The sequence below is a fragment of the Mizuhopecten yessoensis genome, unplaced genomic scaffold (assembly GCF_002113885.1).
Source record: "Mizuhopecten yessoensis strain PY_sf001 unplaced genomic scaffold, ASM211388v2 scaffold2401, whole genome shotgun sequence".
NCBI lineage: Eukaryota > Metazoa > Mollusca > Bivalvia > Pectinida > Pectinidae > Mizuhopecten > Mizuhopecten yessoensis.
In genome coordinates, this window is record NW_018404528.1 from 332,985 (window position 1) to 467,679 (window position 134,695).

A 134,695-nucleotide genomic window follows, 5' to 3' on the forward strand; every position below is an offset into this window, starting at 1 on the left:
AAAACAAAGATAAAATGAATAAATAATTATAAATACTGAAATCTACAACAAGAAAATTTCAGTCTGCACGAACAAGCTTCGAACAGGCATTCATTGCAAGTAAGACCACCAGGAAATTTTACCGGATGATCATGTGACCAAACTAATGCGTTCACATTTACCGCGGTAAACTACTACATGAACCAGAGGCGGGAAGCTGCAGATTCTAATGGAAGAAAAGAAATCAAGATTTTATATTAAATTCAATAAAAAAAAATGCTCATTTATAGTTACATAGTAACTTGAAGGCAAATAACAAAACAACAAATATAGAAAGAAACTGCAATAGTGAACAAGTATTTGTGTATAGTATAGAATAGTTATAGCATAGAATAGTTATAGTATAGAATAGTTTTGAATACATTAACCTAAATAGTCCCTTCTCGGCTGTGAATTATAGCCACACCTGAAGAAGAAGTGTTCCTCATCTTCTAGAACAAGCCATTATTTACGTACTCTTTGTTCTCTAGTTCTTTTTTCTTGATCTTCCTATTGCTAGTTCAAGGTTATACTCACACAATCTGAATTTTGTATACAACATTCTTAAGTTTTTACTTAGTGATCTAGATAGGTATTTTTCTTGGGTGTATTTTTTCTTATTATCTATATACAAGAATAATTTATTTTTATCTGTCATCGATTGTAGTTTCCTGAAAAAGTTGGTTTCAATTTCTTTAAAAATGCTAGTTTTAATTCTCTGTTTCATTTTTTATTCCATATAAGGTTCTGAGCATTCATTAAGTCATGAAGCCTAATTGTCTCCTCCACGTCTTTGGTGTAAATATACCATGAATAAACACCATTCTCATCTAATATTCTATTGAGTGTAAAGGATTCTGTAACCAAGGGATTTATATTGTTATTTTGTAAAATTCTGCTTAGATAATTACATGCTTGAACATTAATTAGGATTTCCATAGGATACTGTCCCAACTCGGCTGTTGACCCAATGATTACTGCCCTCTTAGGTAACCCTAAGGCCTGCTTACAGAACCTAAGATGAATTTGTTCCATGGGTGACTTGTCAATGATTGAAAAGTAATCAAAGTTTTGGTTATTTTGTTGTGCTCTCATTTTATCATTAATTTGTTTTTGATACATATCCATGTAACAAATTTCAGCATTGTAGGTTAAAATTGATCAGACAAGGGCAGAGAAAAGTCTACATTGTGCAGCGATTGGGAAATTAGCTATCTTTTCAGAATATTTCTTAATTGAAAAACGTACTTTCAAGCCTTTATTTGATAAATCCTTCATGGATGGTGTAAATTTGCCTGCAGAGTTAATAATATTACCCAATAATTTGTATTCCTGAGTGGTGTTGACCTTATTGTTTCCGAACTTTAAACTATAGTTAGTACTAATCCTGTTAACTCACTGGATAATCATTTGTTTTGTATATATCAATACAATCTATTTTTGACTCAATAAGGGATACAGGGTCATTTTTCAGAAGATTTGGTAGATGCTTTATGCATAAATTAAAAAGCGACGGACACAGACTATCACCTTGTTTAAGACCTCTAAGAATATCAAAATATTCAGAATAAAATGAGGTAAAAACAGCAGAGGAGGTCTTCTAATGATATCCATGAATTTATTTCCAATTCCACTCTGAGCTAACTTTCAGAGTAAACCTTTTCTACAAACACTGTCAAATGCTTCATTAAAACCAACACCTTTTTACTTTTTGCTATGAATATATTTAGTTAGAAGGGATTTAAAAACAAATAAACTATCAGAAGTTCTATGATATTTTCTAAACCCAAATTGCTGATCACACAACTTGTCCTCCATGAAATTAACAAGTCTTTGATTCAGAATGCTATTGAAGAGTTTTCCCAAACAGCTGATGAGTGAAATTCCTCTGTAATTAGATGGTACATTTTTATCTACATTTTTGAAGATTGATACCATATGTGACTTGTTCCAAATTTCTGGATGTATCCCACTCTTCAAAATGGCATTAAACAAATTAACCATATTGTCAATCATAACAGGGACAGAATTCGTAATTATTTCATTACATATATTATCAAGACCACAGCTTTTCCTATTTTTTAAATTACGAGTAACTAGTTTCATCTCTCTGATACTTAGATGTATGTTTTATGTGTATGTACCTATACAGTTGGTGGAATACTGCGAATCCATTAACAGCATCAGCCGGGTCCATCAGTCTCTAGACGATTCAACCCTTGTCCCGGAATGTCCTGGTGATGGTGGGTCGACAGTGGCGATCAACTCACTGCCCGTCAACGGATGGCTTCCAGTCTTTCTCATCCCGTCTGTTCCACAACCATCATGATGCGCACTCGGCAGCATCTGTTATTCTGCGCACCGCCATCTTGCGTGTCTTTCCGACTACTCCCACAGCCTGCAATGTCTACCAGACTGAGCATGCCGGGAACCCTCTGCATCCGACTGCCACAGGAAACAGCCAAGTACGCCACACTCGCTCCCTACATTGTTCCATGAGCTCCGTATGCTTGTCTCTCTTTCTCTCATTGGCCTGGGCACAGTCAGCTCGATGACTATAATCTGCCTGGATTCGACAGACCATATCACCACATCCGGACGCAGCATTGTCTGTACGACGTCCGGAAACACCAATTTCTTCCCAGGTCGACTCTCATCTCCCATATCTCCGCCCCTTCCATAATGCAAGTGGTGCCTGATGTTGCTTTCGTCTCCTTCTCCCCTGTTTTTACAAACCGGATGAAGGATGGATTGTGCTTACTTCTTCCTTTCCACCTCGAGAACATCTGCCAATTCCCGAAACACCTGGTCATGCCTTCACCGGTATCGTCCCTGTGTCAGCGCTGTCTTGCATGCTGAAAGAATAAGGTCCCACTTTCTTGACATAGCTTGCACTTTGGGTCTTCAAGTAGTCCCCACAGATGAAGGTTCACTGGCGACGGTAAAGTGTTGTATACCGACCGCAACAGGAACTGTATCCTCAATGGTTCATAGCGCCACAGGTCTTTTCCTTGTGAGTTTTCGCTCTGACAGCTTCCATCTCCACCATGCTCCTTGGGAGCCCATTTTCACCGCCCTTGCTTTCCTGGTCCCTTCTTCTTCGATGCGGATTTTCCCCTGTACCAAGGATCTTTTCTCCTTATCGTCTGTTCCTTCCCACGTCTGAAAATCGGTTGTTCCCAACCCTTACCGTCCTGAGCAGGTTGCTCCGACGATGTCCCGGTGCTTGAGAGCTCCCTCGGCCTGCTCCACAGACTGGCTTGCAGACCATTTCCTTCCTGTCCTAGTCTGGATTCCTGCGTGTCTTATCTTCTCGTCCTTTGAATCTCGCAGCGTCATCACTAGTCTGGCATTTGTTACCTTGAACTCCTCCACCAACGATGACAGTGGGAGTTGCAGTGATGATGTTCGGCTGTAGAGCCCAATGCTGGAGAACTGGGCGGGACTCCAAGCAACCTCCGCAGGTAGCTGCTGATGGATCTTTCCAGTCCTTCCACTGTTGTCAAAGGAACCTCATATAGCATCAGGGGCCACATGAGTCTCGGTAGCAGTCCCTGTTGGAAGATCCATGCCTTGAAATTTCCTGGCAGGTATGACTTGTCAATCTTCCTCATCCATTCAATTGCCTGCTTCTGCCTGCTGCTGATGTTGCTGGTATCTTTCAGTGATGCATCAAACCACTTTCCTAGGCACTTGATTGGGTTGTCCGCAATTGATGGGATCTCTTCTCCTTGTACTTTCAGCTTGAACTGTTGTGTCAGTCGTCCCTTCCTCATTATAAGTCACCTTGGTTTTATTGCCTTGAATTTCATCCTTGCCCATGAGACTTCCTCCTCCAACGCTGACAGAACCCATCTTGCTTGGTCATGTGTAGTGGTAGTCACAGTCAGGTCATCCATAAAGCCTTGATTTGATGGTTGGTAGATTTCTGATTCTGTACTGGCCCCCCTGATTTCCCGTCTTGCTGCCTTGGTGATAAGATTCATTCCCTTGACAAATAAAATGACTGATATGGTACATCCTGTCACTATTCCTTTCTCCATGTTTTGCCAGGATGTTGTATCCTCACCGACAGTGAAATGCACCTGGATTCCACTGAAGTAGCTTCGCACTATTCCCTGTATATGCCCCGGGATAAAGTAATGTTGTAGGGCTACTTCAACCAGCTGGTTTGGTATTGATCCATATGCATTTGCCAGGTCTAGCCACACTACTGTCAGATTCCCTCGGCTGGACTTGGACTCTCTTATTAGTTGGCTTAGTACACTGGTATGCTCCACACAACCTGAAAAGCCAGGGATACCTCCTTTCTGTACTGATGTGTCAATGTATCCATTGGTCGTCATGTACAATGTCATCCTTTTTGCCAATACTGCATAGAATATCTTGCCTTCAACACTCAACAAGGAAATTGTTCGAAACTGCTCGATGTCTTTGAGTCCTTCTCCTTTGGAACAAACCATCCCTCTGCCTTCTGCAAACATGGTGGTATATTCCCCTTCTTCCTCACTTTCCTCAGTAACTGCCACAGTCTCCGCAAAAGTCGTGGGTATTTCTTATACATTTATAAGGAATTCCACTTGGGGCTGGAGCTGATCCAGTTCTTTCCTTCTTAACAACATCTTGCATCTCCTTCCAAGTTGGTTCCTTGGTGTCAAGCTGAAATTCTGGCGGCTCCTCTGCTTCTATCCATGGACAGTTCCCAAGTGGAATGTCCCTATCCTCATCTCCATGCGTTTCCCTCAGGTGTTGCTCAATATCTGCTGTTGAACTATCCAAACGGCCTGATCTTTCCCCTCCCAGTAGAGTCATTGTAAACGAATAAGGGTCCTTGATAAAGGACTCTCTCTCTCTCCGTCCTTGCCTTTTTAACGTGCTCTGCTTTCCCGAGTCTTGCCAAGTTTTCCCTGATGTCGTCTCGCAGCTGATGTAAACCTATCCTCTCTATATCACTTGCCCTCCTGTACTGTCCTGTGACTGCTTTCAGTTCTCGTCTGAGTCGTTGGATGGTATCCTGTCTTCTATTCGGGATGATCATGTTCTTAGTATTTCTTTCCTTTCAGAATGTGTAGATAATAGTTCCCATTGCCTCAACTTTCCTGTCTAAGCTTCCCATTAGAGCCGACACTATGATGGTATCTAAGTCAGCGTCTACACTTCTCCAAGATTCCTTGTTGTTCATCTTTGGCCACTCTATCCTCAACCTACGTGCTGGCTGTGTTGGATGTGCTTGAACACCCTGGTCGTGGTTTGCATCACTCAAGTCCGACTGGCTGACCTGTGACGAAACCGAAGCAGAGAGGTCCCCAACACTATGGAATGCCTCCTGGCTGGGTCCTCCTGCGTCTCACCAGAAATAACTTCTGAGCGCTGCGTCTGTAACTCCAAAAGTATGTACATCGCCCGGATGTTCTTACACACATTTCCGCAATGGTACTTTACTTCTGCTGATGCTCCTGTCAGCGTTGTGTGTACCAAACGAGTTTGCGTCCGCCGTGTCCGTGTCGTTTTCCGTTATATCTGTCCGTATAAGGCTTTCATCCTCCGCCCCCCCCCTTTCTCGGAAGGCTTGGGGGGGGGGGGGGGGGGGGGGGGTCTTCTCGTTGTGTTGAAGCTGGAGAATGTTGTCCTCTCGCGAGGACTGCACCTTGGGCTGCCAAATATACCTTTGTCGGTTATTTGATTATCATTGAGGTTATTTGATAATTGTCAAATTCTGAATCTGTGACATTATTCCCACAATCTGATTAGATCCAGATATTTGATTCCACTCTTCAACTCTACGTCCAGTCAAAGGATCGTTGACACGAACGTAAAGAATCGGAGTGGAATCAAAGATATGGTTTTAATCAGATTGTTTCCCCCAGACCCTCCCAATGACTTGAAATGTTCTACAAAGTCTGACCAATTAACTGGGTCATCACCTTCTTGTTAAGGTTTAGCCATGCTTTCAGGAATGACCAGAATTTTTATAATCATGATCAGGGATATCATCCAGCCGATGAAGGAGTTTTTCTTTATATTGCCATTTCTTCATTTTTGACCATTTTTTAAGCTTCTTTGACATAAGAAAGAATTTGACTTTTATATTTTTGTTGAATGGTTGAGCCTTCCTTTGCTTTACCTAAGTTCGCTACAGTACTACTTAACTGAAAGTATTCATTATCTGTCCAAACAGATTTCTGTGTCTTTTGTTTTGTTGTTTTATTCTAACGTTCATGCAATTCTCTTGTAATTTGGTAAAAACATTACCAAGGGTTTCAGTGGCATAAGTTATTCCCTCTTTATTCAATATGTTATTAGATTCTTGGAATTCTAGTTTTTCTTTCTTTATGCAAGGCCTGGTCAGGCCAGCAATACGTTTGATTCTGGAGGTAACAGTCAATACTAATTGTTTTGTTATGCTAGAACTTGTCTTATTCATCCTGACCTTTTTAATTTACAGACTATGATTTGTACATGATCCTTAATATATAGTGAACGCATTAGTCGTTTAGGGGGGGNNNGGGGGGGCGGCGTTTAGGTGGGGAGGGGGTAATAGGTTGGGAGCATTACAAATGGAGTAAAGGGCCGGGGCGAAACCCTCTTTCCGGAGGTTGACGCGCCATTGATAATCAATATTCTAAAAACTGTCCCTGCACATCGTATTTTGAAATAGGGAATGATCCGAAAAATGTGAAGATGTCTTAGTACTACTTTCGGGCAGGTACGGGGGCCTTCCCCGGCGTAGTTAGTACAAAATGGGTGATTTCACTGAGGTTTTTCATACAAAAATATCTTATGGAAACAAAGGAAAGCCAGTGATTGTTTTTAAAGGTAAAACCGACAGTAGCGTTTGTTTTCTCCGTTAGATATTTGGCGGATTTTCAAACAGAATTAGATGCCAGAACATATTTTACACAATTTCTTTTCAGTTATGTAAAACAATATTTACGTGTATTGAAAAAATGACTTTCATTTCATCAACTTTCCTTGAATTATAAAGCTAAACTATACTCTAACATACTTCACGGTACGGCCCCGGACCTGCTAGAAGGGAGTACACACAGACATTCAACAATGTTGCACACCTCATCCCTCCTCCCCCTATTTTTAGATTTCTGTTGTAGTTGCTCCTTATTTCAAAATTCAATGTACACGGACATTGTTAAGAACGTTTGTTGCCTTCATAGATAGGTACTTCGCCCCTCAGACCCCCTATTAATGCTTCCAACCTTATTTCCCAGCCCCACCCTTTCGTACTCCAGATCCTAAATTCAAGCCAGCTTGCAAACTATGAGTTGTAAAGTTTATATTTTTAACGCATGCGCACATTGTTAGAAATCACACGACGAAAAACAATAGTTTACAACATTTTAGTGTGTTTCTTTTCTACAGCTTTGAATCGATAAACAGACCCGTATCATTACCATAGATTAATATCCGGAAAGATTGTAATACAGACCCGTATCATTACCATAGATTAATATCCGGAAAGATTGTAAATACAGACCCGTGACAGCAAATGTTTCGACAACAGTCTACAACCACCAGTCCACAGTGGACTGAAATGCGAGTTAAAATAACGCGTGGGTACCTATATGTTGAAAGTAACCTGACACTAACATTTAGCATGAATCAATATATGTAAGACAAAATATATGTAAGCCATACTATATGTAAGACAAAAACCAACCGACTTTGTAAACGTCAAAGTATGCAGGGTTCATCATTAAAATAGGTAACGTAATAAAAGCAAATTCAAGAAAACAAAACCTTTTCACCATTTTTGACGTAAATTCATTTATTTGTTTATCTCAGGGCAGTTCTAGGCCAGACTAAGGACTCGCATGAAGATTCCATTATGAAACTCCCTTCAGAGGAAACACAATGCTACAGCTATTATTATACCTCACGTTCATAACAACGTTTCTGATTGGATGATATTGATCACATGACGGGTTAATGAAAACATCATGTCGCTATCACGCGCTCGAGTCTCCACAATCATGACGATTGTTTCTGAATTTCGGAATCTTTTTAGAATCAATGGACACATCTGAAGCAGACGACAACAGCGATGATGCGTCAACCTTATACTCTTTGCTATTGGATCATTGTTTTATCTCGGAATAATACAATATGTATTGCCCTTATATATTAGGAAACAAAAGGGCAATGCATATGTATTATGTAGTTAAGAAATGGCATACAGACCAATCTAAAGATGTACAAAAACATGTCTCTGTCGTCTTATTATCAGTATATTGATATGAAATGTGGCGAACAACAACAGCAGGTGATAACATGTTAAACCTCTTACGTAGAAAATGCTTACGAGAAATACTTAACATTCACCATTGGCCAGCGACAATCGCCAACGAACGGTTGTACAACAAATCAAACATTCAACCAATGCCTAGACTGGTTTTCGTCTCTAGAATATTGAATCATTAAGAAAAAAATGAACTCTAATAATTTTGATCACTTGGATGTCTGAATCCTATAAGTTCTCAAACTAGGGGGAGATAAGCTAGTAGTAAAATTCAGCCAGGAAATCCTTCATATAAACTTAGGGGCTGGTAGCCAGTCTAACCAATACTTGACGTAATTAAAATCAGACGTTGAAAAAAGACAACGACACCAACTAAAAACAGCAGTAGGGACACCAGACGGCAAACTCAAACGTGGGAAGTCATGTTCTTCTGGAGAAGGACTGTTGAAAAGGAAGCAAGACAACTAGAATGGAATCCATGGGAACATGTCTACACACCAGCCAATGATAGAGACGGGAAGTTTCTGGATGGCTCATGCATCACATAGGGTGCGGCGAAGAGGATAAGTATGGAGATTTATAGTGTAAATAGTGTTGTTAGCGGTGTTAGCAGTATAGCAGTATACAGAGCATTGTTATGGTCATGAAAGTTTTGTAAGTTACTCTTTCAGATGTTTGTAATGTTTAGAGAAGCTGTCCTCAAAATTCCAGGAATACCTTACGTTATTCTAGAATTTACAGAAGTACTAGTGTAAAGGTATAGTAGAAGCTTCGGTAATGACAAGGTGTACTGTTGAAACAAGACAGATCGAAACTATTGGTTAGGATAATAATAGGTAAGAATCAAAATAACATATCAATGACGTCGTACCTCAGTCTTTACAGACTGTACCTCATTAAAGCTACATGTTATATACAGATATCTTCGTAACATCATTATACAGGTTAGTAACACAAATCGCCCACTCAGTCATAGCTTGACAAAGGGACCAGTCGGTCATGAACCGTTGAGACATGTTGCTTGTCATGGTATGTAACACTTTAATATTTGGTTTCTTTGACGCTTTCTCTCTGTCAGTTTTAGTACATCCTCGATATCCAGGGGTAACGCTCACTTTCGCTCTGTGCAAAGAGCGAAAGTGAGCGTAACTCCTGGTAGCCCGAGTTTCCTCTGACGCTGAAACCAGACTTTCGACATAATATCATGGTCAGTAGTCGATAGTTGCGTAACCTCATCACTTCCCCGATAAATGCTAATGATCGCACTGTTCCGGATACTCTTAAAGCTTCTCCCGATAATGATAGGATAGGGAAAGGACACGCCACTGTTCCGGATACTCTTTAAGATTCTCCCGATAATGATAGGATAGGGAAAGGACACGCCACTGTTCCGGATACTCTTTAAGATTCTCCCGATAATGATAGGATAGGGAAAGGACACGCCACTGTTCCGGATACTCTTTAAGCTTCTCCCGATAATGATAGGATAGGGAAAGGACACGCCACTGTTCCGGATACTCTTTAAGCTTCTCCCGATAATGATAGGATAGGGAAAGGACACGCCACTGTTCCGGATACTCTTTAAGCTTCTCCCGATAATGATAGGATAGGGAAAGGACACGCCACTGTTCCGGATACTCTTTAAGCTTCTCCCGATAATGATAGGATAGGGAAAGGACACGCCACTGTTCCGGATACTCTTTAAGCTTCTCCCGATAATGATAGGATAGGGAAAGGACACGCCACTGTTCCGGATACTCTTTAAGCTTCTCCCGATAATGATAGGATAGGGAAAGGACACGCCACTGTTCCGGATACTCTTTAAGCTTCTCCCGATAATGATAGGATAGGGAAAGGACACGCCACTGTTCCGGATACTCTTTTAGCTTCTCCCGATAATGATAGGATAGGGAAAGGACACGCCACTGTTCCGGATACTCTTTTAGCTTCTCCCGATAATGATAGGATAGGGAAAGGACACGCCACTGTTCCAGGTACACTTTTAGCTTCTCCCGATAATGATAGGATAGGAAAAGGACACGCCACTGTTCCAGATACACTTTTAGCTTCTCCCGATATCACCAATTACTTCTTATGATGGACAAGATACAAACGGTATCTGGCTTTGTCTAGCATTGTTGTAGCACAGATAATGGTTAACAGGTTTTGTTGTCCATCGTAAGGTATTTGATGAAAGTACGTAATTGGGAGTAATACTCTACTGTTGTTTTGTTCACTGTTAGATGTTAATAAATGTATGTAACACATATCATCACCAACCGGGAGAATGATTAGCGCCATGATTAACGCCACAACGAGATAGAACCCTACTCTCAGATATTCGGCTTGATGCATTACTTTGACCACAGGCTGGCAATCTGTAACAACCAATCGGAACGAAGCGTATTAGGGCTGAACTAGCACTGCCGCCGGAATAACCGACAAACGAAGAGGCCAAACAATATTTACCCTAAATGGTAAAGCGATAGCGTCGTCATCAATGTATCCAAGCCAGATTTGGACAAACATGTGAGTTATCCTTTATTTTTTTCTATTTATAGTCAATAAGATATATTTATGTCACGCCTAAGGACATTTTTTATTTATTATAAAAAAGAAAAATATCACACAAGAAAAACCGCAAAATAAAAATCCCCGAGTAAAGAAAGTTCTATTTTACTGGTTGTCGATATTAACAATATAAACAATATAAACAATATTAACAATATAAATAATTGATTTGTGATACATGTGCATATCTTTATGACGTACTCTTTCATACATAGCAGGGGAATTTCTGGTTCCGTTGTAAACCAAATTCAAGGGGAAAAATGTCAATGGGATGTTAAAAATAAGCGATGAGCAGATAGAGCAGCTTAGATTTGTAGTGAATACTGCACACTCTATAATACCGCACACTCTGTTATACTGCACACTCTGTTATACTGCACACTCTGTAATACCGCACACTCTGTTATACTGCACACTCTGTTATACTGCACTCGCTTTAATACTACACTCGCTTTAATACTGCACACTCTGTAATATCGCACACTCTGTTATACTTCACAATCTGCTATACTGCACACTCTGTAATACCGCACACTCTGTTATACCGCACACTCTGTAATACCGCACACTCTGTAATACTGCACACTCTGTAATACCACCCCTTTTGTAAGACCGCACACTCTGTAATACCGCACACTCTGTTATCCTGCACACTCTGTAATACCGCACACTCTGTTATCCTGCACACTCTGTAATACCGCACACTCTGCTATACTGCACACTCTGCTATACTGCACTCGCTTTAATACTGCACACTCTGTAATACCGCACACTCTGTAATACTGCACACTCTGTAATACTGCACACCCTGTAATACCGCACACCCTGTAATACCACACAGTATATTATACTGCATACCCTGTAATACCGCACACTCTGTAATACCGCACACTCTGTAATACTGCACACTCTGTAATACTGCATACCCTGTAATACTGCACACTCTGTAATACCACCCCTTTTGTAAGACCGCACACTCTGTAATACCGCACACCCTGTTATACTGCACACTCTGTAATACCGCACACTCTGTAATACTGCACACTCTGTAATACTGCACACCCTGTAATACAGCACACCCTGTAATACCACACAGTATATTATACTGCATACCCTGTAATACTGCACACCCTGTAATACCGCACACCCTGTAATACCACACACTGTATTATACTGCACACCCTGTAATACCACACACTCTGTAATACCACACACTCTGCAATACCGCACACTCTGTAATACCGCACACTCTGTAATACTGCACACCATGTAATACCGCACACTCTGTAATATTGCACACCCTGTAATACCGCATACTCTATAATACCACCCACTCTGTAATACCGCACACTTTGTAATACCGCACACCCTGTAATACCGCACACGCTGTAATTCCACATACTGTAATACTGCACACTCTGTAATACTGCATACCCTGTAATACTGCACACTCTGTAATACCACCCATTTTGTAAGACCGCACACTCTGTAATACCGCACACTCTGTTATACTGCACACTCTGTAATACCGCACACTCTGTTATACTGCACACTCTGTTATACTGCACTCGCTTTAATACTGCACACTCTGTAATACCGCACACTCTGTTATACTTCACAATCTGTTATACTGCACACTCTGTAATACCGCACACTCTGTTATACTGCACACTCTGTTATACTGCACTCGCTTTAATACTGCACACTCTGTAATACCGCACACTCTGTTATACTTCACAATCTGCTATACTGCACACTCTGTAATACCGCACACTCTGTTATACTGCACACTCTGTTATACTGCACTCGCTTTAATACTGCACACTCTGTAATACCGCACACTCTGTTATACTTCACAATCTGCTATACTGCACACTCTGTAATACCGCACACTCTGTTATACTGCACACTCTGTTATACTGCACTCGCTTTAATACTGCACACTCTATAATACCGCACATGCTGTAACACCGCACACTCTGTAATACCGCACACTCTGTAATACTGCACACCATGTAATACCGCACACTCTGTAATATTGCACACCCTGTAATACCGCATACTCTATAATACCACACACTCTGTAATACCGCACACTCTGTAATACTGCATACTCTGTAATACTGCACACCCTGTAATACCGCACACTCTGTAATACTGCACACCATGTAATACCGCACACTCTGTAATATTGCACACCCTGTAATACCGCATACTCTATAATACCACACACTCTGTAATACCGCACACTCTGTTATACTGCACACTCTGTTATACTGCACTCGCTTTAATACTGCACACTCTGTAATACCGCACACTCTGTTATACTGCACACTCTGTTATACTGCACTCGCTTTAATACTGTACACTCTATAATACCGCACATGCTGTAACACCGCACACTCTGTAATACCGCACACTCTGTAATACTGCATACTCTGTAATACTGCACACCCTGCAATACCACACGCTATATTATACTGCATACCCTGTAATACTGCACACTCTGTAATACCACCCATTTTGTAATACCGCACACTCTGTAATACCACACACTCTGTAATACTGCACACTCTCTAATACCACACACTCTGTTATACAGCACACTCTGTAATACTGCATACCCTGTAATACTGCACACCCTGTTATACCGCACACCCTGTAATACCACACAGTATATTATACTGCATACCCTGTAATACCGCACACCCTGTAATACCACACAGTATATTATACTGCATACCCTGTAATACCGCACACGCTGTAATTCCACACACTGTAATACTGCACACTCTGTAATACCTCAGACCCTGTAATACCACACACTCTGTAATACTGCATACCCTGCAATACTGCACACCCTGTAATACCGCACACCCTGTAATACCACACACTGTATTATACTGCACACCCTGTAATACCACACACTCTGTAATACCACACACTCTGCAATACCGCACACTCTGTAATACCGCACACTCTGTAATACCGCACACTCTGTAATACTGCACACTCTGTAATACTGCACACCCTGCAATACCACACACTATATTATACTGCATACCCTGTAATACTGCACACTCTGTAATACCACCCATTTTGTAATACCGCACACTCTGTAATACCACACACTCTGTAATACTGCACACTCTCTAATACCGCACACTCTGTTATACCGCACACTCTGTAATACTGCATACCCTGTAATACTGCACACCCTGTTATACCGCACACCCTGTAATACCACACAGTATATTATACTGCATACCCTGTAATACCGCACACCCTGTAATACCGCACACGCTGTAATTCCACACACTGTAATACTGCACACTCTGTAATACCTCAGACCCTGTAATACCACACACTCTGTAATACTGCATACCCTGTAATACTGCACACCCTGTAATACCGCACACCCTGTAATACCACACACTATATTATACTGCATACCCTGTAATACTGCACATTCTGTAATACCACCCATTTTGTAATACCGCACACTCTGTAATACCACACACGCTGTAATACTGCACACTCTCTAATACCGCACACTCTGTTATACCGCACACCCTGTAATACCGCACACTCTGTAACATTGCACACTCTGTAATACGGTAACCCTGTAATACGGCACACTTTGTAATACTGCACACCATGTATTACTGCACACTGTAATACTGCACACCCTTTAATACTGCACACTCTGTAATACTGCATACCCTGTAATACTGCACACTATGTAGCGTTATTTTAACAATGTTGCTGAATTGTCATTGTTTTGTATTAATAAATTAAGTAAAATGTGACTATAGTTACCTTAAGGTAAAAAGTACCACTGCATAGGACATACACGCGTGAAAGAGTTCCACTCTGAGTTTTTTGTCCGACTTGGAGTAGTCTCCGTTCTATATAGAATAGGACGCAGCACAAAGCAGCAGCTTTTCTGGCTTAGAGTAACTTGGACACTGTTGTGTATAAGGCGTCTGACATTCTGTTACCACTAGCCCTCCACCACTGGGTCGCGGGTTCGAGGCCTATGTTGGGTAGTCGCCAGGTACTGGCCGTAGGCACATGTTTTTTCTCCGGGAACTCCGGCTTTCCTCCACCACCAAATCCGGGCATACCCTTAAATGGCCATTTCTGTTAATTGGACGTAAAACACAAACAAACCAAACCAAACCCTTTACCTTAAAATATTCAAATCACCAAATGTGTATCTATTTCGATAGATATTCGCACTGTCATAATACTGTACGTTTTGTCTCTTTTAAAAAAATGTGTGGACATTTCATTTAAAGCTATATAGTAAATGTTCTACTAACAAACGAGAATGCATTTTATTATGTTAAATCTAATATCTCAATGTAATAGTATTATCTTAAAGAGATACAATATGGTCATACTACATCATATAATACCATGGCAAATCTAAGTCATACATAGTACCCTTTCAATAATATAACTGTTTTCATTAATTCCAGAATAGTGCACGTTTATTCATGATTTTTCAGGCCAAGTTTTGGCACTTTTTTCTGTCACCGAATCACAATACTTAAAATCGTGTGCCTTAATGCATATAAGAATTTCATAAAAGCAGAAAAATATCAATAAAGTACATCAGAGTTATTATTTTTTTCTTCACATTTTTAAAACCCAATAAACTGTAGAATACAAAATCAGGGCCTGTATTCATGAAACCCGTTCTTATGCTCAAGCATGGTTTTGTGCTCAAGCTCAATTACTTAGTGACGTTAGAGAAATTGACAATAAAATCTTATTTTGTCAACGATTTGAAAAAAATGAAGAGACTGAAAGCCAAATAGTGTTTTCAATGTTTACAATTGACTTTTTGATCGTTTTACATGATTTCAGTAAGTTGCAAGAAACTTGTTGCATTGAGCATTACGTGAAATATTCTTATTGGTCTATTGGATTAGTTATATGGTAATGCTTCCTTTGTATTTATGTTCAGTTGTCTTCTGTAAGCCTGTTAGTTTCACTATCAAATATATTCAACTAAAAAAAATCACATTTCCGTAATTCTTTAAATGAACTCATCATCATTATTTTCAAACCTTTACGATTGCTTCGGTTAACAAACACAGTAATACTGAAATTGCAGAAATTTAGAAAAAATGAATATTTAATTGATCTTACCGACGCTATGCCCTCGAATAAACTATAATGTACTTTTCACAGATGGGGAAAAATAGATAAAACTAGGGAAACTATTAACAAAAGAAAGATTAACATATAGAACCTTTAAACATTGCAAAGGAACAAAGGTTCCATGTCAATCTTGGTCAATTCCAAGTGATGCAACGCTCTCGAATAAAAGTCTTGTCCACAATTGCAATGTGTTACGGTTTTGTGACACTAATGCAAATGATAGCAAATGATAAGATCAATACCCAGTACCCGGGTATATAACTACAAAATACCCGGGCCACAGGTAGTAGCCACGTCTGTCAATACATTTATAACATAATCAAGATATTATGGGCGTATTGACAGACGAGGCTATTACATGTGCCTGGGCCTGTATTCATGAAACCGTTCTCATGCTCAAGCATGAATTCTGCGCTCAAACCAGCATTTTTGTTACCAGCGTAAATCATCTCAAATGATCAAAATATCAACTGTAAACATTGAAAACAGTATTCCATGTTAAGACCCTTCAAATGTTTTCCAAATCATTGACAAAATCTGATTTGTTTTTTCACAAACGGAACAAGAAATTTCGCTTGAGCACAAAATCCATGCTTGAGCATGAGAACGGTTTCAGGAATATGGGCCCAGGAGCGACAATAAAACGATGGACATAAGGAAGACATATGAAATGTCATTATATAGATACCAATATGTCTGGATTTAACAGTCCCGTGTTTTATGTATTTATTACTCGAGAATACACCATATCACATGCTCTATACAGACTACAAAGGCAGCATTATCGCAAGTCAAAGCGGTTGGACCTGATCGCGAGTGGTTCGTTTATGAATTAAAGTAGGACCTAGTAATCTGATGCTGCCTTCATGCGAGCCTTGACAAAGCCTACATAAACATTTGCAGATCCGCCAGGATTTATACCCGAAAATGTTACATTTAACAAGAGTCCCAGGGGCCTGTATCGCTCACCTGTTTTTGTTACATGAAACTGACAGAAAGGTAACTCCAGACCAAATTTGGTAACTAGAACACAAGACATCTTAACATCTCTTAAACGCTTCTCAAGGTATTGTTGTTTGAAATTACAGATTGTAATTTTAAAGCTTTAACCCACGTTGACCTTTGACCCCGACTAGCACTTAAAGTTGACATTTGATCTCATTACTGTAATTAAGAAAAAGATTCGCACTGCTGATCTACATAACATACCCAAGTATCATGATGACCAGACCAAATGCTTCTTAGGATATCGTCGTTTGAAGTTTTTAACATTTTTGACTCATGTGACCTTGAAAGTAGGTCAAGGTCATTTTAAAGAGGAAATTTATAGCACTCCATCCAAGGTACCTACTGGCCAAATAATATGACCCTGGGACTTATAGAACTTGAGAAGAAGATTGTTAAAGCTTTTAACCCATGTTGACATTTGACCCCCGACTAACACTTAAAGTTGAACTTTGACCTCATTACTGTAATTAAGAAAACGATTTGCACTGCTGGTCTCCATAACATTACTAAGTATCATGACTTTACTCCAAATGGTTTTTAGGATATTGTTGTTTGAATTTTTGAACATATTTGACCCATGTGACCTTGAAAGTAGGTCAAGGTCATTTTAAAGAGGAAATTTATAGCACTCCATCCCAGGTAACTCCTGGCCAAAAAATATGACCCTGGGGCTTATGGAACTTGAGAAGAAGATTGTTAAAGCTTTTAACCCATGTTGACGTTTGACCCCCGACTAGCACTTGAAGTTGACCTTTAACCTCATTACTGTAATAAAGAAAAAGATTCGCAATGCTAGTCTACATAACATATCCAAGTATCATAACTTTAGTCCAAATGGTTCTTAGGATATTGTTGTTTGTATTTTTGAACATATTTGACCCCTGTGACCTTGAAAGTGGGTCAATGTCATTTTAATGAGGAAACGCTACAGCACTCTATCCCAGGTATTTACTGGCCAAATATCATGACCCTAGGTCCTAACAATTCCTCAGGAAAAGTCATTTAAAAGAAAAAGTTGATGGACGGACGACAGACGGACGACGGACGCCGCAGTACGGCATAAGCTCGCATGGCCCTTCGGTCCAGGTGAGCTAAACACAGGCAAACCGGTTGAACCAGAAACGTGAAAGGGGCCCCTAGTCTTTTCTAAATTTGGTATTATCCTTTATTTGAGTAGGAGTGCTTTTGGCTGTTAACTATTTAGCCGTATTATATAAAAAATGTATTAATTTCTACTTTACTTGACACACTCCCTAAACCTCGATACTCCAGGGTTACGCTTCCTTATCTGATCTGCTCCCATAGAATATACCTTGACGGAATCGAAGGCTCTGTGCACGTCACCTAATGGGTAATACAGGTAGACTAGTTTGATCTGGTGGTTATTTTATTAAATTAGAACAAATCGGTCCGTCTTAGTTGATTTGGTGAGAGAAAGAATTGGTGAAAAGATAAAAGAGGAATACAAACAAACTCCATCTCGTTTCGCTTCGTTTGAAATTCCCCCTGCTACTTTGTTCTAAATATGGAAGCCATGTTTTAGAAGTAGGTCAGAGAATGCTACAGCGACATGGACATGTATTTTGAGTGTTCTATTCCGTAATATATTATATATTTGTGTCTGTGGCATACATGGCGACTGCCCAACGTAGGTCACATACGAGCGATCCAGTGGTGGAGGGCTAGTGATCGTAGACAATCAGACGCTTTCAATACCATAAATATTTTACAACATTAAAAATGTCAATTTCATTCACAGATTTCCTTGTGTCAGTATTGAAGACATTATTCTCTATGCGACTGCGTGGATGATGACCAGCGATATCAGGAGGATGACCAATTAACAGTTTCTACCTGCGCAATTGATCACATGGTTGTCTCCCCTACCTGCGCAATAATTTGATCACAGTGTTATCTCCCCTACCTGCGCAATAATTTGATCACAGTGTTATCTTCCCTACCTGTGCAATACATTTGATCACCGTGTTATCTCCTCTACCTGTGCAATACATTTGATCACAGTGGTATCGCCCCTACTTGGTCTTACGTGTTGCTGAATCAACAAAAAGTTTATTGAGATAATCTACAGACCTCCACGGATTCAAATTAACTTGTGCTTATGAACAGTGGTTGAACAGGGATACACGGATACGCAGATTTTGTTCTGACTATAGGACTGGAAAATCCCCTGCTGTCAGCTCTGTATAATTAAAGTATATAATAAGTATGACATCATCATGGACATATCAACTCGATAGTATTTTCTAAATGACAGATTACATAGTTTGGATGTATGTTAAATGTAAGTTTTACCAATTGAAGTCATTAAGTGTATTCTTAACTTTGAAATAAATATTCAATCAATATATTTCACTATAGGTGGGATAAACTTATCATTAAAGCGTATCGGTTGATTTCTTCAGCAAGGGGCGAAGGAAGATTCAAATGATACAACCGTTCTTAATGAGATAAAGTCGATCTATAAGTGACTATAACACAGATATTGCTCATTTTGGTGAACTAGCATACGTAGGATCATATATCATGTTCATATTTCAAAAACATATCTACATTTGAAACTTAATTCAACAATCGAGCCTCTTGTTGTGAAGCTTTTCTTTGTTGTGTTCAATTAGGATTGATATAGAGTTGTTATTTGTTCAGTGCCTGTCCGAAGCTTGGGTAAGAAAGTAAATTTGTATCTGTATTTAGATACAGGTTATTGAATGTAATCTGGGTCCACGTTGATTGTCAACACGAAATTAATGGTTTAACCAGTCGTTTGTTTGTTTGTTTGTTTGATTTTGTTTAACGTCTAATTAACAGCTAAGGTCATTTAAGGACGGCCTCCCCTGTGTGCAAAATGCATGCGTGTAGTGTATGTGTGTGTATTTTGGGAGGCTGCAATATGTTCGTGTTTGTCTTCTTGTAATAGCGCGGAACTGATGCCGACTTTATAGTGCTACCTCACTGAAACATACTGCCGAAGACACCCAGCAGGACGCCAGTCGTTGTTTGATTAACTTATATATATATATAGTATATATATGATTTGTATCTAATATTTGCAGTTTTAAATAAATCGTGATTATCATTGTAGATAATATAATAATATGAATAACTCGTCGGTCTCTGTAACAGCAGAAACAGAAACTGGAAATATAGCAGTCATCAACTATACTATATATGCTCTGATCCTTCTACTACCAAACACACTAGCGTTTATTTCCCTATGGAAGGCAAAAAGTGTTCCTAAAAAAATCAAGCTGCCTATTTTAAATCTAATAGTAAGCGATCTACTAACTGGCTTGTCCTTCGTATCTTATCTGATCATTCTGCTTTTAGACTTGCCAAAGAGCACAGAGAGTATTCTCTGCTACGTCCAGATGATCTGGACTCTTACCGCTGCATTTGCGTCCTTCTCGATCGTCGGTGGGTTGGCCATTGACAGGTGTATCTGCATATACTATGAGTATATCTATCTCACCAAAATCACGGTTAAGATAATACTAGTATGGCAGGTTCTCACCTGGATAGTCTCTTTCTTCTTTGCGACATTAATTTTCATTGATACAAATTGGGAAGCGGTATGCTTGTATCGCTATGTTGTTGGAAAATACGGACGAATTATCCACATTTACTACAGCATTTTTTTAAGAATTATTTCTGGCGTTGCTTTCATTGCCATTTGTATTAAAATGAAGCGAATGATAAATGCTGATAAGTTAAAAGGAGTGAAACGTCGGGGGATTTTCAGAACCACTTCAAAAGTTCTAGTAATTGGTCTGACTTTTCACGGGATGTATTTTCCCCTTTTCTGCCATCACGTGTTCGTTTTGATATTTCCTGACAATTTTGATGACGCACATGTGTTTTATGTCTTTGCCTCCTTGTTGACAGTCGTGAACAGTTTTGTCAATCCTTTCATATATGTATGGAGATTTCCAGAATGTCGTCTTCAGCTTAAAATTATGATATGCTCCTGGAATAAAAATATTGTAAACGAAGAAAATAGAAAACTCAAACGAATTCTTGTAAGCTTTTTGGATCCGCCGGAGTCTTCTACTATACGACAAACATCTCTTACTGATACTGATATTAATGCATCTTTTTCGTAGTACATTCCCTTGATTCAGTTTCAAATATGTCTCATTTTCTTTTTCATCAATCTCTTACCATGCTGTTAAGAAGAAAACAAGTGCACCAAGGATAAGTGCAAATCAAATATTTGTTCGGTAATGTTTTGTTGAATATGATGCTAGGTTATTTCAACATACTACATTTTTAGATTATTGGCGATGTATTTATACGACCTCCGAACCGCTGCCAAAATCTGTAACAAAGTATCGGCATGACTATAGCTATGAGACCTTCCGGGACTACACAAAATATAATTAGGGATTCTGATTTAATGGCAAGTTAGCTTTCCAGCTCTTTGGTGGTAAAGCTTTGGATGCGCACACTAGCTCGGTAAGTAACGCCGCGCGTGGTCAGTGGCTGGATTGGTGCCTGTCTGCCATTGTTACATTTGGTGGCAGCGGTGGGATTCTTGGGTACCTTATAAACACCATTATCTGTTGCATTAAACCATAATCTCCTTGGCAGTATTGGCAGTATAAGCATCTAACACTATGAAGGTTTTACCAGCGTTTGTTTTATTTGTGATCGTTGATTGTTGCAGCAAAACCCATTGCAGTTATCAGTTTTTGTTGTATTTAATCATGATCATTATTACCACGTTTAGTTGCATTAAAATATTGTTACTAGTATTTGCTGTTATATAACATGAAAAGTATTTCAAGGAGCGGTTTTTAATGAAACAATTACGATTATTACCAGTACATGTATTTGCTTTATCATACTGTGATTATATTGACAATATAATTGTGATCATCATGAACGCTATTTGTTTTATTATACAGAGTCATTATTACCCCTGTTTTATATACAATTGTTATTCAACTGTGATCATTATGACCGATATTGGTTTTATAATACGAAATCATTATTACCTGTTTGTATAATTTGCTTGTGCTTACTATGACAGGTATTTGTTTGTATTAGACTGTGATCATTATTGTCAATGTTTGTTCTACTTTGAGTGTTAATGAATTATCTTGATCTTGATTTTAGTCGATTGTTGTATTTAAAAATCTTTACGTGAAGCAGATTTTGTGTTGGCTTTTTATTTATTTTCTGTTGTAGATTTAGACAAACAATTTCTAGCCACACGATGAAAAAACGCACAACAAAACTATTTAACTCAAAATTTCCTAGTAATACCGTTGTGAGCATCACCCGAATCAAATAGTTTGACTATGATAACGAGAGTTGGGCATCGACTTACAATCGTGTGTTCTTATCCTAATTATGTCAAAGTGCAGCCCAATAACTTATCCAAATCATTTTGGCCGGTTTTTTTTCTCTACTTTTGGACCGTCAATTAGATAAACTCTGGTCGTTGGAGCGTGTGAGCAGGGTAGTGTAAACCGTAGTGTCCTATCAACAAAATCACCTGGGACCTGTTCGTTTATGCCGAACAACCTGTTTGTCCGTTTTTAAATGTAGCAATTTCGGGTATTAATCCTGGCGGATCTGCAAATGTTTATGCAGGCCTTGCAAGGCTTTGTCAAGGCTCGCCTTAAAGCAGCATCAAATTAATAGGTCCGACATTATTTAATAAACGAACAACCGTGGACCGACCGGTTGAACCGTTTAAACGAAAACGGCCCTGGTAAAAACCCGTGGAAACGAGCTAATGGGCGGTATGTGAAGCCACGATACCTCAACCGTCATGTTTTCTCAGTGCTCATGGTGAAAAATAGTGCTGTGCTGTGTCACGATTTATAACAATTGACGCTGGCTGCACTAATCAGTCTTGGTCGAGGCCAGTTGAACCATTGTATTCAGAAAGAAAGGAATATAATCTATTTATGGTGTTTTGTGACCAATTAGGTATGGTTTACAATACTTCAAACAGTAATTATATAAGTGTCCGATTTCTTTGATCAAAACATACTGACCGATATATGGAGCTAAAATTAGTTTACCTGTCACTTAATAATGTCAAAACATCATAGGATGATGACTTATGATTTGAAATTGTTAATTTTGTAATTGATTTTATCAAACGGGCGAAAAGGACAAAAATCATAAAACAAAATAATTCTAAATTTGTTTTACATTTTGATCTGTCTAAATTAAAGAAAGTGTTCCAAACGATTTGACCAACCATGGTTGATGTTGTTGGTAAAATACACGTGTAAGGAAAAAATTCAAACGACAAGACACCCTCTTCGGCTTATTATTTGATAAAAAAGAAGACGGAACCTTAAAGGTATTAGTCTAGAAAAAGTACTCATACGGACCAATATCTGAACTTCAAATCCAACCACCGTTTCCATAAGACGTACTTCAAACCAACCACCGTTTGCATAAGACGTACTCCAAACCCAACCACCGTTTGTATAAGACGTACTCCAAACCAACCACCGTTTGTATAAGACGTACTTTAGTGCAAAATACAAGAGTAGAATCAAATCGATGATGCAATGAAAACATGTGGGTATCCGGAATTTTCTCTCAAAAGGGTACAAAAGCAGTGATAAAGTTCGGGAAAGTACAAGAAAGGGCCAAATAAGAATTAGAAGAAAATGAAAGGTCAAGTCGTCATCTCGTATTTAAAAGGAATATCCGAAACCTACCAGAGCATACATCGCGGTAATGACATGGAAGCAGTCATGAAGATCTTCCCAGTATCCTTGGGCAACCTAAGGAAAATACACCAAAAGAGCAGAGCAGAATGCGTGTACAAAATTGTATGCAAAAACTGTGGCGCATCATGTATCGGAAAAATCGGAATGGCGATTTGGGTTCCGACTTATTGCACACCAAAAGGATACGGAAACACACACCAGACTAGGTAATGAAAAAAACCTAGTCGTCGAATCGGATTGTCGGTTTGATTCGACATTACGTACATGGGCAAAAACGAAGTGTATAATACGATTTTAGCATATCCATATAGACATTGGTTTTTTTATTGGCAACTCATACATATTTTACACCTAATTTTAAATACATACGCTGCAATGATCATTTGTCTGATGAAGGTGATAGGAAGGTACGTACAGTACTAACGCTGTAATGATCATTTGTCTGATGAAGGTGATAGGAAGGTTCGTTCAATACTAACGCTGTAATGATCATTTGTCTGATGAAGGTGATGGGAAGGTTCGTACAATACTAACGCTGTAATGATCATTTGTCTGATGAAGGTGATAGGAAGGTACATACAGTACTAATCTTTGAAACGTCACCCATAAACTTTTACTCTTTGTGATCAATACAAAAACAAAAACACTTCAAACTTTTTATGTCCTTTTTTTAAACTGAAATATTTATTCTATATTCTAAAGGACATAGATTTTTACAAAACAACCCCACGAAAATGTTTAAATAAGATATATTCAGTTTTAGCATTTTCGCTCACGATTCATGTTAAGCTTATACTCATGATTCTGTAATGATCTAACAACATTTGGCTAATACCTAGCAACATATACAGCTATTGGTCTTCATTCAGTAAGATTAAATACGATTGGTCAATATTTGTTAAAGTTTGACACTATTGGTCCAGATTTGATATGGTCTAGCAATACTGATAGAAACAATCAGGACGGATATTACAAGATGGTTCATTTCCGCCAATTAACAAATCTATATGGCTTAGGTCGACGTATACATCGCTAAGCTGGGTTTCCTAGCCAAAACGATATCGTTTTGGGGAACGTCTCGATGCACACTGGGAGATCCTTTCCCGTTTAAACTTACCTTTTCCTTATGGGTGTAGGAGTTGTAACATTTAATTCTGTTTTACAACCGTTTCACTTTGCTTTTGACCGAGAAGATATTGATCTAACGTAATAAAATGAATATTATTGAATGAAATGCTCTTCGATTAAAAAACACATTCCGCAAAAACGAGCAAACGGGTAGTGGCATAAGAAGTTAAGAACCTCCAGAGATTTTGCTGGACACCAAGGAACCAAGTTAGAATGAAATTAAAGATGTCGTAATGAAGGCCAAAATGGATCGGCGAGACGACGTTTTCACCAAGAACTTTATTGCTCAAATCTGATTTGCAATAAAATGAACACCTAATTCATACCAAACATAGAGATAACTACGATAGCGAATGGATTTTGTGTTCATGTATATTACGGCAATGAATAGCAGTAGCTGATCTACATATCCTCTGGAGCGCCGCGTTAGATCAGCTACTGCTATTCATGGCCGCAATGCACATGAAAAAAAGATGTAGGAGGAGATCTCCGGACAAAAAATCAAATACTGAAATGAACAAAGGGAAATAACTTTTGGAAACATTGTCGAAAATTTCATATCATGATTATAATGTAAGAGATCAGTCGAAAACTGTAGGGGGAGATTGCCGGACAAAAAAAGTTTACGTCGGACGGATGGACGACGCCATACCATAATACTCCCGTCAGACGGGTGTATAGAAAGTTTATGTCCGCACTATTTCAAATCATTGTACCAATTGGCAAATATTTGAAATTCAAAAGAGGTGTTATGGTGTACAAATGTATAAATAATCTGGTTCCAGGATACCTTTCTAATCAATTTAATTTGTCTAACAACAGATATACTAGATCAGCATCCCAAAACTCTGTCAAGGTACCCAAACACCGTACCACATTTTATTCCAAACACTTTTTGGTACAAGGGAGCCAGATTTGGAATAATTTACCGGTTGAAGTAAGACTCTCTTCCTCCTTGACAAAACTCAAACAAAATATGATTGGTAACATTAAGAATGCGGTTTAATTGTCTTTTATTTTTACTATTATACTTTTTAGATACAGCTTTGATTTGTTTTATTTTCGCTATATTAGCGTGTATTCTGTCAATTTTTAGCTTTTGCTACATTAGCATATATGTAAATTAGACAATTTGTCTTTTAATGAAAACCATAATGGGTTAAGCACGGAATATATTTCGTGCTTCTGTGATAATTTTATTGTAATTGTATTGAACGACCGTTTAAATTATGAAATAACTGTGATATGAATTGCTGTTTTAGTAGACCAACAATTATTTTATGTACATTTATTTGCTGTGATACTACTTTGTCTTTTAACTAACCAATTTTACTAACAGAGGACTCTGTGGAAGATTAGCTTTGCTAAACAGGTTTTGTATCCTCAATAAATAAAGTTTATTATTATTATTATTATTATAAATCATCGGTCGCCATAGTAACCATCCAGGACACCCGTAAGATATGCTGTTTGCCAAAAAACCTGCAGATGTAAATGATGATAAATTGATGGATGAAGTGTCCTGTGTCATTACAACCTTCTTTGGGTTTAATGTGCAAGTTTAATGTCACAGGGATTACCCAGACGGACATTTGGGTGTTCGACAGTGCGTGACCACGAGGAAACGATTGCGAGTCGGAAGTCAGTATTGAATATGACATGACGATGTTTTTCATTTAATTTCAAATTAAAAAAAAAAACATGGTGCATCTCTCATGCTTTTTTGTGATGTTTATCATTTTTCTCGCAACTACGTTATCTCTGAGATGGGGAGATATCTCTTCTCAGAAACGGAACCCGGTGTTACCGGTTTCCGCGCACTTGAGAAGCAACCGCGATTTCGTACTCATATCGGCAGAAAACTGTTGAAATTACGGATGACTGTCATAAACATGTTTACAATCTACTTATGGAAACAAGAAACTAGCAACATAAAACTGTATTTAAAAAAAATCAGAACAAACAATTTGTAACAAATTTCTCCCGTCGGAAGTAGCCGTCATATATTTCCGTGTGTCTATTATACAGTTATAGAATGGGTATGAGGGAAATAGCACATTTATGGTCCCTCTAGGTGAAAAACTATTTCCCGAGGCGGCGAAGCCATCGAGGGGAATAGTTTTTCAGCAAAGGTGACCATAAATTTACTATTTCCCGAATTACCCATTCTATAACTGTTTTATTATAACAACAACAAATGATTCACCCAGTAAAGGCAATTTAACAAATGAAGTTATTTATTCATTTCCTTTTACAATTTCAAAGACTGAAAGTGAAAAAATTCAATTGAAAGTACTGTATGCATCGTCGTTGATGATATCTTCATTTCTAGCATTCAAGAAGTGTTTTTATAGACTGAATCTCATAGTCATCATTGTTTTCCTACCATATCTACAGTAGATGTAGTCCTATCCACTTTGTTTTTAAAGAGCTTGCATGACCCTTCCGGCATTCCGTTCTGTTAAATAAGATTGAAGTGAATTCACGGCAGTCTTTATAACAGATTTTGTATTTAAGCTACGTTTAGCGTCCAAAATCTGCTGCAACTCCTCTTTACAACAACAAAACGGCCTTCATCGGAGGCCGTTTTCACTGTTGTCATTTTGTTCTGAAAATGTGAGGTCACGGAGAAGGCCCCGCCTACCAATGTTTTCATTGGTTGAAATCTTATAAGCTCCGCTTACCAATTTTTTTTATTGGTTGAAATCTTATAAGAATTTGAAAATATTGGTAAATGTTACCTTCAAACCGGCCGTCCCATGATGCGGCATTAATGGAGGTACGCCGTGTTGACGTCGTCTTCAGGAATGTCCATGTCTTTATATGATTGATCAAAGTCAAGTTATTGTACGATTTCTGCATCACGTAGTAAATCTTCTGGTCCGAAACCCTAAAAGTCATTGTCGCTGTTGTCACCGTCAAACATCGGTTATCGCCAATAATCTGCAGTCATTCGTCGTCCGCCACTTTTTCGCGCCGTCAACAAAACCTTGAATCTATGCTCTTGAGGTCATGGTGGCTTCGTTTATAAATAAACTGTGGGCATCACGTAGTCAGCCAATGAAATTAAGGTATAATCTAATGCGTCATCATTTCTAAGTAAAGCTAGCAGTGATTTCCTCACCACAGTTCCGTACTTAACAGCAATCCCGGAATCGACATATGCCGCGCTTCGCAGTGGAAGGCATGTTTTGTAGAATGACATATGCCGTGCTTGGCAGTGGGAAACGGGTTTATAAAAATGACATATGCTGCACTTGGCAGGATAAGGGTTAAATAAAGCCCCCGATGATCTTTCTTTTTTTGCACTGAAATTGAATGGAGTACCTCCATGTCTGGATTAGAAGATTTTTGAAATATTGGTTAAATTTCCCTTTGGGGCCCCCGCTCTGGGGTAGGAATCTCAATTTTACAATTTTGTAGCCTCATCTACAAAGGATGATTCTGACCCAAGTTTGAAAAAAATCCATCCACTGGTTCTTGAGAAGAAGTTGAAAATGTCAAAAGTTTACGCACGACGACGGACGGAAAGCGATTAGAATTAAAAATAAAACACCAAGTCAATTGAAGGACCTTTTGTTTTTAATGTTACAGTGTATGTACAGAATAAAACCAAATGTCCGTCTTCTTAGTCGAACAGACCTGAAAAAGATATCGACAAAATATATTATACTGTAGCATTGAAACTTAATTATTCATATTATACTGTAGCATTGAATCTTAATTATTTATATTTTCAAGTTTGATATTTATTTATTTGAAAAGTAATCAACAACCTTCCTTTAAAATGTGAAAAAGAAATTGTCGTTTAAACAAGTAGATCAAGTGCTGGTTAATGAAAGATTTTACAGGTACTTTTGTATTTATTAATATGAAATACGACTGAATATCACAATACTTAAGTGAGGTGTTATATTGTTTTTAGAAGCAACTGTAGTTTTTATTTTCTCCATTTGATAAAATTTGGAAATGCGTTAGTTTTTTTAAAATAATTTTGTAATGAAAATGGGAAAATATAGACATTTTTTTTTATATCATATATGGCCAAGAAGTTCACCAAACCTTCATTGCTAAAACAAAGTAAAATAATAATTTTCACTAAATTCAGAACAGATCTAAATAACAAACAAATCAAAAATATTTTAGATAATATAAAAGTGTCAAGTTAGCAGTCATAGAATTTAGAAAATGATTCTTCCATTCGAGTTCCACTTGTGTAATTGTTTACTCTTCTTTCTTTGAGAATACTTCCAATATTTTAGCATAAATTGATAAAATGTTATCATTCAATTGAGAATACCTTGAATTTTGCACATATCCTTGACCCTTCAAGATAGCTGTAATAACCCTTCCCCCAACTGAACTGATCAGAAATAGTTAACTTACCAAAGCCCATATCGTCATCAGACTCGTCCGACTCCTCTTTCTTCTCTTCTTTCTTTTCCTCTGTAAAAATAATAATAAAATATCATTACTGTATTTCTCTGTTGTCAAAACCATAATCATGTGTTTTTTTTCTACCTACATATTTTTGTAGCTTGTGTCAGCATGAACTGAACACAAGGTCAGAACAACCAAATATTTCATAATCATGGCATGTCATTTCCTTTTTAACCATTTCTATGTCAATATTTAGGGAATAAGTCCACAGGGTGGGATTTGACTCGGGAGCCAATTCTGTTCAGCTCTTCATGCCTGGCAGTATTCCTATAGTTATGAGAACCTTGACCAATTCTTTGCTATCCCCCAGACTTATTCGACGATTTTTTTAAACAACCATTAGCCAGATTTACTTTGTCAATTAATTTTTACGAAACCCCATAAATCCAACACCAGCAATAACTTCCCTTTCTATACACTTTTCTCCAGACTAACCTTTCTTTTCCTCAGCGGCAGGGGCAGCACCTGCTCCACCAGCAGGGGCTGCAGATCCAGCAGAGCTGGCGATGTTTGAGATGAGTTCGCGAACATTCACTCCATCCAGGGCCTTGGCAAACAGGCCTAAAGTAAACAGTCATCATTAATTCATGTGTCACAAATGGTCTACACAAGCATGTAGTTCCATGAAACTCGCCTCGCCCATAAATTCCATATTGAAACAGACAATTTGTGTTGGGATATTTTGTTTTGACTTATGGGATAAACTCTGGGTCATGTTATAAATCCTTTCTTCAACAGCTTGGGTATATCGCCACATTAGTCTGAATTATTCTGAAGTTTTATCGACTTTTTTCATATCAAGGTCTGTCGTCGATTAACGTCAGAACTCCGGCCCTCTATAATATGCAGGAAATATGCGACCCACGCCTGGAGCGCACTTACAACTGATATTTTAGAAATAAATTGTCACTTTCACACACATGTCATACATGGATCGAAAGATCTATTCTTTATGCACTAGGTGGTATCAATAACATGTCTCAAAGATCATTACGAAAAGTATTTTCCAACGTTTTCTATACCAAAACTAGAGTAAAACAGAGTAAATTTGAAAAAATATGTTTTTAGTGATTGTATTGGTTGTATTTCCCTATCCAAAACAGGTCTTTATAGCTATTTTCATGTCATTTTCTTTTTTAAGGAAAATGAACCAAAGTCAATGTTAAAAGAAGATTTATCATTAGGTTCATAACAAAAGACCTTAAATATAAATATTCTTTTTAAAAAATAATGATCGAAAAAAATCTGAAATTTTACATTTATCAAAATTGAAAATAAATATCCAGCTGTATGTTTTTTGTTGTCAACATTACCATAACCCTTCATGTTTACTGCGAATTTGCTTTGCTTTAATTTAATGAAAATTGAAATCTGAGAAAATATAGCTCGATACAGTTACAATATATAGGTGAATATAGCTCAATCAGCAGAGTGTACTGGACCTGGGTTATATGTATCAAACCCAAATTTGTTATTAAGAGATCAGTGTTTCAGATTGAATTAGAGCTATATTCCATACTGACAACAGGTTGTTGCTGCTAGACTGTTCCCGACGTCATAATCCAGTTTTTCCCACATCGTTTGTTCTCGTTTATGAAAGCTTTGGTCCTAAACCATATTATACATCAACTTACCTGGCCAGTATGGTTCAACAGTCACCTTGGCTGTCTTGAGAATGGTTGCCAGCTTGTCATCCTATAGTAAAACAAGATTTTAAAATAAATATTGTTGTACACGATTTTTCTCTCAAAATATAAATTCATGAACAAATGTGTCAAGGAAATACCTCATTGCCTACATGAACATTTTAAATTGAAATTATATTACGATCCATTGTTCAGTAACATGAATGGCAGTGTTCTTCAAAACCAAAGAATGAGTATCTTTAAAACAGACGGCTGTACCCCAATTTTTCATGACCATTCTATTTACGGGGCTAATCCGGGCTATAGAATGTTTATTAAACCCATAAAATATATCCCGAATCCAAAACCCATGCTTTAATTATTTAAGGTATAACACGGAATTTAATTGCTATCCAAGACCGTGGTTAAAGCAATACCCATATTGATATCCCAAGAATGTATTATTAAAACTACTAAATCAGACCAATATCAAATATAGGAAATCCTAAAAGTAGAAAATCAAAATGAAAACATATATGTGATTAAAACATAATTTTCTCATTTTGAAATATTCTAGGCGTATTGTTACGCAGTTGCAAGAATAGATCTTACAAAACAATACACATAACGACAGTTGTCATAATTTAATCACGTGTATGTAGTGACCATCAACCACGTTTGTTAAATGTGCTTACTGTAATGGCTACTTGATCATCAGCGAGGATGAGGGCGGCATATACACAGGCCAGTTCGTCGTTGGAAGCCATTTTTTGTTTTTGGTTAGTTTATTTTCTTTCGATGTCCGAAATTCACAGTACACGTCGCCGGATTGGCCTTAGCTCTGTTGAGAACGATGCACTATAACGGACGATGATGGCGGAAGAGGAAGTGACCGAGGCAAGGGAAGTTGTATATGGTTTCGTATAAATATAGTGAATTTATATCAAATATAACAATAATCGCAAAAATATGGTGCAAAATTCCACTTTGTTTATTCAATTGACTATTGCTTTAAATTTATATGATTCAACGTAGAGTCTATATTTACGAAACTATGGTGTTTGCTTGGCGAGTGAGTTACACACGATTTTATTTCCGGATCCGGTTACTGGAAAGGAATCGTCAGCATTGGTAACAGCTGAGCAGCAGCCGATCAGGATGAGGACAATGCTGATGTTTATGCTCTTAGTAACTTTGGGGGCAGTAGTTTGTGACGATCACGCTTCGAACGCTGTCACCTACACCTTAAAGACTTTTTCAACTGAAGTTGCCAAAATTCCACATTTTGTTATGTTTTATGCACCATGGTAAGTAAGTCTTGTAACTTTGTAAGTGCACAAGGTAAACTAGTATTTTGTGGAGGACTTTTCCGAATTCAGTATCATGGAGTGCTCTGAGTCGATAAGGCTAAGCATCTCCGTACCATCATGATTGTAGCTGTAACTATGCATTGATCTATTCACCGGCATCTCTAAATAATGCTGGAAAAAATATAAACAAACTTTTTTTCTGAAAATAAAAATAATTAAAAACTTTACTTTTTAAAAATATAACGTTATATAGTAAGTAGAAAATAATAATAAAACACTTGTTCCTCTGATCACTATACAGCGGTTGTGTTAGCTATCTCAGATTCTGGTTAATGGTTGCACAAATTAAAAATAAACTATTTAAAAAAAAATCCCTGCTTGAGGTGACTAAAAAACTAAAAAGTATAATAATTTATTTAAGAATAGGTTGTACCCAGGCCCATCTTTTGCTGAAATTATGAGGAGGTTACTGTGTGAAACAGGTGCTTTCTAAAGTGTTTTGTTTGCAGTAAGACAAGAAACCTTAAAGTGGAATTTAACAATTCAATAATGAGTAAATAATTTAGAGGGAAATTAATCAGCAATGTGCATCACCTTGTTATACACCAACAGTCTTTGATTTTACCTTGATGGTCAGTTTGCAATCACTTTGCTTCCTCTAATACCTTGAAGTGTGCAAAGCAGATATTTGATGTCTCAGCCTTTAAATATTTATTATTGAGCTGTCTAACTAATTTGTAAAAAGACTTATAAAAGGACATGTTACTTTTTTTAATACATGCAGAATCAGTCTCAGAAAATTAGAAAAGAAATAGAAAGTCTATGTAAATGTATTAAGCAGGCTAAGACTTTATATATTATAGACAAAACTGGAAATGTCAAATTGTACATAATGATTTCTTATATCGTATGCTGGGAATGTATCCCCCAGTCAAACTTTCCCCTTTGCACATGAAATCAATTTTCACCCAGTGTGAAATTTGCCATTCAAATTTCATTATTGTTTATATAATGTTGCTTACTTATAATCGCTGTACTAACAAATTCATCATAGAGGGCAAAAAGAGACAGACATTAAACTGCAGAGAAAATGTCCCATGCCAGCTTAATACACTACCTAAATAGTTCCCATAGACCTACATTGTTTTTCATAGTGATTGACTATGGGACTTATCATGTTAAGTTTGAACAATGGTCAGGTCACTTATTATTAGGCAACAAGTTTTCTCAATTTCATAGAACAAAATCCTAATTTTTCCCAGTAAGAAGACACCTAGGTCATGTCCCCCAGTAGATAAATTACTGTGATTTAACATTGATGCCTTAGGGATTAGCAACCACATTAAAAACCACAACATGCTGTCAGGGCATGATTATATATGCAGGACTCGGTGAGACTATATGTAAATCTAGGATCAATGTCCATATATAGTTTACTCATAACAAGTTTAGGGATATAACAGGTACTGATATGCAGCAAATTGGCACACCTTATATAACACGTCATCAGATCTAGAGATGCTAAAAATTTGATTCCCATATACATGTATATCAGTCTGTGAGCAGGAGATAGAGAAATCTCATGTAACACAAAACTGAAGTGAGAGTGTAGACTATCTACATTGTGTATCCTATATGAAGTGAGAGTCTACATGTAGACTCTCACTTCATATAGGATACACTATGTAGATAGTCTACATGTTCACTCTCACTTCATATAGCATACACAATGTATATAGTCTACACTCTCACTACATATAGCATACACAATGTAGATAGTATACACTCTCACTTCAGATAGGATACACAATGTGGATAGTCTACACTCTAACTTCATATAGGATACCAGGAGATAGAGAAATCTCATGTAACTCAAAACTGAAGTGAGGGGGTAGACTATCTACATAGTGTATCCTATATAAGTGAGAGTGTAGATGTAGACTATTTACATTGTGTATCCTATATACCTTGAGAGTGTAGACTACCTACATTGTGTATCCTATATGAAGTGAGAGTGTTGTTGTAAATAAGATGTTTCAATATTGTAATTATTTGTTATTGTAGCGGAACTTGACAGGGTCGATGGTCTAAAGTTTAGAGGGTTAGAACCCCGGTCTAGCCGTTGTAATCCTCTTTCTCCTTTTACAAAGTCGGTGAGCTTTCCAACCCTTGTTTCAAGCACTGGTTGAATGCTAAGCAAGGGGATACCCAAGCAATTTGTAGAGCATCCGTCTAGAGTTCGGAGGGTCCCAGGTTCAAACCCCTTAATCTGGCGGTTGCCTTCTCTTTCTCCTGTCAAATAATGTTACATTTCATAATCATACAAGCTCCTATACTAACTTTCAGGACAATCATATAGACTTTATTGTTGTTCATAAGGAGTCATTTTGAGACAATAATGAATAAAAAATGGAGATTTTTGATTATGAGGTTTGTAAATTATACCTTTGCAACTAAAATTTTCTTTAACATTTACATGTATTTATACAACAATTAACTATTTTTATCCCATATCAATACAAGTACCATGTATTTATACAACAATTAACTATTTTTATCCCATATCAATACCAGTACCATGTATTTATTCCCCCTCTGCAGGTTCTGGGATACAAGTAAGGCTTCTGTGTCTCACTGCCTAGTAACTAACGTGGGCTCACTACACTGTGAGGTGGAGCATAGTAACTAACGTGGGCTCACTACACTGTGAGGTGGAGCATAGTAACTAACGTGGGCTCACTACACTGTGAGGTGGAGCATAGTAACTAACGTGGGCTCACTACACTGTGAGGTGGAGCATAGTAACTAACGTGGGCTCACTACACTGTGAGGTGGAGCATAGTAACTAACGTGGGCTCACTACACTGTGAGGTGGAGCATAGTAACTAACGTGGGCTCACTACACTGTGAGGTGGAGCATAGTAACTAACGTGGGCTCACTACACTGTGAGGTGGAGCATAGTAACTAACGTGGGCTCACTACACTGTGAGGTGGAGCATAGTAACTAACGTGGGCTCACTACACTGTGAGGTGGAGCATAGTAACTAACGTGGGCTCACTACTGTGAGGTGGAGCATAGTAACTAACGTGGGCTCACTACTGTGAGGTGGAGCATAGTAACTAACGTGGGCTCACTACTGTGAGGTGGAGCATAGTAACTAACGTGGGCTCACTACTGTGAGGTGGAGCATAGTAACTAACGTGGGCTCACTACTGTGAGGTGGAGCATAGTAACTAACGTGGGCTCACTACTGTGAGGTGGAGCATAGTAACTAACGTGGGCTCACTACTGTGAGGTGGAGCATAGTAACTAACGTGGGCTCACTACTGTGAGGTGGAGCATAGTAACTAACGTGGGCTCACTACTGTGAGGTGGAGCATAGTAACTAACGTGGGCTCACTACTGTGAGGTGGAGCATAGTAACTAACGTGGGCTCACTACTGTGAGGTGGAGCATAGTAACTAACGTGGGCTCACTACTGTGAGGTGGAGCATAGTAACTAACGTGGGCTCACTACTGTGAGGTGGAGCATAGTAACTAACGTGGGCTCACTACTGTGAGGTGGAGCATAGTAACTAACGTGGGCTCACTACTGTGAGGTGGAGCATAGTAACTAACGTGGGCTCACTACTGTGAGGTGGAGCATAGTAACTAACGTGGGCTCACTACTGTGAGGTGGAGCATAGTAACTAACGTGGGCTCACTACTGTGAGGTGGAGCATAGTAACTAACGTGGGCTCACTACTGTGAGGTGGAGCATAGTAACTAACGTGGGCTCACTACTGTGAGGTGGAGCATAGTAACTAACGTGGGCTCACTACTGTGAGGTGGAGCATAGTAACTAACGTGGGCTCACTACTGTGAGGTGGAGCATAGTAACTAACGTGGGCTCACTACTGTGAGGTGGAGCATAGTAACTAACGTGGGCTCACTACTGTGAGGTGGAGCATAGTAACTAACGTGGGCTCACTACTGTGAGGTGGAGCATAGTAACTAACGTGGGCTCACTACTGTGAGGTGGAGCATAGTAACTAACGTGGGCTCACTACTGTGAGGTGGAGCATAGTAACTAACGTGGGCTCACTACTGTGAGGTGGAGCATAGTAACTAACGTGGGCTCACTACTGTGAGGTGGAGCATAGTAACTAACGTGGGCTCACTACTGTGAGGTGGAGCATAGTAACTAACGTGGGCTCACTACTGTGAGGTGGAGCATAGTAACTAACGTGGGCTCACTACTGTGAGGTGGAGCATAGTAACTAACGTGGGCTCACTACTGTGAGGTGGAGCATAGTAACTAACGTGGGCTCACTACTGTGAGGTGGAGCATAGTAACTAACGTGGGCTCACTACTGTGAGGTGGAGCATAGTAACTAACGTGGGCTCACTACTGTGAGGTGGAGCATAGTAACTAACGTGGGCTCACTACTGTGAGGTGGAGCATAGTAACTAACGTGGGCTCACTACTGTGAGGTGGAGCATAGTAACTAACGTGGGCTCACTACTGTGAGGTGGAGCATAGTAACTAACGTGGGCTCACTACTGTGAGGTGGAGCATAGTAACTAACGTGGGCTCACTACTGTGAGGTGGAGCATAGTAACTAACGTGGGCTCACTACTGTGAGGTGGAGCATAGTAACTAACGTGGGCTCACTACTGTGAGGTGGAGCATAGTAACTAACGTGGGCTCACTACTGTGAGGTGGAGCATAGTAACTAACGTGGGCTCACTACTGTGAGGTGGAGCATAGTAACTAACGTGGGCTCACTACTGTGAGGTGGAGCATAGTAACTAACGTGGGCTCACTACTGTGAGGTGGAGCATAGTAACTAACGTGGGCTCACTACTGTGAGGTGGAGCATAGTAACTAACGTGGACTCACTACTGTGAGGTGGAGCATAGTAACTAACGTGGACTCACTACTGTGAGGTGGAGGTGGGGATATAATAGAAAATCTGGCTGTCTGGCTAGCCAGCGGATGGCATGCATTGTTATAGCTGGGATATATGGAGTGTGACTCCTCTGCAGGGTAATTCTGTATACTGGAAAATTTCGCCAAGTCAAACTTTTGTCCTTCACCTGTAAAACCCAAATTTGCCCAGTGTTAATTTAGCTTCGCACATTTAATTACTATATAAATTATGTTGTTGACTAATGTTCACTGTATGATAAGTTCACCCTAATTTCTGAGGGCATAAAATGTGAAAATTAAACTTCAGTGAAAGTTTCCTGATATACAGTAGTGACTTCTAAGGGATTGAGAAAGAGTGTGTTTGCTAATGGGATATCAGAACATGTGATATGGGATATCAAAGAGTGTGACTGCTAATATATGGAGGATATGTCTAAAGAGGCAAAAAAAATGTTCTTAGTACTGGTATTTAATCCTTTCACCACTGTAGACCATAATGAACTCATCCAGATCAATGCATGGGAGAGTCTACTAAAGTTACTTAGGATGAAAGGGTTAACTTATTAATGATAATTGATGGATATCTACCTATATTTACCTGACAGTGGTTATTTGTTCATTTTAGGTGTGGCCATTGTAAAAGGCTTGCTCCTGTCTGGGATGAACTGGCTCATTTTTTCAACAAAGAGTTTGGGATGTCCAAACTTGTCATTGCTAAGGTGAGTTAGCATAAGAGTTTAGAATTATGTAAAACTATGACCTGTATAACTAAAAATAATCCTTTCAACTTGGTATACAAATCAACTGAAGAATAAGAAATAACAAAATTTAATTTAAAAAAAAAAAACCTCTTTAAAGTGAGATAATTGTGGTTTTGTGTGCATCTAGGTGGATTGTACCCTGGAGACAGCTCTGTGTGCAGAACATGACGTTACTGGATACCCAACTCTAAACTATTATAGAAAAGGAGACTCTGAATCTGTGCGATACCGTGGCAACCGAGGTCTGAAAGATTTCCAGGATTTTATAGAAGAGCAGTTTATCTTGGTATGTGACTATAATGGAAGTGTATCATACCGTATGTAACTATATATATATGTATAGAATTAAAACATAAATTTTTCAGATCGTCCGCTAGGCCTTTCTGCCTTCTAGGGCTTCAGGCGGATTGATGTTTATTTATCACCGTTGGTTACATGACGTCATCAATATTTGTATAGTCAACAATTTTAGTGACGTCATAAATAAACAAGCATAGTGACGTCACAAACAATACCAAATCAAAGAAAACATCTACATTGCAAAAATCATTGTGCATTCAAGCTGGGTTTGAGGACCTTTATAAACATGTTTTCTTTAATTTCTCTTGCAACTACATCGTCGCTATTCAGTTTGTAAATAGGTAACACATAAAAATCATCTTTAGAACATTGATGCATATGTTTGCTATATTATAAAAGCACAAAAACATGGAGATTTTTTTTATTTTTTTTTATTAGTATGTTTTTTTGTAAATAATAGTATTACTAGTTATTCTAAATCCTAAACAAATCGTACTCTTTGCCTTAAGACTATAATGAATGTAATTCTATTGCTGTGATATCGCTATGGCGGGTACGTATAGCGGACGTGGCTATAGCGAACTATTATGTGACGTCATAGTTTATGACGTTACAACATATACTTCAAATAAACAGTCTGAAGAATCTCCTAGAAGAGATGAAAGTACTAAAGACTTGTTGTTGAGAATTTTTCTTTTTATAATATATATATATATATATAGCTACATACATTATCATCATTATTAATACATATGTACTGTAACTTTAACTTATTCATCCCTGAAGACACATTTGAACTCTTCCAACTCAAAGGTTGGAATAGTTCATCATGAAATTTCAGGGACGAATGAGGCATGGGTACTCATAATGTTATTTTGTTAAATTATGTGTTTCTCTTTTTTAATTGATATTTTAGCTAACCTGGCAAAAAATGGCTGTAAGCTTAAATGGGGTATAAGCTGCATCCATAGTCTATCCTCCATTTTTCTGTCAAACTTTGTGCTTTGAATTTTTCTTCGGAGCTGTAAAGACCCATGGTCCTAATATGGTTTGATCAAACTCGGATACAGTGCTCAAGCCCAATTTTCCGATCCAGTGATTACTTAATACATCACATTTTGTCCATGTTTGGAAGAATTTTGAAAATACTTCAAGCTGAATACCATTTACAATGTTAACACTTGATGAGTTATCATATTGAGATTGGAGTGAGTTACAAGAAAATTGGTTTGGGCACAGAATCCATTCTTAAGCACGAGAACAGTTGCATGAATCCAAGCCCTGTTTTTGTTAGGTTTGTGTCGGGATTTTAAATAGTTGTCTATATCTACATACAATAAGCAACCATAACTCTATTTTTGTTGTCATCAGGAGGAAGAAGGCGCTGAGGCGAAGGTTGAGCAGATGCCGATGGAACCTGAAAAGGCTCTTGGTCCTTTAGTGGAACTTACCGACGAAACCTTCGAACAGGAAATTGCGACCAGTAACACCTTTGTTAAATTCTATGCTCCTTGGTGTGGCCATTGCAAATCCCTTGCACCAACCTGGGAATCGCTCGCTCAGGAATTTGAGCATGAGACTTCTGTTACAATAGCAAAGGTTTATATCATCTATAATATGTTATAACTAAAAGATAGCTTCCATCCAATTTCTAGGGATATTTCTCAATTTGAGGGATTTAAAACAATTTAGATATTGTTCAAGTTCAAAAATTTGTTGATGAGATGGAGATAGTCAGAACATCCTCTATAGACTTTGTACCCAGTACCTATATGGTAACTCAATAGACTTTGTTCCCAGTACCCATGGTAACTCTATAGACTTTGTACCCAGTACCCATGGTAACTCTATAGACTTTGTACCCAGTACCTATGGTAACTCTATAGACTTTGTGTCCAGTACCCATGGTAACTCTATAGACTTTGTACCCAGTACCCATGGTAACTCTATAGACTTTGTACCCATTACCTATGGTAACTCTATAGACTTTGTACCCAGTACCCATGGTAACTCTATAGACTTTGTACCCAGTACCCATGGTATCTCTATAGACTTTGTACCCAGTACCTATGGTATCTCTAAAGACTTTGTGCCCAGTACCCATGGTATCTATATATAATTTGTGCCCAGTACCTATGGTAACTCTATAGACTTTGTGCCCAGTACCTATGGCAACTCTATAGAATTTGTAACCAGCACCCATGGTATCTATATAGACTTTGTGCCCAGTACCTATGGTAACTCTATAGACTTTGTACCCAGTACCCATGGTATCTATATAGACATTATGCCAAGTACCCATGGTAACTCAATATACTTTGTAACCAGTACCCATGGTTACTATATAGACTTTGTGCCCAGTACCCATGGTAACTCTATAGACTTTGTGCCCAGTACCCATGGTATCTATATAGACATTATGCCCAGTACCCATGGTATCTATAAAGAATTTGTGTGCAGTACCTATATGGTAACTATAAACTTTGTACCCAGTACCCATGGTGTCTGTATAGAATTTGTGCCCAGTACCTATATGGTAACTCTATAGACTTTGTACCCAGTACTCATGGTATCTATATAGACATTATGCCTGGTAGGCAGTACCCATAGTGCATTTTGTACCTTGTAACATAACATTTTGACATTTGTACCGTGAAAATAGTCTTAACCTGTAACCTTTGACTTTTCAGATTGACTGCACATTGTACAAGACAGCATGTAGTAAACAGAACATCCGAGGATATCCCACCTTAGTATTCTTCAAGAATGGCGAGGTAAAGTAGCAACGTATCACTTTGAATATTGAAGTTAGTGAAAGTTTGTTGATACATGATTGTATTCTCTTTCTACAACAGGAAAACTTTATTTCCGATCTTTTAGACTTTCAAGGTCACAGGGGTCTCTAGGACACATAATCATGCTGGCAGGATTGGACCTTGGGTCTGGCCCTGCCCCTTGGAACTCAGTTCCTGGGTGACAATTTAACATGGAAATGGTTGAGATCCCCATTAGGAATAGTGCTTCTGGTTCCTCTTGTTCTAGGCCATAACTTTAAAAACATGAAAGCTGTTGTGATGAAATTGAAGTATAACTGTATCACCCCCAGGAGGTGTGTAGTGCACTGTAATAAGGTAACTGTCATGTTGACCTCAAAGTAAAAGATCAAGTTACTGTAAAGTTTCCAGCGAAATCTTGTTGTCCAAAAAGATATCCTTTATCTCTAGGTCAAAAGTCAAATCAGTGCAACAAGTTTAGTGAAAACGTGTTTGGGCTTTAATTTTTTAACCATTGAAGATATTTTCAATGAAACTTGAATAGTACCTTTTTCACACAATGAAGGTGTACAGTACACTATATTTTTAGTAACCAGGACATTCACCTCTAGGTCAAAGGTCAAATAAGTGTCAAGAAAATATGCATATTGGCCAAAAAGAGGAGACTTCAGTTTTTGTTCGAGCTGGCTGGATTTCCAGAGTATATCACAATCACTGTTTTACAAATAAGCATCAAACTTTGTATATAGGTACATCATGGGAAGATCATTTGTCACATTTTAAAATGAGGTCAGTGTAACCTGACCTTGACTTAAGTTCTGAAATAAGGATTTCTAGAGCATATCTCAGCCACTGGTTCATGAATTGTCATCAAACGTGGACAGGCACATCGTGGGAAGATAGTATGTCACATTCTAAAATTTGGGCACTGTGACCTCAATTTGATCTTTGACACTCACAAGTCCTAAATTACAAATAGGTTTTCACAGCATTATTTAGTCATTGGTTCATGAATAGGCTTCAAACTTTGCAAATGTGCCATGAGAGGTATCAGTGGAGCCCATGCATTGAGTTCAATCTAGTTAGCACTAAATATTGTAACACTCTTTGTCAGGAAAGTTTAACCCTTCACATTGTATATTTAGTAAATGTGTATTGATGTTTGTCATTATCGCACATTTGACCTCATCACAGAGGGCAAAATCTTAATTGGAACATTTCATGGTAAACAGAAAACATAAAATCAGTCGTAAGACATTATTATTTAGTCCCTAAAAGCTCAAAATTATCCCACTGACTTTACATCTATTTAGTACCAGGTATTTGTCTTCGCAACAGAAAGAACAGGAGTACTCCAACAGGGACCTATACAGCCTAAAGAACTTTGTAATCAGCATGATTGAGAAAGAAAATAAAAATGGCGATGAAACGGAAGGCAAGGTACCAGAGGATATTCCTAAAGACCAGGAGGAGGAAATTGTGGTAGGTCCTGTCTAGAGAGTCCCAAATTGTGGAAGGTTCTGTCTAGAGAGTCCCAAGTTATACATCAGTACAAGGTTCTGTCTAGAGAGGTCCTAAATTATACATCAGTACAAGGTTCTGTCTAGAGAGTCCCAAATTATACATCAGTACAAGGTTCTGTCTAGAGAGTCCCAAGTTATACATCGGTACAAGGTTCTGTCTAGAGAGTCCCAAACTATACATCAATACAATTGGTAGGTTCTGTCTACAGAGTCTCAGATTATACATCAATACAAGGTTCTGTCTAGAGAGTCCCAAACTATACATCAATACAATTGGGAGGTTCTGTCTACAGAGTCTCAGATTATACATCAATACAAGGTTCTGTCTAGAGAGTCCCAAACTATACATCAATACAATTGGTAGGTTCTGTCTACAGAGTCTCAGATTATACATCAATACAAGGTTCTGTCTAGAGAGTCCCAAATTGTGGTAGGTTATGTCTAGAGAGTCCCAAGTGATACATCGGTACAAGGTTCTGTCTAGAGAGTCCCAAATTGTGGTAGGTTATGTCTAGAGAGTCCCAAGTGATACATCGGTACAAGGTTCTGTCTAGAGAGTGCCAAATTGTGGAAGGTTCTGTCTAGAGAGTTCCAAGTTATACATCAGTACAAGGTTCTGTCTAGAGAGTCCCAAATTGTGGTAGGTTCTGTCTAGAGAGTCCCAAGTGATACATCGGTACAAGGTTCTGTCTAGAGAGTCCCAAATTGTGGAAGGTTCTGTCTAGAGAGATCCCAAGTTATACATCAGTACAAGGTCCTATCTAGAGAGTCCCAAATTGTGGAAGGTTCTGTCTAGAGAGTTCCAAGTTATACATCAGTACAAGGTTCTGTCTAGAGAGTACCAAATTGTGGTAGGTTCTGTCTAGAGAGTCCCAAGTGATACATCGGTACAAGGTTCTGTCTAGAGAGTCCCAAATTGTGGAAGGTTCTGTCTAGAGAGATCCCAAGTTATACATCAGTACAAGGTCCTATCTAGAGAGTCCCAAATTGTGGAAGGTTCTGTCTAGAGAGTTCCAAGTTATACATCAGTACAAGGTTCTGTCTAGAGAGTACCAAATTGTGGTAGGTTCTGTCTAGAGAGTCCCAAGTGATACATCGGTACAAGGTTCTGTCTAGAGAGTCCCAAATTGTGGAAGGTTCTGTCTAGAGAGATCCCAAGTTATACATCAGTACAAGGTCCTATCTAGAGAGTCCCAAATTGTGGAAGGTTCTGTCTAGAGAGTTCCAAGTTATACATCAGTACAAGGTTCTGTCTAGAGAGTACCAAATTATACATCAATACAATTGGTAGGTTCTGTCTACAGAGTCTCAGATTATACATCAATACAAGGTTCTGTCTAGAGAGTCCCAAATTATACATCAGTACAAGGTTCTGTCTAGAGAGTCCCAAATTATACATCAGTACAAGGTTCTGTCTAGAGAGTCCCAAATTATACATCAGTACAAGGTTCTGTCTGGAGAGTCCCAAATTATACATCAGTACAAGGTTCTGTCTAGAGGGTCCCAAATTATACATCAGTACAAGGTTCTGTCTAGGAGTCCCAAATTATACATCAATACAAGGTTCTATCTAGAGAGTCCCAAAATATACATCAGTACAAGGTTCTATCTAGAGAGTCCCAAATTGTGGTCGTTTCTGTCTAGAGATTCCCAAATTATCAATTGGTACAGGAACAGTACCCTGAAATCTATCCTTAATGTCTTGGGGCTTCATTCGCGTATCCCTGTTGAAACAGTACGTGTGGCGCAGAAATATTCCACGATAAACGAACGCACTTGGACCATTCTATAAGCAGAGCTAAAAATGCACAGTTTCGGAGAATATAAAACAATGTATCAAGAATATTATGCCCTTTTACGCGTCAACTGAATAAAATGCCATTTTTTCATCCTTCCACTTAATAACATAACGTATCTTAAAAACTACATGTGACTTGACATAGTTTTAGAAATAAATAACGCAAACTGATAGTAGTCAGCATTTTAGTTTCGGTCAGGCACGTCTGGACCCCTCAATCTGCACATGCCAAATTTTCGTTTGTTGTTTTCTTCACAGGTTCAACCGTTTCAACCGTATACGCGAATGTTCCCTGGGACTGATATTGTACATTCACAATTACTTCCTATAAGTTAGGACTATTGACTATTTATTTTTGTTGGAGAGTTAGTTAGGATTATTAAACCTCTACTGAGATTTCCCCAATATCCTCCCTCCCCAAATTAGGATTAATCCCTGCAAAAAAGGACTACTCCCTGCTAGAAAGAGGACAACTCCCTCGTGATTATTTGTAGGTGGAGCTTATAAGATTTCAAACAATGAAAACATTGGTAGGCGGAGCTTATAAGATTTCAACCAATGAAAACATTGGTGGGCGGGGCCTTTTCCGTGACGCTCATGACGTCACATTTTCAGAACCAAATGACAACAGTGAAAATTGACGCCGATGAAGGCCGTTTTGTTGTTGTAAAGAGGAGTTACAGCAGATTTTGGACGCTAAACGTAGCTTAAATACAAAAGCTGTTATAAAGACTGGCGTGAATTCACTTCAATCTTATATAATTTTATCTTGCTTGTAACAAGCATTTTCATTGCCTTAATTTTTTTTTATGTTATCAGCCCATAACGTAAAAACATGACATCGCCGTTTGTAACGTCGCTTTTGATTAGCTGATACAGCAGCGCAATAATTTCTAAGAGAAAAGAGTCCATCAATAAAAGTGGATTTCCACAGGGATTGTGTAAAGTAGATTAAATTATAAGGATAACCTTGAATATATTTTTCATGTTATGGAGCTATAACACAAAAAAAAAGGAGTGTACTCCCATCATAAACCGCTTTAGAGGAAAACAGAATGGAATGCCGGAAGAGTCAGCGAGTAGGGTCATGCAAGCTCTTTAAAAAAAACAGTGGATAGGACTAGATCTAGATATGGTAGAAAACAATGGTGACTATTTCAACCCCATATTTTGAAAACCTATTGAGAGTTGTATCTATTCATTCAATATTGTTTGTGCTGCATGTTTGGAACCAAGATCAATACCAACTAGCTAGGTGAAGTCAGATCAGTACACGTTTCTGCCAAGGAAGTTAGTTTGATGGGTTACTTAGTTTTCACACTAACACACAGCTGATAGAAACCTAACTCCCTGGACAGCAAAGTCAAGGCAAAAGTTGGAATATCTTCATGATAGCTGGAAATGGAAGAATTACTTTAATATACATGTATAGTGAATATTAATTAGTCGTTAAAAATAGACTAGTTTGGATTATTGGCTATTAATGATGGTGCGTACAAATGAAACATTGCAAACTCATTTCAGGAAAAAAATATGAAAATTTGACTATGTAAAATTCAAGTGATGTGAAATATACCTACTTTCTCCTGTAGTTTGTATACATGTTTTGGTGTATGTATACAATGCCCTGCTGTATTTATACATGGTTCTATTTTGTTGCAGCCAACAGTTTTCCCTCTTGACCAGGACACATTCCCAGAGGTGGTCGCTGATGGAGTCACTTTCGTTAAGTTTTATGCCCCTTGGTGAGTAGAAGGAGGCTTACAGTCTCTCCGTCGAGTTTCCTGTCGTTACTTGTACTAAGTTGCTGCTTTACTGAAATCTATTGAATTTCATAACCTAACAAGCAATTGTATCATGTCTCATTGTCAGATGTCAACTATACATTACACTTGATGATTTTATCGATGTTCATCACCCTTGAGAAGATGTTTGAAATAAAAACAGCAGATTCCTTGAAAATTTCCATAATACAGCATGAAAGCTTTAAAGATTTTAAAATGTATTGAAAATTCAATGAAATAGTTTGGAGCTAGAGTGCAGCAGTCTGTATAAGTTACTGGTAGATCTGATATATATCACATTTTGTAACTATATGAACTTGTTTGACAGGTGTGGACACTGTAAAAGGTTAGCTCCTGTCTGGGATCAGCTCTCTACCAAATTCATTGGAAGCAGTTTCATCAGGCTTGGCAAAGTGGATTGTACTACTGAAAAACTTCTTTGTACACTACACAAGGTAAAGTGCTATTTATATCTCCCCGTCAGTGTTTAGGTCGCCTACAAGTTGTCTCCCCTTATCTTTGTTGCTTCTACACCTCCATCTTTGTGATATATACTGACAAAGTGATGAAGTGACATGTTTTTACTTCTCCTCCATAGGTTCGTGCCTACCCGACATTACTCTTGTTCCGTGACGGCGAGATGGTCGCAGAATACAGCGGCGCTCGCGATATTGGATCTATGGAGGAATTTGTGCGAAAAAATATCCAAGCTCATGAAGAACTGTAAAGAGTTTGATTACCTGCTTAGAAAACATTTAAAAAAAGTGTACAAGAGTGCTGGAGTGCTTAAAAGGTGGTTATATATTGGTGCATAATACAAAGGTTATGTGTGTGGGCATAACTAGTGGTTATGTGTGGGTTTATGTTTGGTAGTAATGTGGGGGACATATGAAATGTTTCTGTGTGTGGACATGATGTGTGGTTTTGCGTGAAGGAATAGTAAGCGTTAGCTGTTATGTATAAGATAATAATATGGCGTATTGTTTAGAAACGTTATTAAGTGGTTATTGGTTTAGGCCAAATAAAATCAATTACTTGGTTCTCAGGCCAAATTTTTTCAAAAGAGATGCAGCAGGGGGGTATTTTTTTTTTTTCAATTTACCATGCAAAAACGAGACGAGGGTGATTTTTTTTTTTCAATTTACCATGCAAAAACGAGATGAGGGTGATTTTTTTTTTTTCAATTTACCATGCAAAAACGAGACGAGGGTGATTTTTTTTTTTTCAATTTACCATGCAAAAACGAGATGAGGGAGATTTTTTTTCATTGTGTAGTTTGTAAACCGTTCATTGTGGGCATTCCCTTGTCTTTTTATAGTTGTGTAGAGACCCGTCATAGAGCACGCCTCCGATAATCCCCCCACGATGTTCAAGACGAGAATCACGAACCCCCCATTCCTTATTTGTACCAAAATGAGCGCCATTTGTACACAAGACTAATAAGTCATAATCATTTTAACGCTTGCCTTTATCTCAATCTTAGGCTACATTCGCGTGTCCCGGTTGAAACGGTACATGTGGCACATACATTTTCCACGATAAGCAAACGCACTTGGACCGTTCTATAAGCAGAGCTAAAAATGCACAGTTTCGGAGAATAAGAAACAATGTATCAAGAATAATATGCCAATTTTTCAACCGTCCACTTAATTACATAACGTATCTTAAAAACTACATGTGCCTTGACATTGTTTAATAAAGAAATAACGCAAATTGGCAATAGTCAGCATTTTAGTTTCGGTCAGGTATGTCTGGACCCCTCACAATTTTCCTGAGGTCAGCCTCGTTCCAAATCTGTACTGGTCGTTATCTTTACCGGTTCAACCGTTTCAACCGGATACGCGAATGAACAACTTATCTTTATTCAAACGTTTTTGGGACTTGGGTGACTACCGAGTAAAAACGACATGCGGACCAATTTCCGGATTTTTTTAAAGACGGCGGGTGGCGCATTCACATTTTTTTTATTACTTTCACGATAAAATCGGCAATGCGGTGCCCTAAAATGAAATACGCGCGGGCCTGATAATCAAGTAATCCATTTTTTTTGGCCCTAGGACATTTGTTTTTATTCCTCATCTGTAATGAAAGCGAGTTTATTGTAACAGCAAATCTCAGTAGACATGATCCAACATTTAGTAATTGCATGTGAAGTACGAAAAATTCAGACTGAGCAAAATACAAATTTTCCTGGTGAATATTGACTGAGTGAATGTTTTCTAGCATACAGTAAGTTACGTTTTAGTGGGGACCTAATACATTGTGTTGATTTGTGATTATAAGCTGTATCCTAATAATATGTAGAAACAGATGATGAGGTGGTGCCCAGAATTGAAGGGACTTGTATAATTATCATTGTGTAGGTTATATCGTTTTATCACATAATGTACTGTGTTATCCAGTGAATATTAACCCATGTAATATGACCTATCAGCCCTGTGATTGGTTGTAAGTTTCAATTGTTTCAATTGTGATGTCACAATACTAGGACAAGTACAGGACGTCACAGACTTACGTACTGGAGTCAAAACGGCGACTTTTTACATTTCAAGGTTGCAAGAAAATTACCGTTTTACACAATTAAATGTCAAAAATCTTTATTATGTGACAAAAAGGATCTTACACTCGTTTTCATTTAATATGAAATTTATGAAACTCATCACAAATTTTTCATTTTGGCTCGCCAGAGGCTCGCTAAATTGAAATATTCTTAAGACTTGTTTCATAAATCTCCTATGAAATGGAAACTCCTGTAAGATCCTATATATATATACATGTAACGTTTTATAGATTAGATTGAAGCTATCATGGTAATGGTAAATTTAGAAGAAGTACATACCACTATTGTAATACTGTATGCTTGGGAATTTGCTGTAGTTTAATTTTTGCCTTTTCCCCCTCTGTACTGTAGTAAGAGTGCATTTATCATTTCAGCCAGCATTTTAAAAAGCATAATAAACATAGTAATTAAATGTCACAGGCAAATTTTACATTGGGCGAAAATTGATTTTATCATCGAAGGACAACAATTTCCTGGTACAAATAGGTAATGTAAGGTGATGTAGTACATGTTATACCATTCAGGTAATCCCATCTATAACCTTTGGCCGGTAATAGTTCATGTCTTGTCAGATAACTTAGTCTCTATCACCCTTTGCAGATTATGTGATATGACCTGCTTTGGGTTGACAAATCTTCATGTCTCCCTAGCACAGGGCCAGTAATTGTAAAACATTAGAGGTTGAAAATAAGGGTCTAGCTGTCACAAATAGGGCATAAAGATGCTAAGTTTATTCCCAAAAATCCCTGATCCTTAGCGCAGGAAGAGCTGGTTTCCAGAAAGTACCTGAACCCTTTCAACCCTATGTAACTTTAGTAGACTCTACCATGTATTGATCTGGATGAGTCCATTTTGGTCTACAGTGGTGAAAGGGTTAATATCTGTTAAGCAAGTGGTTGGGACTTATGATGAGTATTATACATTAGTTCAGAAATATGTAAATATGAGTCTGGTGTCTGTCAAAGTTTGACTATAAATCAAAACTTGCAGGTGTGATTTTTCGAAAAGTTTATCTTTTCATGAAATATTCACCAAAAGGTAGCATTTTTGCAATGATTAGTTCTAAAAATTGTACTTAAGAGTGATAGAACAAAATACATGTGGTCATTTCTTTTTATTTTACATTCTTAACATACACTATATATGAACACCTATAAAGGCATTTCCTTATATGGCTCCTTAGAGACCTACAACAGAAGGCTGTGTAAAGCAATAAGTCCTTATAAAGACTTCTACCAACACATACACTTTATAAGCAGGGATGTGAAGTTTCTTTTTTGAGGATTTCTGTTTTTATTTATTTTCCTAAGAATTTTTGAAGGTTCTTGATTTGCTCAGAAATACCTGAAAGTTTTGAAGATTCTTTGGGTGTAAGGAAGCATGTTTCTCCCTTTTCAATTTTATTTCCTCCTTTTTTCCAATCCCTAATCACATCCATGTATGAGGGGTTTTGTCTACAGAGGTATGTCCTTATAAGGGCTCCTATATACATACATTATAAGGTTAAATACATACCTTGTAAGGGTATCTGTGTATAGTGATGTCCTTATAAGGGCTCCTATAGACATATACATAAGGGTATCTGCTTGTCTGCTGGATAACCGAACTACACGGTAGTGAAGCGAACGTAAACCAATCAGTCAATTAATCAATCAAAGGTATCTGTGTATAGGAATATCCTTATTAGGGTTCAAAGACTTACCATATAAGGGTATCTGTATAGAGATATGTCCTTATAAGGGCTCCTTTATATATACATACCATATAAGGGTATCTGTGTATAGGAATATCCTTATTAGGGTTCAAAGACTTCCCATATAAGGGTATCTGTAGAGATATGTCCTTATAAGGACATATATATGCCCTTATATGGACACCTCATTTTGTATTTCATCAATTACCTTTCCTTTGTCATAATATTTTTTCCTTACAATGGAAAACAGTTTTTTGTATTTAATTAGTTTATTATGATTTTATCTAACAATTAACTGCTGCCTTTTCATCTTTTTACTTTCTCTTCTTTTCTTTGTAATCGTTACATTTTTGTTTGCTCACTTATTCTAACCAATCTATGCCGAGGCTTTGTGTGTATGTAATCAGTGTGACAGATATAAATAGTGCTGAACAACTGTCTGATTGTAGAAAATACGGACGTTAAGAACCAGCAGGTGATCAGCGTGATTGTTGACAGACAAGCCAACAAGAGCAGCGACTACCAGCTACACCTGGTTACAAACCGGCTCTGTTATGTGATACATTGTATTATATTTTCAAAATAGTTTCTTGGCAAGTTTAACATGCCAGGATTTATATCCAAAAATGTTACATTTAAAAACAGATAACTTGGTTGTTCCACATGAAGGAAGGGGCCCCAGGTCTGTCTGGTGGTGCAAGGATAGATAACTCCTATGAGGAAGTTTGTAAGTTTGTGTTTTGACGGGTAACTGTTCATAAACCTGTGTTTGATATATGTTACTTGGTGTTCATTTATTAATGTGGCAAATTTCAATTTTTGGCAGAAGAGGCAAATTTTTCATCCCTTGATTATCGAGGGTCAAAGCTTAGGCTCAGGTAGTTGTTATTGTACAGGTTTGACAGATGACAAGCTCTTTATAACCCAATGTCCTGTCAACCTTTGAAGATACAAGTTGGACAGGGGCTATACCTAGGCCTGCTACTCATTTGTCTTTTATGTGAAACACTAACATGCAATGATTTCTTTTTTTTTAAATCGGCAATAGACCACTTATTTCAACAATAAATAATATTAGGCATTTCATATTTTTGAGAAAAAAAAATGAAATTTACTTAAAAATCTGCTTATATTTGTAAACAAATTTCAGGAGTCTTGCGTTATTTCAAAGTTCTTAATTTGTTTGATAAGTTGTACTTCTAACGTCAAGTAACATATCTAAAACCAATATGTGTAACCCTGCTGACACCAAGCACTTCCTGTTTCTGTATCATGGTTGTCAAAATTTCATCAATGTTGACTGTTCACTCCTTTTTATATCAAGGTGCTATGATCATACAATGAACTGCTTGTGACCATGTTGTACACCCTTCATTAACAATAAACCTCCGGGGTGATCATTTGTTCCTTAGAAACTATTGGATGGTGTCAGTAATTTATTTTCATCACAAATAAATATTTTCCTTTAATAAACGCACTTGTCTTTTCTGGTTTCTTTTTATTCCTGGTTACAGTGTCATGTCTGTCCCTTGTTACAGTGTCATGTCTGTCCCTTATACCATGTCATGTCTGTCCCTTGTTACAGTGTCATGTCTGTCCCTTGTTACAGTGTCATGTCTGTCCCTTGTTACAGCGTCATGTCTGTCCCTTGTTACAGTGTCATGTCTGTCCCTTGTTACAGTGTCATGTCTGTCTCTTGTTACAGTGTGATGTCTGTCCCTTGTTACAGTGTGATGTCGGTCTCTTGTTACAGTGTCATGTCTGTCCCTTGTTACAGTGTGATGTCGGTCCCTTGTTACAGTGTCATGTCTGTCCCTTGTTACAGTGTCATGTCTGTCCCTTGTTACAGCATCATGTCTGTCCTTGTTACAGTATCATGTCTGTCCCTTGTTACAGTGTCATGTCTGGCCCTTGTTACAGTGTCATGTCTGTCCTTANAAGAAACCATTAAAAATGTCACAAATATAATTTTGGACACAAGGATTAGGAGTGATGATATTCCTTGTGAGGGCTGGAATGTTCTTGAATTAAGAAAATACAGTGATCTACATAAAATGACAGCACTGGAACAGCATGTACAGCACACTGTGAACTTCCACAAGGTTTCTAGACAACCCTACCCCTTATATCATTCCAAAATTAGGAATGTTTTCATGGCATGAAAGAAATCAGATCATAATAAATATTGGACGGAATAGCTATAATATATACACAAGGACAACCGTCACATCACATAGCTTGTACTGAACACACTTCAGCTTTTATAAGTTAACAAATCGACAAAACTTAAAATCTTCTTTCACTCAACAATGGACATTTTGATAATATAGCTAGTGTAGTGATTAATAGTGAAAGCAGTTACTGTGAGAAGCTGATACACAGAATAATTTAAAGGGAGGTTCTGTAAAGACCAAGTTATTACTGTTATCATGATAGTCAATTTAGATTTTAATGCCATTAAGCAATAAAGCTAAATTTTAAATTCAAAATGTCATAAAATCATGTTGTACAGCAACTTTGTTCATTGAATAACAAGGAGACAAATTATTACAAGCAATTTATAATCCCACTACTCTCAACACAATTTGACAGAAAGAATAATTGGTCACAACACTGTAGATTGTGGAGGGACCCCATAGCACGAGGTTGATTTCAGTATGAACACTCCACCATCCCAAGGGGATATGAGAAATGCTGCCAACAAATCTATAGTCCATAGTACCAGGATAGTCTATGGTACACTGAGTGGTACCATAGTACCAGGATAGTCTATGGTATACTGAGTAGTACCATAGTACCAGGATAGTCTATGATACACTGAGTGGTACCATAGTACCAGGATAGTCTATGGTACACTGAGTAGTACCATAGTAGCAGGATAGTCTATGGTACACTTAGAGGGACCCTAGTACCAGGATAGTATATGGTACACTGAGTGGTACCACAGTACCAGGATAGTCTATGGTACACTTAGAGGTACCCTAGTACCAGGATAGTCTATGGTACACTGAGTGGTATCATAGTACCAGGATAGTCTATGGTACACTGAGTGTTACCACAGTACCAGGATGGTCTATGGTACACTGAGTGGTACCATAATACCAGGATATNTACACAGAATAATTTAAAGGGAGGTTCTGTAAAGACCAAGTTATTACTGTTATCATGATAGTCAATTTAGATTTTAATGCCATTAAGCAATAAAGCTAAATTTTAAATTCAAAATGTCATAAAATCATGTTGTACAGCAACTTTGTTCATTGAATAACAAGGAGACAAATTATTACAAGCAATTTATAATCCCACTACTCTCAACACAATTTGACAGAAAGAATAATTGGTCACAACACTGTAGATTGTGGAGGGACCCCATAGCAGAGCACGAGGTCGATTTCAGTATGAACACTCCACCATCCCAAGGGGATATGAGAAATGCTGCCGACAAATCTATAGTCCATAGTACCAGGATAGTCTATGGTACACTGACTGGTATCATAGTACCAGGATAGTCTATGGTACACTGAGTGGTACCATAGTAACAGGATAGTCTATGGTACACTGAGTGGTACCACAGTACCAGGATAGTACATGGTACACTGAGTGGTACCATAGTACCAGGATAGTCTATGGTACACTGAGTTGTACCATAGTACCAGGATACTCTATGGTACACTGAGTGGTACCATAGTACCAAGATAGTCTATGGGACACTGAGTGGTACCATAGTACCAAGATAGTCTATGGGACACTGAGTGGTACCATAGTACCAGGAAAGTCTATGGTACACTGAGTGGTACCATAGTTCCAGGATAGTCTATGGTACACTGAGTGTTACCACAGTACCAGGACAGTCTATGGTACACTGAGTGGTACCATAATACCAGGATATTCTATGGTACACTGAGTGGTACCATAGTACCAGGATAGTCTATGGTACACTGAGTGGTACCATAGTACCAGGATAGTCTATGGTACACTGAGTAGTACCATAGTAACAAGGTAGTCTATGGTACACTGAGTAGTACCATAGTAACAGGATAGTCTATGGTACACTGAGTGGTACCAAAGTAACAGAGAGACTACTTGACACTGACTGGTACCATAGTAACTTAAGAGTCTACTTGACACTGACTGAACCATGGTAACAAGAGTCTACTGGACACTGACTGGTACAATAGCAAAAGGATAGTCTATGGACACTGACTGGTACCATAGTACATGTAACAAGAGTCTGCTGGACACTGACTGGTACAATAGTAACAGGAAAGTCTACTGGACACTGACTGGTACCATAGTAACTTAAGAGTCTACTTGACACTGACTGAACCATGGTAACAAGAGTCTACTAGACACTGACTGGTACCAAAGTAACTTAAGAGTCTACTTGACACTGACTGAACCATGGTAACAAGAGTCTACTGGACACTGACTGGTACCATAGTAACTTAAGAGTCTACTTGACACTGACTGAACCATGCTACCAAGAGTCTACTGGACACTGACTGGTACCATAGTAACAAGAGTCTACTGGACACTGACTATACATAGTGACAGCTGACTGCTCATGAATGGTTATTAAAATTTCACAATGGAAATCTGAGTCAGTTTATCCAAACAGGAGAGCCTATTAAATTTGATGTGTGTTTTGTAGTAATCATTGGTTAAGAAAATAAACAGTATGTTGCGGAGGTATTAGACAGGGGTGTGACATAGCGGACATGTCTGTCTGTTCGTGATCTCGGACTCATATGCACGATGTTTACAGGCACTGCACATCCAGAACTGATACTCCATCAATGGCCGACCCGTCACAATACAGGTGGGGAACTTGGTGTCACAGTTCGGACAAACCGTCGACCTAGAATAAAACAAGTAAATTAACATTTTTGGCTCAGCTCAATATATTCTGTGAGAGCACATGATCAACTATAAAGCCATAGATTATCATGTAATTAAAGAGCTACGGATATAATGCCATTCAATATATTACACAATCTGATTATTAAGTAATCCTTTTTTAAAATCCCTACCAGGTAAATGGAATGCACATTACTTTATATATTCAGAATATTGTTAGTATAGTTCACAAAAACCCTGACCTCTGTATGGCTGTGGAGTGATCATGTCACTTTATGTAAAATTTTGTCATTATTTGATGAAGATTTGTTTAACCCTTTCACCACTATATTACTTCAGTAGACTCTACCATACATTGATCTGGGTGAATCCATTATGGTCTACAGTGGTGAAAGGGTTAAAGTATGTGAGAGAGCTAAACTTACCAGTCAGGAATGCTTGTGGCACAGCTGGTACATTCCACCTTATTGGTCCGACTGTCCTTTGGGCTCTTCCTGTAATCACCAATATTCACCGTTAGTTAAAGGAGTTTATATTCTGGTATCATCATGAATATTCATCATTTTCTGATTTTCCGTTTAACTTTGAAAAGAATTTTCCTGCAACACTGAATATTTCTATGCATGAAAAAAAATCCAGAAAAATATCAGAAAAAAATGTCCTGATGTAGGAATGACCTCAACATAGAAGGTCGAAGTTATGTAATAATCCCAGTGCACTGTGTGCATGTCAAAAAGAGTATGATCTATTTTTAGACCAGATCCAAGTTAGAATTGGAAGCTGATTGGTCAGAATTACCAGTGTTCTGAAAATGTAACAGTGACTGTTACATATCTCCCAAACTCTTTCAGCAGTGTTGAATGGATTATGTAAATAAGCTTTTTAAATTTCTTTTTTCAATTTTATGTGAAAAAACATTCACAGTTTTAAGTTTTGAGTTACTTGAGGTTAAGTCTGACGTGACATAATCTCGGATTCCCCCCCGTAACATATTGATAACACTACTTCATAAGCCTTAAGATATACATCCTCTTACTTTGTAAATATTTCCAGGGCCAGTTCCTCGTAAGCCTGTCGCTGGTCCTGCGGTAATGTGTCTAGTGTTTCAAGCTTGATAAATGCCTTTGAACACGTTCCAAAAGCCTTGTTGGCACTCGAGGTCAGAGCTGCGTACAGAAACGCAAAATAAGAAAAAATCAAAAAAACTTACACAAACTTGACTTCAGATTTTCCTCTTAACCAATCAAGTATTCTTTAACCACAAGGCTAATAGTCCATAAATATGAATGCTTTTTTACATACAAGATTAACTAGAAATTTGTTTTTGTGAACAAAAATATATATCTCCCCTTATTAGCCAATATGCATATTTGGAAGAATAGAAAGGTCAAATCAAGATTAAGGTGTGTAACTTCTAAACCATTAAACTTATAAAATTATTCTGGTTCATGTTAAATTGTCTTAACAATTTGGTTAAGTTTCGGCAGCTATGGTACTAAAGAGACAAACTACGGTATGAAAAATAAACACCAGTCCTGATTTTAGAAGGCTAATAATAATGGGAACCAGGGTAAAAGGGAACAAAACGGACATCTCACCCAGTAAAGCATAGATATCAACAGCATCAATGATGTCATCGTATTCTCTCAGGAACAGAGTGGTCCTCATGGCAGCATCCACATAGCCTGTACAATGTAAAACAGGGTTTACTGACAACAAAATACTACAAACAAACATCAAATGGTAAACAGGGATTGTTTACTGACAACAAAATACAACCCACAAACATCAAACGGTAAACAGGGATTGTTTACTGACAACAAAATACAACCCACAAACATCATAAAGTGATGCCATATAATAAATGTTTCTTGATGACTCTCCCCTGCTAACATTGCTATCAATACCCACCCTCTAGTAACTGTCTCTGGGCAGGGATATAGAAATGGTAGGCCTCAGCCCCCCGGGGCTCCAGACACTGTCATTACCTACCCTCTAGTAACTGTCTCTGGGCCAGGATATAGAAATGATAGGCCTCAGCCCCCCTCCAGACACAGTCATTCCCTACCCTCTAGTAACTGTCTCTGGGCCACGATATAGAAATGGTAGGCCTCAGCCCCCCGCGGCTCCAGACACTGTCATTACCTACCCTCTAGTAACGGTCTCTGGGCCAGGATATAGAAATGGTAGGCTTCAGCCCCCCTCCAGACACTGTCATTACCTCCCCTCTAGTACCTGTCTCTGGGCCAGGATATAGAAATGGTAGGATGTAAAACAGGGTTTACTGACAACAAAATACAACCCACAAACATCCAATGGTAAACAGGGATTGTTTACTGTCAACAAAATACAACCCGCAAACATCAAATGGTAAACAGGGATTGTTTACTGTCAACAAAATACAACCCGCAAACATCAAATGGTAAACAGGGATTGTTTACTGTCAACAAAATACAACCCGCAAACATCAAATGGTAAACAGGGATTGTTTACTGCCAACAAAATACTACAAACATCAAACGGGGGACAGGGATTGTTTACTGCCAACAAAATACTACAAACATCAAACGGGGGACAGGGATTGTTTACTGCCAACAAAATACTACAAACATCAAACGGGGGACAGGGATTGTTTACTGCCAACAAAATACTACAAACATCAAACGGAAAACAGGGATTGTTTACTGACAACAAAATACAACCAACAAACATCAAATGGTAAACAGGGATTGTTTACTGCCAACAAAATACTACAAACATCAAACGGAAAACAGGGATTGTTTACTGACAACAAAATACAACACACAAACATCAAATGGTAAACAGGGATTGTTTACTGTCAACAAAATACAACCCGCAAACATCAAATGGTAAACAGGGATTGTTTACTGTCAACAAAATACAACCCGCAAACATCAAATGGTAAACAGGGATTGTTTACTGTCAACAAAATACAACCCGCAAACATCAAATGGTAAACAGGGATTGTTTACTGTCAACAAAATACAACCCGCAAACATCAAATGGTAAACAGGGATTGTTTACTGCCAACAAAATACAACTCACAAACATCAAATGCAAAACAGGGATTGTTTACTGACAGCAAAATACTACAAACATCAAACGGTAAACAGGGATTGTTTACTGCCAACAAAATACTACAAACATCAAACGGAAAACAGGGATTGTTTACTGACAACAAAATACAACCCACAAACATCCAATGGTAAACAGGGATTGTTTACTGTCAACAAAATACAACCCACAAACATCAAACGGTAAACAGGGATTGTTTACTGCCAACAAAATACAACTCACAAACATCAAATGGAAAACAGGGATTGTTTACTGACAGCAAAATACTACAAACATCAAACGGTAAACAGGGATTGTTTACTGCCAACAAAATACAACTCACAAACATCAAATGGAAAACAGGGATTGTTTACTGACAGCAAAATACTACAAACATCAAACGGTAAACAGGGATTGTTAACTGACAACAAAATACAACCCACAAACATCAAACGGTAAACAGGGATTGTTTACTGACAACAAAATACAACCCACAAACATCCAATGGTAAACAGGGATTGTTTACTGTCAACAAAATACAACCCGCAAACATCAAATGGTAAACAGGGATTGTTTACTGCCAACAAAATACTACAAACATCAAACGGGGGACAGGGATTGTTTACTGCCAACAAAATACTACAAACATCAAACGGGGGACAGGGATTGTTTACTGCCAACAAAATACAACTCACAAACATCAAATGGAAAACAGGGATTGTTTACTGACAGCAAAATACTACAAACATCAAACGGTAAACAGGGATTGTTTACTGCCAACAAAATACTACAAACATCAAACGGGGGACAGGGATTGTTTACTGCCAACAAAATACTACAAACATCAAACGGGGGACAGGGATTGTTTACTGCCAACAAAATACTACAAACATCAAACGGGGGACAGGGATTGTTTACTGCCAACAAAATACAACTCACAAACATCAAATGCAAAACAGGGATTGTTTACTGACAGCAAAATACTACAAACATCAAATGGTAAACAGGGATTGTTTACTGCCAACAAAATACTACAAACATCAAACGGAAAACAGGGATTGTTTACTGACAACAAAATACAACCCACAAACATCAAACGGTAAACAGGGATTGTTAACTGACAACAAAATACAACCCACAAACATCATAAAGTGATGCCATATAATAAATGTTTCTTGATGACTCTCCCCCGCTAACATTGCTATCAATACCCACCCTCTAGTAACTGTCTCTGGGCACGGATATAGAAATGGTAGGCCTCAGCCCCCCTCCAGGCACTGTCTATCAGTTTACTGTCTGTTATAGCAGTGGTGTCCTCCTCTAAGAATCCAGCCAATGCAGATGCAGCCTGTTAGATAAACAGTGAAAGAGGAAGTGAATGAATAAAGTGAATATTAAATTGTATTACACGTAAAAGTAAAATAACTGAAGCTGTAAATAAGTCCGGTTCTGAAGTTAACATGATAGGACAGCTCTACAGGGTACAACTTGATGTTAAAACTCATTCAACTATCACTACCAAATTAGATCAAAATTAATTCTTCCATGATACCTTTACCTTATACTCTGTGGTTGGGTCAAATTTAATAGCATCTTCGATATCAATATGTCATAGCAAAATTGAAGGTACGAAGAAAGCTGTTTGATTGGTCTCGGGTAAAACAAAACTGACCAATCGCTAGACTGATACCTGTCCTTTGAAGATTACATAGGAGAGACACCCGATTTCAAAGCCTGTCAATTCTTACCGTTATGTGACCGCAAGATTCCTTTGATGTACATCAAAGGATGGAACTAGTCTTCCTGTCTCATCAACAAGGTGGCGCACACCGACCCTTCAGTTTTGTTATGACATATTCCAGGGGTATAGAGAGTGTAAGTGAGCATAACTCCTGGTTATCGAGGATGATTCCAGAGGTGTAGAGAGTGTTAGTGAGAGTAACCCCTAGATATCGAGGATGATTCCAGGGGTTTAGAGAGCGTAAGTGAGAGTAACCCCTGGATATCGAGGATGGTTCCAGGGGTGTAGAGAGTGTAAGTGAGAGTAACCCCTGGATATTGAGGATGATTCCAGGGGTTTAGAGAGCGTAAGTGAGAGTAGCCCCTGGATATTGAGGATGATTCCAGGGGTGTAGAGAGCGTAAGTGATAGTAGCCCCTGGATATTGAGGATGGTTCCAGGGGTGTAGAGGGTGTAAGTGAGAGTAACCCCTGGATATCAAGGATGGTTCCAGGGGTGTAGAGAGCGGAAGTGAGAGTAGCCCCTGGATATTAAGGATGATTCCAGGGGTGTAGAGAGTGTAAGTGAGAGTAGCCCCTGGATATCAAGGATGGCTCCAGGGGTGTAGAGAGCGTAAGTGAGATTAGCCCCTGGATATTGAGGATGATCTTATAGAAGATTTTATGGAAGTCAGTGTAGAGAGCGTAAGTGAGAGTAGCCCCTGGATATTGAGGATGATCTTATAGAAGATTTTATGGAAGTCAATAAAATAAATCGTTGTCTCCACTCTCTCAAATATAAAATAAAATTTGATGTACGGATAAAAACATTACCATGGCTCCCTTCTTGTCCTTGACCTTTGCCCTTGAGGTCATCTTCATTTGCTCGTGATATTGCTCTATAAGAAGGCCTCCCAGTACAAACATCTTCTTGATGTGGAGTGGCTTTTCTCGTTTCTTGGCTTGCTCCTGTGCCATCTATCAGGGAGGTAAACAGAACAGTTGGATTTAGAGGTTAAGGCACTATAGATTTCAAGGTTACAACCAGATTATATAATATATGATCCAATTTCAAATGAGATGTGTAAACAAAGTGACAACAGACTGACACCCAAAATTTCATGATTGTGTTTGGATTGGTCAAAGAAAATTTGTTGCTATAGTAACTGTTATAATAATGTAATGTTCATATTGAAAAATCTTGGATGGGAAATTTCATATCAGTCATCATCACCAAAAAACCAACCAGCCTTACCTCTAGTTACATTTCGGTATCACCAGTGAATAAAGGGCTATAACTTTGTATAGGGCATTTCAGTACAGCACACGCTGACATCGAAAGAGGTATTCTCATATAAACAAGGAGTACAATTTTATATCAACAGAACTAGCCTAGTGGAATATTTAAAAGAAATCTTCTGGCATGTTTTCTTCTTTCTAAATGAACAATGGAACTGTTCACTTACCCTAAAATAAAAGGAACACACACCTGTTGTGCAGTAATAGATGACAATGCCCAAATTATGAATACACTGTAATTTTGGCCACCTCTAGGTAATGGCCAACCTTTCTGTAGAACTCTACAAGGATGCCTAAACCCTACCTGAAACAGGAGTTTAGCAGCCTCTAGGTAATGGCCAACCTTTCTGTAGAACTCTACAAGGACACCTAAAACCTACCTGAAACAGGAGGTTAGCAGCCTCTAGGTAATGGCCAACCTTTCTGTAGAACTCTACAAGGATGCCTAAAACCTACCTGAAACAGGAGTTTAGCAGCCTCTAGGTAATGCCCAGCCTTTCTGTATAGTTCTATGGCGTTGACAGTTTTATTTTTCTCCAGGAGATGTTGAGCATACTTGGCCAGTAGAGAGTCGATCTCCCGTACGTTGTTAGACTTTGCCAGCTCTATAGCCATGTTCCACTGGTTCAGGTGGACACAGCAGTCGATGGCCTTCTTGATGTGGTTACACTGGAAACGAAAAGTTGTCATTTAAGGAATGTAACAGTCCATTTATTACACTGCTCATGATCACATCATACTATTTGGAAAATGATAATGTCCATAGCAACTGTAGATTCTAGAAGCTTGGTCCATTAGTCCTGTTACCCAGGCTTACTACATTCCATAGTACCAGTAGATTGACGTGTCTGGATTGACTAGTCAATAATAATTGTAAACTTAGTGTCTTGATTAGCTAGATTTCATTGTAACTGTCTGGTTTGCCTTTTCTCCATAAAGAAAATTTAGTGTCTGGATATACTTGTAAATTCCTTTGTCATTGTAAATTAAGTGTCCAGACAACGGAAACTTCATTGAGACTATGTGTATCGTGATTTACTAGACTCAATACTTGATGTAAGTTTTGGCATTAACTAGACTTCATTGCAACCATAAATTTAATGTCCAGATAAATTTGATTTCATTGTAACTGTAAATTGAGTGTTTTACAAGCAATTATACACACTCAAACAATCTGCTCATTCGTTGAGTTTTAGATCCTTACCTTAGAGTAAGCACTGACAGCCTGCTCACACATGCCCACAGTAACAAACATGGCCGCGATATCCTGAAAACAAACAGAAAGCCTATATAACATGGTATTTAAGAAATTAACGAAAATACCGACTAATAGTGTATAACAGTAACTTGTCACTGCGGTTGCCTTTTTGCCTTTTTCGCCCTTTGTAATGGGGTTGAATTTATCATTACAATGAATATAAGTAAACAACATAACATATATACATAGTAACTGAATGTGAACGGTGAAACTAATACTGGAAGATAGTTGATTTCATGGGCCAAGGGCGAAAGTTTCCCGCTGTACAGTACTGTCTACCTGTTAGTCAATGACAAAGACATCACATATCTGTGACCTTCACAGTAGATCAATGTTAATTCTTTTTAAACAAACTTGATAGCAACCACACACTTTATGAACCTTTCTTGGGAGATTTTCAATTAAATTACTAATAAACACTGCAAGTGCTTCAAGGTCATTTATATGAAGAAGCTAGATGACCCATTCTTCCGTGTCAAATGTCACAACTCAGCTCCTCTTGGTTACTAACAAGTATCTTAGTGCATCATACCCTGGTGACCTTGAAAGTAGGTCAAAGTGTCCCATCATGCCCAAGGACAAATACCATCACCCTAGTCGTGTTGGTTCTACAGGTGGAGACTAAGTTATCTACATGTATCTTCAATTAATTGACTTCTCTATCCATATAAGAGGGGCAAGGACAATCATTTTAACAGTTTTGATAGTCCTTTATCTTAGCACCCTACAGGTGGCTTTATAGCAAAAGCTCACTTGCTCAATGTCCATAAAACTAATACTGAGGAACTTTTCTGTGGAAAAGCTCAAAATAGGTAATAGATAGCCAATTGACAGTTACCTCCCCTTAATGTTTGAATATAGCTGTAGCGCAGTTGGTCCTGGACACTTTCCCTGACCAGATATCACAGTTGGTCCTGGACACTTCCACTGACCAGATATTTTAGTTGGCCCTGCACACTTCCACTGACCAGATATCACAGTTAGTCCTGGAAACTTCCACTAACCAGATATCTCAGTTGGCCATGGACACCTCCAATGACCAGATATCTTATTTGGCCATGGACACCTCCACTGACCAGATATCACAGTTAGTCCTGGAAACTTCCACTAACCAGATATCTCAGTTGGCCATGGACACCTTCAATGACCAGATATCTTAGTTGGTCCTGGAAACTTCCACTAACCAGATATCTCAGTTGGCCATGGACACCTCCAATGACCAGATATCACAGTTAGTCCTGGAAACTTCCACTAACCAGATATCTTAGTTGGTCCTGGAAACTTCCACTGACCAGATATCTCAGTTGGTCATTGACACCTCCAATGACCAAATATCTCAGTTGGCCATGGACACCTCCAATGACCAGATATCTCAGTTGGCCATGGACACCTTCAATGACCAGATATCTTAGTTAGTCCTGGAAACTTCCACTAACCAGATATCTTAGTTGGTCCTGGAAACTTCCACTGACCAGATATCTCAGTTGGTCATGGACACCTCCAATGACCAGATATCTCAGTTGGTCATTCACACCTCCACTGACCAGATATCACAGTTAATCCTGGAAACTTCCACTAATCAGATATCTTAGTTGGTCCTGGAAACTTCCAATGACCAGATATCTCAGTTGGCCATGGACACCTTCAATGACCAGATATCACAGTTAGTCCTGGAAACTTCCACTAACCAGATATCTTAGTTGGTCCTGGAAACTTCCACTGACCAGATATCTCAGTTGGTCATTGACACCTCCAATGACCAGATATCACAGTTAGTCCTGGACACTTCCACTGACCAAATATCTTAGTTGGTCCTGGACACTTCCACTGACCAGATATCTTAGTTGGTCCTGGAAACTTCCACAGAACAGATATCTCAGTTGGCCATGGACACCTCCAATGACCAGATATCTCAGTTGGTTTGAGCTTCAGTATAACAATTTGAGGTCTACAGTTCGAATATTTGTCTAACTACTCTGATTTTTTACTCTCAGAACAATAATAATTTTTTTTGGTTTATTTCATCTGAATCTGTTTTGATTAAAGTCACATATAAAGGTAAATATATCTTTTCTGAAATGAATGATCAGAACTATAGCCATGCCAGTAAAACTAGCTTTGAAAGTTTTGGTACTTGGCTCCTAAGTCAAGATAGTGTTGTGTCGAGGTGTGAGGTGTTTTATTCGTACCGGTAACAGTTTTTGGTTCTCGGGCAGAGCCTGAACCATCTTCTCTAGTCCCGTGTAGTCCTCCAACATGTAGTAACACTCAGCCAGACGTTCCTGGTTCCTTCCCTGGACGTAGTACGTCACCGCCTGCTGCCTAGATTTGGGCAAGAAACAAAACACATCACATATAATTACAGAAAAGTTTTTACGCTTCCCATTAAACACATGCCAATAAAATACTACCAAAGTACAATAAGTAAAAATTTAACTAGATTTCAGGTTAAAGATTAATAAATCTGTTATTTAAAACTTGACAACATAGCTATCCTAGTTTACCAACCATTTCTGGCGGTCAGCGTAGTAATCTCCGATGGCGTTCCATGCCTCTTCTAATTGTACATCGTCTCCACCTGACCCAGTCTTCAGCAGCTGGACCACACGAAACCAGTCCCCAAGTTTCTTCCTCAGACTAACCGCAAGATCTCTGGTGACAACAGATGTGAGAGGTTAGGATCAGACAGGTAAGAGATTAGGATCAGACAGGTAAGATATTAGGGGTCAGACAGGTAAGAAATTAGGATCAGACAGATAAGAAATTAGGATCAGACAGGTAAGAGATTAGGATCAGACAGGTGAGAGATTAGGATCAGACAGGTGAGAGATTAGGATTAGACAGGTAAGAAATTAGGATCAGACAGGTAAGTAATTATGATCAGACAGGTAAGAAATTATGATCAGACAGGTAAGAAATTAGGATCAGACAGGTAAGAAATTATGATCAGACAGGTAAGAGATAAGGGTCAGACAGGTAAGAGATTAGGATCAGACAGGTGAGAGATTAGGATTAGACAGGTAAGAAATTAGGATCAGACAGGTAAGTAATTATGATCAGACAGGTAAGAAATTAGGAACAGACAGGTGAGAGATTAGGATCAGACAGGAAAGATATTAGGGTTCAGACAGGTAAGAGATTAGGGGTCAGACAGGTAAGAGATTAGGATCAGACAGATAAGAAATTAGGATCAGACAGGTAAGAGATTAGGATCAGACAGGTGAGAGATTAGGATCAGACAGGAAAGATATTAGGGTTCAGACAGGTAAGAGATTAGGTGTCAGACAGGTAAGAGATTAGGATCAGACAGGTGAGAGATTAGGAGCAGACAGGTAAGAAATTAGGATCAGACAGGTGAGAGATTAGGATCAGACATGTAAGAAATTATGATCAGACAGGTAAGAAATTAGGATCAGACAGGTAAGAAATTAGAATCAGACAGGTAAGAGATAAGGGTCAGACAGGTAAGAGATTAGGATCAGACATGTAAGAAATTAGGATCAGACAGGTAAGAGATTAGGATCAGACAGGTGAGAGATTAGGATCAGACAGGTAAGAAATTAGGATCAGACAGGTAAGAGATTAGTATCAGACAGGTAAGAGATTAGGATCAGACAGGTAAAAGATTAGGATCAGACAGGTGAGAGATTAGGATCAGACATGTGAGAAATTATGATCAGACAGGTAAGAAATTAGGAACAGACAGGTGAGAGATTAGGATCAGACAGGAAAGATATTAGGGTTCAGACAGGTGAGAGATTAGGGGTCAGACAGGTGAGAGATTAGGGGTCAGACAGGTGAGAGATTAGGGATCAGACAAGTGAGAGATTAGGATCAGACAGGTAAGAGATCAGGAGTTAGGCAGATAAATAAGATATAATACAAACTTAATGCAGTATTTCGAATGAGAACAGTGATACATTTAATCAGAAGAAATAAAGTGACACTACCGTCTGTCCATGTCTAGATATTTCCTTTCTGCCTCCTCAAATCGTCGGAAATATGCTGCCACCTCAGCCTGTTTCATATTCTCATTCTGTGAAAAAAGACAAAAATTAATTAATGAATTGAAAGATAGCTACTGTTAATATTACTGATGAGGTAATTCATATCATTAGATTGCTCCGAGGCTTCTCTGATCGTAGTGATAAACTGTGGTAACTTGGGCTTCTCTGATCGTAGTGATAAACTATGGAAACTGAGGCTTGTCTGATCGTAGTGATAAACTGTGGAAACTGAGGCTTCTCTGATCGTGGTGATAAACTGTGGAAACTAAGGCTTCTCTGATCGTAGTGATAAACTGTGGTAACTGAGGCTTCTCTGATCGTAGTGATAAACTGTGGAAACTAAGGTTTCTCTGATCGTAGTGATAAACTGTGGAAACTGAGGCTTCTCTGATCGTGGTGATAAACTGTGGTAACTAAGGCTTCTCTGATTGTAGTGATAAACTGTGGAAACTAAGGCTTCTCTGATCGTGGTGATAAACTGTGGTCACTAAGGCTTCTCTGATCGCAGTGATAAACTGTGGAAATTAAGACTTCTCTGATCATAGAGATAATAAACTGTGGAAATTAAGACTTCTCTGATCATAGTGTTTAACTGTGGAAACTGAGGCTTCTCTGATCGTAGTGATAAACTGTGGAAATTAAGGCTTCTCTGATCATAGTGATAAACTGAGGAAACTGAGGCTTCTCTGACCGTAGTGATAAACTGTGGAAACTAAGGCTTCTCTGATCGTAGTGATAAACTGTGGAAATTAAGGCTTCTCTGATCATAGTCATAAACTGAGGAAACTGAGGCTTCTTTGATCGTAGTGATAAAATGTGGAAACTAAGGCTTCTCTTATAGTTGGGATAAACTGTGGAAACTGAGGCTTCCCTGATCGTAGTGATAAACTGTGGGAACTGAGGCTTCTCTGATCATAGTGATAAACTGTGGAAACTGAGGCTTCCCTGATCGTAGTGATAAACTGTGGTAACTAAGGTTTCTCTGATCATAGTGATAAACTGTGGAAACTAAGGTTTCTCTGATCATAGTGATAAACTGTGGAAACTAAGGCTTCTCTGATCGTAGTGATAATCTGTGGAAACTGAGGTTTCTCTGATCATAGTGATAAACTGTGGAAACTAAGGTTTCTCTGATCATTGTGATAAACTGTGGAAACTAAGGCTTCTCTGATCGTAGTGATAAACTGTGGAAACTAAGGCTTCTCTGATCGTAGTGATAAACTGTGGAAACTGAGGCTTCTCTGATCGTAGTGATAAACTGTGGAAACTGAGGCTTCTCTGATCGTAGTGATAAACTGTGGAAACTGAGGCTTCTCTGATCGTAGTGATAAACTGTGGAAACTGAGGCTTCTCTGATCGTAGTGATAAACTGTGGAAACTGAGGCTTCTCTGATCGTAGTGATAAACTGTGGAAACTGAGGCTTCTCTGATCGTAGTGATAAACTGTGGAAACTGAGGCTTCTCTGATCGTAGTGATAAACTGTGGAAACTGAGGCTTCTCTGATCGTAGTGATAAACTGTGGAAACTGAGGCTTCTCTGATCGTAGTGATAAACTGTGGAAACTGAGGCTTCTCTGATCGTAGTGATAAACTGTGGAAACTGAGGCTTCTCTGATCGTAGTGATAAACTGTGGAAACTGAGGCTTCTCTGATCGTAGTGATAAACTGTGGAAACTGAGGCTTCTCTGATCGTGGTGATAAACTGTGGAAACTAAGGCTTCTCTGATCGTAGTGATAAACTGTGGAAACTGAGGCTTCTCTGATCGTAGTGATAAACTGTGGAAACTGAGGCTTCTCTGATCGTAGTGATAAACTGTGGAAACTGAGGCTTCTCTGATCGTAGTGATAAACTGTGGAAACTGAGGCTTCTCTGATCGTAGTGATAAACTGTGGAAACTGAGGCTTCTCTGATCGTAGTGATAAACTGTGGAAACTGAGGCTTCTCTGATCGTAGTGATAAACTGTGGAAACTGAGGCTTCTCTGATCGTAGTGATAAACTGTGGAAACTGAGGCTTCTCTGATCGTAGTGATAAACTGTGGAAACTGAGGCTTCTCTGATCGTAGTGATAAACTGTGGAAACTGAGGCTTCTCTGATCGTAGTGATAAACTGTGGAAACTGAGGCTTCTCTGATCGTAGTGATAAACTGTGGAAACTGAGGCTTCTCTGATCGTAGTGATAAACTGTGGAAACTGAGGCTTCTCTGATCGTGGTGATAAACTGTGGAAACTAAGGCTTCTCTGATCGTAGTGATAAACTGTGGAAACTAAGGCTTCTCTGATCGTAGTGATAAACTGTGGAAACTGAGGCTTCTCTGATCGTAGTGATAAACTGTGGAAACTGAGGCTTCTCTGATCGTAGTGATAAACTGTGGAAACTGAGGCTTCTCTGATCGTAGTGATAAACTGTGGAAACTGAGGCTTCTCTGATCGTAGTGATAAACTGTGGAAACTGAGGCTTCTCTGATCGTAGTGATAAACTGTGGAAACTGAGGCTTCTCTGATCGTAGTGATAAACTGTGGAAACTGAGGCTTCTCTGATCGTAGTGATAAACTGTGGAAACTGAGGCTTCTCTGATCGTAGTGATAAACTGTGGAAACTGAGGCTTCTCTGATCGTAGTGATAAACTGTGGAAACTGAGGCTTCTCTGATCGTAGTGATAAACTGTGGAAACTGAGGCTTCTCTGATCGTAGTGATAAACTGTGGAAACTGAGGCTTCTCTGATCGTAGTGATAAACTGTGGAAACTGAGGCTTCTCTGATCGTGGTGATAAACTGTGGAAACTGAGGCTTCTCTGATCGTAGTGATAAACTGTGGAAACTGAGGCTTCTCTGATCGTAGTGATAAACTGTGGAAACTGAGGCTTCTCTGATCGTAGTGATAAACTGTGGAAACTGAGGCTTCTCTGATCGTAGTGATAAACTGTGGAAACTGAGGCTTCTCTGATCGTAGTGATAAACTGTGGAAACTGAGGCTTCTCTGATCGTAGTGATAAACTGTGGAAACTGAGGCTTCTCTGATCGTAGTGATAAACTGTGGAAACTGAGGCTTCTCTGATCGTAGTGATAAACTGTGGAAACTGAGGCTTCTCTGATCGTAGTGATAAACTGTGGAAACTGAGGCTTCTCTGATCGTAGTGATAAACTGTGGAAACTGAGGCTTCTCTGATCGTAGTGATAAACTGTGGAAACTGAGGCTTCTCTGATCGTAGTGATAAACTGTGGAAACTGAGGCTTCTCTGATCGTAGTGATAAACTGTGGAAACTGAGGCTTCTCTGATCGTAGTGATAAACTGTGGAAACTGAGGCTTCTCTGATCGTAGTGATAAACTGTGGAAACTGAGGCTTCTCTGATCGTAGTGATAAACTGTGGAAACTGAGGCTTCTCTGATCGTAGTGATAAACTGTGGAAACTGAGGCTTCTCTGATCGTAGTGATAAACTGTGGAAACTGAGGCTTCTCTGATCGTAGTGATAAACTGTGGAAACTGAGGCTTCTCTGATCGTAGTGATAAACTGTGGAAACTGAGGCTTCTCTGATCGTAGTGATAAACTGTGGAAACTGAGGCTTCTCTGATCGTAGTGATAAACTGTGGAAACTGAGGCTTCTCTGATCGTGGTGATAAACTGTGGAAACTGAGGCTTCTCTGATCGTAGTGATAAACTGTGGAAACTGAGGCTTCTCTGATCATAGTGATAAACTGTGGAAACTGAGGTTTCTCTGATCATAGTGATAAACTGTGGAAACTGAGGCTTCTCTGATCATGGTGATAAACTGTGGAAACTAAGGTTTCTCTGATCGTAGTGATAAACTGTGGAAACAATAGAACTGTGGTAGAAATTAGCATTGTTTACCTGGAGGTTTCCTAACCGCTTTACAAACTCTATTCCTTGGTAGTCACGACAACGGACAAATGCAGTCTCCGCCACTTTGAGGTTTAGCTGCTCCAGCGCTGACTCGGCCAGCAATCTCCTAAAAAAAGTAACAGACATAAGTTTTATTGTAGAAACGATGTTTCGGTAATTACTAATTACAATACGAAACTCTAATGCAGTTCAACTGAAAGTTTTCGGCTCCCTAGATTGTACACCAGTTTTATTGTGTATCAGATAGAGGACCAACAAACCATTAAACACTATGTTCAAAACTATAAAATATTCTATGACTTGTATATTATAAAAAAAAAATCTGAAAATAAAAGCAAACATATTTTATAAACTTTTACATAATATTCATTGCTTAGAATGAATCTTTTATAAATCAGGGTTGTTTTTTTTTGTAAGAATGCCTTTAAATTTACCTTATTTTAAAGGTGTAACTAAAAATGAAAATGATGCTATTTTTTTTTTATTGGTGCCTGTAGGATATTTCTTTCAACAGAACTTTGTCAGTACACTGTAATAAACTAAAATTATTTTAGAAAGAAGCACAAATATCACAACTTCTAATCTTACCATAACCTAGGGTGTGGATTGTCCTCGATGAACTGTTGAGCGTCGGCGATCCCGACTTTCTCCAGGAGATCTCGGGTGTCCCTCAGAGACTGTGGATAGAACCAACACTGCCTTAGTATTTATATAACATTGTATTACATTTTATCTATATCATAACTGTACATATCATTATACATCAAGTAATGTTTGTTATGTTTATGCAATGAGTGATAAAGTTTATTAACATAACTGTAACAGAGGTCATTATTTTCTCAATGCTCCGCTAGGAGTCGAACCCGGGACCTCTGGCTTACTAGTCTAACGCTCTACCATATGAGCTAACGAGAAATTCTCCCTAGTCGGTAGGAATCGGCTAGTATTTTACTGGGTGACATAAAGGAAAATAATCGTCCCAAGTTTTCCTGGGGGGGTCATAGCTATTTTTGTGAAAGTATTGCTCAGTATATTTGTCAACATAACACGGGTCCCTACGTGGGTGCCAATGTAACAGAGGTCATTATTTTTTCAATGCCTCCGCTAGGAGTCAAACCCGGGACCTCTGGCTTACTAGTCTTACGCTCTACCGAATGAGAATTCTCCCTAGTTGAGTCGGTAGGAAGCGGCTAGTATTTTACCAGGGTGACATAACTATTGACCAATGAGATAACACACTGTTGTCCTGTTGTCAGGGTATGTGCTACTACAATACCATCATCTATGTGTTGACCTGCTGCATCTCATTTCAATACTGTTTTTCACTGAAGGATATACGCACAACATACAGTGACAGATTGTGGCTAACAAAACAAAAACACAAGTAACTGCTCACCTTGATTTCCATCTCGGCCATGCTGTCCTTTGTGGGGTTTTCTGGGTCCTTCATGATCTCGTCCAGCAGCACCGACTTGATGGTCAGGTCATTAAACTGACAGATGTAACCGCTACTCAGGATTGGCTCCTGGTAAGGTCAAAGTTCAGAATTAAAAGGTCATTTAATAAGAACATAAGAAACTCTGAACAATGTCAAGTTTCCGTCTATTTTAGTTTCTCATCCATTAATTATACTTCACTGATGCAACGTATGTCAGGTTCAGCATAAAAAAAAGAAGGAAAACAGAGATTGTTTTTGAATTCTCAATTTTGTAATATCCCAATATTTATCTGTAACATTTTCGCTGTTTTAGAGAATAAAATGATGTTTTTCAATATGACATGGCTATTCCATTTAATCTGATACATAACCAACGACTTTAGACTAGTGAGTTTTAGGCTTGTACTGAAGTGGTAAAAGACTGAATTTATAACAACTGAAAAGGCAAACAAGTGTCTGAACATCTATCAGAGGACATTGACGTTAGACTCCTGGAGATGTTGATGAACTTCACTGTCTTACCTCAGGGTCAAGGTTCACTGTCTTACCTCAGGGTCAAGGTTCCTGAAGATGTACATCCTTGTCTTCTCCATCATAGAAAACAACTCGGGATTGTCCTGGTGAACAATAAAATAATTTTAACATTGTATGGTTTTGATTAAAAATAACTTGATAACATCTGTTTTAATCATACATGGCTTAGCAATAGATTCACATGGGATGCCATGAAAACTTTTAAGAAATCTTTAAAATGTACTTGATACAAAGCTATAGTGCCAGCACTGAGCCTCTTTGCGATTATACACAGGGGTAGGGAATCCCATAGGTTTTGTATGTTAAGCACCAAATAGTTACATTTGTGATGCAATGTCACCAACCAAGAATATAGTGATTTGTGTCATAACACTAGGAACCGAAAATAAGTAGTAATACAAGTGTGACAAAGATGTAAACAATGTGGAAGTCAGGTTTGAATCTTTGTTTGTGTTTTTTTTAGACAAGAAGTTGTCTTTTCCACCATGAAATGTTAGAGGTCTATGTTTTATTTTTCTATAATGTGATGGGCATGCCTATTGCCCATGAAACAATCTGAAAACAGTTAAAAAATAAAATAATACTTTCCCCTTTACTTAAGCTATCATTTCATATCATCTCCTTACCCTCTTTCCATCCATATTTTCTACCCTTTGTCAGTATGTGACTGGGCGGAATGCTGTGCTGGGTGCCTCCAGCATGGTGTATCAGTGAGAAAGCACTATCAAGTTGGCATCAGATACGCGCTATCACAAGGAGGCAAGTACCCCAACATACCTCACCTCCAGCACACATACACACATACACACATAAACACATACACAACATACAAGGAGGCACGTCCTTAAACGACCATAGCTGTTAATAAGGACGTTAAACAATAAAAAACAAAAACAAACCCCGACCTAGAGGCACATCCTCACCTCTGCCCATTTCATGTCCCACACATCCTTGCGCTCAAACTTGAGTTGCTCCCCGATGCTTTCTTTTCCATCTGTGTCGGTTATCCGTGTGTCAAGGTCGAAGAAGGTCAACACTCCACTGATGTCAATGGTGGCCAGGCGGCTGTCAATTAAAGTCAAATATAAATCAAAGGCATAATTAACAACAGATCGTCTTACAATTATCTAACAATGCAATGATAATGATAGATCAAATCTTACAAAGCTGTCAGACAAACCTTGTAGTCAGACACCAATGGTAATGATAGATCAAATCTTACAAAGCTGTCATACAAACATTGTAGTCAGACACCAATGGTAATGGTAGATCAAATCTTACAAAGCTGTCAGACAAACCTTGTAGTCAGACACCAATGATAATGATAGATCAAATCTTACAAAGCTGTCAGACAAACATTGTAGTCAGACACCAATGGTAATGATAGATCAAATCTTATAAAGCTGTCAGACAAACCTTGTAGTCAGACACCAATGAAAATGATAGATCAAATCTTACAAAGCTGTCAGACAAACATTGTAGTCAGACACCAATGATAAACCTTAATTAAATTATGTAGTGTGTTATATTGCTTAGAATGTCTAAGATCTACCTAGATACAAATACAGATATTTATATGGTTTATACACATATTTTATCCCCTAGATAATTACATATATTGTTTCATAAATTTATACATTGTCAAGATACTCACCTAGACGTACAGTTGAGGGCGAATTGGTAGGGACGGTAATTGAGGGCATATTTGTGTGTCAGTGACAACATTGGCATGGAGTACCTGTTTACTGTTCCCGATTCTCTCCCCTGTAGAGGAAAAGTGAATTTCAGGATGAACGAAATAATCCACTGAATAATGTAGGAAACCAGCAAAAAGAACTGAGGTGTTTAATGCGGTGTTTCATTTTACATGTCATGTTATCACACCATATACAACTCTACAGATTGGTTTCGTTACTCAGTCAGTTATTGCCACACATACAGAATCATTGTTATCAATCATTGTTATCAATCATTGTTTTCAAGAAGTGTTATGGTATATTACATACATTTGATTTACCACAAGACTGCCATCTTCCTGCTTTCAGGAGTTTTTAAAATATGTTAAATGAATTCAGTTTACCACAAGAAATTGTCATTTTACCACTCTCAAGAGTTTTTATGTTACATTTTGATTTACCAACAGATTTTGTCTACTTACTGCTCAAAGGAGTTTTTTCTTGTGTTATATAGATTTACTTTACCACCAGACTGTGACAACTTACCACTATCAGGGTTTTATAATATTTGGATTAACTTTGTTTACCAACAGACTGTGACAACTTACCGCCATCAGAAATTCATAATATTTTGGATTAACTTTGTTTACCACCAGACTGTGACAACTTACCACTATCAGGGTTTTATAATATTTGGATTAACTTTGTTTACCACCAGACTGACAACTTACCACTATCAGAAATTCATAATATTTGGATTAACTTTGTTTACCAACAGACTGTGACAACTTACCACTATCAGAGTTTTATCTGAAGCACATATCGCACAAATAGGATCGTCTGTCGACTGGAAAAGGAAAAAGAAAATCAATTAATAAAACAGGATTAACATATTCAATGTGTAAATCTACTCTGTATAGGGTTAAGCCTCAATGTAATATTAACTAGGTTTGTAATACACAGCAGTTCACTAACATGGGATGAGATTTGATTTTACGACAAACAGGATATAAGAGATCTGAATTAGTAGAAATGATCGAAGATCTTCTGTACTCGACAAAATCCGTCTTCCATTGTCTACAGCTTTACAATTTTTAACTTGTTATTATTATCATTGCTAAATGTTGACTAAAAAATATCATCTGACTTCAATGTATAGCAAACATACAAACACCATGTGTACAGGTAAAATTTTACAGTTGAATTAAAAACATACAAAGTGGGACAACGTAAGACAGAACACCAAAAATATATATAAAATAATAGGAAATAAAGACAAGAAATGAATCAGATGTACAAAATGAAATCACGTTTGTACAACCGAGCCATTTCCAGAAGAATAGGGTACAGAAAGTGTGATATTTCTGGTTCATCAGAGAATCAGTATGGTAGTACATGTAGTCATATGGAGTGGGTTTTCTCTGATATAGATAGGTCATTTGTAGTACATGTATCAAGAAACAGATTCAAAAATCAAATATCAATAATGAACAAAAATAAATCTGTTAAATTTTAAAATTAACAACAAAACATTTAGCAATACGTGTATCAAAAATCAAGAAACTGAAATTTAATACAAACAACCAATATTTAGTTAAAGATCAACAAAAGAAATGAAACAATTTTCAACTTCAATTATAGAACTCTCAAACAACCACTGCCACTCACAGGGGGGCGTTTATTATCATGGGTTTGTCTTGGAGGTTTTTTGTGCACAAAATATTTCTGAAAATTGACAAGAGTGAAAAAGCTAATGAATGTGATATTGAAGAAGTGGATACACATGTGACATTCTGGAGGCAACATTTTATTTGTAAGTAACTTGATGAGGGATAAAGACATAATTAAATGAAACAGTGTTGATTATCTGATATTTTATGAGATAATTAAGCGTGAGATGAGACTGTATACGGTTCCATATCGAAAACATTTCTGTGTGGCGCTTTGATGACTAGTAATTATAAGATAATTATGTACTTGGTACACTGTCTTACGATCGTAATTATGTACTTGGTACACTGTCTTAAGATCATAATTATGTACTTGGTACACTGTCCTACGATCGTAATTATGTACCTGGTGCACTGGCTTAAGATCGTACTTATGTACTTGGTACACTGGCTTAAGATCATAATTATGTACTTGGTACACTGACTTACGATCGTAATTATGTACCTGGTGCACTGTCTTAAGATCGTACTTATGTACTTGGTACACTGTCTTAAGATCATAATTATGTACTTGGTACACTGTCTTACGATCGTAATTATGTACTTGGTACACTGTCTTACGATCGTAATTATGTACTTGGTACACTGTCTTACGATCGTAATTATGTACTTGGTACACTGTCTTACGATCGTAATTATGTACTTGGTACACTGTCTTACGATCGTAATTATGTACTTGGTACACTGTCTTACGATCGTAATTATGTACTTGGTACACTGTCTTACGATCGTAATTATGTACTTGGTACACTGTCTTACGATCGTAATTATGTACTTGGTACACTGTCTTACGATCGTAATTATGTACTTGGTACACTGTCTTACGATCGTAATTATGTACTTGGTACACTGTCTTACGATCGTAATTATGTACTTGGTACACTGTCTTACGATCGTAATTATGTACTTGGTACACTGTCTTACGATCGTAATTATGTACTTGGTACACTGTCTTATGATTGTAATTATGTACTTGGTACACTGTCTTATGATTGTAATTATGTACTTGGTACACTGTCTTATGATCGTAATTATGTACTTGGTACACTGTCTTACGATCGTAATTATGTACTTGGTACACTGTCTTACGATCGTAATTATGTACTTGGTACACTGTCTTACGATCGTAATTATGTACTTGGTACACTGTCTTACGATCGAGAAGGGACAGAGTAAATGTTGTACTAGTCATCGTAACATCACATATAAACACCCCACGCGCTAACATCTGGGCCAACAAGAGTGATTAGTATAAGTTGTAAAAACTTGTTTCATAATTGTTGTAAAATAGATAAAACAAGTCAATTCGGCGAATTATAGTCCCCCACTGAATGTGAAATGTGCAGATGATAAATTTTTGTAGGAACTAATTCTATATATGAATGTTTGACAAACCCACCGTACTCAATAAGGAATAGTGTCAGTGACCTCGTCAAAAACAGAATTACCTACTTTGATATATGACACACACCCTCACTAAGATGAACACATACTCCAAGTATAAAGTTCCAGTGACAGGTAGTGAAGGAGATAGAGCCTGGACAAACTTTTTCTTTGATGCAGGTCAAAGGTCAAAATGTAGGTCAGAGTGACCTACTTTTGGTACATGACACACCGCCTCACCAAGGTGAACCAATTACCCAAGTATGACGTTCCAGAGAAGTGTAGGAGATAGAGCCTGGACAAACTTTTTCTTTGATGTAGGTCAATTCAAAATGTAGGTCAGAGTGACCTACTTTTGGTACATGGCACACCGCCTCATCAAGGTGAACCCATACCCCAAGTATGACGTTCCAGTGACAAGTAGTGTAGGAGATAGAGCCTGGACAGACATGACGCAAAACTATAGTCCCCCCCCCAGTTCCCGAGATGAGAGCTATCAACATAGACAAACAACGGATATGCAATGCACACCTATGTTATACTGTCTGCGAACTTAAATCCTTGTGGATAAGAAGGTATTTGGAGCAGACAAAAAAAATCAAAATAAAGTCATGCAAATGAAGTAGTGAACAGTGATCGGGACTATACACTATGGACCGGGTGAACAGTGATCGGGACTATACACTATGGACCGGGTGAACAGTGATTGGGACTATACACTATGGACCGGGTGAACAGTGATTGGGACTAATCCGAGAGAATTGGCCAAAATATATAACATCTTTTAAATTAAACTAATTTCATTTTCTGATGTCTAAGGCCCCAGACCCATGATTGCTGGTTATTACTTACGAGGAGGAAACTGAAACCCAATATATTTATCAAATTCTTTAATGTGTGACATCATGAAAGACAGGAAATATGGTCTAAAGATGACCTCACACAATCTTACAATTCCAACAGAGGAAAAGCCTAACAATGTTGATTGATCATCAATCTGGGCCGAATTGTCTGTTTACTCTCTATGCTTTGCTAATACTCGGTAAAAATGTGGACATGCTCAGCAACTCTAGTGCCACCTGTTTAAAGGAAAGTAGCTTCAGTGACGAAATAAGAGGAGGGAAAAGCACTGTGTTAGAATATTGGTCGTCGTCAGAATCACATGCAGTCAAGCTACACTGAATACATCCTCGATATCCAGGGGTTACGCTCACTTTCCTCTCTACACCCCTGGAATATGTCATAGTGAAATTGAAGGCTCGGTGTGCGCCATCTTGTTGATGAGACAAGAAGACTAGTTCGATCCTTTGAAATATATCAAAATAATCTCACGGTAACAGTGAAAATAGTCAGGCTTTGAAGTTGGGCGTCTCTCCTTTGTAATCTTCAAAGGACAAGTATTAGCCTAGCAAATGGTCAGTTTTTTTTACCTGAGACCAATCAAACAGCCATCTTCGTGCCTACAATTTTGTTATGACATATTTCAGGGGTGTAGAGAGCGAAGGTGAGCGTAACCCCTGGACATCGAGGATGCCAATCACTATCCCAGAAACTAACATGGGATGTACTAAATCACTACTAAGTACCTGTTTTCCATTACGCTGTTAGCAGTAAAATGAAAGTCATATCATGTTAAGAAATTAATATATATATAAAGACATGAATCTCTATCATGAAATGGATCAAAGCTGTCCAAATGAAAAGGTAAAACTAGTACGCAAACACTTTAAAGTGTGATTAATACAAGATTAGAACTCTGCAACGAAGATTATTTGCTCAAAGAGCTTAATTTTTTGTAAGTTTTGTATGATGGGAAAAGTGAACCCATGAATTCAACACAACAATGACAGTCTCTAGTCCAGTAACACTAATTCAACACAACAATGACAGTCTTTAGTGCAGTAACACTAATTCAACACAACAATGACAGTCTTTAGTCCAGTAACACTAATTCAATGCAACAATGACAGTCTTTAGTCCAGTAACACTAATTCAACACAACAATGACAGTCTCTAGTCCAGTAACACTAATTCAACACAACAATGACAGTCTTTAGTCCAGTAACACTAATTCAACACAACAATGACAGTCTTTAGTCCAGTAACACTAATTCAACACAACAATGACAGTCTTTAGTCCAGTAACACTAATTCAACACAACAATGACAGTCTTTAGTCCAGTAACACTAATTCAACACAACAATGACAGTCTTTAGTCCAGTAACACTAATTCAACACAACAATGACAGTCTTTAGTCCAGTAACACTAATTCAACACAACAATGACAGTCTTTAGTCCAGTAACACTAATTCAACACAACAATGACAGTCTTTAGTCCAGTAACACTAATTCAACACAACAATGACAGTCTTTAGTCCAGTAACACTAATTCAACACAACAATGACAGTCTTTAGTCCAGTAACACTAATTCAACACAACAATGACAGTCTTTAGTCCAGTAACACTAATTCAACACAACAATGACAGTCTTTAGTCCAGTAACACTAATTCAACACAACAATGACAGTCTTTAGTCCAGTAACACTAATTCAACACAACAATGACAGTCTTTAGTCCAGTAACACTAATTCAACACAACAATGACAGTCTTTAGTCCAGTAACACTAATTCAACACAACAATGACAGTCTTTAGTCCAGTAACACTAATTCAACACAACAATGACAGTCTTTAGTCCAGTAACACTAATTCAACACAACAATGACAGTCTTTAGTCCAGTAACACTAATTCAACACAACAATGACAGTCTTTAGTCCAGTAACACTAATTCAACACAACAATGACAGTCTTTAGTCCAGTAACACTAATTCAACACAACAATGACAGTCTCTAGTCCAGTAACACTAATTCAACACAACAATGACAGTCTTTAGACTAGTAACACTAATTGAACACAACAATGACAGTCTCTAGTTTAGTAACACTAATTCAACACAACAATGACAGTCTCTAGTCCAGTAACACTACTACATTAGATTCAAGATTTATGCCACACCGAGTCAGGACTTACACACAAGATTTATGCCACATCGATACAGGACTCACACAGAACAAAATATGAAATGATATCATGATGATAAATAGAATGATTTATTTAGTACTAGGCCTACAGAATCCAATTGTGGGAACAAACAACAAATTGCCATTGGCCTGATCAATTCATCATGATGGGCTGTGAGGCTTGTAACAAGACTTTGCCATGAGTTTGAAATAAGTAGATATGTGGATAAAATTTAAACATGAGCTTGCCTGATGTGTAGGCAGGATGAAGTTTTGTCAGTAATTCATTCTGCTGTTGGTATTTAGTCATCATACTTGCAAGCATTTTGAAATTTCCATTGGGGAGATTCTCTTGAGTTGTTCTTTCAGGTAAAATCATTAGATCTTAGATTATAGGAATAGTTAACAAGTTTACTGGCTGAAAATGTTAAATTTAGGTCCAAAGTAAGGTCATACATCTATATGTAAAAGCTATCATGCTATGCTTTGAAAAATCTGTATTTGTTTTTGTAATTTATAAAATGTTGCATTTTTGTTTGGTAAAGTTCAATGCCTATCCTAGAGTATGTAAATTTTGGATTAAAGTATCCCTCTAGGCAAGCTGATTATAAAGTACATTTCAAACCCTTTCTACCTTACAAATCCTACAGCCCTCATTAACCAGATAGATACTGGAGTACCAATGGCCTACAATAGAAGTATTGGTAACATAACTATACCGTATTAGTCTTACATTGTACGCCTTGCTGAAGTCCACCTCCTCTTGGGCCGCAGATCCTGTTGGCTGGTCATCAATATGGTAAAGTCTAAAAACAAGGTAAGGCAATACTGTCATCAACATTTTATCATTGTATGCTGTAAGTCTGTAAATGAACTGGAATACTATTAAACTACTGTTCTGTCGTAAATGAAATATGGTAAACAAACATTACTACTTAATCTAATATTGTAAGTCTGTAAATGCCCTACGAAGCCATAAATGTGCCACCATTTAACTGTACTAGGGGTGATGATATGTGTACACACAGTAACAAGGGGCCCAACGGTCGTAATGATCACATGAATTACATTGATTGAGAGTCAATAACTGCAATATCGTTTTTGAGAAGCAGTGAACAAATCTCTGCAACTGAAAGGCCAGGGTGGCTTTGTTGGATTTTCGAATCAGCTCAAACAAGTAAGAACACAGGTCAGGTGTTAACAAAATATTGTTTTTAGTAATTATCAGCTAAACATAGGCAATTTACAATAGTTACAAACTGTTCTAGTTTCTAAACTAACAGATAACTGTCTATAAAATGTATAGAACAAACATTATACACAATATAGATTTGATATAGCAAAAATAATTAGAAAACAGGCCCATGGGCCTTGACAGTCACCTGAGATCAGGGCCCGGTTGTTTAAAGGGTGGTTAGCTTAATCAGCGATTAGCACAAATTTTAATTTTTATGTATCTTTGAAACACAACTATTGACCGAGTTACAAATTTCCATATATCAAGTATTTAGTACAGTGAATTTACATGTAAAATTACGAGTTGTTACCTTGTATATTGACAAAATTATTAAAGATTGAAAAATGTCGTTAAACAGTGATTAAGCTAATGATCTTTTGAACAACTGGGCCAAGGATGTTATTGTGTTGTATATATACTGCATTTAAACAGCAAAAATAAATACTGAGACAATTATATTTACCGTAGTATGGCATTGTCACTATATAACCCTACCACATCACAATGACATTCATATCAGCTTTGAATGCCATGACTACATAATTGTAATATTGGATTCTACTTATCCTCCATGGATTTGCTTTGAGATTAAAATATTTCAAAAGTGATAAATGCAAGTATTGAACAGCTTTCAGTTGGCATTCATGGGCAATATGAATGACAACTAAAAGCAGTTCAATGCTTAAATGTTAATCTGTAAATTAAGTCATATGTAACAATATTGTGTTTTGATGTGATTGAATCACAATTTGACAATCAATACAATGGATGTAACTGATGATGTTGAACATTTTTCACTTCACTGACCTTTCTGTTCCTGTTCGCCTCCTACCGGCGACCTCTAGTGTAGAGAGTTTTTTGGGATTCTTAAACTGCCACGTGTAGATGGCTTCCTTAGATGCTGCGACGATGTGTGTCTTTGTCATGGTTAGGTACACAGGATCTATCTCAACATACTTAGAGTCCAGAGGGGTTCCGATAGAGTTACACAATACCAGCACATACTGTAACAGTAAAGTTAAACATTCAGTCAAGAGGGGTTCCGATAAAATTACACAATACCAGCACATTCTGTAACAGCAAAGTTAAACATTCAGTCAAGAGGGGTTCCGATAGAGTTACATAATACCAGCACATACTGTAACAGTAAATTTAAACATTCAGTCAAGAGGTGTTCCGATAGAGTTACACAATCCCAGCACATTCTGTAACAGTAAAGTTAACCATTCAGTCAAGAGGGTTCCGATAGAGTTACACAAGACAAGCACATACTGTAACAGTAAAGCTAAACATTCAGTCAAGAGGGGTTCCGATAGAGTTACACAATACCAGCACATAATGTAACAGTAAAGTTAAACATTCAGTCAAGACGGGTTCCGATAGACTTAAACAATACCAGCACATACTGTAACAGTAAAGTTAAACATTCAGTCAAGACGGGTTCTGATAGACTTAAACAATACTAGCACAGACTGTAACAGTAAAGCTAGTCATACAGTCAAGAGGGGTTCCGAAAGAGTTACACAATACCATCACATAATGTAACAGTAAAGTTCAACATTCAGTCAAGAGGAGTTCCGATAGAGTTAAACAATACCAGCACATTCTGTAACATTAAAGTTAAACATTCAGTAAAGAGGTGTTCCGATAGAGTTACAAAAGACAAGCACATACTGTAACAGTAAAGTTAAACATTCAGTCAAGAGGGTTCCAATAGAGTTACACAATACCAGCACATACTGTAACAGTAAAGTTAAACATTCAGTCAAGAGGGGTTCCGATAAAATTACACAATACCAGCACATACTGTAATAGTAAAGTTAAACATTCAGTCAAGAGGGTTCCGATATAGTTACACAATACCAGCACATACTGTAATAGTAAAGTTAAACATTCAGTCAAGAGGTGTTCCGATAGAGTTACACAATACCAGCACATACTGTTACAGTAAAGTTAAACATTCAGTCAAGACGGGTTCCGATAGAATTACACAATACATGTACCAGCACATAATGTAACAGTAAAGTTAAACATTCAGTCTAGAGGGGTTACACAATACCAGGATATATTGCTATAGTAAAGTAAACATATTTAGAGGGGTTCCCATAGAGTTACACAATACCAGGATATATCACTATAGTAAAGTTAAACATATTTAGAGGGTTCCTATAGAGTTACACAATACCAGGATATATTGCTATAGTAAAGTTAAACATATTTAGAGGGGTTCCAACACTAACAGCACTCAGCATAGTACAGGTAGTGCTGTATCCACCATTGGTGCAAAACATTTTTATTAGAATTATATCACAGGGTAAAAGTTTAGTCAACCTAACAATCCTGATACCGCAAATGAAATGAGACTTTTTTTCCCATTTTGTATGGATTTCTTACCTGACCTACAGCTTCATCAGCCTTCGTTGCTAGGCAACAGTAGTCCCCACAGGCAGTAATAGCGATGAGATTTCTCACATACTTCACATATTTCTGTAACATTCAGGTGGATTTAATGAAAAATCATCATAAGTTCACCTCATAGCAACAATTTCCCTTAATTGGCCAGGTGAGCTATCAGGATGGACAGAGTATTAAATTTAGAATTTAAAATCTTCCTTATATACTTAATATATACACTGTATTTATAGTGCTGTTGACCATTATTAGAGTAAGCTTGCTTTTTGAGTGGTAAGAGCTGTTATTATTCTTTGACTATTAAGCTTTTTTCCCTTTGTTGGTATTTTTTTTCTGCTTATATATTGATATAAATGATATGCTTCTAAGTAACAATCGTTTATTATGATCAAGTCGTGCAAACTCATTTTTTCCCAAAAAACATATTTGTTATACTTATTAACATGCATTTTATTATAAACTATCATGCATTGATTGATGAACGATAATTTGCCATAAAATTTCTGGACTTCATCTTCAATTTATCTTGTATGAGAATGTCAAATTTTATGAACAAAGCTAACGTGCAAAAAAAAGTTAAGTATGACATCAGTTAAGTGTTTCAATCTGTTCCCACCTCTCCATTCTTTGTGTCCCAGAAGATGACGCAGTGTTCAATCCTTTCAGGCTTACTGAAGGAATACACTACAGTGTTGGAACAGTATCCCCACTGAAACATACAATACCATGTGTTAGATAGCACAGCTTAGTACTGATGGGTAATAGGGCACTTATAGTTTCAAGAAATATCCTTGTAAAGACCCAGGAAAACAATAGGAGTATTATTTCATACTTCAAAACAAAGACATTTACCGTAAAATCCCATGTAATTTGCGCACTTTTTTTCCAGAAATTTAAATACCCAAAGTGTGGGGTGCGCAAAATACATAGGTATAAGCAATTTCAAGATTTTTTCATGAAAAAATCGACGATTCTGGCAGACCGCCATCTTGGACACAAGATAATTATCTCCCTTGGTACACAGAACTCAAAGACAAACACCTATCAACACATTTATTTATGTCAAACATCAATAAAAGACACAATTGATACAAACTGTGTTGTTACCTGAGTTTATGTGAAAGTATTATTTAATAGGTAACTGTTAACAAAGAAAATTGAACCAAATTACTATGCCAAAGAATCGCCGATCAACTTACGTTTCAACATCTCGGTGCGTTTTCCCCATACTATTACGAAAATGTAGTTGTTCAATTTAAGCTCCGTTCGATGTAAGTTCTGTTAGTGTTTTTTCAAATCGCCTATGCGTACAGCATATTTTTACCCAGCTCACTTTCATGTTGATCTCACGTCCAACATTACGTAAACACGTGATTGATAATAACCTCGTTAATTATTTCAAAAAGTACCTGCGCAAATTACATTGGTTTTTATCGTATTATAAATTTTTGCTGCAATTTTTATGTTCTACAAGAACTGGAATTGGTTGTTTGTGTCAAATTCTGTTGAGAAGCTTTGGGTCTCATTAACATTATACCAAGTAAATTATCCTTTCCAATGCATGGTTTGCCTTAGCAAATTTAGCTTATTAAGTTTTGTTTTTAAGACATTGTGTACAAAATTTAATGAGGTTTACTTTTATTTTTGTAAAAAAAAAAATTGATATCAATGTAAGAAAAATAGGCAGTCAACTATTTTCATTTTTTTAACAGTTTGCTTCTTTTGAACTGCTAAAATATGGAATGGGAAAAGTCATTACAACTGAACATTATTGTCTGGAAAATATGATAAAGGGAGATAACTCTACTGGGGCTTATACTGTAGACATTCACTCAGATGTTAAATAGTCACTTCACTGAACACTAGGGAACAATTACCTTGTAGTCGGGTCGGATATTGGCAAAGTAAATGAAGCTGTCGACAGCGAGAGCAATCCTTAGACTGCCACCCTCCCACGAACAGGAGTACATCGTCTTGCCTGGCACCTTCAGGGTACGTAGGTGCTGCAAACAGAACAAATTCAGATTTAAATGTAAAGAAAGTAAAGCTACCGTACACGTTAGTAAAGCAACCGTACACGTTAGTAAAGCTACCGTACACGGAAGTAACGCTACCGTACACGTTAGTAAATCTACCGTACACGTTATTAAAGCTACCGTACACGTTAGTAAGGCAACCGTACACGTTAGTAAAACAACTGTACACGTTAGTAAAGCTACCGTACCCGTTAGACCGTACACGTTAGTAAAGCTACCGTACACGTTAGTAAAGCTACAGTACACGTTAGTAAAGCAACCGTACACGTTAGTAAAACTACCGTACACGTTAGTAAAGCTACCGTACACGTTAGTAAAACAACTGTACACGTTAGTGAAGCTACCGTACACGTTAGTAAAGCTACCGTACACGTTAGTAAAGCTACCGTACACGTTAGTAAAGCTACAAGTATATGAACTCACAGTATCTCAAAAATTCAGTAATTCTAATATATTTTGTAATTTTCAATCTTTATTCAACTGGTCTTTATTTTTATCATATCATGAAAAAATATAAACCTTTTTCTGTCCCAAAAAAAAGGGAAAATAATTACCCGGTATACTGTAAATTTGCTACACATATTTTAAAACACAACCTGTTAAACCAGGAGTAGAAAATAAGAGAAGTCAGCTGGAATGGTTGTTATAAAAAAACTGCTAGCTTGACTGACTAATCAAAACTTGATATTAATTATCATGCAGAGCTTGTGAAATGAGAAACTGTTAGCCTGGCTGACAATTGGGTGTAAGAATTAAATCCTAGCCCAGATATTGTTACCCACCTCACCAAACGGGGAGTAAAACTGTACGACATTGATATCCTTGTCCTGCCCGACCGTCCTCTGTGATCCAGCCACGGCCATGACAGACCCAGTGTGGTTCCAGCCAATCTGGGCCACAGTCATCCCCGTGTCTATCAGCACTGGACCTGAAAATACAAACATCCTACTTTAAAAAACAGATAGGAAAGGGAAAAAAGAAAGAAAGAAAGAAAGATTTCAAGAGTTGCAATAGGGCAGCAGATTAATCTTGGTTACTTCAATGTTATATGGAAGAATAAAAGCATTATCTAATGTTTAAATGTATCCATATAGAAACGAAGCTACATGTAATTTTGGAAAAAATCCAATAATCTGGTCAAGGTTTTATATCATGGAAAGCTTGTCACAAACAAAATCAAATTAAACTGATAAAGTGAAAGTATTGAAAAAGAGAACAGAGTTTGTTAATTGTAATGACCTACTTTCATCAGCCTCTGATCTCATGATCTGACACCGTCCACTGTCGAAGCAGATGGCCAGTGAGGGACAGTTAGGCTCGATGTAACCATGGTTACCATTGTACCACTGTAGTCCAGCAATGTGTAATGCTCCGCTAACTCCGGACAGACAGTAGATTTGGACCTTGGACTGGAAACAATGGCAGCAAACATGTATTATTATTTTACTTTAATCTGAATTAGGCTGGACCAGTATTTTTTTAACTTTATTTCTGTACATGTTCTGGTAAAATATCGGACAAATATTCTAGCTTTGAATAAAATATCCTTCTACGGATTTATTTATGGCAGGATAGCATCTAAATTTAGACCATATAATAAGGGTAACAGAGAACATATTATGCTTTCATTCTTATAAGAAAACAAGAAAACACATTCCAACAAGTTGAAATGAATTTACACTTACACTGTAAAAAGAAAGTTAGTTTAAAACATTTTTAAAATCTTACAACATAAAACGACAGTTCACTTACAATGAAGTTTCCGGTGTTATCGTAAACATGCACTTCCCCATTTGCCATTCCAAACAGGATGAATTTTCCATCTGGTGACCACTGAAAGTCAGAACAACACATGTATTTAGTAATGGTTTAGATCATATCTGAGTAACAGACATCAGACAGTCAAAATTAACGATATCTACTCGGACCCAGCTACTATTACGTGTGGGGTACCACAAGGTAGTATTTTAGGCCCTTTTTTATTCTTATGCTATGTCAACGATATGGCAATCAGCATTGATGGAGAATGCAAATTACTATTATATGCCGATGACAGTGTTATCCTTTTCGCACATAAAAGCCCAGAAATAATTTCCATGAAACTTGGTGCTGTACTTGAATCATGTGCAGAGTGGTTAGTTGATAACAAGCTTTCTTTGCATTTAGGTAAAACAGAGAGCATGCTATTTGGAACGAAAAAAAAATTAAATCAAATTGATCATTTTGAAATTGTCTCAAACAATCATACCATCAAATCAACTAAATCTGTGAAATATCTTGGAGCTAATATAGATTGTTGTATGTCTGGCGAAGAAATAGTAGAAAACATCGTGAGGAAAGTAAATTCTAGACTGAAATTTTTATACCGACAAAGTAAATGTCTAACTACAAAAACCAGACAAAGTTTATGTTCTGCACTAATACAGTGTCACCTAGATTATGCATGCTCCGCGTGGTACTCAGGATTGAACAAGAAAATGAAGAACAAATTACAGGTTTTACAAAATAAAGTTGTCAGATTTATTAGCCAATTAGAACCCAGAACGACTATCACTCCCACTGAACTGCCAAAGCTCAATATGTTAAATATAGAATATAGAGTCAAACAATTAAGACTCAATCATGTGCACAAGATTTTTTATGGAAAATGTCCATCCTACTTAAACCTAAACTTCATAAAAGTGTCAGGTGTTCATCAGCATAACACACGATCATGTCTTTTTAATTTTGCTGTTCCACCATGTAAAGGGAAAGATACCTGTACTTTTATTTTAACGGGATCCATGACTGGAATAGTCTGCCTGACAAAATCAAGGGTATAAAATCCATATATGCATTTAAGGCAGCAGTGAAGAAACATCTCGCTTTTGAATTTCAAAATTCATGCTGATAACACAATTATATGTGATTGCGGTGGCACAAAACAAGTAGACTTTGCTGGTAGGGGGATCCCCAACCCTAAGAAAACAAACTTTGTGTCACTGCAATCCACCTGCTGACAACATCTGTACCGTATTATTTTTTTATTTTTTTTAAATATAAATAGTTGGAAAGTCACGTTACATATTTTAAGTTGGGTTAACTATTTAAACCTTAACATATATATATGTGTGTTTTTTAGAGTATATAGTCATTACGGAATTACTATAGGTACTGACAATAAAGTTAATATGTTGTCATTCATTCCCTCCTGCAAAAATCTTTCCCCGTGATCAATATAACATGGACCCCATTGGAAATAAGCTTTCGAGCTTTCATGGGCTATCCTCAGGTTTATAGATCAATGTTTGTGTTGTATTAATTGTATAAATATAATTACCTATATCTTAAAATCAGTTATGAATTTTAGTTTCATATATAATATAATATTTTAAGATAATACAATATTTTATTACTGACGATAATTTAATGCATGTAGGTTCATTAATATTTGAGCGTCCGGAGAGCTTGTAGGAAGCCGATGCCCTAATCACCTGCTCCTTGGACTGCCCCAAAAACCTGTGATATTCTGTTTAAAATGTTTAGTAATATATATGTATGTTGTACCGTAATATGTATGTCAACTGTCATGTTACATGTGATGTCTATGATCTATTTCCTGAAATAAACATTATTATTATTATTATTATTACATTATTATTATGTATTACTTGTGTACATCAAATATCAAAATAGTTAGAAGTGCTGTCATTTGTCAACTTTTAGTAGAAACATTTTTGTGGAATGTAAACTGTATTGGGCTTGGAAAGAGACTGTCAAAATGTCAATGGGACTGAGATAAATGACAAAATGTCAATGGGACTGAGATAAATAACAAAATCAACATGTTACTGATGCCCTACATACCTTACTGATGTCCTACATACCTTTTTGTGTATGCTGCACATTTTGCATCTTTATTTTTGAAGTTAAACATCAGGAATATTAACTGGGTTGAACCAAAAAATTGAAAAATAATGTTTCCAATTTTTTTAAAGTTAGTAATCACATTTACCTGATGATATTTTTTAAATCTGAACAAGTTCAATTTTCATAAATCTAATAACACATAATATGTCAAATTATTTTTAAAAGCGGAGCAGTGTTTTTCTCTTTATTCTGACATACCTCCACATGGTTGAGTTCCTGGCTTTTTAGCTCCTTGCCCCAAATCCGGTTACCATCGACAGATCCAACAATCACAGCACCTATAATGAACAACCGACAACGTATGGTAAATAAAACACATGTTTCAAATTTGATCTTCCCCTTTTCTTAGGTTTATCACACTAAAAACTAATACAATCCTGACATCAGTTGTTCAATACCTTAATAAGGGATTAATTAACTTTAACGAGTCATAAACGCTTTTCCAAATGAGATTTTTGGAAAATATTGTGAAATTTACAGAAGTATTTTTCTCTTTTTGTTTCCAGATAAACATCTGTAATATCTTAACATGAGATTTTAGTAAAGAAGTTAATTGCTTTTGCAGTGTTCCCACTGAATTTTAGAATTGGGGGTATATTTGATTCATTTTGAAGATTCTGTACCCCTAGGTACTTAGTTACATAAGGCAGTCATTTAAAACTGGGATACAACCAACTGTTATGGGGCGGGGGGACCCTGCTTTGGGGATTTCTGGGAACACTGCTTCTGTAAAAATGAGTAAGCAGATGAGGCAAAGCATGAATTCTCTAAAACTAGAATACAGTTGAACTAAGTGTGCTTACAGCAATTGATGACAAACTTACCGTCCTGGTAGACAATACAGATTTTCTGTCCGTCTGCGTTCCATTAATGACCAACTTACCGTCCTGGTAGACAATACAGATTTTCTGTCCGTCTGCGTTCCATCCCATACTTCTTACTACAGACTTATTCCTGTTGTTGATCATCTCTTCATACCACGAGCCTGGTTAACATATACACATTAGGTTAGGATGGAATTCAACATTACCCTGGGTTGTTACTACACAGATTGAATACCAAAATATTTTAACCACTACTGTGGCCATCCATCAATTCCCCGTCCTTAACTAGAACAGGGGAAGGTACATACTGCCTACCAGGTGTGTATGACCCTGAGGTCACAGAACCCCATACAAATGGCAAGTCCTATTGGGGAGGGCCACAGTAGTGGTCGACATATATATGTAGACTTGTGAGCAAAAGTTAAAAACGCAATAAAAATTGTCAATACCATGACAAATTATCTGTCATTCCAATTCCCCTATGTTAAATTATGACATAGAAACAGTGTGACACATTATAGATTCATTTTTCCCTTAGTTCATTGTTATATTTCCATCAGAACCAGTCCAAGTGTGAACATTGGATGATAACTGATGTTTATCACAGGACATGGTACTCTCCTGTGATACCCCTGGTCACTTTGTCAGTCCTATATTTATACAGACAAGTCCATATTGGTCAGTCAATACAACACTCACACAATGATCATACATGGTCACTCGTGGTCATCACCTACCTTTATACAACATCCAAACAATGATGAGGCCGTACTGGTCACTTGTGGTCAGTTTCTGGTAATGTTCATTCCATGTTACCACCTGTACTGCACCTGTTAATATTATTGACAGACATGACATAGGCATTGGAAAAGCTACACTATTTACACAAATACTTTAGGCATATATTTGGCTCTGAAAGTTCCAGTGTTTTCAGTAGAACCTTTGATTCTCTCTTTATAAGAGCTTTGATGCTGAGTCTATTTGCTATTGTTTTGACCCTCCACATTTAAAATGTTGTTTGACTTCCGAAATTGCTAAATGTCAAGTCAACTGACAGCCCTTGAAAGCTTGAAGGTTCAACACAATGCCACTGACATAGTACATGATCATACAAACTCAAAAAATATATTTTACAGCAGGTTTGGAAATAACCAAGGTGGTGACAGACACTAAGGACTAGCGTACTATAACGGTTTCAAAACAGATGCATAAAAAAGTACCAAAGATCAAATGATGTGCTTGACACAGTTAAGACACAACTACCTTGTATTATGGTGCTTGACACACAGTTAAGACACAGCTACCTTGTATTATGGCGCTTGACACACAGTTAAGAAACAGCTACCTTGTATTATGGCGCTTGACACACAGTTAAGAAACAGCTACCTTGTATTATGGCGCTTGACACACAGTTAAGACACAGATACCTTGTATTATGGTGCTTGACACACAGTTAAGACACAGTTACCTTTTATTATGGTGCTTGACACACAGTTAATACACAGCTACCTTGTATTATGGTGCTTGACACACAGTTAAGACACATCTACCTTGTATTATGGTGCTTGACACACAGTTAAGACACAGCTACCTTGTATTAGGCCAGCGAAGTCACTCGGTATTAACAAATGATTAGTTAAATGTCTGGAATTGACCAATTTTTATGTTATTAAAGTTAACATTCAGTATTTTTGTTTAGTTGTTCACTGAAAACCCCCCAGAAATAAGCATGAGAATGGAAATAGAAGAAGCTGTTTTGTGTTTGCTCATTTTAACTTCTTCACTCATTGTCGATACAAAATACTAGATACATAGAACTCAAATAAAAGATTAATACTGGTCTCAATACAATGGTTACTGTTCCTGTACCTACCACTGTGTCCCTCCAGAGTCTGGTTCATTGACAGGTTACTAGGGGCAGCCAGACCCTTCACCTTCACATCCTTTCCTGAAACAAAAACCACTCATTGTTTAAACTTGGCTGATTTTGCTCTTCTTTGAGATTTAAGTATGTACAATCATACGATATCAATATTTCGTAATAATAATTTTCAGTTTTAAATTGTGTGACGCAATTTAAGTTTTAAGTGAAAATTAAAACCAAGTGCAGTACACCAGACACACTTAAAACTTACACCAAAAAATGTTTGCGTTTAGGGCTCTTTACCTACCCTAGAGCTTTTTGCTTGAAATGTTGACTTTGAAGTTTTATTGAGAATCTAGGGAAGGTTAAAAAAAATATTCAGAAAATATTCTACATTCCCAGTTTAAAATGAAGCTGAACATAATTGACCTCAGAGAATTAAATAAGCAGATTTAAAAAGCATTTTTTTCCATTATAATCATCATAATTATATTGCAGTAGAGGGACTCACTTATAATAGAAATACCAGTTGTATCTGGTCACTGACAAACAATCCAGTAAGGTTCACTACACAGTTCAAAGACCTTTACATACAAAACCTCCACACAAAGGTTTTATAGCAGCAAGACATGAGGTATGATTCAATACAAAGAGGGTTATTTTCTCTCTCTTAAAGTTCCATTTGTTTTCCAATAGCTTTGCTCCATTGAAAATTGTCCAAAATTTACGCCTGCCCAGTCACCCACATCCTGTGGGTAGACCTTCAATTTAAGTCTGCACACTTTTTAATTCTCACATATTTTAGAAATTTAGCACGCCAGTATATCTAGAATTCTCCTTCACACATACAGTGTCCCCTGGAAGCATTAGACTTTATCACCATTCAATACTCAATGTTTACTCCTGTAAAACAGTGGTGAAGTTGGTGAACACAGCTCAAGTGTGTTTATTTTGTCTGAATCAATCAACCAATCTACACCTGGACATTTTTATCAGGTCGCAACAGGGGCATCCTTGATACCCAGGGGTTACGCTCACTTACGCTCTCTGCATCCATGGAATATGTCATAGCAAAATTGAAGGCACAAAGATAGCTGTTTGATTGGTCTCATGTAAAAAAAACCAACTGACCAATCACCAGGCCGATCACACAGGAGAGACACCCGACTTCAAAGTCAATCAGTTTTAACCATTACGTGACCGTGAGATTCTTTTGATGTATGTCAAAGGATCGAACTAGTCTTCTTGTCTCATCAACAAGATGGTGCACACTGAGCCTTCAATTTTGCTATGACATATTCCAGGGGTGTAGAGAGCGAAAATAAGTGTAACCCCTGGATATCGAGGATGTAACAGGGGAAGAGAATGCTGATGTTGGATGGAACGAAAGTGGTAGGATAGATGTGTTTCCCTGGTTGAGCTAGGTTGTCATGGAGTTACCAGCACTACCATTTCAGAGAGTGTTCAAGGCATATAGCAGTAGCACAACTAACCTAGACAGCAGAGACGTTGATCAGCTGGCTATGGAGTAGATAACATTAAATACATGCTTGAAGCTATCCACAGTACGACAGTGGTATTGTCGATCAGTACCACTGTAGATAAACCATCTTTTAAGACATTTTAGATCAAGAGTTAAAATATCCATTAGAGATGTTGACCAGGCTGATGATGGCTGTGGATTGGCAATCTGAATATTATTTTATGGTTACTATTTATGTCTTTATCTATAACTGATACAATAGGAGTATTTTCTATCTGTATTTCATGTCTGTATCTTGTTTACAAAACCATCTACTGGTACCTGTTTGTATTTCCAGTTTAAGGACCTTGAGCAGTCCCTCCTCTCCCCCACAGGCGATGTATCCCTGCTCCCTGTTCCATGATACACAGCGAAGTTTAGTGTTGTTGGGGATGGCAATCTGTCAACAAATAAAGATACAAAAATATAACCGTATAATGCATTGATACAATGTCTACTAGATCTACGCTATATAGGTACGGAAGCATGATTCACCAAGAGATATATCTGAAAATTAACAGATATCATCTCTTTATGATACAAAGAATTTTGAGCATGCATACATAGTTCACATCTAACAGTATAATAAGCTGTAATGAAGTGCATCCAACCATCTACATCTGATATGTAAATCTCTTGTTACAAATTTATTGTGCTTGCCAACACTTGTTTCAAGCACTGGGTGCTAATAGTTGCGTATTCCGGGTCGAAGACTTTGTTAAAGGAGGGAGGAATGTAGCGGAACTGAACTGGGTCACTCATCCGCGACCAGATAGCTCTGACAATTGGTAGAGAAAAAAAGAAAAAGTCACCCTGCCCAATCAACATTGAGAAATACAAACAGGCAAGGACCCTAGTACAGAAAGGTCTCAGAGGGGCTTATTGGGAATACGTGGAGGACATCATCACTCCCAAGGAAACAGACAACCAGTACAGTGGAACGAAAAGATTCTGGACATACATCAAGCACAAGACAGAATCATCGGGATTAACACCCCTCCGGAGCAACGGCATCTTACATCCAGCCGCAAAAGACAGAGCCAACATCCTAAATGAACAATTCCAGTCCGCATTCTCCCCAACAGTCAACAGGCAGGAATTCACCAACACCATCAACTTGCCTGGAGAATATAACACCATTGAGGACCGTAATATAACAGAGTGACAAAGCTACTGAAAAACCTGAACCCACACAAAGCCGCCGGCCCCGATAAAATCAAACCCAAACTGTTGAAGGAAACGGCCAATCACGTTTCGCCCATACTTACCATCATATTTTCACTCTTCATCGAAATGGGCAATATACCATCTGATTGGAAGAAGGCCAATGTTAGCCCTGTGTACAAAAAAGGGGAGATGTACAAGGCAGAGAATTATCGACCTATATCTCTGACATGTATCTGCTGCAAGAACCATCGAGCACATTGTCAACAGCCACATCATGAACCATACAGATAGGTACAACATCCTCTATCCTCTACAACACGGATTCAGACGACAAAGATCATGTGAGACCCAGCTTCTAGAATTCGTTGAGGACAGCACTAAGAACATGTCGGATAAGAAGCAAACAGACGTTCTTGTCATGGATTTCTCGAAAGCCTTTGACAAAGTCTGCCACAGCCTGCTTTTCCATAAACTACACCACTAAGGCATTCGAGGCAAAGTCAACACCTGGATTGAGTCCCTACTTTCAGATAGAGTACAATCAGTTTTAGTCGACGGAGAAACATCAGACTCTGTAGATGTAGCCTCTGGAGTACCACAAGGATCTGTCATCGGACCCAGCCTGTTCCTCCTCTATATCAATGATATGTCACTCAACATCACATCTAAAGTGCGCTTGTTTGCCGACGACACAATAGTCTATCTTACGATCACATCGGACACTGACGCAAACATTCAACAACAAGATCTCGGAAAATTAGCAGTATGGGAACAACAATGGAAGATGGAACTTCACCCGGGAAAGTGCCAAGTATTGTCCATCACCAGAAACAGAAACAAAATAAACCACAAATACACCCTTCATGGACATGTTTTAGAGGCAGTGACATCAGCCAAATATCTTGGATGTACCATCAAGCAAGATCTCAAATGGGGCGTACACATCAGCAACATCTGTGGCAAAGCGAATCGTACCGTCGGATTCCTAAAACGAAATGTCAACATCAACTCCGAAAGCATCAAATCAAAGGCATACACCACCCTAGTAAGACCTGTTTTGGAGTACGCACGCACTGTGTGGGACCCCTACCAACAGAAAGACATTGACAGTCTGGAAATGGTACAACGGCGGGCTGCCAGATATGCCACCAACACTTACAGACGGACAGCTAGTGTCACCAGCTTACTAGAGCACCTCGGTTGGGCGTCGTTGAAAGACAGAACACAACAAGCAAGACTATGTATGCTGTTCAAGATCCACCACAACCTCATGTATACCAACACCGACATGCTTATTCCACCAGCAGACTGTCGAGGAATTTACACAGACTTTCGTTCCAAATTCCATCATGTGGTAGTGACTACAGGAAGTTCTCGTTCTTCCCACACACTATCAGGGAATGGAACTCCTTACCAGCGGACACTGTCACCTCAGATGACCTAGAGGTCTTCAGATCTCGGTTATCTGTGTCACTGGCCTAAATTCCATCTTTTTATCCTGTTTTTAACAATGCACACTCCAAAAATGTCATTTTAATCAACGTGAATTGATGATTGTGGACATTACTTGGCAGAAGAAGAAGCATGCGTCTATAGTTCAGAGGGTCGCGGTTTGGCTGTGCATTTTTCCTCTCCTGTTATCTTAGTAGATAATAAAAACTTTCAGAAGCAGTTGATTTTATAAATCTGTACATATTTCATTTGTTTAGATATTATTAGATAACACCTTTCCATATAAGCAATTCGCATTCACTAAGTCCTGTTTGAAAAACATAAATCAATAATCAGACAAGAACATTTGTCCGCATTAGAGCCATTTTGGTCTTTGTGGAGTATAACATATAGATATATTTTCGAAAATATGCCATGGCTATTTTGTGCGAGAGTAAACAAGTGCTTCATTGGCAACCAGGCGTAACATGTTATTCCACGGATGTATCCCTGTAGTTAAAGACACAATATGTCATTATAAACAACCTATACCTTTTTACTTAGATACACAAACATTGTGAATGTTGTTTCTTGTGTATTAATAAGAGTAGATTAAATCGTCTTGAAACAGTGTCGGCGAATATTTCACATCGCCGCCATCGCTGGAATGTCCAATCTCGCGAGAAAAGACGTGACCTCAGCCTGATATACCACGTGATCGTTCTTTTCTCACCAGTCGACCGAACCGAGAAGGTGTGGAAAAATTTGCTCAAGATTTTCGTCGATTTATAGCATATAATATAACGATTTAACTATGATTATTGATTTGTTTTTAAATAAACTGATTTTTAATAAGAATTGTTTCTTAATTTCAGGACATATCTCGCCCAAAACTTCAAAATGCCGCCAACGAAAAAAAACGTAAGTGAATATGGCTGCCATGTGGCGAGCACGTGGATTTTTTCAATGGAAAAGAAGGGGGGAGGAAGGGTGTTGTAGCCAAAAAGTAGCCTTACAGGATCCAGCAATTTGTAAATGGATGATTTAGAAAGGGCCTTGCATTACGACGATTGTACATTTTTGTAAGAGATTAAAAAACAATTGTGGATGCCTTTTATTTGGAACTTGTTTAATTTGACAATTGCACTTTTCTATGAGATTTACGAAAATTGTATTTTGATTGCATGAACTGGGAAACATAAATGAGTAGGAAATAACTGGGAAACATAAATGAGATAGAAATAACTGGGAAACATAATTGAGATGGAAACAACGGAACCTTTGAACTTGAAATGTTGCAAATAAATAGTATTGTGAATTTTTCTATTTGTGATTGTAGAAGAAGAGTATCGAGAACATCAACTCTCGGCTGGCTCTTGTTATGAAGAGTGGCAAATATGTCCTCGGCTACAAACAAACGCTGAAGACACTCCGACAGGGCAAGGCTAAGCTGGTCATCATCGCCAACAACACCCCACCCTTAAGGTAAGTTCAACCTTAATAAACTTGCCAACAATGAAATGATGAACATCGACTGAAGGTAAAGTTTTGAATATTTTTCAAATGAAGAGGAAAAATAAATCAAGGAAAAACGTCAATTAATTTTACAAGAAAACTTTGGTTTCTTTTCCAAATAAAAACAACCGAAATATTTTTTATTAGTAAACTTTAATTCTGAAAAAGGAGAGATTGTAAGGCTTGAAATTTAATTTCAACGTAATGTTATTTCAAGAGAATGTATTGTGTATCAGTTTCTTTGTGATTTCGGAGTCTGAATAAATCGGGCAAAGATGAAGTCATTAACCTGTTACACTTGGTTTGCTTTCTGCTTACAAAGTGGATTACGGAATGCTGAGGTTTGAACTTTGACCTCTTGATCATCTAAGATCATTCTGGACAGGTGACATAGAACACATGAGTTTATGGTAGGCAAGGTAACATGTTAAAATGTTTGTAAGTGTATAGGCACGGTTGGTAAGCTTATGCCTTGATGTTTAAGGAGACTGGATGTTTGGCAAATTTGACTAATCGATACCCTGAGTGTGGTCTGAATAAATTGTGAAATGTTGAAAACATTGTTTTGAGAGAAAAGGTACCAATATTATCATTGATTTTTTTTTATTCAATTGAAACATTCAGATTTTTATTAGAATAAAATTAGAATTTTAACTTGAAATGTAACAACTGAATTTGAATATATCTTGGAGACTCGTGTAAAACGAGTGGATTTCTTTCCGAAGTAAATGATGTTTTGTGTTGACAGGAAGAGCGAGATAGAGTACTATGCTATGTTGGCAAAGACTGGTGTGCACCACTACTCCGGCAACAACATAGAGTTAGGTACCGCCTGTGGTAAATACTTCCGTGTCTGCACGCTCAGCATCACAGACCCAGGTACGGCAAACATACAGTTGTTTGGGAAACTAGTGTTTGAATTGTCTCATAATTGAAATGTAGACTTATTTCCTTTCTTTTGGGATGAATATTAATATTTTGTCAGCATTTTTTAACAGAAGCAAATATTTAACCACAAGATTCAGGCAGTGTCCTGGTTATGTAGCCAAGGGAACACGTTCATCCTGTGGGACAGAGAGTTGCCTCCCTTGACCTAATCAACCTGTATATATATATCGGTGCGACTGGTCTTGGGAGACACAGACATCAAAAATATTTTCTGCTATATCTGGTTTAATAAACATTGAGTCATTATTTTGGTAAAATTGCATAAAACAAATGCTTATCCATTAACATTGGAACTTGTGACATCAGGTCCAGTACACTGCCGATTGAGCTATATAGCTGTCAAGACCTATAATAGGTCTTTTGAGCTATTTTCAAGCGATTTTCTTTTTTAAGGAAAACAAAACAGTCGCTTATAAAAGAAGATTGCATCATTAGGTTGATAAGTAAAGACATTAAATATAAGTATTCTTTTTAAAAAATAATGATGTAAAAAAATCGGAAATTTTACATTTATGAAAAATGATAACTATGTTTTTTGTAGTCACCATTACCAAAAACCTTATTGTTTTATGCGACTTTGCTTTATTTTAATGAAAATTGAAATCGGAGAAAATATAGCTCAATACAGCTATAATTTATTGGTGTATATAGGTCTTTATAGCTATATAGCTCAATCGGCAGAGTGTACTGGACCTGGACATAATTGCTTGCTATGGTCGTAATTAATTTGTCTCCTTTGGTATTTACAGGTGACTCCGACATTATCCGCAACATGCCATCAGAACAGCAGCAGTGAAGAGGGACTCTCGATTTGATTGTTACAAAAATGTGATGATTAAACTGTGGGTCGAAACTTGTACTATTTGTCTTTTGTGCTGGTACTGTTCCATTGATTAAGGAGAGGAGGCATTGACCATAGATTCACCTTTGAAATTTATTTTAGAAATTGAGAAAGATACTTTACTGTATAGTTGAATTTTTTGCAACTGATTTAATATTGAGAAAGCAGATTAAGTACTGCTTGTTTCTATGTTCTGTATTTGCAAAGAAAGAACATTTGCAAATTTACACAAATAGAAAAGATGTCACATATTTTTTTAGCAGTGAATCGTGATCTAAAAACGAGATTATTTAAAAAGAAAACATTTGAAGCAAAAAATGGTATACTTTGTACTACAAAACTTTGCAGTCGGCTATACTGCAAGGTGATTAACAATGTCTCTTGAAATGAACTTCACATTAATATCCTTACGTTCTGATAACAAGCAGGTTACATACTGTCCTTTGTGTAGAAACTGCAAACTGCCCTCGATCAATATATTACCAGAGCTTGTTGGGTCTACAAGGTATTGTACAAAACTACACGCTAACTATTTATGAGACTTTACAGACATTAGTATCGTGAACCTGTGCCAAATTTGATGGCTTGGCCCTTTAAGGTGAAGGTCCAAACTGATGCAAGACGGACTTATAGGCCTCCTACTTGTAAATAAATCCACTCCAAACAAGGACTAGCTACAGGCGTAGAATGGCCCCTTTTACATAATGCTGTATGTAGAGACCCTGATGGACACTGTCCAGCCATGTGTTGTCCAAACACAGTGGTCAATATTTTAATTGTCGAGGCAACATAAATGATCATATCGAGGTGATGAATGACAAAAATATGGAACTTAATAAGATTGGATTGATATAATAGATTTAAGTACGCAATTTTAATTGGATGCCACATTCATTAACCACATATTTTTGGGAAATGGGAAAAATAATTTCTACACTGCTACGTCCCTGGTAATTCATGTTATTTTAACAATGATATTTTGTAATGAAATATTGAGTTGCAAAGTAACTCAAATGTGGTGTGGTGTAATAATGAAAGGCATCGAATTACAGGACAGAAAATAATAACGTCAAAAAGACCTTAGCTTTAGGCTGAAATTACACATCAAATGCAGTATTGTATTCTATAGAATTGAATACCACTACAGGGCATCAAATATAGAATGGAATATCACTACAATATATAAAAAAGGTTGTAAACAATACCAACTGAATATAGGAATATTTCGCATCAAATATGGTATTGTATTCCCATACAGGACACAGATATACAGGTATACTACAGCGGAGCTACAGATATGATATAATAAACTACTGCACGGCATCAAATATACCATTGTTTACCACTGCACGGCATCAAATATACCGTTGTTTACCACTGCAAAGCATCAAATATACAAATGTGTTACCACTGCAAGGCATCACATGGTCTTGTTTACCACTGCAAATCATCAAAAATGGTATTGTATACCACTGCAAAGCATCAAGTATACCATTGTATACCACTACGGCATCAAATATATTATTTATACCACTGCAAAGCATCTAATATATTATTGTATACCACTTCAAAGCATCTAATATATTATTGTATACCACTGCAAAACATCTAATATATTATTGTATACCACTGCAAAGCATCTCATATATTATTGTATACCACTGCAAAACATCTAATATACCATTGTATACCACTGCAATGCATCTCATATATTATTGTATACCACTGCAAAACATCTAATATACCATTGTATACCACTGCAATGCATCTCATATATTATTGTATACCACTTCAAAGCATCTCATATATTATTGTATACCACTGCAAAGCATCTCATATATTATTGTATACCACTGCAAAACATCTAATATATTATTGTATACCACTGCAAAGCATCTAATATATTATTGTATACCACTGCAAAGCATCTAATATATTATTGTATACCACTGCAAAGCATCTAATATATTATTGTATACCACTGCAAAGCATCTAATATATTATTGTATACCACTGCAAAGCATCTAATATATTATTGTATACCACTGCAAAGCATCTAATATATTATTGTATACCACTGCAAAGCATCTAATATATTATTGTATACCACTGCAAAGCATCTAATATATTATTGTATACCACTGCAAAGCATCTAATATATTATTGTATACCACTGCAAAGCATCTAATATATTATTGTATACCACTGCAAAGCATCTAATATATTATTGTATACCACTGCAAAGCATCTAATATATTATTGTATACCACTGCAAAGCATCTAATATATTATTGTATACCACTGCAAAGCATCTAATATATTATTGTATACCACTGCAAAGCATCTAATATATTATTGTATACCACTGCAAAGCATCTAATATATTATTGTATACCACTGCAAAGCATCTAATATATTATTGTATACCACTGCAAAGCATCTAATATATTATTGTATACCACTGCAAAGCATCTAATATATTATTGTATACCACTGCAAAGCATCTAATATATTATTGTATACCACTGCAAAGCATCTAATATATTATTGTATACCACTGCAAAGCATCTAATATATTATTGTATACCACTGCAAAGCATCTAATATATTATTGTATACCACTGCAAAGCATCTAATATATTATTGTATACCACTGCAAAGCATCTAATATATTATTGTATACCACTGCAAAGCATCTGATATATTATTGTATACCACTGCAAAGCATCTAATATATTATTGTATACCACTGCAAAGCATCTAATATATTATTGTATACCACTGCAAAGCATCTAATATATTATTGTATACCACTGCAAAGCATCTAATATATTATTGTATACCACTGCAAAGCATCTAATATATTATTGTATACCACTGCAAAGCATCTAATATATTATTGTATACCACTGCAAAGCATCTAATATATTATTGTATACCACTGCAAAGCATCTAATATATTATTGTATACCACTGCAAAGCATCTAATATATTATTGTATACCACTGCAAAGCATCTAATATATTATTGTATACCACTGCAAAGCATCTAATATATTATTGTATACCACTGCAAAGCATCTAATATATTATTGTATACCACTGCAAAGCATCTAATATATTATTGTATACCACTGCAAAGCATCTAATATATTATTGTATACCACTGCAAAGCATCTAATATATTATTGTATACCACTGCAAAGCATCTAATATATTATTGTATACCACTGCAAAGCATCTAATATATTATTGTATACCACTGCAAAGCATCTAATATATTATTGTATACCACTGCAAAGCATCTAATATATTATTGTATACCACTGCAAAGCATCTAATATATTATTGTATACCACTGCAAAGCATCTAATATATTATTGTATACCACTGCAAAGCATCTAATATATTATTGTATACCACTGCAAAGCATCTAATATATTATTGTATACCACTGCAAAGCATCTAATATATTATTGTATACCACTGCAAAGCATCTAATATATTATTGTATACCACTGCAAAGCATCTAATATATTATTGTATACCACTGCAAAGCATCTAATATATTATTGTATACCACTGCAAAGCATCTAATATACCATTGTATACCACTGCAAAGCATCTAATATATTATTGTATACCACTGCAAAGCATCTAATATATTATTGTATACCACTGCAAAGCATCTAATATATTATTGTATACCACTGCAAAGCATCTAATATATTATTGTATACCACTGCAAAGCATCTAATATATTATTGTATACCACTGCAAAGCATCTAATATATTATTGTATACCACTGCAAAGCATCTAATATATTATTGTATACCACTGCAAAGCATCTAATATATTATTGTATACCACTGCAAAGCATCTAATATATTATTGTATACCACTGCAAAGCATCTAATATATTATTGTATACCACTGCAAAGCATCTAATATATTATTGTATACCACTGCAAAGCATCTAATATATTATTGTATACCACTGCAAAGCATCTAATATATTATTGTATACCACTGCAAAGCATCTAATATATTATTGTATACCACTGCAAAGCATCTAATATATTATTGTATACCACTGCAAAGCATCTAATATATTATTGTATACCACTGCAAAGCATCTAATATATTATTGTATACCACTGCAAAGCATCTAATATATTATTGTATACCACTGCAAAGCATCTAATATATTATTGTATACCACTGCAAAGCATCTAATATATTATTGTATACCACTGCAAAGCATCTAATATATTATTGTATACCACTGCAAAGCATCTAATATATTATTGTATACCACTGCAAAGCATCTAATATATTATTGTATACCACTGCAAAGCATCTAATATATTATTGTATACCACTGCAAAGCATCTAATATATTATTGTATACCACTGCAAAGCATCTAATATATTATTGTATACCACTGCAAAGCATCTAATATATTATTGTATACCACTGCAAAGCATCTAATATATTATTGTATACCACTGCAAAGCATCTAATATATTATTGTATACCACTGCAAAGCATCTAATATATTATTGTATACCACTGCAAAGCATCTAATATATTATTGTATACCACTGCAAAGCATCTAATATATTATTGTATACCACTGCAAAGCATCTCATATATTATTGTATACCACTGCAATGCATCTAATATATTATTGTATACCACTGCAAAGCATCTCATATATTATTGTATACCACTGCAATGCATCTAATATATTATTGTATACCACTGCAAAGCATCTCATATATTATTGTATACCACTGCAAAGCATCTAATATATTATTGTATACCACTGCAATGCTTCGTTTAAGTATTGTACACCAGAGGAAGACATTAACATTATGATAAGTTTCATAATTTCTTACACTTCGGGGAAAAGACCTACTTCTGGTTATCTAACTCCTGAGGCATTTGGTAACAGAAATATAGTTTCGATCCCTCCGGATGCAATGGATAAACGGACCTACCAGAGCTGGTTTCCTCACCGGACAAACATAATTACCAAAGGTTTCGTCATTCCAGATGTACTGGATCAACAGAACCGTACGTTTCGTTACAATCATACATTTAATGCATGTTATCACAACACTCATTAATGTTTCGGGTAACTAAAATACTACAGGTCTCTTAGCTCGCCCCTGCTGCACCGTACACAGAAGTACGATTTGTTTCCTTAATCCTGATCATTGGGCCACAGAGCTACCATCCATATACATATGTTTTCATATCTCTTTATGTACTGGATAAACAGAACTACCAGAGGTTGCCTCACTACTGCTGTAGAAAATGAATACAATCAATACCTTTCTTCACTTAATCAAGACAAAGGATAAACACAAGTAGGCCTAACCTGTTGTGCTATTACAGGTATTACCTTCCGAATCTTTGCAAGTTGTTTTTAAAATGGAAATTTCTTGCGACGCCTTGGCTGGATCTACATAGCAGCGCCTTAAATTCTCTGTTGTTTCATAACATAAATTACCATAGCAACCTGTTGTTTTATAACATGAATTACCATAGCAACCTGTTGTTTTATGGGAATAGTTATAGAGCGACGCATTACCTGTTGTTTTATAGCATAAATTACCATAGCAACCTGTTGTTTTATAACATGAATTACCATAGCAACCTGTTGTTTTATGGGAATAGTTATATAGCGACGCATTATCTGTTGTTTTATAGTAAGAGTTACTTAGCGACGCCTTACCTGTCAGAAGTTACCTAGCTACGCATTATCTGATGTGCAACAACAGGAGTTACCTAGCTACGCATTATCTGATGTGCAACAACAGGAGTTACCTAGCTACGACTTTCCACCAGGTGTTTTATTTATTACTTGGGCATGTCTGAATTTCGTGATTTATCACTAACAGTCATGGCCTACTGGAAAACCTCAAACTGTCACTAACACACTGGATGATACGCTCCGTGATTTTGAAAGAAGCCATTTCACGTTACATTTTTTCAAAGTGCCAAATCTACTGTAAAACATCTTATCGTTATATCTTTATCACTTTGTATAGAATCTGCGTCCACTTTTTGCCGGTATAATGTGGAGTTATACTGGATTACGTGTATTTATTCAGAACATCTCTATTTTGAACATATTTTTATTTTCTCAGACAGGAGTAAGAGAGGAATGCGAAGATGGGGATGGCTACAATCTTTTAATTTAAGGCACGTTCACATAACTGGAGCCCCTATAGGCTATGTTTATTGGTTTGTCTGGGATTTACCGTCCTCCGTGCTAGAGATACACCACAGAACCGAAGTAGCTGATAGAATATATAGAGGATATTTAATGGTGTCTTAATTTTATTTGAAAAATATCAAAAATATTAGCAACACGAGTGAAATATATTTGTTATTACTGAAGACACCATTACATTTTCTATTTATTACATTTTTAAAGCATAAAACATATTTTTTAACATCATTTTGACTTTCCATTTTTGGCCCCAGCATCGCCAACGAGTCTTAGAAAGAGGAACAAGTTCTATGGTGCAGTGTAGTCAATGTTTGGTACAGATATCTCACCAAATTATAGGTGTAATCACACGTCCGACGTTCTGAAACATGTTAAAGGTTAAGCTGTTTACTTTGCTTCCGAAAGTATTTATATTTCCAAACATATAAATTGCTAACACACTCCCTACTAAACTCATGACGAGAAATATATCTTATCCATTTATTTTGAATAATTTGAAGCCGATTCTTAATTTTCTTAATTTTACGGTCCCTGCAGGTAGGGCGTAATAGTTGTACCTGCTGCCCCCATTGCATGATCGTAATCTTGAGGCGACTAAATTTGGGATCTCTTCTTTTCTCTTCTTTCTAAACAATTTTCTTCTTCCTAATGTCTCCCTTGACAATGCCTCACTTTTGGCCTTTAGTTGAGCGTTCGCCACTGTGAGGAAGGCTTTGGGTTCTGTCCCCTGGCCGAGACATACCAGAGTCTGTAAAAATGGTAGTTTCTACTCCTGCTTAACGCGCAATAATTTAGGAGTGGGACGACTGGTTTGCCCGTTGTCAGTATAATGTGACTGGGTGGGGTGTCCTGTTGGATGTCTAAGGCAGTATGTTTCAGTGAGGTAGCACTATAACGTCGGCACCAGTTCCACACTATCATAAGGAGACAAACACGAACATATCGCAGCCTCCCAAAACACAAACGCATACACTACCCGCATGCATCATGCACACAAGGGAGGCCGTCCTTAAATGACCATGGCTGTTGATACCTACTTACTTACTTACTTACTGTCTATTACGCCCGGTGGTGTTTAGGGCAGCAACAAAGTACCTCCACAGCTGTCGATCTTTTGCTAAACGCTCGATAGCTGTGATCCATGTCACTGAGCTCTGTTTCCACCGTGCGTCGCTATGTGGTTTTTGGGCGACCTCTCTTCCGTTTACCTTCAGGAGTTCAGTGTACTGCGACCTTTGTGATGGAGTCACCTTCCCTCCTTAACACATGTCCAATCCACCTCCAGCGTCTCTTCCTGATGATGTCTCTCATACTCTCCTTGTTGCACTGTCTCAGCAATTCATCATTGGAGATAACTCTTGGCCAGTCTGGTTGTGGCAACTGTTGACAATTTTGACAAGTCTTCCTCTGTCATCGCCAACATACCGAACCCTATACAAGTGTTGATAGCACCCAGCTTTGGTATATACTCAGCAATGGCTGTTGATAGGACGTTAAAAATACTAAACCAAACCAGACAGCAATTATCATAATTGTTCTGCGAGAGTAAATGGTAAAGAATGCACTGTGCAGCCGATCATATCTGACAATTAATTGACTCAGAACTTATCGCAGAAACTATTATTTATGTAAAAATATCATTGCACTTGTATAATGAAACTTTACAATGAGACGTATGTTGTTTTGTGTCCCAAAATCTCGGACTGCGACCTACGTTAACCGGTGGTCAGGAAGGGTTTCGGCCACGTTGGGGAATACCTATTCATCTGCTACCAGGAAGTAAAAATAAAATGGCTAAATTCAAGGAAGATATAAAGACCCATCTTTTTACGTCTGCATTTTAGGCTTTTTTGCGCAGACGCCATGTATACACCACCCTATATATCTACAGTGAACCCCACTTACTCGAACTCGCATAACTCGAATACCCCCTATTCGTCGAATAATTTGCTTGGTCCCGACCGTATTCTTATATATTCTTTGTACATTTGCTCGAATACCTCGTATTCCTCCAATTCTGATCTATCTCCGATCACTTAAAACCATGGTATTCTACATTTCCATTCGTGTATACATTTATATGCATTTTGCGATAAATATCTTGCTACCTAATGTATAATGCTGATTTTGTATAACTGTCACTGTACAAATACTGTTATTAATGTGCTGTAAAGCGCCTTAGAGTAATTTTGAAGTGATAAAGGACGCTATACAAATGTTTTATATAAATATTATAACAACGGTCCTAGAACGCTGCCTTGGGTAACACCATCTAATATATTCTGTACATTTAATAGCTTATTATGGTCGAGAGCTTGTAAGTCACACTGCGTGAAATCAGAATTTTATGAGCTGTATCAGCCAGAGCACTTTATAAACACAACGTATTTATTCTTAACAAAGTGTTTCATGGTCAAAGGTATCGAAAGCCGTCCGAAAATCAGGCACAGTCATTCCCAGTATACAATCTCCACCTAGTGTAAGGAACAACAACTCTGGGTAAAGATTGTCCCTGTATAGTAACCTTCTGCAGTCTGATAGTCGGACAGGCAACCGTACACAATTAATGTAATCTGGATAATAATTCTCCCAAACAGAAATGTTATATTTAATACGGGTATATTCAAGATATTTGTATTTCCATAGACATTATGAAACTTTGAATGGTGGTTGGAGGTAAAAAAAATCCTGAGCAATCGCCGGGATAATATCTGTCCCTGCTTCAGAGACGGTCAGTTTTACCGTTACGCTACCGCTAAAGATACTTTTGATCTAGTCTTCTTGTGTTATTCACAAGGAGGTGCACACCGACCCTTCAATTTTGTCATGGCATATTCAAGGGGTGCAGAGAACGTTAGTGAACTTAGCACCTGGACTATCAAGATGCTGCATACTTGACTATATTCCTTCTATTCAGTTCCTATCTTTCTTCGTCTGGTGGATGACTGAATCACTCGGTGGTAAAGCTGACGTAAAACCAACAAACACCTAAATAAGGTAAGTGCACAACCGACAATGGACAGGTAAACATCACTCAGCGAACAGTCACAAAGAATCGAACAGTTTGAATGAACGGAAGGAATATACCGATGAGTCTAAAGACTCAAGGTACAGGCGAGGCTAGTACATGGGGTATGAGGCAGTGGATATAGTATAGGGTACTTCGATGGATATTTCTTCGTAATGATTTGATGGGTGAGGTCCACCTGTCCATTGTGGTGGTGTACTGACCTCGTCCAGGTCGGAGGCACTTCATTTAGGCGGAGGTTCATTCGTACATGAAGCTACCTCCCCTTAATATAGATTTGGATATAAATGTAGAGCTACTGGACAGGAGTCCAGGAAACCGGACCAATCGCTAGGCTGATACCTGCCCCGAAGGTGAGCGTAACGCCTGGATATCGAGGATGGGTACATGTTACGGTAGTGATACAGTGAGCCTTAACATCCACCTGTTTATGTCTGTATTTTAGAGTCTTTAGCGGAAACGTAATTATCATGTCACCGTATATACAAACGATGATGAATGACTTTCATGCTAAATGCATAATGTGAATTTATTTGTCACATATGTTGTTATAAATGCTTCTGAAACCCTAGAGCTATCATACTACATGTAATGTGCCTTGGAGTTATTTTGTAAATTAAATAGTTGCATATTATTATCATAAAATATGCGGCAATGTGCTTCCTGTTTGTATTTTATGCTGGGGTGCGTCTACTCCCATTATACTTAAGTCTATTGACAACGAGTTATTTACATAATCTTTTAATCTTCTATAAACTTTACTCGATGAGTACTTTTCTGAAGTTCTTCATTTTTTCTCCAAAATCTACCATGAATAATACCGCGTTGTAAATATTATTATTATACCTCATCTCATGTCTAAATGTATGATACTGGTCATGTGACGGGACAAGAAAACATAATGTCGTCCTCACGCGCTCGAGTTTACCCTATCATATTTCCCCTAATCGGAGCCTCTCCAGAAAAATTGTCTAGAACTACCACAACCTAGTTCCGACTATTTTTTTCGGCGGAATAAAGCTTATTTTGCCCTTACAGTAGGGAGGCACGGTAGTCTAGTGGTAGGACGCCGGGCTCGTGAAGGAAGGGTCATGGCACGGAGACCCATCTTATCTTTAAGCAAGATACTTTACTCCGCTTGTTCCAGTCTACTCAGCTGTAAATGAGTACGTGGTTGGGCGGTGCTAGAACTGTTGAATGCTAGCTGTGAGCGCCGAAATTGCAGCACCGGCTGTATGCTCCCCAGTGAGTTAAGAAAGATATTGGCTGGTTGCAAAGGCCCTATAACCACGGATGATAATTTGTGAACCGCTTTGAGACGACCTACGAACTAGGTTGTGATAAAGCAGTATATAAGAATCTCTAATTATTATTATTATTAATGACAGGTTTTTTTTCCAAATTTGTAACAATGCAAATATATCAAACATAAACATTATTCCTCTCATACATTACAATTCATTCATTAAATATTTATTTATAATAAACTGCATATTTCCAGGTATAATTAATAATTAATTATGTTTATGTCCAATTAAATTACAGCTAAATTATGTCTGTTATATAAAAGCATTGTTTAGAGGTGATAGAAAAGAGGTTAGAGCAGGTCCTAGAGGTATAGAAGGGAAAGTAAGACTAGAGAGAGAAAAAAATGAGGGGGTGGGGGGTGGAGATTGAGAAACTGAGAAGCTATATAGATGTGTCGGAAAGTTCAAGGAGTGTTACATATAAGTATTTGTAAGTACATGTTTATATAAGAAAACTCTATAGTTATATGTTCATATTTTGGCAAAGACAGGGTTTAAGCAAAATTAATTAGACTTTCCCATTTTTTCCATTCAGTATTGAATTTCAATAAAAAAAAAATCACTTTTATTAAAAGCAATATATCTCTGAATAAAATATGTGTCCTTGATAAGGTTCTTAAACGCAGCTACTGACATTGACATTTGTAAGCATCTCGATTTATAAATATATTGTTTTATAATTAAAATTATGGTATTATCTACCCTACTACTAATACTATGTTGATTAAATAAACCGAAAATGAAGGTTTCCTTGTTAAAACCAAATGGGATTAACAATGCATCAAGAAGGAACTCAAAATTTTGTAGAAATTCTTGTACTTTCTCACATTCCCATAGTGTGTGAATTATTGTCTCTATTTCAGTCTTACATTGAAAACAAAGAGCACTATCGGTAAGAGCTGCTTTAACTAGATAAGAGTTTGTTGTTAAAATGTGTTTATTTATTCTGTATTGAAGCCAATTGTAATTTTGAATTTCTAGTTACTGTAAAAGGAATCATACATATCAATTTCCATGTGTCATCATCGAATACAAACAATTCATTCCATTTGTTATTCCCAGTGGATATGGTACCATTCTGGCACAACAACTTATACAAATCTTGAGTTCCTTTTTTATGCCTCATAAATATTTCTAAATTTAAGGATATGTATGGATTACTAATCAAAGTATTTAAAGTATCATCATTGGACATGTAGTTTTTTTTATAGTATTAATAATACCTTGATATGTAAGAAAGTTAGTTTTTACATCAAATTTTTATGAAAATTCTATAAAACTATAGAAAATACCAGAGTTATTATCTTTAATAAGTCATTTATAATTATAACACCCTTTTCAAACCATTGCTTATAAAATAAACAGTTGTTTCTCCTCCATTAATCATGGTCCACTCGGTCTTCGCCCTCGTGAATCCTGATTAAACTTTGAGAAACAAATAATAGATCCCGGTATTTGCAAAAAAAATATCAAAATACGGAAGGTATGTGATAAAAGCAAGACCACACACTTGTGTTTTTCTAACGAATCAAAAAGCACTCATTTATTGCGCGGACGTATATATTCACTCGTGCGCTCCGCGCACTCGTGAATGTATTCGTCCGCGCAATAAAGTCGTGCTTTCTGATTCGTTAGAAAAACACAAGTGTGTGGTTTTGTATATTTATTGTAAGGTCTTGCGTAATGTGGATATTTGGTGTAGAATTTGAAGATTATGACAAATTTCTTTAAGGAGTATTTCTTTAAAAACAAAACCACATCATCCGTGTTCAAGCTTACATACGAACATCTGAAATGTCATTTCCCCAAACATTAACTTGTGATAGGTGTTGTTATTGTATACTGCAACATTATTGAATGTAAAATCTTGGTAACGTTAATGTGGAGACACCAAGTGCTTAGCCCTTTTCCAGTTAGAATGAGAATATCTGTTAATGCAATGCATCATCAAAACCTAAAATCTAATTTAGAAAACATAGAAATAATTTGACTTTTGTATTTTTCTTAGCCTTGTTATACCGTACGCCTTTCTTAAAAGAAAACTTTAAAAACATGAGAGTTCCTGCGGTTTGGTATATGCGGCGGTATTTCAGCTATTAAAAACCCCATATCTGATGAAAGCATTTTTTATTTGATCAAAAGATATCTTTTAGTTCTTTAAACTCATAATTTTATTCATAACTGGAGACACTGACTTGGTTCAGTAGCTATCACAACTAGTGCAAACCCGTTACTCTAAGGATATACACTATCGCATTGTGAAAGTAACGCTGGCTTGGTTCAGTAGCTATCACAACTAGTGCAACCCCGTTACTCTCAAGGATATACACTATCGCAATGTGAGAGTACCACCGGCTTGGTTCAGCGGCTATCACAACTAGTGCAACCCCGTTACTCTCAAGGATATACACTATCGCAATGTGAGAGTACCACCGGCTTGGTTCAGCGGCTATCCCAACTAGTGCAACCCCGTTACTCTCAAGGATATACACTATCGCAATGTGAGAGTACCACTGGCTTGGTTCAGCGGCTATCTCAACTAGTGCAACCCCGTTACTCTCAAGGATATACACTATCGCAATGTGAGAGTACCACCGGCTTGGTTCAGCGGCTATCCCAACTAGTGCAACCCCGTTACTCTCAAGGATATACACTATCGCAATGTGAGAGTACCACTGGCCTGGTTCAGCGGCTATCACAACTAGTGCAAACCCGTTTCTCTAAAGGATATACACTATCACAATGTGAAAGTAACACTGGCTTGGTTCAGTAGCTATCACAACTAGTGCAAACCCGTTACTCTAAAGGATATACCCAATCACAATGTGAAAGTAACGCTGGCTTGGTTCAGCGGCTATCACAACTAGTGCAAACCCATTAACCCCAAGGATATACACTATCACAATGTGAAAGTAACGCTGGCGTGGTTCAGCGGCTATCACAACTAGTGCAAACCCGTTACTCTAAAGGATATACACTATCACAATGTGAAAGTAACGCTGGCTTGGTTCAGTAGCTATCACAACTAGTTCAACCCCGTTACTCTCAAGGATATGCACGATCACAATGTGAAAGTAACGCTGGCTTGGTTCAGTAGCTATCACACCTAGTGCAAACCCGTTACTCTAAAGGAAATACACTATCACGATGTGAAAATAACGCTGGCTTGGTTCAGCGGCTATCACAACTAGTGCAAACCCGTTACTCTCAAGGATATACACTATTGCAATGTGAAAGTAACGCTGGCTTGGTTCAGTAGCTATCGCAACTAGTGCAACCCCGTTACTCTCAAGGATATACACTATCACAATGTGAAAGTAACGCTGGCTTGGTTCAGCGGCTATCACAACTAGTGCAAACCCGTTACTCTAAAGGATATACACTATCACAATGTGAAAGTAACACTGGCTTTGTTCAGTAGCTATCACAACTAGTGCAACCCCGTTGTTTTTAACGATATATCAAAACTGGTAAAACGTATATATATTAATTTGAAATGGGTAGCTACATCATACACCATGACTGCATATATCTGTCTTTTGTCATGAACGGTCTATCATTAATTTTACGTTCGTCAGAGTATACATCAACGCTGTAATATAACATATGGTAGACAGCATCGACGTGGTAGTATTAGGGTTAGAATTTCCATAAAGGATCTTTATAAATACACCACCTAGTAACTATAAACGGTCGTCTTTCATTTTTCTAAATATTATCAATGTGCTTGTTATACCTTCTTAAAATGTCATTAAGCTATTTTAAATATAAGATGCCTTGTAGAATCTATGTTGCTACATATTTGTCTATGTATCTTTTAAAAGATAACTTATATATTATAAGTTTTTGATGTATATTACATAAATTATTATATACATGATTCTAATTGCATCCAATTGTTCCTTGAATACTAGTAAATGTTGAATCGATTTGCTATATGAGAGGAATACATATGTAGGTGTTGTAATTGGATATTGGTTAATTAACATAAAGAAAACTCCATAATTTCGATAACTAGTGCCTGACCCGTTTACATTCAGATTTAAAAAAAAATTGAAATGCATCATGAATACTTAAAATTCAAATCGTATATATGTATTTTCCTTCAAATACCATTTCAGCTCGTTAATAATTTGACGTCATCTGTTTTGTTATTGAAATTTTTTACCACATACTCAGCAGTACCGCATTTCCATCAGAATTGACAGGTTGAATTAAGCACGACAGGAAAGGAATATATGACAACAACTTTTATTAATTAAATATAAACTTGATTTGTTTTTCAATAATTATAAAACAATTGGTTTCAACTTGTATTAATCAATCTTGTTGGCCAGGATGTTAGCGGGGTGGGGTAGAGGAGGGTTATAAACTAAACTTATTTTAACAATAGTATGTACACCAGAGGATATTTATAAACGATTAACATTTAGATAATAACACGTGAAACAGAAGCTTACAAGTTATATTGTTTTGATCATAACAGTATCTAATCAGTTAAGTTATAAAGTATATTTGGATTGTACCAGAGGGTTATATGGTAATTTCAGATTATATGTAAAATAATAAAGCATATTAAGATAATAATAGAAGCATAATTGTAAAAACAAAACCTGTTTGGATAACAGGAGATTTTATGTAAGAGTATAACACATGTTTGGATAAAATAGGAGACTATATGTAAAAGCATAAAACATATTAAGATAATGAAACAAACATATTTGTAAAAGAGAAATAAATTATATCATAATGATAGGAACTTACATATAAAAAGTATAACACATATTTGTATAAAACTGGAAACATAATGATACAACTTATATGTAAGATAAAAACCTTTTTAGAGATAAATCGGAGCTTATATGTAAAACTACATGTATAAAACATATTTGGATAATAACTGGGGCTTATATGTAAAACAATAAAAGCCTATTTAGATTGTGATAGAAGTTTATATACAAAACTATAAAATGTATTTTCGTTTATCAAGGAGCTTGTATGTAAAAAGCATAAAGCGTATTTGGATAATACCAGAAGCTTATATTATAAAAAAACATTTTCGCATACCAGGGAGCTGGTATATAAAAGTAAACAAAACGTATTCTGATAATAACAATACCCTATATAAAAAAAACCACCACAAAACCCTTTTAGATAATAATAGGATCTTATATGTAAAAATATAATACATATTGTCGTATGTAAAAACATAGCTAACATAAAAACTAAAAATATATTTTCTTATAAAAAACCCCGCTTGTATGTAAAACTTTTAAACAACCCTAGATAAAAAACAGGAGCGTATATATGAAAATAAAAAAACATATTCTGATAATAACAGGAGCGTATATGTGAAAATAAAAAAAACATATTCTGATAATAACAGGAGCGTATATGTGTAAAAAAAAAAAAACATATTCTGATAATAACAGGAGCGTATATGTGAAAATAAAAAAAACATATTCTGATAATAACAGGAGCGTATATGTGAAAAAAAAAAAAAACATATTCTGATAATAACAGGAGCGTATATGTGAAAAAAAAAAAACATATTCTGATAATAACAGGAGCGTATATGTGAAAATAAAAAAAACATATTCTGATAATAACAGGAGCGTATATGTGAAAATAAAAAAAAACCTATTCTGATAATAACAGGAGCGTATATGTAAACATAAAAAAAACATATTCTGATAATAACAGGAGCGTATATGTGAAAATAAAAAAAAACCTATTCTGATAATAACAGGAGCGTATATGTAAACATAAAAAAAACATATTCTGATAATAACAGGAGCGTATATGTGAAAATGAAAAAAACCTATTCTGATAATAACAGGAGCGTATATGTGAAAATAAAAAAAAATATATTCTGATAATAACAGGAGCGTATATGTGAACATAAAAAAAAACATATTCTGAGAATAAGAGGAACGTATATGTAAACAAAAAAAAAACATATTCTGATAATAACAGGAGCGTATATGTGAAAATAAAAAAAAAATATATTCTGATAATAACAGGAGCGTATATGTGAACATAAAAAAAAACATATTCTGAGAATAAGAGGAACGTATATGTAAACATAAAAAAAACATATTCTGATAATAACAGGAGCGTATATGTGAAAATAAAAATCATATTTGGATAATAACTGGAGCTTAGATGTAAAAATAGATTTGGATAATAATAGCAGCTTATATGTAAAACTATCAAACATTTGTTCGTATATATAGGAACTTATATGTAAAAGTATAAAACATATTACGAGAATAACAGGAGGTTATATATAAAAGTATAAATCATCTCTGGTTAATAACAGGAGGTTATATATAAAAGTATAAATCATATCTGGTTAATAACACTAGGTTATATATAAAAGTATAAATCATCTGGTTGATAATAGGAGGTTATATATAAATGTGTAACACATATCTGGTTAATAACAGGATGTTATCTATAAAAGTGTAACATATATCTGGTTAATAACAGGAGGTTATCTAAAAAATGTAACACATATCTGGTTAATAACAGGAGGATATATATAAAAATACAAAACATAAACACATTTGCATAATGTTAGGAGCTGATATGTAAAAGAAGAAAAACCTATATCTCATATGTTAAACCACGGACTAGTCTAATTCCGTGGTTAAACTATGAAGTAGATTTAGACAATAATAAATGCTTTGCCTTGTATGGAAAAGTAAATAACATATTTGGATAATGACAGGAGCTGATATGATATGTCATAGAGATCAGTAAATAACAGTAGTTGTTTATACGTCAGGATATCAGTAAACAAATTTAGTTAATAACAAGAGGTTATACGTTAGAGGATACAACTGAATTCACTGCGTGTATACGTAACAGGTCAGCTGGAAAACATGTCTTAGGGCGACACAAACCTGGCCTAAATATCTCGTTAATGATTTACCTGTCTAGCTAGCTGGTGTACACATTTAACTGTTGAATTAAAGCTTGTGTTGTCTTGTTAGAACAATCGGTGTTCTTTTTCACAATACGGTCGAATTTGGTAACATTCCTGAGTTGATAGGCGTGGTAGACAATTCCAGGGACGATGGACTCGGATCACTTTAAATATCCCTGACACACTTGACTGATTCTAGTTTCATTCTATGAGTATTAAAGCCGTCACAGCACGGTTGTCGTCCCAGTAGTCAATTTTGACACTTACCTGTTCAGGTGAGAGTTCCGGTGTTTTAAGTGAAGACTGTGATATAAAAATCCCGAGGGTGAGGATATTTAGTAAGACATCGACCGGGGGAGAGGATTATCTATTTAGGACACACTAACCAGAGGAAAGATTCACAATGGAAGATACATCAAGTAGAGTGAGTAACACCTTTACCTAGTACTTAAATGTGTATACAGTCTACCTGTATGCGTTGTCACCTGTATCACAAATAGGTGAACTGGGGTGTATATCGGGTAGGGTGGACAGTTTATTGAGTATGCACAATTGTGATCATATCAGCTCTAAAGGTATTTGTGTTATCGGGCGGGTGAGACTATTTAGGAGGATGAGTGAGAAAGGACACGGGAAGGGTGAGCTACATATGTCTTCAACATCATATAGTGATGAGATATGATTTTGGAGAAGGAGAGCTAAATCATGAAATTATATTCCAGAGTTGTTGGGCGGCTTATTGTACGTTTGTGTATAAATACAAAGATGAAAAAGAGATATAGAGGTTGAAGTGGGGTTATGGTGGCGAGTGTTAGATGATAGGATGAGAGGATACTGAGGAGATGAGGCGATGATAGGGCGGTGATGAAGGATGCGATGAGGAGATGATGACATGAAAAGATGAGGAGATGATTTGATTATGAGATGAACGTCCTTAAATGAACAAACGCAAAACACTAACAAACCAAGCCAATCTACTATTTCTATGGACTAGCCGTTTGACAAACGTATCTAAATTGACCTTAGTTATATATCAAGTAGGAGGAGAAAGTCAGGTATGTGACGTACGTATGTTTGTAAGAGATTGACACATGTTGATATTAGGACCACGTCATTGTTGGGCTACACTACCTACTGTGTACTCTAGACTGTGTTTATAGAGGATTATCACCATTCGACCACTTTCCTGGTGTTGTGGCGGCTTATGCCATTGGCCAATATTTGCATGCTGTTGTTTGATAAAACTGGATTGTAATATTGGTCACATTTATCAAGTTTATTGACAGTTGGTCGTTGGTCACTATTTCTAACTAGATAAGTGACAGTTGGCCGTTGGTCACATTTATCAAGTTTATTGACAGTTGGTCGCTGGTCACTATTTCTAACTAGATAAGTGACAGTTGGCCGTTGGTCACTATTTCTAACTAGTTTAGTGACAGTTGGCCGTTGGTCACTATTTCTAACTAGTTTAGTGACAGTTGGCAGTTGGTCACTATTTCTAACTAGATAAGTGACAGTTGGCAGTTGGTCACTATTTCTAACTAGTTTAGTGACAGTTGGCCGTTTGTCACTATTTCTAACTAGTTTAGTGACAGTTGGCCGTTGGTCACTATTTCTAACTCTTTGTCACTCTATGTCCTAGTTAATTGATAGATAGTTGATCGTTGATTTGATTCTGCTTAATTTGGAAGTAACAACTTTATTTCTCCCTCTGTCTCTGTTGATATTTCGTCACTTCCTCTTTGTTTTTGTCTCTGAGTTTTGATTTTGTCTTTGTCTATTGACAATATGATAAAGTTTCACCGAATTTACTAAAAGTGATTTTGTTTATAACTAGATATTGTAGGACAATGACTTATCAGGCCAGGTTGACGTGTTATTGGTACCTGGTTCCTCTTCATTGTTACGATTCTTATATTGGACTTAAGCTAAAGGTACTAACGACTGCCATAGTTACCACCTTGAAGCAGCAAAAAGGATTTTGCTGCCTTTGAGAAACTTCCTTTGTCAAGTTATGTATCTTTCAAGGTTCACTGATTTTCCATACGCATGAAAACTCATTTCGATGTTGCGCATTTATAATTCCTGGGTGGCGTTATTGGTAAATTGTGGACTTGGAATACAAAGGTCCCGAGTTTGACCCCTGCCATTTCAAGCATTCAAATATTGAACAAATATCATTCTGTAAATTGCACAACATGTATTTTATGAAATATTTACTTTTTTGAAAAGGATCAACAAATACTTCACAACGTCAATGATAAAGTTTAGCTTGGTTGTACCATTTACCTCTATCCATACAATTTCACAGGTAAGTTTGTGATAAAAGGGAGGTAGCAAAAGTCGCTACTGTAAGTTAGAATTATGTCTTTTACCCAGTAATGAACATGTTCACATTGACGTGTTTACAGAGTGATGTTCTATATCCGTAACACACGACCACTGTTATACTGTTAGTAACACGTAGCGAGCGTAAAGAAGTGTATCGGGTTATATTTATAGGGGACATTATGACGTGATAAGTTAGCGAGAAGAAATCTGAGTATTAAGTACCATTCTTTATAATGCTCTATTGACGACCCGAGCCATACATCACCACACGTGATCCCACAGCCGACAACGTCTTACAAATGTCTGCATCACATCGGAACATAAATTACGAACTGGATTATTTCGTTCAAATTTTAATTCAAAGAGATATCTGAAACCACGAAAGACAGCTTCATGATCATTGTACATTATGTCATAAACAGGACAGTCTATTGGAAACCATTGCTTCGAATATACACCATAAATGTGTTAGTTTATATTTCATAATGTCTTTATCCACATGTTATTGGAAATAAGAGTCAACCAAATGACAAATGACGTATAGCACGTCGTATTGATAGCAAATTAAGCAATAAATTCACATCATGCAGGGCGAGATTGCTTAAAACCTAATTGAACCTAAACATATTTCGGATGAAAAGACAGCTAGCATTCTATGTGAAGCTAAATGTATCATGTCACATGTCACGTGACATTGATCACCTCTTCATCTACACGTAGTGACAATACAAATGTAGCGGAACTGGACTGGGTCGATCGTCGGCGACCACTAGGTTGCTCAATTGGTAGAGCGTCCGTCTCGAGTTCGGAGGGTCCCGAATTCGAACCCCGGTCTGGCCGTGCATTTTTTCTTCTTCTGTTACAGTGGTGTGACCAACCCTTATTTCAAGCATTTGGTGTATGCTTGGTAAGGGTATACCCGAACATGGGTTGTAAATAGTTGTTTTCGGGGTGGAGACTTAAAAAAGGAGGAAGGAATGTAGCGGAACTTGACTGGGTCGATCACCGGCGACCAGGTAGCTCAATTGGTTGAGCGTCCGTCTAAAGTTCGGAGGGTCCCGGGTTCGAACCCCTGCCTGGCCTTGCATTTTTCCTCTCCCGTTACACTAGTTTGATAACACAATAACTGCGGCAGGTTTCCTGTAGGCGTTAGTTGACAAACACTTCGAATTCATATTGCGTTACCTAATGTACCCTATCACTACGTGTATTAACTTAACCGTGGTTATGTATAGACACGATCTAGTATACAGGTAGATTTTTATAACGGATTGCGACATTAGCATTCACATAGTGGCACGAGGGGGCATGATGTAATTCTAGATCGTCAATAGAACCTTAAATAGTCGAAAATGTTTCGCTATTAAAATGCCAGCAAAACTTTATTCTTGAATAATATGTATTTAGTTCTGTTTTCTATGTAAATTATATGAGGTGATTGAGGATGTAAGAATGGGTTAAGTACGTAGACATTTTGTATAGTATTCACCCACACACACCTGATCATCAATAGAATGCATACAAATCACTGGGAACATTCCACTACGTCCTAAAAAATCAAACCAATGCATTTGTATCAGTGACATGAGCCATTTGTCATATTGAAATTACCGCAAACATTTCAAATAGCAGAATTAGTGATTTAATCCAGTCAGTGTATTCAACTCATTAGCATAATATCCGAGCAAATTTGACGGCCTGAACTATTTTACAGAAAAAATAGTGCATATTTGACGTTTGGTCTTTCACGTCCTGCACACCGTCTGTGTGTGATTTTTGTAGCTGCAATGAATTTGTGATAGAGTTATCTCCCTTCACAGACCAAACGACTGTGAAATGTCTTACAACGAGCCTGAGATAAGAAGCTACTTGTAGTTTATCTGAAAGGAAACATATGAGGAAAACCCGGGCTGAGTTAGCATTACTATGATCAATAACGACAGGAAAGGGATGGTTTAACTTCGTCGAATTTAATATTTGAACACTGAGTGACTAACATTGTTCCGTAAGTAATTAGTGAGTTAACAACGAAATATTCAAACTTCTTCCGTTTTCCTGTGGCAGACAAACTTTATTGATTTTTAATGATACTGCATAATGATACTGCATTTTTCACGCGCGTGATCCGGATATCCGGTCTGATGCCGAGATTGAAAATGCCGTGGCACTCAGAATTTCATCTTAGAATAATAATAATATTTATTCAGGCGAAAGGCAGACATTACACGTATATCACATTGTGCAAATTGGACATAAATATGTATGTTATCACAGACGTTATTTATAAGTTATAAAAGATATAAAATGTTAAGTCTGTTCGTGGTAGTGGGAATGAAGGTATGCAATATGTCGGGAGAGCCGGAGAGGAAGGTTGAGGAGTTTGGAACTTTACTCATTCACCCCTAAGTCACATTTGAACCTTACCAAATCAGTGACTGGACAATTCCAGTTAAGAAATGTGGGGTTGAATGATTTAGGCCAGACCACAGTTTACTTTTGTTATTGTCTACGCCAGCAAGTATACAAATTAACCATTGGGAATTCCCTTATTCTAAAAATACCTCTATTGCTTCTGTTAATTTCGCCCTTATATGGTGTTTTTTTTCTGAATGCTTTCCCTATATGACGTGGTGCGTATACATGTGTATCATAGATATGTTTGTTCCTTTCAAGTGTTGTGATCTATTTCTTCACCCAGTATAGGTGCGGTGTGTCTGAGCTGTACTAGATATTTAAGTCTTGCACTCAGAAATTGGCAGTATATTTGAATGGTCAAATTTAAATGTTAATTGTAACTGTGTTAGTGGTGGTAGTGGTGCCATGTGCAAGAAGAGGGGTAGGCAGTGGGCGGGGGTTGAGGAGGGGTTATTAAGAGAGGTGGGTTGGTGGNGGGGGGGGGCTGGGTGGATATGAGAGATGTTATCATCGGTACATACATTTTTGTTTATCTGTCACTTTTGTCATCAATTTATTAAAAATCGAAAACCACCAATAACAAAATATGTGTTGCTGTTACTGTGTGACTCTGAGGGATTGTTTTGGTAAAAGCCATATAACCGAGTGACTCTCTATGCTAGGACGTCGTGATTACATGGTTAATGATCACTGTCATTACTTGTTATGTACTTAGTATGTGTGACGTGAGCTGTACTGAAGTGACTTTTATTGCACATCCTATAAGCATACCGTACCATACTAGTCACTTTTCAAGTATGTTTCAAATTAATGTACAGGTAAATATATCACAGGTGAGCATTCTGTTGTGTATACAGCGATCATACCATTCATATCTTACCTGTATGCTACGCGCGTCAACTCAAACTTCAATTATCATTTATATAAATATTTGAAATAGCAGGATTGTTGGCGGAAACGTTTTAGTTCATATTCTTTAAATAGCGAGCGACTTATAATAATCCTCTGCCGGAAATAGAGACGCGAGCAAAATAACACTCCTTATTTGGAAAAATATTTTTAATTTGTATTTTTTATCTGATGCAAAAATAGCATTCTCTGACATTTTTAAAGTCTGAACCTATCAATTAAATGTCCCTGAACCAACTCTGGCTGTGATTTACGATTACCATATGAATTATCATGTCGGTATTTTATTTCAAGTTTGGTGGATTCGTTTATGCAGCAAGACAAAACCACCATTATAGAAAAGTCTATAGAGCGTTATTTTAACTTTTGAAATATCATTGCGATAGACGGAGACATATCGTCATGACATCACGATAAAAGCGGATCAACCCTGATCAAAATAATATCACGATAATTGCTACAGACAACCCTGATACTGAAAAATCAAAATGATATCACGATAATTGCTACAGACAACCCTGATACTGAACAATCTAAATGATATCACGATAATTACTACAGACAACCCTGATACTGAAAAATCAAAATAATATCACGATAAAAGCGGATCAACCCTGATCAAAATAATATCACGATAATTGTGGTACAGACAACCCAGATACTGAAAAATCAAAATAATATCACGAAAATTGTTATAGACAACCCTGATACTGAAAAATCAAAATAATATCAAAATAATTGCTACAGACAACCCTGATACTGAAAAATCAAAATAATATCACGATAATTGCTACAGACACCCCTGATACTTAACAATCAAAATAATATCACGATAATTACTAGACAACCCTGATACTGAAAAATCAAAATAATATCACGATAATTGCTACAGACACCCCTGATACTGAACAATCAAAATAATATCACGATAATTGTTATAGACAACCCTGATACTGAAAAATCAAAATAATATCACGATAATTACTACAGACACCCCTGATACTGAAAAATCTAAATGATATCACGATAATTGTTACAGACAACCCTGATACTGAAAAATCAAAATAATATCAAAATAATTGCTACAGACAACCCTGATACTGAAAAATCAAGATAATATCACGATAATTGCTACAGACAACCCTGATACTGAAAAAGCAAAATAATATCACGATAATTGCTACAGACAACCCTGATTCTGAAAAATCTAAATGATATCACGATAATTGTTACAGACAACCCTGATACTGAAAAATCAAAATAATATCAAGATAATTACTACAGACAACCCGGACACTGAAAAATCTAAATAATATCACGATAATTGCTACAGACAACCCTGATACTGGAAAATCAAAATAATATCACGATAATTGCTACAGACAACCCTGATACTGAAAAATCAAAATAATATCACGATAATTGTGGTACAGACACCCCTGATACTGAAAAATCTAAATAATATCACGATAATTGTGGTACAGACACCCCTGATACTGAAAAATCTAAATAATATCACGATAATTGCTACAGACAACCCTGATACTGGAAAATCAAAATAATATCACGATAATTGCTACAGACAACCCTGATACTGAAAAATCAATATAATATCAAGATAATTGCTACAAACAACCCTGATACTGAAAAATCAAAATAATATCACGATAATTGCTACAGACAACCCTGATACTGAAAAATCAAAATAATATCACGATAATTACTACAGACAACCCTGATACTGAAAAATCAAAATAATATCACGATAATTGCTGTGCCATTATAACAATGACAGATATCACAATATTTACACGATAGTTATTAATTATAAAATAATGTGAATTTTAATTAGTTAGCTTATAGATGCCAACTCAAGTTTGTTTTCATATTTGAAATGTAGCCTAGTGTTTATAAAACTTAGATGGATCCATCAAATCTCACAGGTGTGAGTTAAACAAAGATGTTTGATGTCAGCTATCGGCCTCTGTACAAAGGCGTCGATCATTAAGAGTTCTATATGACTGTGCAAAGACCAATGCGAGCAAAAAAGGTGCCTAGCCTCTCTGGGGAGTCTGGGGGCAATATCAAGTTCAAGTTCTTTATTAACTTTAAGTCTTGCGACTTATCAATGTAAACAAATATTAAACAGGATATTTACATATGTACAAAAAGCCACATTGGTCACAGGAGAATGAACAATACACACATACAAACTGTCATATATCTGATCGGCGCTTATTTGCCGCTATCAGATACTTTCCAAGATTACATAATCCTTTAATATTCGGTGTATTAAGTAATTGAACAAGCTTATATACACTAGGGTTATTTCTTTAATAACATTTTAAATACTTCCGTCTTAAATCTGTATATCTTGTGCAAACTAAAACAAAATGAAACTCGTCTTCTATGTCATTAAGATTACACTTTGTACATAATCTTTTAGTTCTAACAGTGCCAACATAACGTCCAGATTCAATGTTTAATTTGTGAGCCGACAGCCGAAGTCGAGCAATTTCTTTCATATAACCGATATTAACTGATTTTTTTAGATAAGATTGTAGTAAAATTGTACTGTTTAATTCTCTGTAAAGCATACCTTTAGACATACCTGTAATTAAACTATATCCCTCTTGATTAAAAATGTCAAATAATCTTGCCTTAATTATTGAAAAAGTGAAATTGTTTCCATTTTGTGCGTCCCAGATATATCCTAAGCCTAAACGATACAATTCATCTTTTATTTCACAGACCCATGGATCCTTGATTAGCAGCATATTTTCATAACAGGATTTCAAAATACAGTTTTTGGTATTGAGCAATTTAAACCAATATTTAAATATTTTTAGTTTCCTTGTTACATGCAATGGATAACGGCCTAATTCGAAATATACCATCATTTTCGGAGTGGATTTGCGCACACCTAGCAACCTTTTACAAAAATCTACATGTAGTTTTTCGATGTCGGGGGCTTTATGGAATCCCCATACTTCTGATCCGTAGTTGACTATACTACTGACATAAGTATCAAACACTGCTAATTGAGTCTCAATATTAAAATACTGTTTTTTTTTACATAACCTAATAATGCAAACAATGCTTTTCTTCCTTGTTCAGATATTTTTTTCTGTGTTTGTTTAAATTTCCCATTATAATTCAATAAGATTCCAAGATAGTTGAATTCATTCATTATCTCTAACACACACCCATCGTATTCCCATTTTTCATTATCTTTTAATCTTCCCCCATTTCTAAAAACAACAATCTTGGTCTTTGAAGTATTTACAGTAAGGTCCCACTTGATAGTGTAATTTAACAAAGAGTCTAGCATCTTTTGCAAACCTTGAGGTGTTTCAGCAAAGATAACTGTATCATCAGCATACATAAGTAAAAATATGCTCCCCGGGTAAAGCTTGAAGTTTAAGGTCATTTTAGTGCAATCTGGAGTATGTTTAGAGCTGAATTTTATCTTGAAATTTAAAGAAGTTTTAGATCATTTAAATACTGATTTTTAGCAGCATGTTCCACATTTTTCTCAGCGAATATAGATTTTCAAACAAAGTAAAGATGCTCATTAAAACGTACATTTATATTTGTTTGTTGTTGGACAAATATATGAAAATAAATTTCGGTTACTCAATGATACCGCAACGGGTATAGACAATCTGCCAAAAAGGGGTTGGGAAAGAGCCGGTTCCCCCTTTACTCACCCCACCCTCCCAACATTTAAATCCGCCTTACAGGTGTTTTTCACATCCGTACAGATCTTGTCGGGCCTAACCATGATCTAACATTCGCATACCGCCATTGTTGGACACACTTTTTCTAAAATTGACAAAATGTTGTTTTGACAGATAACTTAAATTCCTGCAACAAGGTGTTTACGTACGGGAGCCCATTGGTATACAAAGTACAAATTACCACAACACATATTGTGGCGTTATATCGCCATAGTCGTTAAAACTAAACAAAGCTAGGTCTTCGACGTATTAGGACTAATTCGTTTAACTGAGATAAAGTCGTTATTACGACAAAGTTATTAATGTTTAGTAGCCAAGTCAAGACGACGACATATTCGGCGTTTAAATGACAAAACTAAGTTGTAGCTACGACAAAGTTAGGTATTTAAATGAAATTGCTAAAGCGTTACTACGACAAATTTAAGTATTTAAATAATTAGCTAAGTCGTTACTACGACAAAGTTAGGCATTTAAATGAAGTAGCTAAGTCGTTATTACGACAAAGTTAGGTATTTTAAATATAGTAGCTAAGTCGTTACTACGACAACGTTAGGCATTTAAATACTGTAGCTAAGTCGCTACTACGACAAAGTTAGGCATATAAATGAGTAGCTAAGTCGTTGCTATGAAAAAGTTAGGCATTTAAATAAAGTAGCTAAGTCGTAACTATGACAAAGTTAGGCATTTAAATGAATACTTCGACAAAATTAGGCATTTAATTGATGGCAGCTTAGTCGCTACTATGACAAAGTTAGGCATTTAAATGAAATATTCTGCGACAAAGTTAGGCATTTAATTGAAGACAGCTAAGTCGCTACTATGACAAAGTTAGGCATTTAAATTAAATAGCTAAATCGTTACTACGACAAAGTTAGGCATTTAAATGAAGTAGCTAATTTGCTGCTATGACAAAGTTAGGCATTTAAATGAAATAGCTAAATCGTTATTACGACAAAGTTACGCATTTAAATGAAGTAGCTAAGTCGTTACTACGACAAAGTTAGGCATTAAATTGATGGCAGATTAGTCGCTACTATGACAAAGTTAGGCATTTAAATGAAATAGATAAATCGTTTCTACGACAAAGTTAGGCATTTAAATGAAGACAGTTAAGTCGCTACTATGATAAAGTTAGGTATTTAAATGAAATAGCTAAATCGTTACTACGACAAAGTTAGGCATTTAATTGAAGACAGTTGAGTCGCTACTATGACAAAGTTAGGCATTTAAATGAAATATTCTGCGACAAAGTTAGGCATTTAATTGAAGACAGCTAAGTCGCTACTATGACAAAGTTAGGCATTTAAATTAAATAGCTAAATCGTTACTACGACAAAGTTAGGCATTTAAATGAAGTAGCTAATTTGCTGCTATGACAAAGTTAGGCATTTAAATGAAATAGCTAAATCGTTATTACGACAAAGTTACGCATTTAAATGAAGTAGCTAAGTCGTTACTACGACAAAGTTAGGCATTAAATTGATGGCAGATTAGTCGCTACTATGACAAAGTTAGGCATTTAAATGAAATAGATAAATCGTTTCTACGACAAAGTTAGGCATTTAAATGAAGACAGTTAAGTCGCTACTATGATAAAGTTATGTATTTAAATGAAATAGCTAAATCGTTACTACGACAAAGTTAGGCATTTAATTGAAGACACTCGAGTCGCTACTATGACAAAGTTATGCATTTAAATGAAGTAGCTAAGTCGCTACTACGACAAAGTTAGGCATTTAAATGACATAGCTAGATCGTTATTACGACAGAGTTAGGAATTCAAATAAGTAGCTACATGTAAGTCGTTACTATGACAAAGTTAGGCCTTTTAAATACAGTAGCTAAGTCGTTACTACGACAACGTTAGGCATTTAAATACGGTAGCTAAGTCTTTACGACATATTTAATCGTTAAAATTAAATAAGTTTAGTCGTTATAACGTCAAAAGGAATTATATTGTGGTGGTAAGAATGTGCTTCCGTATACTCGTATATTGCTAATAATCTCAGTTCACAGGTACAAGTATTAATCAATACTGGTGCTTAGGGAGGTAGCCGTACCGCGATAAACAAACAAATGTAATGCAAATATTACAAGTTCCAGGATGAAACTGCACCTGTTGTTATAGTTTGTTGTATCTTGTTTGAGCTGAAGACATCGCCATTGCAACTATCTGATTTACAAATGGCGAGGAATTGGAATTCCTCTGATTTCAACATAAGTGAAGGAGTTGGACTTATACGGGTAGGCTTGTACGACACAACGTTCTAACGTTACCTCTGTTTGACTTCACTCATGTATATCATTTTGTTACAACAGGTTCAAAGCACAAAATACGAAGTCTAAAAAGGGCAAAATATATATTGTAAAAAATCTGATATTCTGACAAAAAACGCCCATTTGAAAAATGGAAGTACCATAACATGTACAGATGAAGTTTTATCTTAGAAAACAAAAACATATTTATGATATAATGCCGATGTAGGAGATTCATATTTCAGTTGTATGTGTCAGACATATTTCGTCTGACAGATAAGCTTGTATTTATGTGCTGTATGAAGCTTGAGGCTATTTAGAGCTCGTACTGTGAGAATGTTACTGTACATCACGTGACAATGTTTTCAGTAAATGTGTGTCACGTGCATGTGATGATGTTTACCATATGTCACGTGAGGAATTTTAAGTATGTCACGTGATAATGTTTACAGTTCATGTATATCACGTGAATGTGATAATGTTTTCAACATGTCACCCCGATGATATTTAAGTACGTCACGTGATAATGTTAACAGTACATATGCTGCGTGAATGTAATAATGTTTACAATATATCATGTGACAATATTTTAGTACGTCACGTGAGAATGTTTACAGTACATATGTATGTCACGTGAATGTGATAATGTTTACAATATATCACGTGCTAATATTCAAGTATGTCAAGTGACAATGTTTACAGTATATCTATGTCACGTGAACGTGATAATGTTTACAATATGTCACGTGCTAATATTCAAGTATGTCAAGTGACAATGTTTACAATATATCTATGTCACGTGAACGTGATAATGTTTACAATATGTCACGAGATAATATTCAAGTATGTTATATGGGAATTATCACATTTATGTCACTTGATAATGTTTATTATATGTCAAATGATAACCTTAAGCCAATGAAAATGTTTGTTACAAGCAAGATTAGATTATTATGTGATAATGTTTAAATATGCAATTTGATCGATGATGTTATAATATGTCATTAAAGAGTACTTACAGTTATGTCTCTTGAAAAGTGAACTTATTCTTAAAAATATCCCTTCGCCCTGATCATTAATGCATTGTGCTCGTATAATACAATACAATGCGATGGCATATGGAAATGTATATATATATATATGAAAATATAGTGAAATAACTTCAGGATGAAACTGTCAAAATCGTGTGAATCTGTATCTATATATAGTGGATTTGTGGTATCGACTATTTGATCTATTGTTCCGCACATATCCGTTTAACAAAGGGTAAATAAAAATCTTGAATGTTGTAAAATAGGGGAAATGACCCCAGGTTTATGACAAGAAACCGGAGATAAGTATTATACGTACAGGAGCTTGGGATAGATACACTTGAATTATAACAAATCAGAAATGGAGGACACCTATTCCGAGGAAGGACGAGATTTCAATTCTACCAAAACACGCAGGTCAACCACGGGGGATCTCAGAAACAGGGTATGTGTTGGTGTAGATATAGGAGATAGAGGAGGGTATAGATATGGGAGATAGAGGTGTGTATAGATATGGGAGATAGAGGTGGGTATATATATAGGAGATAGAGGTGTGTATAGATATAGGAGATAGAGGTGGGTATATATATAGGAGATAGAGGTGGGTATATATATAGGAGATAGAGGTGGGTATATATATAGGAGATAGAGGTGGGTATAGATATAGGAGATAGAGGTGTGTATAGATATAGGAGATAGAGGTGGGTATAGATATAGGAGATAGAGGTGGGTATAGATATAGGAGATAGAGGTGTGTATAGATATAGGAGATAGAGGTGGGTATAGATATAGGAGATAGAGGTGGGTATAGATATAGGAGATAGAGGTGTGTATAGATATAGGAGATAGAGGTGGGTATAGATATAGGAGATAGAGGTGGGTATAGATATAGGAGATAGAGGTGTGTATAGATATAGGAGATAGAGGTGTGTATAGATATAGGAGATAGAGGTGGGTATAGATATAGGAGATAGAGGTGGGTATAGATATAGGAGATAGAGGTGTGTATAGATATAGGAGATAGAGGTGGGTATAGATATAGGAGATAGAGGTGGGTATAGATATAGGAGATAGAGGTGTGTATAGATATAGGAGATAGAGGTGGGTATAGATATAGGAGATAGAGGTGGGTATAGATATAGGAGATAGAGGTGTGTATAGATATAGGAGATAGAGGTGTGTATAGATATAGGAGATAGAGGTGTGTATAGATATAGGAGATAGAGGTGTGTATAGATATAGGAGATAGAGGTGTGTATAGATATAGGAGATAGAGGTGTGTATAGATATAGGAGATAGAGGTGTGTATAGATATAGGAGATAGAGGTGTGTATAGATATAGGAGATAGAGGTGTGTATAGATATAGGAGATAGAGGTGTGTATAGATATAGGAGATAGAGGTGTGTATAGATATAGGAGATAGAGGTGTGTATAGATATAGGAGATAGAGGTGTGTATAGATATAGGAGATAGAGGTGTGTATAGATATAGGAGATAGAGGTGTGTATAGATATAGGAGATAGAGGTGTGTATAGATATAGGAGATAGAGGTGTGTATAGATATAGGAGATAGAGGTGTGTATAGATATAGGAGATAGAGGTGTGTATAGATATAGGAGATAGAGGTGTGTATAGATATAGGAGATAGAGGTGTGTATAGATATAGGAGATAGAGGTGTGTATAGATATAGGAGATAGAGGTGTGTATAGATATAGGAGATAGAGGTGTGTATAGATATAGGAGATAGAGGTGTGTATAGATATAGGAGATAGAGGTGTGTATAGATATAGGAGATAGAGGTGTGTATAGATATAGGAGATAGAGGTGTGTATAGATATAGGAGATAGAGGTGTGTATAGATATAGGAGATAGAGGTGTGTATAGATATAGGAGATAGAGGTGTGTATAGATATAGGAGATAGAGGTGTGTATAGATATAGGAGATAGAGGTGTGTATAGATATAGGAGATAGAGGTGGGTATAGATATAGGAGATAGAGGTGTGTATAGATATAGGAGATAGAGGTGTGTATAGATATAGGAGATAGAGGTGTGTATAGATATAGGAGATAGAGGTGTGTATAGATATAGGAGATAGAGGTGTGTATAGATATAGGAGATAGAGGTGTGTATAGATATAGGAGATAGAGGTGTGTATAGATATAGGAGATAGAGGTGTGTATAGATATAGGAGATAGAGGTGTGTATAGATATAGGAGATAGAGGTGTGTATAGATATAGGAGATAGAGGTGTGTATAGATATAGGAGATAGAGGTGTGTATAGATATAGGAGATAGAGGTGTGTATAGATATAGGAGATAGAGGTGTGTATAGATATAGGAGATAGAGGTGTGTATAGATATAGGAGATAGAGGTGTGTATAGATATAGGAGATAGAGGTGTGTATAGATATAGGAGATAGAGGTGTGTATAGATATAGGAGATAGAGGTGTGTATAGATATAGGAGATAGAGGTGTGTATAGATATAGGAGATAGAGGTGTGTATAGATATAGGAGATAGAGGTGTGTATAGATATAGGAGATAGAGGTGTGTATAGATATAGGAGATAGAGGTGTGTATAGATATAGGAGATAGAGGTGTGTATAGATATAGGAGATAGAGGTGTGTATAGATATAGGAGATAGAGGTGTGTATAGATATAGGAGATAGAGGTGTGTATAGATATAGGAGATAGAGGTGTGTATATATATAGGAGATAGAGGTGTGTATAGATATAGGAGATAGAGGTGGGTATATATATAGGAGAGAGAGGAGGGTATATATATGGTAGATAGAGGAGGGTGTCACTATTTGAGGTGGAATATGTTAGTATATATAGACCTCGGATTGCGCATAGCGCAGAGTGAATATGCCGCACTTATTATGAATGTTAACAAATATTATTATGTTTCTTTCTGATAAAACAACCCGGATTAGTTTCGGAAATATGTTTGTATACCTATATACATATACACATGTAGCCTGCTGGAGTATTGTTACGTATATGTCGCTGTACCGTCCCAGTACTACCGGGGCATCGAGTGCAGCGCACTGTAAACAAAATATCTGTGACGTAAACACATCTACTTTACTGTATTGATTCGTTATAAAGTAGTTTGAACCAGTCAAGCTGGAGCCGCTCGATCCCCACGGAAGACTAGTGTAAACTGGTTAACATAAGCTCACCAGCAGGGATCACTGGCTTCAATTGCCCGGAATCAAACTAAGGACAAACTATTGCAAAAATCATTATTTTAAGATTAGAGTTCTAAAGAAAAAAGTTCAAAAAATGTGATATAATGATAGTAGCTCAGCCGTTCTCATTTGGTGGAAATAAACAGAAACTGTACATTTGTTTTTGTTACCATCAGTTCAAGAATTATGTTTGCCCTGACATCCTATCTACAGATAATTATAGTACGAACTATTGCGGAAATTATTATTTAACGATTAGAGTTCTAAAGAAAAGAGTTAAGACAATTTAATTAATTATTGTATTAGCAGCTTGGCCGTTCTCATTTGGTGAAAATTAACAGATTTGTATCTTTTTTTTTTGTTACAACCAATTTCAGAATTTTCTTTGCCCGGATTTATATCACCATATATAATTTATCTTGCGATAGAAAGAACAAGCTGCAGCATTTTATACATTTAACTTTTCTCCCCCGCCCCGTTATTTTTTCTTTTTCCTTTCTTAATTACAATCTCTCACTCATTCCATGCTCTCTCGATAAATATTCAGTACCCTAGTAAATCCTGTCGACAGCTCAGTCTCTATGTTGATCATGTCATAAATTTTCCAAACCAAACATTCAGATGAAAGCATACCAATGTAGCAGCCAAGGAAAATGAGGGGAAGTTACTGCCGTACTGACAAGCTAGCTTTTCCCCCCGATGTGGTATAACCCCGAGACTCGCTCACTAGCTCAGCAACGTCAAGCGTGGCCAGTGTCTGGTTGGGTGCCAGCTCGATCGTTACACAAATTCTTACAATATTTACTTAGCTTAAAATGCGTGCTTTTTATGTTTCAGAAATACAAACTGAGCCATGATTTGACCCCGTCACCAACTGAAGCAGACAACAAGTTTATTTACACCAACATTGGGTTTGCAGCGAGTACATATACTGTTGACAAACGTGTTGACAGTGATGATGACAATGTCTTCGAAACGGAAACAAGTCCCGCCAGCACGAAGCGAGATCGCGTGGAAAGCGCACGTGAGACGAACAGTGGGACCCAGAGGAAATCTGGGTCGTTAAAACGTTGTTTTGTTGCGGTGTTAATCATTGTACTATTGGTTGGACTACTCTCTGGCGTGGCTGTGATACTAGTATTTCACGTGTTCGGGGTTGGCAGTAAGTATTTTGGGCTGGTTTCATTTTATTACATTTCTTTCAGTTTAGCAATTGTGTCAATGATTTACAAATAATGTCGGAATCTTATAAAATCACAATGACTAATAAGAAATTTGATTTGTCAACTAGAAAATGTAATAACATAATAGGGCCTACGTTTATTACAACAGTCATGTAAGCTAGCAGTACAGTGGCGGATCCAGAGACCTATCTGGGCGGGG

At 37.1% G+C, this 134,695-nt stretch overlaps 5 protein-coding genes, 1 long non-coding RNA gene and 1 other non-coding gene across 8 annotated transcripts in view; 5 read left to right on the plus strand and 2 right to left on the minus strand.

The window, feature by feature from the left end:
- Positions 1-28,431: 28,431 nt before the first annotated feature.
- Positions 28,432-31,845, minus strand: LOC110445887 (60S acidic ribosomal protein P1-like). The gene is made up of 5 exons (XM_021490736.1): positions 31,628-31,845; positions 30,942-31,002; positions 29,743-29,868; positions 29,254-29,313; positions 28,432-28,509 (listed from the first exon to the last, which is right to left on the minus strand). The coding sequence occupies exons 1-5, from the start codon at positions 31,697-31,699 to the stop codon at positions 28,496-28,498; spliced, it is 333 nt and encodes a 110-aa protein (XP_021346411.1). The 5' UTR covers positions 31,700-31,845; the 3' UTR covers positions 28,432-28,495.
- A 188-nt stretch (positions 31,846-32,033) lies between these two features.
- LOC110445888 (thioredoxin domain-containing protein 5 homolog) lies at positions 32,034-46,889 on the plus strand. The gene is made up of 9 exons (XM_021490737.1): positions 32,034-32,239; positions 37,782-37,875; positions 38,045-38,203; positions 39,589-39,816; positions 40,908-40,991; positions 42,330-42,473; positions 45,975-46,057; positions 46,425-46,551; positions 46,695-46,889. Exons 1-9 carry the CDS (start codon positions 32,091-32,093, stop codon positions 46,821-46,823), a joined length of 1,197 nt encoding a protein of 398 aa, XP_021346412.1. The 5' UTR covers positions 32,034-32,090; the 3' UTR covers positions 46,824-46,889.
- A 1,913-nt stretch (positions 46,890-48,802) lies between these two features.
- LOC110445889 lies at positions 48,803-51,826 on the plus strand. Its single transcript, XR_002462405.1, has 2 exons — positions 48,803-50,234; positions 50,315-51,826. It is a non-coding gene; the product is annotated as an uncharacterized LOC110445889 (long non-coding RNA).
- A 3,197-nt stretch (positions 51,827-55,023) lies between these two features.
- Positions 55,024-97,298, minus strand: LOC110445890 (WD repeat-containing protein 35-like). Of its 2 annotated transcripts, XM_021490738.1 has the most exons (33): positions 97,169-97,298; positions 94,301-94,418; positions 92,506-92,580; positions 91,370-91,462; positions 90,692-90,793; positions 90,007-90,086; positions 87,652-87,732; positions 87,143-87,308; positions 86,682-86,827; positions 85,741-85,866; positions 84,480-84,572; positions 83,846-83,938; positions 82,259-82,455; positions 80,948-81,020; positions 75,746-75,802; positions 74,871-74,924; positions 74,056-74,165; positions 73,325-73,466; positions 72,416-72,484; positions 71,826-71,954; positions 71,018-71,106; positions 70,418-70,535; positions 66,507-66,592; positions 65,065-65,208; positions 64,746-64,878; positions 62,503-62,565; positions 61,755-61,967; positions 60,834-60,977; positions 59,497-59,629; positions 56,805-56,891; positions 56,243-56,372; positions 55,632-55,700; positions 55,024-55,207 (listed from the first exon to the last, which is right to left on the minus strand). In XM_021490738.1, exons 1-33 carry the CDS (start codon positions 97,190-97,192, stop codon positions 55,042-55,044), a joined length of 3,603 nt encoding a protein of 1,200 aa, XP_021346413.1. In that variant the 5' UTR covers positions 97,193-97,298; the 3' UTR covers positions 55,024-55,041. The 2 variants fall into 2 exon arrangements, with proteins under 2 accessions (XP_021346413.1, XP_021346414.1); XM_021490739.1 differs by lacking the exon at positions 75,746-75,802 and having other exon boundaries at positions 55,042-55,207.
- Positions 97,299-97,311: 13 nt separating this feature from the next.
- Positions 97,312-99,936, plus strand: LOC110445891 (60S ribosomal protein L30). Its single transcript, XM_021490740.1, has 5 exons — positions 97,312-97,369; positions 97,492-97,537; positions 97,956-98,101; positions 98,880-99,010; positions 99,829-99,936. Exons 2-5 carry the CDS (start codon positions 97,517-97,519, stop codon positions 99,873-99,875), a joined length of 345 nt encoding a protein of 114 aa, XP_021346415.1. The 5' UTR covers positions 97,312-97,369; positions 97,492-97,516; the 3' UTR covers positions 99,876-99,936.
- A 20,836-nt stretch (positions 99,937-120,772) lies between these two features.
- On the plus strand, positions 120,773-120,845 carry Trnaf-aaa. Its single transcript has one exon. It is a non-coding gene; the product is annotated as a tRNA-Phe (tRNA).
- Positions 120,846-130,458: 9,613 nt separating this feature from the next.
- Positions 130,459-134,695, plus strand: part of LOC110445892 — a 37,537-nt gene continuing 33,300 nt past the window's right edge. Inside the window, exons 1-2 of the mRNA XM_021490741.1 lie at positions 130,459-130,558; positions 134,150-134,474. Coding sequence (XP_021346416.1) covers positions 130,475-130,558; positions 134,150-134,474 — 409 coding nt within the window. The 5' untranslated portion in view covers positions 130,459-130,474. The remainder of the gene's footprint in view (positions 130,559-134,149; positions 134,475-134,695) is intronic.

Coding starts and splice junctions, on each gene's coding strand:
- LOC110445887 (XM_021490736.1), bottom strand. CDS start 31,699: ATGGCTTCCAACGACGAACTGGCCTGTGTATATGCCGCCCTCATCCTC. Junction 31,003..31,627: donor ATGATCAAGTAGCCATTACA/GTAAGCACATTT, acceptor GTTTTACTATAG/GATGACAAGCTGGCAACCAT. Junction 29,314..29,742: donor TGCCGCTGAGGAAAAGAAAG/GTTAGTCTGGAG, acceptor TTATTTTTACAG/AGGAAAAGAAAGAAGAGAAG.
- LOC110445888 (XM_021490737.1), top strand. CDS start 32,091: ATGAGGACAATGCTGATGTTTATGCTCTTAGTAACTTTGGGGGCAGTA. Junction 46,058..46,424: donor GTTAAGTTTTATGCCCCTTG/GTGAGTAGAAGG, acceptor CTTGTTTGACAG/GTGTGGACACTGTAAAAGGT. Junction 46,552..46,694: donor TTCTTTGTACACTACACAAG/GTAAAGTGCTAT, acceptor TCTCCTCCATAG/GTTCGTGCCTACCCGACATT.
- LOC110445890 (XM_021490738.1), bottom strand. CDS start 97,192: ATGTTTGTGTATCTAAGTAAAAAG. Junction 84,573..85,740: donor ATATCCGACCCGACTACAAG/GTAATTGTTCCC, acceptor TGTATGTTTCAG/TGGGGATACTGTTCCAACAC. Junction 74,925..75,745: donor ATGATAATAAACGCCCCCCT/GTGAGTGGCAGT, acceptor TTCCTTTTCCAG/TCGACAGACGATCCTATTTG.
- LOC110445891 (XM_021490740.1), top strand. CDS start 97,517: ATGCCGCCAACGAAAAAAAAC. Junction 97,538..97,955: donor TGCCGCCAACGAAAAAAAAC/GTAAGTGAATAT, acceptor TTGTGATTGTAG/AAGAAGAGTATCGAGAACAT. Junction 99,011..99,828: donor GCTCAGCATCACAGACCCAG/GTACGGCAAACA, acceptor TGGTATTTACAG/GTGACTCCGACATTATCCGC.